This window comes from Littorina saxatilis, linkage group LG4, assembly GCF_037325665.1.
Source record: "Littorina saxatilis isolate snail1 linkage group LG4, US_GU_Lsax_2.0, whole genome shotgun sequence".
Taxonomy (NCBI): Eukaryota; Metazoa; Mollusca; class Gastropoda; order Littorinimorpha; family Littorinidae; genus Littorina; species Littorina saxatilis.
In genome coordinates, this window is record NC_090248.1 from 62,201,528 (window position 1) to 62,325,611 (window position 124,084).

The 124,084-nt window shown below is 41.7% G+C and overlaps 2 protein-coding genes and 3 long non-coding RNA genes across 5 annotated transcripts; 4 read left to right on the forward strand and 1 right to left on the reverse strand.

The window, feature by feature from the left end:
- The first annotated feature begins 11,555 nt into the window (after positions 1-11,555).
- Positions 11,556-30,618, forward strand: LOC138965299 (uncharacterized). The gene is made up of 3 exons (XR_011455400.1): positions 11,556-11,629; positions 16,983-18,154; positions 20,268-30,618. It is a non-coding gene; the product is annotated as an uncharacterized lncRNA (long non-coding RNA).
- A 19,608-nt stretch (positions 30,619-50,226) lies between these two features.
- On the forward strand, positions 50,227-58,939 carry LOC138965302 (zinc finger protein 665-like). Its single transcript, XM_070337429.1, has 2 exons — positions 50,227-51,182; positions 55,748-58,939. The coding sequence occupies exons 1-2, from the start codon at positions 50,528-50,530 to the stop codon at positions 57,643-57,645; spliced, it is 2,553 nt and encodes an 850-aa protein (XP_070193530.1). The 5' UTR covers positions 50,227-50,527; the 3' UTR covers positions 57,646-58,939.
- A 1,511-nt stretch (positions 58,940-60,450) lies between these two features.
- LOC138965311 (uncharacterized) lies at positions 60,451-81,187 on the forward strand. Its single transcript, XR_011455405.1, has 2 exons — positions 60,451-60,855; positions 80,798-81,187. It is a non-coding gene; the product is annotated as an uncharacterized lncRNA (long non-coding RNA).
- On the reverse strand, positions 72,394-76,412 carry LOC138965300 (uncharacterized). Its single transcript, XR_011455401.1, has 3 exons — positions 75,623-76,412; positions 74,743-74,833; positions 72,394-73,740 (listed from the first exon to the last, which is right to left on the reverse strand). It is a non-coding gene; the product is annotated as an uncharacterized lncRNA (long non-coding RNA).
- Positions 81,188-90,440: 9,253 nt separating the features above from the next.
- On the forward strand, positions 90,441-121,515 carry LOC138965312 (salivary peroxidase/catechol oxidase-like). The gene is made up of 13 exons (XM_070337442.1): positions 90,441-90,571; positions 98,024-98,148; positions 98,943-99,054; positions 99,270-99,510; positions 100,264-100,424; positions 101,020-101,172; positions 104,957-105,132; positions 107,206-107,439; positions 108,891-109,076; positions 110,061-110,179; positions 111,470-111,639; positions 112,130-112,235; positions 117,098-121,515. The coding sequence occupies exons 1-13, from the start codon at positions 90,451-90,453 to the stop codon at positions 117,390-117,392; spliced, it is 2,199 nt and encodes a 732-aa protein (XP_070193543.1). The 5' UTR covers positions 90,441-90,450; the 3' UTR covers positions 117,393-121,515.
- Positions 121,516-124,084: the final 2,569 nt, after the last annotated feature.

A 124,084-nucleotide genomic window follows, 5' to 3' on the forward strand; every position in this document is an offset into this window, starting at 1 on the left:
TGTTAGGTAGATTTTTGGTTCCTCTTTCCTGTCATGCTCTCTTTTTCTTCATGAATTCTTTTCTTTTTTCTGCCTTCTTGCTCATTCACCTGTATTTTTTCCAAAAATCTCTTCTCTTGCCGCTTGTCTCGCGATTCATGTATAGTTTAATCTGTTAGTGTTCTGATGTAAGTCCAGCAGTAGATAGGTTAAGCCTATTTTAACATACTGGAAACTGGTAATCTTCCAGTAGGTTAGTTTTACTAAAGCCTGCTGGGACACAAGTAATGGGTTAGTGCATTTGTAAACAGGAATCGCTTGACAAGTGGCCCCCTTCATCCCCCCTTCCTTGTCCTGATATGGCTCTGCGTAGTCAGCTGGACGTTAAGCAACAAATAAACAAACAAACAAACAAACAAACTTTGTACTGGAAACTAGCATTCTCCCAGAAAGGTAATATATTGTACTACGTTGCAAGCCCCTGGAGGAAATTTTTGATTATTATGGGGGCCAGGAGGCCCCCATTTCGTCGCGATATAACCTTCGTGGTTGAAAACGAGGTTAAACACCAAATAAAGAAAGAAAAGAAAGGCCCCCATTTATACGGATAGTTTTGAGGTTGACCATGGGCAGCGCCATTTTGTTGTGAAATACGTCATCAGTTTGTGTACACAGGAAGTTGTGACATCCGTCACCCTATGGAAGGGGTGAAGGCAACATTGTTCATCAGTAGAAAGTTGTGAAATCCGTCACCCTATGGGAGGGGTGAAGACAAAATTGGTCATCACTGAGTTTGTGTAACACAGGAAGTTGTGAAATACGTCACCCTAGGAGGGGTGACGGCAAAATTGTTCAACAAAAATATCATAGGCCGAACTGTGCAGGGTTAACCGCAACTCAAACCATTCATGCTGCTTTGCATTTGAGTGACTTGTATACCAACATTTTTATGTCTTATTTTCAGCACAGGTGTAGGAAAAATCATGAACCAAAATGTTATTTATTTTCTAATTTAACATTTGTTTTACAAATGTGACCATGGTCTTTCAAACATACAGTGATATTAAACATTGTTATGTTAAAAAAAAAAGAAAAAAAAAAGCTTTTGTGCACAAAACAGAAAATACATTGTACATTTTACCTACAGGCCAAACAAGAGATCCAAGCAAGTTGCACTGATCCAAAAATATATTTTTAGATCAGGCGCAAGGCTCCCATGGGGTCGCCTTCACGCGGCGGGAGTGTTATCACCAAGCGACCCCACCCCTTTATTTCTCTTCTTTTGTCTTATTTCTGCCTTACCAGTCCTTTCAACTATATTTCCTTCCAAGAAAACTCTCCCTACTATTCCCTGCAGTTTTCCAATTCTTTTCTTGTTGTCTTATTTCTACCTGACTGGATCCATCACCATTATTTCACTTACCAAAAGTCTTCTTTTTCACATCCTTATTTCTCTGCACCCCGCATGTCGTATGAGGCGATTAACGGATTCTGTTTCTCCTTTAACCCTTGTTAAGTGGTTCTTGTATAGAATATAGTCGATGTTTGTAAAGATTTTATTCAAGCAGTATGTAAGAAATGTTTAGTCCTTTGTACTGGAAACTTGCATTCTCCCAGTAGGGTCATGTATTCTACTACGTTGCAGGCCCCTGGAGCAATTTTTTGATTAGTGCTTTTGTGAACAAGAAACACTTAACAAGTGGCTCTATCCCATCTCCCCCCTTTCCCCTATCCCATCTCCCCCCTTTCCCTCGTCGCGATATAACCTTCGTGGTTGAAAACGACGTTAAACACCAAATAAATAAAGAAAGAAAGAATCGGGCGCAAGTTGTCAAAAACAGGCGCTTGCATTTGGATGTGTCCAATGATAGTAGGTTTGGTTGTGATCTATCAGAATAATGTAGGAATACAAATGTATGACAGTTTGGTATGATGACATGTAATTCACATAATGCTGAAATATAAAATTATACATCATATAATATTAATATGGCTGTTGCCATGACTTTCTTTTGTGCATTGTTGATGGTGAATGCATGTTAATTTATTTTTAATATACTTTCTTATGTGATAACCAATGTGCTATATTTTCTCAGGACAAAGAACAAATGTTTATTTTGAATGTTTTATGTATGTTATTATTACGGACACAAACACTCAGCAATGTAATTTCTCTTTTAGAGATTAATAAAGTTATTGTATTGTATTGTATTGTATTGTATTGTATTGTATTGTACCATGAACTCCAAGAAAGGTTTAATGTTATGTAAATCAAAATACCAAAATCAAGCACCTATTAATCTGGTCTACGGCGCGGGAAGATTGAGGCCTTCGTAAACGTTCAACGTTGGCCAATAATGATTTTAACAATGTTGTGTCGTTTTGTATTATGTTGTATTTTGTTGATCAATTGATAAATATGTCTTCCCAACATATTACAAATCAAACAAATAAAGTGTTAGAGAACTACAATAATTATTGTTGCCGTCAAAACCTTGCAAGGCCTCAACCGTTCTCACGAGATCAGTTACATTTCTCTCTCTCTCTCTCTCTCTCTCTCTCTCTCTCTCTCTCTCTCTCTCTCTCTCTCTCTCTGTATGTTGTCTTTGTCTGTGTCTCCCTCTGAGTCTCTCCGCTTCTGTCTTTCTATGTCTGTCTCTGTCTATGTGTGTGTCAGTGTGACAGTGTGTGTGTGTCTCTCTCTCGATCTCTCTCTCTCTCGCTTTCTCTCTCTCTCATCTGACTCTTGGCACACAGGTCAAAGCAGAGGTTAACTTGAGTGCACGTGTACCTGTTGGGCGCAAAGTAAGAATCCGGGGCAGAGTTGGAATAATCGGGATTTCCCGAAACCTCATTTGATTTCCAACAAAGCGCCGCATTTCCGGAAACGAGCTGCCTCGTTCTAGAAATGGCAACCCTTCGACTGGCACAAAAAAGTATACCCTTTTCACAGGTCATGAATAAGGTATATGAAAAAGCAAGGTCTTATACAGGGGAAGTCTTGAATTGGGGGTGTGGGGGTACACTGTGTAACAATTATATCAGTGACACTCAGCGCATGCAGCTAGCTTGTTGCTGCTGTCTCGATCTATATATATAGTTTTGAACACAATGATTTTTTTTTCTCAGAGTAGAGTATAAGTTTGTTACAACAGGCTGAAATCATCTTTAATTTGAATCAACATTTTGCAACAATCAATCACGTCAATATAGCGCACAGACTTGCACATTACGTTTCAAGAGCCTAGATTACCATGCATGCAGTGACAAGAGCCTACTCAATAAAGGGACGTAATGCTGTCTCTGCAGCCCAGAGAGACTGTGAGTTTAATATATAATCAGTTAAAACTGAGTAAAAAAAATATTACAATCGATAGTTACCAGTGAAACTGAAGTTATATCGGAACACTCTTGTTGTGTTTTTGTTGTTGTAAAATGTAAGATCTGAAACGTTAAAAATTACGTAAAATTGGTGCGTTTTGGTCGAGTGGGATGGGTCGTTGAACTGTGTTGTTACAACCCGCCGAAGTTATCAAAAGTTTTTGCTTTTTGTAATTCGGTTGGTTTGGTGCGTTATACAATGCATCTGCTTTTTCAAGACTAAGCATTGGTCACATAGGCCATCATGACTTGTATCATTTTACATCGCATTCTAAGAAAGAGCAGAATTCTCACTATGCGCGCGATACATTTCTAGAATCGCGTAGCGCAAAGTTGGAATTCCTACAATGGCGGCCATTGTTAGAATTCCAACAAAGCGCAGGTCATTTCCGGAAAAGCGCCGATGACGAGATGGGTCGCAACATACCTAGGAGGGGGGTGATTTCTTTTATTAGCTGAGGGCGGAAGCAAATCGCTCACCTTCCACGTCCAAAACGTAGTGATATTGACACGCCAGATTAGTGCGGTAGCGTATTGTGCTAAGCAGGAAAGCGCCCTTTTCTGCCGGTATTCTTGTTAACTTCGCAATTTCCGGGAAACATCCACTTTCACCTTGAAACTGTTCTGTTTACATTCGACACTATCAAAACCACTTTGCAATACTGAAATATTTTTTTCTGTGTTCGAAAGCTACAGCCAATCGTTATTATATCCCCTTAGGTACAGTTTTATAACACTATTGGCACATGTACTGAAACAATAGGAATTAATTAATGAACGCTACGAAAAGGGCAGCCTTTAACCTCCCTGTTGTCACTCAGCATTTTTTTTTTATTCTCATCCACACTTTCAGCACTTCCCCCACCCGCCCTCCCTATGTCAGATGTAATTTGTAATGACGTTTTCAGCCTTCAATCCACTATTTAACATAGTAAGTCAAGCTTTTCAAACCAAATTTATAATTGCTTTGATGTTTTGCTGATGTTCAGTTTATTATTTAATAAAGATCTCATGGTTTCAAATTTCATATGTTTTTCTCGTTCAAAAACGTGCGTGTGTTCCATTTCAAACTAACCTCACTGATGTGAACTCCATTATTACTGTCACATATCTGTTTTACAAATTACACCCATAATCCAAACCAACGCGCAAACACACACACACACACACACCACAACTACCTACATATGTCAGCGTGAGTTCGATCCCAGGTTCGGCGGAAACTTATTTCACAGAGTCAACTTTGTGTGCAGACTCTCTTCGGTGTCCGAACCTCCCCCCGTGTACACTACATTGGGTGTGCACGTTAAAAATCCCACGATTGAAAAAAGGGTCTTTCCTGGCAAAATTGCTTAGGCACAGTTGATAATTGTCTACCTATACCCGTGTGACTTGGAATAATAGGCCGTGAAAGGTAAATATGCGCCGAAATGGCTGCAATCTACTGGCCGTATACAATTTTATTTCATCTCACACGGCATCACTGCAGAGCGCCTAGAACTGTACCCACGGAATATGCGCGATATAAGACTCATTGATTGATTGATTGATTGATATGTACTCGTTACCCGGCATTGGCCAACGCTCGTCACAACACTGTCAGTCTCAAGTCTAAATAATAATAGTATAAATCATAACTAATTTTCTTCACACCATCATAGACATAATGTTGCTTCACATGTTCTTTGTACAATCGTTGGTTTTCACAATAGATATTGCATTACTGTAATTGTCTTCTTTTTCTTTTACAATATCTTTCCAAAAACAAAACTCAAAGACCACACAAGCTATTGCAACCTACTCCTATCTCTGGTCTCTCTTCCTGGGTACAATGGTACCTAAGACCTAAGACTTACATTCAAATGCTTACACTTTCCATGCTACCCACATTGTCAAAATACCAATAATTATTCAAAACAAAAGTTAAATACTACCTAACTTCATTTCAGACCCACACCCATTATTATACACACATTTCACATTTAAACCATTAGTCGCCCCCCTGTCGATATTTATCGACTAAGTTCCTTGGTGCTTTTGTGAACAAGAAACAATTGACAAGTGGTTCTATCCCCTCTCCCCCCTTTCCCCGTCGCGATATAACCTTCGTGGTTGAAAATGACGTTAAACACCAAATAAAGAAAAGCGCAGTGGTTATAGCGCATCGGGCTGCGGGCCGGGAGGTCGTGGGTTCGAATCCCATCAGGGTCATGTGGGTTTTTCGGGCTACAGTCAGCTCCTACCCAGAGTGGAAGTGCTATGGTTCCTATGGGAAGGCTGGGATCACACAGCCGAGTGTCATTCACTTAACGAATGCGACTTTGAGGGTGCTCAGGTTCTGTATACCTGACCAACACCGCAGGTGCGGCAGTTCTCGGGCCTGGTTGACGCCAGGATATATTATGACAGTAAGCGTAGAGTGCTGCCCTGTCACGTAGTCTCAAACCAAATTGGAAATCCAAAGCATCATTATAATCATCTTCATATCTCAATCATCATCCAAAATATAAATTGTCCTTGCTCTTGTGGTCCTTCATGCCCGGAGCTCTCATGGTGACCTTGGTCTCAGTGTTCCTGTTCCTTCCTTCCCTGAATAGTAGTTCTGCTGTCAGTCTTCAACGTGTGACGTTCTGGGGGGTCGACGGAGGGACGTGGTGGCGGTCTGCTCTCTGGAGGGGACGCTCACTCAGTCTGGCTCCGCGACTTAAAGTCAATGTCGTTTGTAGGGGGCATAGTAGGTAGTGGGTTGCGTCCGTTAGCTCGGGACAAACCCACTATATACTGAACATCTTCCGAGAGTAGCCTTTCGCAGCGACACGACATCCCCCCGCGGGTTAGGGGAAAGAATTTACCTGATGCCGCTCCCCAGCATGTCGTAAGAGGCGACTAACGGATTCTGTTTCTCCTTTTACCCTTGTTAAGTGTTTCTTGCATAGAATATAGTCAATGTTTGTAAAATTTTAGTCAAGCAGTATGTAAGAAATGTTATGTCCTTTGTACTGGAAACTTGCATTCTCCCAGTGAGGTAATATATTGTACTACGTTGCAAGCCCCTGGAGCAAATTTTTGATTAGTGCTTTTGTGAACAAGAAACAATTGACAAGTGGCTCTATTCCATCTCCCCCCTTTCCCCGTCGTGATATAACCTTCGTGGTTGAAAACGACGTTAAACACGAAATAAAGAAAAGAAAGCGACCCGACATCCCCCCCCCCCCCCCTGGAGCGTCTGTAAAAATCGACAACGAAATTCAGAGGTGGTTGGAGCAGCGAGTGCAGGGACGGGGCGGTGTGAGAGCACAACGGGACAAGGGAACAAGTGGAAAGACGAAAAACAAAACAAACAAAAAAAGCAATAACAATCAACAATTTTGTACAATCATGAGAACAGATGTTGTTGCCAATATCCATACTTGTCTTTAAATCTTTCATAGTTTAGGTTAGAAAAAAGACAATTTGTCATGTTTTGGGCGATTTTTGGTCAGAAATCTAAAAATAGCCTATCAATTTCAAGGTCATCAATATTCTTATATAAATGTGAGAACAAATATTGTACACATGGTTGTTGTGCATCTTTCTTGTTCAATACTTGTCTTTCTATCTTTAACGGTTAAGGCTCTGGGCGGAATGGGGTACACTCTCTGTTGCGACCCAAGATTGCCACCCGGGGTGGTTCAGGAGCGTTAAAAGGGTACCAGGGACATTATTTCGAGGTGGCCAGATAGCTGACTGTTTTCAGCGCATATTTTACTATCTAGAAACGACACTTAAAAAGATATCTCACGAGGGTGCTGGTAAGAGCTTCTCCACACCGGACAAAAGAGGGTGTGATAAAAGCTTCACTCTTTCTGGTAATTTAACCCCCACCTGATTAAGCTCACTACTGACTGCAGTCCTGAAAGTCCAATCAATTGTGCACTAGCTAAAGGCTAGTGATTCTGAAAATTTACTAGCCAGAGCGCAAACTTTACTAGCCAAACCAACAATTTGTTTTTGCAACTTATACTCGCATTTGGCGAGTAGATGAACATTTCTACTCACCATGGCGAGTAAAATATTCGCCACTTTCAGGGCTGCTGGCGTGATCATTTCAAAAACAAAAATGTTAAAGTTAACTTGGAAATTCCCTGTTAGTTTGCAAACACATTTCACACTGTGCGAAACACGTGTTCCCGCTGCCATTATAATTGCTACTCAACATTGTCGTCATATAATGGCTGCCGTATTCATACTTAAAACAACCAGGTACATGATGTACAGTAAAATTACTGTAATTGAATCACTCATAACTCTGTGTAGTAAGAAACAGATATCAAAGAAATAGCTACATATATATTCCTGAGCATTATGCCAATAAGGGTATATAGTGGCTGGTTCAAGAATAGCAAGCATAAAATCAAATCATTAAATTGTTCATCTATTTCACAACTAGTGAAATAGACTGTTAGGGTGTCAGACCTGAAATCTTGAGGTGCTTGGTTCAAATCGGGCCAAGTCAAGGTGTTTGTTTTCTCCCCAAGATCCTTCCTTTGTTCAGCTCAGAGAAACAGAGAGTTACCAGCGCAAAAGCTGAGCGAGGAATCGCAGTCTAGGGCGACAGACCGCCTTCGCTGTACATAATTCGGTACCGGATTCCCTGCCCTTTCATTTTGTGCACTACCCAACCTAAATACATATACACTCAAATTCAAAAAACGCAACAATGAAGTTACAGCAACACATTAGCCACTTATGTACAACTAGATGATTACCCGCTTCGCGGCCGGGTACCGGCTTCGCCGGGAAGAAGTATAGAGCCGAATACCACTGCGCCTGGAACCCGGCTTTGCCACACGGAGGAAGGGAGATAATCGCGGCTGAAAACACTGGAGAAGATAAGGAAGAGTTACTGGCAGTGGATCCCGAAAAAAAAAAATCGTGTTGAAATATCTCATCGATGAGGTTGTGTCCGGGGTGTAGCTGAATACGGTGTCCAAATTTGAAAAAGATCCACCGAGAACTTTGGCCGTGCATCGCGAACAGACAGACAGACAGACAGACAGACACTAGTCGTATATATATATAGATACCCTGCTGATGGATACGGCAACGCACAATAAATCCTGTACAATGAACATTGGACAATTTTAACACACACACACACACACACACACAAACTCACACACACAGATCACTCACTGGCACACATACACACACACACACACACACACACACACACACAGTCACACACACACACACACACACACACACACACACACACACACACACACACACACACACACACACACACACACACACACACACACATATAATTGTATATATCAGAGACATACATGCATGGGCGCACACAGCGGGAATGTTAATTACTTTTTGGCGGGAGACTGATGCGAACTGATAGTTTCGTTTGGCTGGCATCTTTGAGACAGTTGTGTAAAGCTTTTGACTGTTTTTATATTTAGTCAAGTTTTGACTAAATATTTTAACATCGAGGGGGAATCGAAACGAGGGTCGTGGTGTATGTGCGTGTGTGTGGCTGTGTGTGTGTGTGTAGAGCGATTCAGACTAAACTACTGGACCGATCTTTATGAAATTTGACATGAGAGTTCCTGGGTATGAAATCCCCGAACGTTTTTTTCATTTTTTTGATAAATGTCTTTGATGACGTCATATCCGGCTTTTCGTGAAAGTTGAGGCGGCACTGTCACGCCCTCATTTTTCAACCAAATTGGTTGAAATTTTGGTCAAGTAATCTTCGACGAAGCCCGGACTTCGGTATTGCATTTCAGCTTGGTGGCTTAAAAATTAATTAATGACTTTGGTCATTAAAAATCTGAAAATTGTAAAAAAAAATAAAAATTTATAAAACGATCCAAATTTACGTTTATCTTATTCTCCATCATTTGCTGATTCCAAAAACATATAAATATGTTATATTCGGATTAAAAACAAGCTCTGAAAATTAAATATATAAAAATTATTATCAAAATTAAATTGTCCAAATCAATTTAAAAACACTTTCATCTTATTCCTTGTCGGTTCCTGATTCCAAAAACATATAGATATGATATGTTTGGATTAAAAACACGCTCAGAAAGTTAAAACAAAGAGAGGTACAGAAAAGCGTGCTATCCTTCTTAGCGCAACTACTACCCCGCTCTTCTTGTCAATTTCACTGCCTTTGCCATGAGCGGTGGACTGACGATGCTACGAGTATACGGTCTTGCTGAAAAATGTCATTGCGTTCAGTTTCATTCTGTGAGTTCGACAGCTACTTGACTAAATATTGTATTTTCGCCTTACGCGACTTGTTTTTTCGTAATCTGTCGTGACAAAAGTATAAATCGTTGCTTCCGCAATGCTGTGACTCCTTCGCTGTATCTTGGTTTAAGGTGTTTTTATATTTAGTCAAGTTTTGACTAAATATTTTAACATCGAGGGGGAATCGAAACGAGGGTCGTGGTGTATGTGCGTGTGTCTGTCTGTCTGTCTGTCTGTCTGTGTGTGTGTGTGTAGAGCGATTCAGACTAAACTACTGGACCGATCTTTATGAAATTTGACATGAGAGTTCCTGGGTATGAAATCCCCGAACGTTTTTTTCATTTTTTGGATAAATGTCTTTGATGACGTCATATCCGGCTTTTCGTGAAAGTTGAGGCGGCACTGTCACGCCCTCATTTTTCAACCAAATTGGTTGAAATTTTGGTCAAGTAATCTTCGACAAAGCCCGGACTTCGGTATTGCATTTCAGTGTGGTGGCTTAAAAATTAATTAATGACTTTGGTCATTAAAAATCTGAAAATTGTAAAAATAAATAAAAATTTATAAAACGCTCCAAATTTACGTTTATCTTATTCTCCATCATTTGCTGATTCCAAAAACATATAAATATGTTATATTTGGATTAAAATCAAGCTCTGAAAATTAAATATATAAAAATTATTATCAAAATTTTTTTTTCGAAATCAATTTAAAAACACTTTCATCTTATTCCTTGTCGGTTCCTGATTCCAAAAACATATAGATATGATATGTTTGGATTAAAAACACGCTCAGAAAGTTAAAACGAAGATAGGTACAGAAAAGCGTGCTATCCTTCTCAGCGCAACGTATACCCCGCTCTTCTTGTCAATTCCACGGGCACTGCCTTTGCCACGGGCGGTGGAGTGACGATGCTACGAGTATACGGTCTTGCTGCGTTGCGTTGCGTTCAGTTTCATTCTGTGAGTTCGACAGCTACTTGACTAAATATTGTATTTTCGCCTTACGCGACTTGTTGTTTATTTTGTTTGTTTTATACATTAATTTTAGTCAAGTTTTAGATAAATGTTTTAACATATATATATGGACTGTGAGTCAAGACGAATGTGGTGATGTGTGTGTGTGTGTGTGTACGCGTGTCACACAGTGTGTGTGCGTGTGTGTGTACGCGTGTCACACAGTGTGTGTGTGTGTGTGTGTACGCGTGTCACACAGTGTGTGTGTGTGTGTGTGTGTGTGTGTGTGTGTGTGTGTGTGTGTGTGTGTGTGTGCCAGTCAGTGTGTGCGTTGTGTACCTGCATGGTATTGTCCCAAATTTGATGTTTGTGTATCTGAATGGTATTGTCCATCAGTGGCTACGGTGTTCTTGTACATTTATTGTTGCATTATTTTGCTAGAATGTGTCTTTGTATTTGATGTACAAATAGTATGATATTTTACATAGTTATTCGGTTAAGCATGGAGACCTGTGGTGTGAACAAACCGATATCAGCATTTTTAAGCGAATAAACAAATATCACAATCAAGTGTAAAATGATGTCATGTTTGTCTCTGAAACTGAAAGATTATTTGTTGTGAGTTCGTCACCCACTGAGGGGGGAAAATCTGTAAACATTCAAAAAACAACAACAGCATGACTGACTGAATCTTTTTTAATTTTTGTTTTATTCTAATGACTGAAAATGGGGGGTGGGCGTTAGGTACTGTACCCGATGCGCAGAATATGACCAAAAGGAGGGGGTGGGCGTTTCCTCGATACTGGGAGTATACAAGGTAGTTTACTGTATCATAATCATGGACTAGCACCATTCACCGCCTACAAAGTTATTCAGCGGCAGATGCAGAGTATAGTTCAAGCATGGCATTACTTTCCTGGCATCTAGTCGTTTTTGGGGCAGTTTAGGGCAAAAAGACAAAAGGGAAGTTACTCTGTTCGGATTGCCAAATCGCTGCACCGGAAAAAGACTGCCTTTGTTGAACTTACATTTTTCACAGCGAGGAGGATCGAGTTCAGGTAAACCATGTTTTCAAGATGCGCGGTGCCTTTTGTTGCATGCCTGTGTGCAGATTCAGTTCAGTGAGATTCTCGATCAGCGCTTATAGCTTTCCATAGTATACCACAAGGAATGCGGATGCCGAATGGAGAGCTGATCGTATCCACAAAATCGGCTACCAGTAAGTTCGTCACACGGTAGATTCGTCACCGGTCCAGGTAACTTCGCCACAGTAGTCCGAGCGCGGCTGTTATGTAATGGTAATACAACCTTGCACCCCCCCCTCTCTCTCTCTCTCTCTCTCTCTCCCTCTCTCTCTCTATTGTTTATTCTCAGTCTCTCTCTCTCTCTCTCTCGCTCTCTCTCTCTCTCTTTCTTTCTCTCTTGCTCCCTCTCTCAGACTACAGGCTGTTGAGAACTGCTCAATGAGTAGATCTCGGGTTTTAAAATAACAACGCTCGGACTGTGCCGTGTCAGTGAAAACTGCTCAATTGAGAACTCTCTCTCCCTCTCTCTCTGTCAGTCTCTCTCCCTCTCTCTCTGTCTCTCTCTCTCTCTCTCTCTCTGTCTCTCACTCTCTCTCTCTCTCTCTCTCTCTCTCTCTAAAAGATGTGAATCTTGAATCTCTCCCACAAATCAAACATCTGAAAGCATCTCAAAGTTAGGAAAGTTAATAGTACTGGTCAAAAGATCAGATATAGGCCTCGCGGCCTTAGACATCTGCAAATTTATCTTATCTTATCTTATAAGCTCTAAGCATAAACAGCCGCCCACCCTGCCGGTAACTTCGTCACCCGTGACGAATCTACCGTGTGACGAACTTACTGGTAGCCACAAAATCAACCGTGTTGCTGTGACACGCTTTTCAACCCCAAAAATGCCAAGATCTATTCCCGACAGTTCGAAAAAACATGCTTCAAATACGGTACTTATAAAACTGTTTTGGTTGTTTTTGAACTTTAGCGTTGAGTGGCTCGGGAACCGACAGTCGATCCGCAGTTGCTCTCAAACTAGATCGTTCTTTTCTTTGTTTCATGTTTGCTCATGCTGGTATCATTAGACAGCACACTTACGACGTGACATGTATGTGACTATCCCCCAAATTCGATTTATCCGAAGACGCACCGAGCGGTGCTGCTGATTTAACTTTGGACCATGTATTCCCCCTTTTGGATTCTCGTTTGTGATGATATTATAAATGGTGTGTTGACTTTGAAATTAGCTTCAACGCAAAAATATGTCTTTTCTTATTCAAGGGACGTAACCGGTAAACGCTCGGTGTGTTTTCTAATAAGGCAAAAGCTTTACGCACTCTGAGTGTATTCAGGATCGATGAGTCTGTATACATTTCGACAATGAAAAGCTCTGTTACAAATCTGTAGCCAATAAAATGCCTCCTAACAAGTCGTTAGGAAGTAGCCAATGAAAAAACAGTCTGACGTATGGATTTCCGTTATCATTTTCGGAGTCAATCAATCAATCAATCAATATGAAGCTTATATAGCGCGTATTCCGTGGGTACAGTTCTAAGCGCTTGTCGAAGAGTTGTCAACACAGGACTAACAAAGAAACTAACATCTACAGACGGACACGAACCCTATCACACACTATCAAACCCTGATAAACATACAACAAACAACTGTTTAACAACAATGTACACATCAATAGCTAGGTCCAAACAAATCAAAATAATATCAAGCACAAAGAAAACACCTCTCACAGAGCACAGCACAAGAATGTCTTTTGGGGCACAACACATCACGTCGAGCATGAAAGTCGCAGCCAGCTACGGGAAGAACTGGAGTGTTGAGGGTTGGCAAATAACTTGCATTCACATAGTATACAACCGTTTCTAGGTCGATACACACTCCGAGTGTGTTCCAAACTCCGACAATAAACTGCCGTTAAGCATCAGGTTTGTGTGTGTGTTTGTTTTTGTCTGTGTTTGTTCCCAGTGTACTTTAATACCATATATGACTGAATCAAAAGTGAAAGGTTCGGGCTACTGTTACGCCTTTTTCAAGTCGTAATTCGACTCAGAAATTCTATAGTTACGGCATGACGTCATTTTACTGTCGTAACCCGCTCACTGCAGGCTTCGGTTACACCTTTTCCACGAGTCGTAGAGTCACTCGGCCAGACTTTGATTACGGCGCGGCGTGATCCTACCCGGACATTCTCTAGTTACGACATGACGCCATTTTACTGTCGTAACACGCTCACTATTATTCATGTCCCTTGTTAAGACATAATTGTATCTACTGGTGGTTGATTTTCCAGATATCCTCTCAGTGATTGAGGCTTATATGAGGCTCAGTGATTATAGATTTCACTGTTCCTTTAACGGGTTTATTTCCGTATTTTTATCTGTACTAATGGTACAGGTCAGTGAATGTGGGGAGTGAAGTCAAGTAGTTGTTTGTTCAACCCATCCCGTTATTTTGTTTCTCCAAACAAGGAATCATTTGTGTATGATTTGTGGTGGAATTTCCTCCATGGTGTGTACTAGGATGTACTGTACTGAATGTACTATGGGTTATATTTTTCCCATATATGTGTACTATGCGTACATGTTAATTGGAGGGAAAATGTGGTGGTTGTTTGTTTTGCATCAGATGGTTTCGTCCTCCATTGATGCAGGCATAGTCCAACTCGCCAAACTGCAATGCTTTGTTGAAAGTCTCTCTGGGGGCTCGTTTGCGCTGCACCTGAAGGGTTCGCGACGACCGAACGTAGAGCTGGACGAACGCGTTCGTTTCAAAGTCCGAGATAACTTTTTGCAACCTGTCGAAGGACTCGAACGTACTTCCTACTGTCAAAACTGCTTCGCTGTGAAGTCCGCTATCCATGACTAAAGTAAACCGGCCTGCATACGGGTCGAAACGCACAACCACTACTAATGAACTGTTGAACACGTCTGTCCTCACTCGACCCACGCTTTAAAATGGCCACCCAAACAGGATCAAACCGGAAGTAGAGCGCGGCCCTGGTGGAGAAATGCTTTGTGGCGTAATCAAAGCAAAGAAGGGAAAAGTTACGGGCGCGGCGTAAGTGTAGCCACTGCGAAAGTGAAACGTACCTTCTCAAAATGGTGTCGAATGACACTCTGAATGTTGATACGGTTCAGTGTCTGGTCTTTTAAGTGCACCCCGAAAATGTTACCTACGTTACAGCTATTGAGCTAAGGCCGTGCAGCATCAGATTGTTTTCGTTTTTTTGTACTCTAGCTTATAATCAACTGCTTTGCGTTCCTATTGCAGAGTGGTGTCGAATGGCAAATTCGCTTCATGACCAGAAGTTAACGTCAGAGTGTATACAAGATTCTAACCCCTGTATACACTCCGAGTGCGTATAGCCAGTGCGTTCTAATAAATCGAATTTAGGGTAAAATCAATCAAATTACATCACAATTCTGCTTCAGTTGCAAGATCTTGCCATGATTTTCCCTCTCAAGATAATTGTACCGCAGAGAAACATTCAGTCTGAAGCTAATTTTACATGTCACGTGAGTGTAGGGTGCTGTATTTACTGGCGTGCTAATCACTAGTGAGTATAGCACAGGGGTTAGTGCTCCAAACAATGCATACTGACGTCAATTGTACTACGTTGCAAGCCCCTGGAGCAAATGTTTGATTAGTGCTTTTGTGAACAAGAAACAATTGACAAGTGGCTCTATCCCATCTCCCCCCTTCCCCCGTCGCGATATAACCTTCGTGGTTGAAAACGACGTAAAACACCAAATAAAGAAAGATAGTGACGTCAAGGGTTGCATGGAGCCCTGCCATCGCTGATGTGTTGTTTATTGTGTTTTTTCTTTCTTAAATCGGTCATTTTCAACCTTTTTGTTTTTCTTCTTGAGTGACTTAACTCTCCTTTCTTTTAGTTTTAGTTTTCCCTGTTAGTATAATTTTTTTTATCTCCAAAGCGTTTCATTGATCGCAACAACAAAACTCACGAATCATTGATTCCATTCCGACTCAGCCATCACTGACTTTTAACCAAGCCGCGCCGTGAAACAATACTTTTGGGACTATAAGGCGCTTCGTTATATAGGGCGCAACTCCCACTTTTGAGGTAAAATTGAGAAAAAAACATCACATTAGGCGCTTCCGGTCTATAAGTCGCTCATCAAAGGAAGACTACAGGGTGGAAATATGTGTGCTCTGTGTGTGCCGCGAGATCTAAGGCAGGTCCATTGTGATAGCTGGGTGGCCTTGTTTACAGACATGGACCTGATGTCTTCAGAGGAAACTTGGCCAGGGTAGCACTTCCTGCACCGGGGTCAGTGACCCGGTTTAACCTATGGGGTGGTCTCTTTGATGTCTTGAGAAGAAACTTGGCCAGGGTATAGTTAGTACCTAGTAGCTGAAACATGGATTATCACAAGTTGTTTGACTGGTACTCAGGCGGTCTCTTTGATGTCTGAGATGAAACTTGGCCAGGGATTTTAATTCTAACAACACATTGGGCGCTTCCGTTCTGTAACCGCAGGGGTCAAGATTGAGAAAAAAGTTGCGCCTTATAGTCCATAAAATACTGTATATATAACCCTGTGGCTTGATGCAGCATTTATCAACAAAATGCAGTACATAAATCATAAAATGGGAGCAATCAATATAAAAAAAACTTAAACCAAAAATTATTTAGACCAAGGTATTCCCAATTAATAAGCAAATTGGTGTTCATTTCTAGATCAGTTGCCATTTTAGTAAAGTTCAAAGAGAAATAAAATAAATGTCATTTTAAAAGACATTTAATTGATAGCAGTGATGCATACTGTGCAAGAATGAAATAAAATTGCCTTATTTACTCAATGACTTGATCGGTGCCTTTCCTCTTGCTGCGTTTTGCAATGCATATATATATATATATTTATTTTTAGCAGGCTTTTCATTGTATCTGAACATGTTAGTGGGCATCACTGCATGCATGTGCAAGATAAACATTCCAAAATCACATTGATAGTCACGGGGCTTGGAGGACAGGAATACATATAGAATTGTTTTGTTTAAATGGATTGCACTGGCTTTTAAGTGCTCCCTAACGAGTGCAGCCCACTAAATTCCCTCATGGCTCTTTCTTGTGTATTATTACAAGATTCTTATGAGCATAGCCATTAACTGCTGATTTACCGCCCTGATATGGCCCTTCGTGGTCGGCTGGGCGTTAAGCAAACAAACAAACAAACAAACTGCTGATTTTAAAACTGCACATGATTCATCACTGAATGTCTGGTGTACCCATACTGGTTTAGTCATGGAGCTTTTGTTGTGGAGCCGTGTGTGACAGAGAGAGAGAGAGAGAGAGAGAGAGAGAGAGAGAGCACATTTGTTTTTGCTTATTTAAATTGCTGAATTTCATTTTTTTACACAGCAACGCTTTGAACCCTGATCAGCGATGGACCCGTCACACCTCGAAGAGAGAGCTGCTTTGATTGGCCAACACCCTAAACAGTGAACAATCAGGAACAGTTAGCGCCTTGAACAGTGGACAGTCCGGGACTGTCAGCACCTTGACAGTGAACAATCAGGAACAGTCAGCGCCTTGAACAGTGAACAATCAGGAACAGTCAGCGCCTTGAACAGTGAACAATCAGGAACAGTCGATCAGCGTCTTGAACAGTGAACAATTAGGAACAGTCAGGGCCTTGAACAGTGAACAGTCAGGTATTGTCAACACCTTGAATAGTGAACAATCAAGAACTGTCTGCACCTTGAACCGGGAACAGTCAGGTATTGTCAACACCTTGAATATTGAACAATCAAGAACTGTCTGCACCTTGAATAGTGAACAATCAGGAACTTTCAACACCTTGAATAGTGAACAATCAAGAACTGTCTGCACCTTGAACAGTCAACAGTCAGGTATTGTCAACACCTTGAATAGTGAACAATCAGGAACTGTCAACACCTTGAACAGTGAACAGTCAGGTATTTTCAACACCTTGAACAGTGAACAATCAGGAACTGTCAGCACCTTGAACAGGGAACAATCAGGAACTTTCAACACCTTGAACAGGGAACAATCAGGAACTGTCAGCACCCTGAACAGGGAACAATCAGGAACTGTCAGCACCTTGAACAGGGAACAATCAGGAACTGTCAACACCTTGAACAGGGAACAATCAGGAACTTTCAACACCTTGAACAGGGAACAATCAGGAACTGTCTGCACCTTGAACAGGGAACAATCAGGAACTGTCAACACCTTGAACAGTGAACAATCAGGAACTGTCAACACCTTGAACAGGGAACAATCAGGAACTGTCAACACCTTGAACAGGGAACAATCAGGAACAGTTAGCGCCTTGAACAGTGAACAATCCGGAACTGTCAGCACCTTGAACAGTGAGCAGTCAGGTATTGTCAGCGGCATGAACAGTGAACAGCCAGGAACTGTCATCCACTTGAACAGTGAGCAGTCAGGGACCATGGCTTCTCCCAACAGCCTGCAGGAAGGAGACACGTCAGCTCTTCTCTCAGATGTCAAGATAGAGATTGATGTCGCAGAAGAGTGTTGGCACATCACTGAAACACATCCATATGGTAAGGCCAGGTGGGAATCGGCCCTGTTGGCACTTCACACACCTTTTGAAGGAGGTGTAGGGTGGGATGGATAGACAACAAAACAAGTCGCATGAAGCGAGAGTACTACATTTAGTCAACCCTTCAAACTCACAGAGTGAAATTGACCACACCGCATTTTTTCACTAATATTTACTCAATAGCTGTGTCAGTTTCATGCCCGGCGGCCACTGTGACACGTTCATGCCACAGAGATAAAGACTCTTATCTCTGTGGTTCACGCTCGGAAAGTGGCAAGCCAGTACAGCGAGGTAGCGTGCGTTTAGAACTCTATTCTTTTTAACGTTCTGAGCTTGTTTTTATCCAAACATTACATATCTAACCCCCCGCGGGTTTGGGGGAGTCCCATATTGGTTGGGACGAGAAAGAATTTACCCGATGCTACCCAGCATGTCGTAAGAGGCGACTAACAGTTCTGTTTCTCCTTTTACCCTTGTTAAGTGTTTCTTGTATAGAATATAGTCAATGTTTGTAAAGATTTTAGTCAAGCACTTATGTAAGAAATTGTAAGTCCTTTGTACTGGAAACTTGCATTCTCCCAGTAAGGTCATATATTGTACTACGTTGCAAGCCCCTGGAGCAATTTTTGACTCACATGCGAAGCAAAAGTGAGTCTATGTACTCACCCGAGTCGTCCGTCCGTCCGTCCGTCCGGACGTCCGGAAAACTTTAACGTTGGATATTTCTTGGACACTATTCAGTCTATCAGTACCAAATTTGGCAAGATGGTGTATGATGACAAGGCCCCAAAAAACATACATAGCATCTTGACCTTGCTTCAAGGTCAAGGTCGCAGGGGCCATAAATGTTGCCTAAAAAACAGCTATTTTTCCCATTTTTCCCATTTTCTCTGAAGTTTTTGAGATTCAATACCTCACCTATATATGATATATAGGGCAAAGTAAGCCCCATCTTTTGATACCAGTTTGGTTTACCTTGCTTCAAGGTCAAGGTCACAGGAGCTCTTCAAAGTTGGATTGTATACATATTTTGAAGTGACCTTGACTCTGAACTATGGAAGATAACTGTTTCAAACTTAAAAATTATGTGGGGCACATGTTATGCTTTCATCATGAGACACATTTGGTCACATATGATCATGGTCAAGGTCACTTTGACCCTTATGAAATGTGACCAAAATAAGGTAGTGAACCACTAAAAGTGACCATATCTCATGGTAGAAAGAGCCAATAAGCACCATTGTACTTCCTATGTCTTGAATTAACAGCTTTGTGTTGCATGACCTTGGATGACCTTGACCTTGGGTCAAGGTCACATGTATTTTGGTAGGAAAAATGTGTAAAGCAGTTCTTAGTGTATGATGTCATTGCTGTCAAGGTCAAGCATGTGAGTCGTATGGGCTTTGCCCTTCTTGTTTGTGCTTTTGTGAACAAGAAACAATTAACAAGTGGCTCTATCCCATCCCCCCTTTCCCCTATCCCATATCCCCCCTTTCCCCGTCGCGATATAACCTTGAATGGTTGAAATCGACGTTAAACACCAAATAAAGAAAGAAAGAAACATTACATATCTAATATCTATATAGTTTTGGAACAGGAAAAGATAAAGAATAATCTATATCTGAACTTTTAAATTTAATTAGAATTTTCACATTTTTCATGACCAAAATCATTTATTAATTTTTAGCCTCCAAGCTGAAATGCAATATCAAAGTGCAGGCTTAACAAAAATTCCAGTCAATTTGGTCAAAGAGTGAGGGTGTGACAACTGTGCTGCCTCAAGTTTCACAAAAAGCCAGATATGACATCATCAAGGACATTTACTAAAAAAAAATTAAAAAAACCATCTTGGGATATCATGTACAGTTTCATGAAGATCAGTCCAGTAGTTTTCTCTGAATCACTCTACACATGCACACATCACCACCCTCATCTCGGTTCCCGTCTATGTTAAAACATTTAGTCAAGTTCTCTAAACTTGACTAAATGTAAAAAGGACTGGCTGACCAATATGTTGAGGTTGCTAGCTGGGACGGTCACAGAGTAAATGAGAACTTGACACAATTTGGACTTGACTGAGTGTTACTTTTGAAATTGCCTGCTTCTGCTTTCAGGTATGTTGAATGAGCCAGCAGAATACCATCGCCCAAAACAGGAACCAGGAGAAGCATTTGATACAGTGCAGGATAGACAAGGTGCAGTCAGCACTCACAGTGATACCTGGCTGAAACAAGAGGAACGTTCAAGTACTGAGTGTGATACCTGGCTGAAACAAGAGGAACATTCAAGAACTGAGTGTGATACCTGGCTGAAACAAGAGGAACGTTCAAGTACTGGGTGTGATACCTACCTGAAACAAGAGAGACATTTAAGTACTGAGTGTGATACCTACCTGAAACAAGAGAGACATTTAAGTACTGAGTGTGATACCTGGCTGAATCAAGAGGAACATTCAAGTACTGAGTTTGATGCTGTACTTAAACAAGGTGGTAGTCCGAAGCAATGTGTGTTAACACCTGCAAGAGAGAAAAAGAATGCACACACAGACTGTGGTGCTACGTATACACAGTCTGGGCCTTTGAAGGTCCCCATGGTAACACCTGCAAGAGAGAAAAAGTATGCATGTACACAGTGTGATGCTAAGTTCACATGTTCTAGTAATTTGAATCGACACATGTTAATACATACAGGTGTAAAAAAGTATGCATGTGCAGAATGTGATGCTAAGTTCACCCAGTCTGGTAGTTTGAAGCAACACATGTTAACACATACAGGAGTGAAAAATTATGCATGTTCGGAGTGTGATGCAAGGTTCACACTGTCCAGTACTTTGAAGCGACACATGATAACACATACAGGAGTGAAAAATTATGCATGCGAAGAATGTGGTGCTAGGTTTAAACGGTCTGCTACTTTGAGGGTACATATGTTAATGCATACAGGAGTGAAAAATTATGCATGTTTGGAGTGTGATGCAAGGTTCACAGAGTCCGGTAATTTAAAGCGACACATGCTAACACATACAGGAGTAAAAAAGTATGCATGTGCAGAGTGTGATGTTAGGTTCACACTGTCCGGTAATTTGAAGCAACACATGTTAAGAAGACATACAGAAGTGAAAAAGTATGCATGTAGAGTCTGATGCCAGTGTTCATTTGAAGCAACACAAGTTAGGGAACACATACCGAAGTGAAAACGTATGCATGTATAGGGTGTGTTCCTAGGTTCAGTTAGGCCAGTACTGACACATGTTAACACATACTGGAGTTAAAAGGTATGCCTGTACAGAGGTATACATGTTTAGAGTTTGATGCTAGGTTCAATGTGTCTGGACACTTGTTTACACATACAAGAAAGAACGTATATGCGTGTACTGTGTGGGGTGCTAGATATGCACAGTAAGTACCTAGGAGGCAACATACGCTTACACATACAGGACGGAAACAACATATGTGTTCGGAGTGTTGTGCTAGGTTCAGACTGTGTAGTAGTCCAAACCGACACATTTTTAACACATGCAGGAGTGGAAAAGAACAAGATCAAATATTTTGTATGTCTTTACTTAACAGAACAGAGTAGTGCGATATTAAGAGCTTAGCAAAAAGGGAGATGCGACGTTTTAATCTGTGGACAAAAGCGTGGCTCATGTAACTGTGTCGTCTAGGGCCGTTGTCTGCCAGTGAAGTGATGGTGCAGAGGAGATATTTTGGCAATGAAGATTGCATATTATACAAAATTCTGTTGCCTTGCATGTTATGTTGTTGTTTTTGTCGCCCAGTGCATGCTGTACCGTTATTTCTGTAGGAGAGAGATAGCAATACTCGTGTATAGGTATGACTTAATTCTAGGTGTGTGTGTGTTTTTTCTTTTCTTTTCTTGGACAGGTATTCAGTTTCGCTGGAAGGGAGAATGGTATGGTTTATTGTAACGACTGCTCACCAGTAAGAAACGTGTCCTTCACGGTATGTTTCTTTTTTCTTTGATTGCTCATTGAAAATTATTCAAGATTTGGTGGGAGATTGTTTTGTTCTCACAGGTCAGCTAATGTGCAGACCTGCTTACTCCTTATCCCCCTTTGTTTGTACACGCAAACACAAGACCAAGTGCGCAAGGAAAAGATCCTGTAATCCATGTCAGAGGTCAGTGTGTTATAGAAACACCAAAATACCCAGTATGCTTCCCCCGAAAGCGGTGTATGGCTGCCTAAATGGCAGGGTAAAAACGGTCATTTACGTCAAAGCCGTGGGAGTTTAGCCCATGAACGAAACAAACAATTCAAATATATGTATAATCTAGCTGGATATCAACCCACAAACAAGTTAAAGGCGCACTGCAGCTCACAGCCTTCGTTTTGCATTTTTGTTGCAGCTGAGTACATTTACAGTTCAAAAATCCTCCTATGGTAGTAAAACAAACCCAAAACTACCCAACGACGACATCTGTGAAGCTCGACAGTTTCTTGTTCACGCGAGTGCATAAATTAACCTAGTTATTACGTGGTGTTTGGTCGGAGTTCGATTCAACTGAGTGATTCCGGCCTCCATTTTGTTTTACACAAACTCATGATGATGTCTGACATAGTTTGCTTAGTCACGTGTCTTTTTGTGCATGATGTGGTGATCTACCTGATCTAAATTTAGATCCAAAAATAGGTCAAGACCAGCCGGGTCCGAGTACGAAATTAATTCGTAAAAAAATTGCAGTTCTTGACTCTTTGGGTGCAAGTCAATGAAACTTGGTAGTTCTTCTAACGGATAGCTGCCTGAGGTATGACTAAAAGCCCCAGGGGCTCCGTGCACCTGGATTTGACAAGTTCAGTACCTTTAAGAAAGTACAATGAAGAAATTAGAAAAACAAAATAAGATTGCAGTTATCAATTTTACTGACTTACTTATCTGAGCTTGAGGAATGCTCGATCTGACTCAATCATTGTTCTGACTCAATGGGCAGGTGCCAGAAGAGTGGACTCGCTGGTAGCTGCATTAGATGAAGGAACTTATTTTACCAACAACACCATGAACAGGAACCGCAACATGGTGGCCTAGTGGTAAGGCGTTCGCCCAGTGAGCGGGAGGTCGTGGGTTCAAACCCCGGCCGGGTCATACTAAGACTTTAAAATTGGCAATCTAGTTGCTGCTCCGCCTGGCGTCTGGCATTATGGGGTTAGTGCTAGAACTGGTTGGTCCGGTGTCAGAATAATGTGACTGGGTGAGACATGAAGCCTGTGCTGCGACTTCTGTCTTGTATGTGTGGCGCTTGTTAAATGTCAAAGCAGCACCGCCCTGATATCACCCTTTGTGGTGGACTGGGCGTTAAGCAAACAAACAAACAAACCATTAACAGGTTTTTCTTCAATTTGTCAGAAGTCTGTTAATTGTCTTCTAAAAACTAAAAACAAGGCAATTTTCACATCACAGCTATTCCTTGTTATACCCCCTGCGGGTTAGGGGGAGTCCCATATTGGTTGGGACGAGAAAGAATTTACCCGATGCTCCCCAGCATGTCGTAAGAGGCGACTAACGGTTCTGTTTCTCCTTTTACCCTTGTTAAGTGTTTCTTGTATAGAATATAGTCAATGTTTGTAAAGATTTTAGTCAAGCAGTATGTAAGAAATGTTAAGTCCTTTGTACTGGAAACTTGCATTCTCCCAGTAAGGTAATATATTGTACTACGTTGCAAGCCCCTGTAGCAAATTTTTGATTAGTGCTTTTGTGAACAAGAAACAATTGACAAGTGGCTCTATCCCATCTCCCCCCTTTCCCCTATCCCATCTCCCCCCTTTCTCCGTCGCGATATAACCTTGAATGGTTGAAAACGACGCTAAACACCAAATAAAGAAAAAAAGAAAGAATTCCTTGTTATTTATTTATGTGGCAGCGATTTAAAGATTAACCAAATCTACAGTATTTAATCACACTGCAGACAGGTTTCACAGTCTTCAGAGTCGGGTATGTCCCTGACTTTGATATTAAATAAAATGTTTTGTTTTGTTTAGTCGTGAATTTTCACTGGTCTGTGTCGAATGTCTTCGGAATTTACATATGAAAAATAAACTTTGATCGAATTTAAGTCAAATTTGTATTCCCCACCAGCGAAAAAGGTAGGTCGGTCGTGAGAAATGAGACAGACACGATTTCCCTTTTTAGCCACATTGCAATAGACAAAGGCACCAGTACAAAAACACACAAAGAAATCCAGTGAAAAGTACATTAGAAACCAAAGAACAGAGATAGATGAACACACTTAGTTAAAAAAAACAATGAATGTGTTTATGTTTTGTCGATACAATCGCATGTGAAGTAAACGGTCTTTTTTCTAAATGTGTCTGTCTCAAAAACGTTAATTACAAATCTGTTCAGTTGGAATGGCTGTTAAAAGGTTTGGACGTAACATGCTTTTAATAAGTAGCAATTTCCATCAAATCACGACATGAAAGGGTTTTGAAAGGCTAACTACGGCTTATTCTACTTGCGTTTGGTCATTTTGTCACTCGGGCAAGGTGTCTGTCTCATTTTTTCTCACGACCGCCCTGCAGACAAATCGTCTGCTATAACCGCCATACACAGCAAATTGTCATGATGCAACCAATTTTACACTTCCTATCCGTTGTCAGGCAGATAATCAACTGGCTGACTAAAGAATTTTTCGGCATGTGTTTATTTCAGAGCACGTTATTTACTTTCTAGTAACTCGGGCAAGGTGTCTGTCTCATTTTTTCTCACGACCGCCCTGCAGACAAATCGTCTGCTATAACCGCCATACACAGCAAATTGTCATGATGCAACCAATTTTACACTTCCTATCTGTTGTCAGGCAGATAATCAACTGGCTGACTAAAGAATTTTTCGGCATGTGTTTATTTCAGAGCACGTTATTTACTGTCTAGTAACTCGGGCAAGGTGTCTGTCTCATTTTTTCTCACGACCGCCCTGCAGACAAATCGTCTGCTATAACCGCCATACACAGCAAATTGTCATGATGCAACCAATTTTACACTTCCTATCCGTTGTCAGGCAGATAATCAACTGGCTGACTAAAGAATTTTTCGGCATGTGTTTATTTCAGAGCACGTTATTTACTGTCTAGTCACTCGGGCAAGGTGTCTGTCTCATTTTTTCTCACGACCGTCCTGAAGACAAATCGTCTGCTATGACCGCCATACACAGCAAATTGCCATGATGCGACCAATTTTATACTTCCTATCCGTTGTCAGGCAGATGATTAACTGGCTGACTAAAGAATTTTTCGGCATGTGTTTATTTCAGAGCACGTTATTTACTGTCTGTCTCTGAAAACCTTGAATTCTCACGACCGCCCGGCACTATTGACGGTCATTTCTTACCAAATGTTAAGCAGATTCATTTGTAAAATAACAACATTCAGTGACTGTGTCTGATCAACGCCAGTGGGGTTTTTTCAATCCTTGAATGCACTGCATTGTGAATGTTGTGGTCAAGTGAGAGTTTTATAGACATCGCCGTACGTTTTTCAACACTTTGATGACGTCAGACAGCAGATTGAAAACGTTCCAACTTGGAAAGAGAGCCAGTCACGATCATATAATCGTAGGGAATCAATAGTTGCTTTGTTTATTAACTTTCAAGTGCTTTTAAAAGTTTGATTTTTGTCATTGTTATTGTTGCATATGTGCGTGCGTACGTGCGCGCGCGCCTGTCAGTGTGGAAGAGTGTAGGGTAAGTGTATCCAATTCCGACCGACTTCGGGGATACCTAAATCCGACCGATTTTCCAAGTCACTAATGATGAGGTTCACACGTCATCCCAACAGAAAGAATGCCATTCATACAAGGGCCATTCATGAACGGTTGATGACGCGACGTCACGAACCAATCGTTTCGTCACGAGAGTTAATTGCGTCATCTGCACCGCGGCGCGAAATGTGCCTTCGCCATACGTTTCTTGCAAAGGGTGAGATAATTTGATGAACAGAGTTGTGTTTCTTTTACATGGATGTTTATAAGTGTTTTGGGAAGAATAATGTTATGGTTCTGACTAAATCTCATTGTACTTTTTAATCGAAAAGGGGAAAATCTTATCGGTCGTGATTAGATACCCAGTTTTTGAGAGAGTATTTAAATCCGACAACAACGCAGATAATACAAAACGCTGCACAAAATCCCAGTAAAACCATTCATTGTTTACGTTTATGACTTGAAAAAAGCATATGAACAAGGAAACATATCAGATGATGTATTATCTAGCTGTGTGTGTGTGTGTGTGTGTGCGTGCGGCCGAGCGTTGCGCGCACGTGTTCGTTTGTGTGTGTGTGTGTGTGTGTGTGTGTGTGTGTGTGTGTGTGTAAGCGTGCGCGCGAGCGTTTTGCGCACGTGTTCGTTTGTGTTAGCTTATGTGTGTGTGTGTGTGTGTGTGTGTGTGTGTGTGTGTGTGTTGATGTGTGCGCACTTGCATGTGTGCGTGCGAGAGGGGTTGGGTTTTCTTATGTGTGCAGAGTAGTTGTAGAAAATGCAAGACATTAAGGTTCAGTCTGTAGTGGATATACTGGGACAGCGTCCATGTACTATGCCACAGTTCAGTCTGTAGTGGATATATTGGGACTGCGTCCAGGTACTATGCCACAGTTCAGTCAGTAGTGGATATACAGGGTGACACAAAAAAAACAGATCTATCCCACCAAAAGTTTAATATTTTCTGAAATAATCAGCCGATTCTTTTATTTTTTCAGGTGAGCCAAGCTGAAATGATGTTCTAACAGCCCACCAAGTTTGAGCTTCAAGATGTCATGGACAACGGAGCATAAGACATTTATAGTCGAGGCCTATTTTCGGTCGAATTCTATCCAGACTGGTCAGCCGCAGATGTGACCCAGAGTGGTCCCCCTATTCACCGGACTTGAACCCCCCAGATTTTTATCTGTGGGGGTACCTCAAGGACAGGGTATATGGCAACAACCCCCAGACCATCCCTGATCTTAAGGCAGCAATAACAGCAGCTGTAAGAGCGATCCCACATCTGCGGCTGACCAGTCTGGATAGAATTCGACCGAAAATAGGCCTCGACTATAAATGTCTTATGCTCCGTTGTCCATGACATCTTGAAGCTCAAACTTGGTGGGCTGTTAGAACATCATTTCAGCTTGGCTCACCTGAAAAAATAAAAGAATCGGCTGATTATTTCAGAAAATATTAAACTTTTGGTGGGCTCTGTTTTTTTTGTGTCACCCTGTACTAGGACTGCGTTAAGGTACTCTGCGACAGTCTTTGATGACGTCATTTCCGTTTTTGTGATAGTTGAGGCGGACCTGTTAAGTAATCTTTGATTAAGTCGGGACTTTGATATTGCATTTGAGCCAGGTAGCTTGAAAATAAGTGAATTAGTTCGCTCATTAAAATTGTCATCAAAAACGAATATTTCATTACAGATTCAAACACTACTGCATTGTACTTCTTATCTTCTCCTGATTTAAAATATATATATATACATATGTTATGTTTACTTTAAAAACGCGTTCAGAATTAAAGAAAACAGGTTGAGTATGCTTCGCGGAGATGAGTGTGATCCGTGACGGTTTTCGGGTATGGTTAGCCGAGACTATCTGAATTTAGTCTCGCCGATCGGACTGTTTTTTTTTTTTAGTTTATCCTTCAATTTGATGCCTATAGATTGACTACATGTTTTTATATCGCTTTACGCGACTTGTTTTACATTTCGTCAAGTTATGAAATGTATTATAAAATTTGGTACATAACATTCTAAAAATTGCAAATAACAATAACACTTTTGATTACAGATTCAAAAGTTATTGCATTGTATCCTTTGGATTTCCTGGATCCCAATGTATAAACAGATATGTCATGCTTAGTGTGAAAATCTGCTCAAATGAGAAAAATCGCCCGTTTTGTTCATATGCTTCGCGGAGGCAACCCGTCTCGGTCTTCTGGTTTCGGCTAGCCAAATCTCACTAGCATTGTTAATGACTCGTCCCTGATTCCAATGTTGATCTTTTAGTTTCAAACCAACTTAATGTTTTATTATCGCTTCACATGACTTGTTCTGTATATTTTTTTTCGCTGTCATGATGTCACCATTTAGAGGGTAGGGTTACATTTTCAGGTATTTATTCCCCAAGAATATGCAAAAAAAATTCCAAACTCGTTTTTTTCTATTGGTCAATGATTCTACTTTTTTTTTAAAGTGAGAAATGGAGTGCAATTAACATTGTTACTTTTGAAGGTATGCTCATGATGTGCATCACAGCGAAATAGCAGTTCAGAAGAACGGAATTCCCATAATTAGTCCTTATTTACTGCTTTTTTCACTGAGCTCGGAAATGATATTTTGCTTGCATTGTTATTGCTTAATTTATTAAAGCCTCTGGACAATATTCTTTGAATAAATCGTTACCCAATTCTGTTTACGTCTATCCCTTTGTTTGATAGAGTACTGTAACAAGCTATCACATTATGTCGACAAGAATGCGTCTCCATACAAGTTTTTGTCTTGATTCCATCCAGGAGGATGTAAGGCTTTAATAAAAACACTATTTCAAAGATCTCTGTCAAGATTGATTTTGTTGAAAAAAAAGGAAGTCTGTGATTGAAGATTGTGAAACCTGCCTGCATATTTCTGCAATTGGACAAGATTTTAAAATATATTTTATTTTTATTTTACTTACTCTGCCAGCCGCAAGTAAGCCGCATTAAGAGTTGCATCGTTATGTCAGCAACAAAGTGATTTTGCTCACAGACTCTCTTTTTCCTTTTATTCTAATTCCATGAAAAGAGAAATCTTTTCCTTTAGACTGATTTTATTATTTGGCCAACTGTTTTCGAGTTTTTACTGAGAATTCTACGGCCATCTGGAAAAGGAAGAGTTCCTGCTATAGAGCTGTGTCTATTTTTGGAAACCGACATAGACCAGAAAGAGCATTGCTAGGTCAAGGCTGTAAGACTTCCGGTGTAAACAAACTAAGGTGCAGACCACGCAAGACACAGAAAATGTATATTTCTATTCCATTTTTGCACTGTTTCTCAGTCTGTTGTAATTTTTGCTTAGTTTTAGTAGAATGTTGATATGTTCTGTTCTATTCTTGTGAAATATGCAACTTCCTCATTGATGATATTCTTTTATTATGGGGGATCATTTTCTCATGTAGAATTCGTTCTGCTTGACAACTGTTAGAGTTGAGAACGTGAGAGAATCTTCATGGATTGTTTGGTGTTTTAGCATTGTAGTAGTATGCAAGGAATTTTCATGGTGTTACAATGTATATTTTTGAGCTCAATGTCAGTACATGTACTGCCACACTGCAGTACTGTCATGTAGCTGAGGGCGTGGCTGACTGAGGCTGGTGCTGTTGAGCGCAAAGTAAGAATCCGGGGCAGAGTTGGAATAATCGGGATTTCCCGAAACCTCATTTGATTTCCAACAAAGCGCCGCATTTCCGGAAACGAGCTGCCTCGTTCTAGAAATGGCAACCCTTCGACTGGCACAAAAAAGTATACCCTTTTCACAGGTCATGAATAAGGTATATGAAAAAGAACGGTCTTATACAGGGGAAGTCTTGAATTGGGTTGGGGGGGTGGGGTTACACTGTGTAACTCTCAGTGACACTCAGCGCATGAAGCTAGCTAGTTGCTGCTGTCTCGATCTATTTTGAACACAATGATTTTTTTCAGAGTAGAGTGTTAGTTTGTTACAACAGGCTGAAATCATCTTTATAATTTGAATCAACATTTTGCAACAATCAATCACATCAATATAGCGCACAGACTTGCACATCACGTTTCAAGAGCCTAGATTACCATGCAGTGACAAGAGCCTACTCAATAAAGGGACGTAATGCTGTCTCTGCAGCCCAGAGAGACTGTGAGTTTAACCCCTTCACTGCCACAGTATATTAGCATTTTGGTATTGCTGGTCAATGGGAAAGAACTGTGTTTAAACCCCATCAAGAAGTTGGACAGTGGTTACCTCCCATTTAGTTTTCACAAATGTAGCTCAGTTGGTTCCCGCAGTGGGGCACTGCGGTTATGAAATTAAAGGCCCCTCCTGTTTTTGGAACCGCAGGAGCTTTCTAGTTTGCTGTTAGGTAGATTTTTGGTTCCTCTTTCCTGTCATGCTCTCTTTTTCTTCATGAATTCTTTTCTTTTTTCTGCCTTCTTGCTCATTCACCTGTATTTTTTCCAAAAATCTCTTCTCTTGCCGCTTGTCTTGCGATTCATGTATAGTTTAATCTGTTAGTGTTCTGATGTAAGCCCAGCAGTAGATAGGTTAAGCCTATTTTAACATACTGGAAACTGGTAATCTTCCAGTAGGTATTAATTTAGTTTTACTAAAGCCTGCTGGGACACAAGTAATGGGTTAGTGCATTTGTAAACAGGAATCGCTTGACAAGTGGCCCCCTTCATCCCCCCCTTCCTCGTCCTGATATGGCTCTGCGTAGTCGGCTGGACGTTAAGCAACAAATAAACAAACAAACAAATTATGCTTTTGGAATCAGGAACCGACAAGGAATAAGATGAAAGTGTTTTTAAATTGATTTGGACAATTTAATTTTGATAATAATTTTTATATATTTAATTTTCAGAGCTTGTTTTTAATCCGAATATAACATATTTATATGTTTTTGGAATCAGCAAATGATGGAGAATAAGATAAATGTAAATTTGGATCGTTTTATAAATTTTTATTTTTTTTTACAATTTTCAGATTTTTAATGACCAAAGTCATTAATTAATTTTTAAGCCACCAAGCTGAAATGCAATACCGAAGTCCGGGCTTCGTCGAAGATTACTTGACCAAAATTTCAACCAATTTGGTTGAAAAATGAGGGCGTGACAGTGCCGCCTCAACTTTCACGAAAAGCCGGATATGACGTCATCAAAGACATTTATCAAAAAAATGAAAAAAAACGTTCGGGGATTTCATACCCAGGAACTCTCATGTCAAATTTCATAAAGATCGGTCCAGTAGTTTAGTCTGAATCGCTCTACACACACACACACACAGACACACAGACACACACACACACGCACATACACCACGACCCTCGTTTCGATTCCCCCTCGATGTTAAAATATTTAGTCAAAACTTGACTAAATATAAAAATGACCACGTAATACATGCGGGGTGGGCAGTGAAGGGGTTAATATATAATCAGTTAAGACTGAGTAAAAAATTATTACAATCGATAGTTACCAGTGAAAAGTAATATCGGAACACTCTACTTGTTGTTGTAAAATGTAAGATATGAAACGTTAAATATTATGTAAAATTGGTGCGTTTTGGTCGAGTGGGATGGGTCATTGAACTGTGTTGTTACAGCCCGCCGAAGTTATCAAAAGTGTTTTTGCTTTTTGTAATTCGGTTGGTTTGGTGCGTTATACAATGCATCTGCTTTTTCGAGACTAAGCATTGATCACTTTAAAATCATGACTTGTATCATTTTACATCGCATTCTAAGAAAGAGCAGAATTCTCACTATGCGCGCGGTACATTTCTAGAATCGCGTAGCTCAAAGTTGGAATTCCTACAATGGCGGCCATTGTTGGAATTCCAACAAAGCGCAGGTTATTTCCGGAAAAGCGCCGATGATGAGATGGGTCGCAACAGCGTCACACATTTTTCCCTGGAGTGTGTTTGAGAAATTCACCTGATGGTAATTTTGATTGCAACATGCTTTTTACATTTAGTCAAGTTTTGACTAAATGTTTTAACATCGAGAGGGAATCGAAACGAGGGTCGTGGTGTATGTGTGTGCATGCGTGTGTGCGTGCGTGTAGAGCGATTCAGACCAAACTACTGGACCGATCTTTATGAAATTTGACATGAGAGTTCCTGGGTATGATATCCCCGAACATTTTTTTCCTTTTTTTATATTTAGTCAAGTTTTGACTAAATATTTTAACATCGAGGGGGAATCGAAACGAGGGTCGTGGTGTATGTGCGTGTGTGTGTGCGTTTGTGTGTGCGTGTGTGTGTGTGTGTGTGTGTGTGTGTGTGTCTGTGTGTGTCTGTGTGTGTGTGTGTGTAGAGCGATTCAAACTAAACTACTGGACCGATCTTTATGAAATTTGACATGAGAGTTCCTGGGTATGAAATCCCCATACGTTTTTTTTCTTTTTTTTGATAAATGTCTTTGATGACGTCATATCCGGCTTTTCGTGAAAGTTGAGGCGGCACTGTCACGCCCTCATTTTTCAACCAAATTGGTTGAAATTTTGGTCAAGTAATCTTCGACGAAGCCCGGACTTCGGTATTGCATTTCAGCTTGGTGGCTTAAAAATTAATTAATGACTTTGGTCATTAAAAATCTGAAAATTGTAAAAAAAAATAAAAATTTATAAAACGATCCAAATTTAATTTACGTTTATCTTATTCTCCATCATTGGCTGATTCCAAAAACATATAAATATGTTATATTCGGATTAAAAACAAGCTCTGAAAATTAAATATATACAAATTATTATCAAAATTAAATTGTCCAAATCAATTTAAAAACACTTTCATCTTATTCCTTGTCGGTTCCTGATTCCAAAAACATATAGATATGATATGTTTGGATTAAAAACACGCTCAGAAAGTTAAAACAAAGAGAGGTACAGAAAAGCGTGCTATCCTTCTTAGCGCAACTACTTCCCCGCTCTTCTTGTCAATTTCACTGCCTTTGCCATGAGCGGTGGACTGACGATGCTACGAGTATACGGTCTTGCTGAAAAATGGCATTGCGTTCAGTTTCATTCTGTGAGTTCGACAGCTACTTGACTAAATATTGTATTTTCGCCTCACGCGACTTGTTGATAAATGTCTGATGACGTCATATCCGGCTTTTCGTGAAAGTTGAGGCGGCACTGTCACGCTCTCATTTTTCAACCAAATTGGTTGAAATTTTGGTCAAGTAGTCTTCGACGAAGCCCGGACTTCGGTATTGCATTTCAGCTTGGTGGCTTAAAAATTAATTAATGACTTTGGTCATTAAAAATCTGAAAATTGTAAAAAAAAATATTTTTTTTCTAAAACGATCCAAATTTACGTTCATCTTATTCTCCATCATTTGCTGATTCCAAAAACATATAAATATGTTATATTTGGATTAAAAACAAGCTCTGAAAATTAAATATATAAAAATTATTATCAAAATTAAATTTTTGAAATCAATTTAAAAACACTTTCATCTTATTCCTTGTCGGTTCCTGATTCCAAAAACATATAGATATGATATGTTTGGATTAAAAACACGCTCAGAAAGTTAAAACAAAGAGAGGTACAGAAAAGCGTGCTATCCTTCTCAGCGCAAGTACTACCCCGCTCTTCCAGTTCCTGTCAATTTCACTGCCTTTGCCGTGCGCGGTGGACTGACGATGCTACGAGTATACGGTCTTGCTGCGTTGCATTGCGTTCAGTTTCATTCTGTGAGTTCGACAGCTACTTGACTAAATGTTGTATTTTCGCCTTACGCGACTTGTTTTTTCATTGAGTTACATGCCTCTGTATAAAGATCTTTAAGAAATTTTGGGTTTGTAATGAAGTAAATTGTAATATTTTTTATGCAAATCTATTTTTCTTCCTGTTTTCTGAGCAGACTATATGTTAATGGTTTTGCTAAAACAAAAGTGTGTTCATTGATTATCACATTGTGTATATCCTTCAAATAGATCTACTTCTTTGTATAACTGTTATGACGGTGACAACTGGTTGGTCGGTGTCAGAATAATGTGACTGGGTGAGACATGAAGCCTGTGCTGCAACTTCTGTCTTGTTTGTGGCGCACGTTAAATGTCAAAGCAGCACCGCCCTGATATCACCCTTCGTGGTGGACTGGGCGTTAAGCAAACAAACAAACAAACAAACAAATGACGGTTACTTGCTGTTCTTTTATACGAGGTATTAATGTAACTGTCCTGAATAAACTGTATTGAACAAACTTCAATTCGTTGCATGTGCAGAGTGCAGTTCTAGGTTCACATGTATGATATTCGAATTATGTGAACAGATGCAGGAGAGAGAAGCATGTATGTACAAAATGTGATGCTAGGTTCGTTGTTTCTTGCCATTCAAAGAAACAAATGCATGCAAGTACAGTAGTAGTTTAGTGTGCAGGAGCTCTTACCAGCACCCTCGTGAGATATCTTTTTAATTGTCGTTTCTAGATAGTAAAATATGCGCTGAAAACGGTCAGCTATCTGGCCACCTTGAAATAATGTCCCTGGTACCCTTTTAACGCTCCTGAACCACCCCGGGTGGCAATCTTGGGTCGCAACAAAGAGTGTACCCCATACCCGCCCAGAGCCTTAACCGTTAAAGATAGGAAGACAAGTATTGCACAAGAAAGATGCACAACAACCATGTGTACAATATTTGTTCTCACATTTATATAAGAATATTGATGACCTTGGAATTGATAGGCTATGTTTAGATTTCTGACCAAAAATCGCCAAAAACATGACAAATTGCCTTTTTTGTAGCCTAAACTATGAAAGATTTAAAGACAAGTATTGAAGACAAAAGATACAATGGGATATTGGGAACAACATCTGTTATCTTTATTGTACAAAATTGTTGAGTGTTATTGCATTGTTTTAGTTTTTGTGGATTTCACAAAGCGTACCGATTAAACGGCAACGCGTGTCATTCGTCGGAATTTTGTTCAACCGTTGAAGATAGGAAGACAGTTATTGAACAAAAAAGATGCACAACAACAATGTAAACAATATTTCTTCTCACACTTATATTAAAATATTGATGCCCAAGGAATAAATGCGCTATTTTTAGATTTCTGACCAAAAATTGCCAAAAACATGACAAGTTGTCTTTTTTCTAGGCAAAACTATGAAAGACTGAAGGGCAAGTATTAAATACAAAAGATACAAAGGGATATCGGCAACAACATCTGCTCTCATTGTTGTACAAAATTGTTGAGTGTTTCTGTTTTTGTGGATTTCACAAGGCGTATCGATTAAATGGCAACCCGTGTTATTCGTCCGAATTTCTTTGATGCTGCATCTAAAAAAAAACGCGGGTTAGAGGGAAGAATTTACCCGATGCTCCCCAGCATGTCGTAAGAGGCGACTAACGGATTCTGTTTCTCCTTTTACCCTTGTTAAGTGTTTCTTGTATAGAATATAGTCAATGTTTGTAAAGATTTTAGTCAAGCAGTATGTAAGAAATGTTAAGTCCTTTGTACTGGAAACTTGCATTCTCCCAGTAAGGTAATAATTATATTGTACTACGTTGCAAGCCCCTGTAGCAAATTTTTAATTAGTGCTTTTGTGAACAAGAAACAATTGACAAGTGGCTCTATCCCATCACCCCCCTTCCCTCCATCGCGATATAACCTTGAACGGTTGAAAACGACGTTAAACACCAAATAAAGAAAGAAAGAAAGAAAGGTTTCGCCTAGAAAAAAGACAATTTGTCATGTTTTTGGCGATTTTTGGTCAGAAATCTAAAAATAGCCTTTCAATTCCAAGCTCATCAATATTTTAATATAAGTGTGAGAAGAAATATTGTTTACATTGTTGTTGTGCATCTTTTTTGTTCAATAACGGTCTTCCTATCTTCAACGGTTGAACGAAATTCCGACGAATGACACGCGTTGCCGTTTAATCGGTACGCTTTATGAAATCCACAAAAACTAAACAAAAAACCGGCCCCCATAGCGCAGTGGTTAGCGCATCGGGCTGCGGGTCGCCCGGGAGGTCGTGGGTTCAAATCCCATCAGGGTCATATGGGTTTTTCGGGCTACGGTCGGCTCCTACCCAGAGTGGAAGTGCTATGGTTCCTATGGGAAGGCTGGGATCACACAGCCGAGTGTCATTCACTTAACGAATGCGACTTTGAGGGTGCTCAGGTTCCGTATACCTGACCAACACCGCAGGTGCGGCAGTTCTCGGGCCTGGTTGACGCCAGGATATATTATGACAGTAAGCGTAGAGTGCTGCCCTGTCACGTAGTCTCAAACCAAATTGGAAATCCAAAGCATCATTATAATCATCCTCATCTCATTAATCATCCAAAATATAAATTGTCCTTGCTCATGTGGCCCTTCATGCCCGGAGGCTCTCATGGTGACCTTGTTCCTTCCTTCCCAGAATAGTAGTTCTGCTGTCAGTCTTCAACGTGTGACGTTCTGGGGGGTCGACGGAGGGACGTGGTGGCGGTCTGCTCTCTGGAGGGGAAGCTCACTTAGTCTGGCTCCGCGACTTAAAGTCAATGTCGTTTGTAGGGGGCATAGTAGGTAGTGGGCTGCGTCCGTTAGCTCGGGACAAACCCACTACTGAACACCGTCCAGGTGCAGTGTCATCTTCCGAGGGTAGCCTACCGCAGCGACCCGACATCCCCCCCTATAACGTCTGTAAAAATCGACAATGAAATTCAGAGGTGGTTGGAGCAGCGAGTGCTGGGACGGGGCGGTGTGAGAGCACAACGGGACATTCGGGAACAAGTGTAAAGACAACAAAAAAAAAATCGAGTGATTCCTTCATCAACGCCCTACGCATTGTTGTCTCCATGCGAGGAAACATCTCACGCATTTGGTGTGACAAAGGAACGAACTTTGTAGGTGCATGCAATGAGTTCAAACTGGCATGGAAGGAGATGCATTCACCTATTTATGCATTCACCTATGGCATGCATTCACCTATTTTTTATTGTGAATACGTTTGCTTCAGCCTTTTTACGGTGTAAAGCAAGTAAATCGTGTTTTTATCATGGCACCTTGTTGTGACCTGTTTTTGTGGAGCGTTATTTAACTATTTTTACGTGTGAGACTCAGGTGCTCCTTGTTGTGACCTGGTTTTTGTGGAGCGTTATTTAACTATTTTTACGTGTGAGACTCACGTGCTCCTTGTTGTGACCCGTTTTGTGGAGCGTTATTTAACTATTTTCTACGTGTGAGACTCAGTGCTCCTTGTTGTGACCTGGTTTTGTGGAGCGTTATTTAACTATTTTTACGTGTGAGACTCACGTGCTCCTTGTTGTGACCTGGTTTTTGTGGAGCGTTGTCAAACTGCTTTAGAATACGTGTGACTCACGTGTCTTTAGTTTTTCTATGTCAGCTAGTTCCTTGATCTTCTTTCTGTAAAATATACTGTTTTAAGTTTTGAGCATGCACGAAGTGCGTGATCAGTTACTGATTGGCTGTAAATAGTAGTCTCACCCAATCCTGTTTTTGGAATGTTGTTGGTTGGTCAATATGGTGACCTTTTACCTGTAAATAACTATTCCATGTTAGGTTTTGTTTTTTGACTCACATGCGAAGCAAAAGTGAGTCTATGTACTCACCCGAGTCGTCCGTCCGTCCGTCCGGACGTCCGTCCGGAAAACTTTAACGTTGGATATTTCTTGGACACTATTCAGTCTATCAGTACCAAATTTGGCAAGATGGTGTATGATGACAAGGCCCCAAAAAACATACATAGCATCTTGACCTTGCTTCAAGGTCAAGGTCGCAGGGGCCATAAATGTTGCCTAAAAAACAGCTATTTTTCCCATTTTTCCCATTTTCTCTGAAGTTTTTGAGATTGAATACCTCACCTATATATGATATATAGGGCAAAGTAAGCCCCATCTTTTGATACCAGTTTGGTTTACCTTGCTTCAAGGTCAAGGTCACAGGAGCTCTTCAAAGTTGGATTGTATACATATTTTGAAGTGACCTTGACCCTGAACTATGGAAGATAACTGTTTCAAACTTAAAAATTATGTGGGGCACATGTTATGCTTTCATCATGAGACACATTTGGTCACATATAATCAAGGTCAAGGTCACTTTGACCCTTATGAAATGTGACCAAAATAAGGTAGTGAACCACTAAAAGTGAACATATCTCATGGTAGAAAGAGCCAATAAGCACCATTGTACTTCCTATGTCTTGAATTAACAGCTTTGTGTTGCATGACCTTGGATGACCTTGACCTTGGGTCAAGGTCACATGTATTTTGGTAGGAAAAATGTGTAAAGCATGTGAGTCGTATGGGCTTTGCCCTTCTTGTTTATAAATATTACTGTCTGACTTCTTCTCTTCAGTCGATCCATGGTCGATCTGAGGGTTTTATGAAGTGTTTGGATTTTCGTTCTGTAAACGTATGAAGGTTAACAAGTAAACCAATGGAGTGTTTCTTGTTATGTTTTATCGTCAACGTAACGTTCTTGGACTGAGACAGTTATACATGTATCTCAAGTGTGAATTGTTTTGTGCCCTTCGTTTGAGAGGCTACACGGTTTTTGGTACTCTGGTCAACCCACACAGCGCATAAGTTTTTTTACCACAATACGCAATACTGTAACTTAATAATTATACAATACTGATGCCATTAGTAATCAGATGTAAAGTAACAAACCAGTATTTTTGCGCGTTATCGCTTGTAACCTGTGTTTGTCATTTCGTATGAACAATTTGTAGTACCAGCCTCGCACACGAAGGCGCGCACACTAAACAAAAAGCAATAACAATCAACAATTTCGTACAATCATGAGAACAGATGTTGTTCCCAATATCCCATTGTATCTTTTGTCTTCAATACTTGTCTTGAAATCTTTCATAGTTTAGGTTAGAAAAAAGACAATTTGTCATGTTTTTGGCGATTTTTGGTCAGAAATCTACAAATAGCCTATCAATTTCAAGGTCATCAATATTCTTATATAAATGTGAGAACAAATATTGTACACATGGTTGTTGTGCATCTTTCTTGTTCAAAACTTGTCTTTCTATCTTTAACGGTTAAGGCTCTGGGCGGAATGGGGTACATTCTCTGTTGCGCCGGACCCCAGATTGCCACCCGGGGTGGTTCAGGAGCGTTAAAAGGGTACCAGGGACATTATTTCAAGGTGGCCAGATAGCTGACCATTTTCAGTGCATATTTTACTCTCTAGAAACGACAATTAAAAAGATATCTCACGAGGGTGCAGGTAAGAGCTTCTCCACACCGGACTATAGAGAGTCAGTGTGATAAAAGATCACTCATAACTCTGTGTAGTAAGAAACAGATATCAAAGAAATAGCTACATATATATTCCTGAGCATATTTTTGTTTGTTTGTTTGCTTAACGCCCAGCCGACCACGAAGGGCCATATCAGGGCGGTGCTGCTTTGACAAATAACGTGCGCCACACACAAGACAGAAGTCGCAGCACAGGCTTCATGTCTCACCCAGCCACATTATTCTGACACCGGACCAACCAGTCCTAGCACTAACCCCATAATGCCAGACGCCAGGCGGAGCAGCCACTAGATTGCCAATTTTAAAGTCTTAGGTATGACCCGGCCGGGGTTCGAACCCACGACCTCCCGATCACGGGGCGGATGCCTTACCACTTGGCCAACCGTGCCGGTCCCTCCTGAGCATATGCCATTAAGGGTTTATAGTGGCTGGTTTAAGAATAGCAAGCATAAAATCAAATCATTAAATTGTTCATCTATTTCACAACTAGTGAAATAGACTGTTAGGGTGTCAGACCGGAAATCTTGAGGTGCTTGGTTCAAGTCCAAGTCAAGGTGTTTGTTTTCTCCCCTAGATCCTTCCTTTGTTCAGCTCAGAGAAACAAAGAGTTACCAGCGCAAAAGCTGAGCGAGGAATCGCAGTCTAGGGCGACAGACCACCTTCGCTGTACATAATTCAGTACCGGATTCCCTGCCCTTTCATTTTGTGCACTATCCAACCTAAATACATATACACTCAAATACAAAAAACGCAACAATGAAGTTACAGCAACACATTAGCCACTTATGTACAATACCCTGCTGATGGATACGCAACGCTCAATAAATCATGTACAATGAACATTGAACAATTTTAACACACACACACACACAGATTCCCGCAGTGGGGCACTGCGGTTATGTTAAAGGCCCCTCCTGTTTTTGGAACCGCAGGAGCTTTCTAGTTTGCTGTTAGGTAGATTTTTGGTTCCTCTTTCCTGTCATGCTCTCTTTTTCTTCATGAATTCTTTTCTTTTTTCTGCCTTCTTGCTCATTCACCTGTATTTTTTCCAAAAATCTCTTCTCTTGCCGCTTGTCTCGCGATTCATGTATAGTTTAATCTGTTTGTGTTTTGATGTAAGTCCAGCAGTAGATAGGTTAAGCCTATTTTAACATACTGGAAACTGGTAATCTTCCAGTAGGTATTAATTTAGTTTTACTAAAGCCTGCTGGGACACAAGTAATGGGTTAGTGCATTTGTAAACAGGAATCGCTTGACAAGTGGCCCCCTTCATCCCCCCCTTCCTCGTCCTGATATGGCTCTGCGTAGTCGGCTGGACGTTAAGCAACAAATAAACAAACAAACAAACACACACAGATCACTCACTGGCACACACACTGGCATACACACTGGCACACACACACACACACACACACACCCACATATATAATTGTATATAGTATATATATACACTGTCCATTTTGGCATGGGTGCACACAGCGGGAATGTTAATTACTTTTTGGCGGGAGACTGATGCGAACTGATAGTTTCGTTTGGCTGCCATCTTTGAGACAGTTGAGTAATCTATCATGACAAAAGTATAAATCGTTGCTTCCACAATTCTGTGACTCCTTCGCTGTATATCTTGGTTTAAGATGGTTTTGTTTATTTTGTTTTATACATTAATTTTAGTCAAGTTTTAGATAAATGTTTTAACATATTATATTTGGAATGGGAGTCAAGACGAATGTGGTGATGTGTGTGTGTGTGTACACGTGTCACACAGTGTGTGTGTGTGTGTGTGTGTGTGTGTGTGTGTGTGTGTGTGCGTTGTGTACCTGCATGGTATTGTCACAAATTTGATGTTTGTGTATCTGAATGGTATTGTCCATCAGTGGCTACGGTGTTCTTGTAAATTTATTGCTACATTATTTTGCTAGAATGTGTCTTTGTATTTGATGTACAAATAGTATGATATTTTACATAGTTATTCGGTTAAGCATGGAGACCTGTGGTGTGAACAAACTGATATCAGCATTTTTAAGCGAATAAACAAATATCACAATCAAGTGTAAAATGATGTCATGTTTGTCTCTGAAACTGAAAGATTATTTGTTGTGAGTTCGTCACCCAATGAGAGGGGAAAATCTGTAAACATTCAAAAAACAACAACAGCATGACTGACTGAATCTTTTTTAATGTTTGTTTTATTCTAATGACTGAAAATGGGGGTGGGCGTTTGAGGTACTGTACCCGATGCGCAGAATATGACCAAAAGGAGGGGGTGGGCGTTTCCTCGATACTGGGAGTATACAAGGTAGTTTACTGTATTATAATCATGGACTAGCACCATTCACCGCCTACAAAGTTCTTCGGCGGCAGAGGCGGAGTATAGTTCAAGCATGGCATTACTTTCCTGCCCATTGCGACGACAGCCATTATTGGCTACTGCAATGTACTACATCCAGATCCAGATCCAGATCTAGTCGGTTTTTTTTGCAGTTTAGGGCAAAAAGACAAAAAGGGAAGTTACTCTGTTCGGATTGCCACCGGAAGAAGGCTGCCTTTGCGGAACTTACATTTTTCACAGCGAGGAGGATCGAGTTCAGGTAAACCATGTTTTCAAGATGCGCGGTGCCTTTTGTTGCATGCCTGTGTGCAGATTGAGTTCAGTGAGATTCTCGATCAGCGCTCCTTGCTTTCCATAGTATACCACAAGGAATGCGGATGCCGAATGGAGAGCTGATCGTATCCACAAAATCAACCGTGTTGCTGTGACACGCTTTTCAACCCCAAAAATGCCAAGATCTATTCCCGACAGTTCGAAAAAACATGCTTCAAATACGGTACTTATAAAACTGTTTTAGTTGTTTTTGAACTTTAGCCTTGAGTGGCTCGGGAACCGACAGTCGATCCGCAGTAGCTCTCAAACTAGGGTGGCCGAGTGGTAACGCACTTGCGCTCGGAAGCGAGAGGTTGCGTGTTCAGGCCTGGGTCAGGCCGCAATTTTCTCCCCCCTTTCCTAACCTAGGTGGTGGGTTCAAGTGCTAGTCTTTCGGATGAGACGAAAAACCGAGGTCCCTTCGTGTACACTACATTGGGGTGTGCACGTTAAAGATCCCACAATTGACAAAAGGGTCTTTCCTGGCAAAATTGTATAGGCATAGATAAAAATGTCCATCAAATACCCGTGGGACTTGGAATAAAGTAAAAAAATTCCATCTCACATGGCATTTAAGTCTCAATGCGCCACTAATAGTCAGAATGTTGACCCTGGGCGTTAAATGGAAGAAGAAGAAGAAGATCGTTCTTTTCTTTGTTTCATGTTTGCTCATGCTCATGATACTGGTATCGCTAGACAGCACAGTTACGTGACATATATGTGACTATCCCCCAAATTCGATTTATCCGAAGAGCTCGGTGCTGCTGATTTAACTTTGAACGATGTATTCCCCCCTTTGGATTCTCGTTTGTGAAGATAAATGGTATTTTGACTTTGAAATTAGCTTCAACGCAAAAATATGTCTTTTCTTATTCAACGGACGTAACCGGTAAACGCTTGGTCGTTTTCTAATAAGGCAAAAGCTTTACGCACTCTGAGTGTATTCAGGATCGATGAGTCTGTATACACTCCGACAATGAAAAGCTCTGTTACAAATCTGTAGCCAATAAAATGCCTCATAACAAGTCGTTAATAAGTAGCCAATGAAAAAACAGTCTGACTCCGTTATCTCATTTTCGGAGTGTCGAGGGTTGGCAAATAACTTACATTCACATAGTATACAACCGTTTCTAGGTCGATGTGTTACGCGCATTCTTACGATTACGACCATCTTAAGATGGCGCTGCGCCGGTACACGCCGCGTGTATTGGCGCAGCCGGCTTAAGACGGTTGCGCTAATACACCGGTCTGCGGAAAAACAGATGGCTGCGCCGATACACGTTCACCTACAAAGCAAACTGCGTTCAGTAAAACCTATTATTTTCCTAATGTGTGAGCATTGCTCACTTTCACATTGAGTTGTTGTCACACGTGATAGCGTCATTCTTTGGAAACTCACTGTGACCGGGGCCCGAGGTCATGAGACGCACGTATTTTACGTGCGAAGATACGACTCACATTTTTACTTTGCGTTTTTTTTCATATTCCATTCTTACGTCATAATACTGGAAGTTTGGTATGTGTTAAAAAAGGTTTGACGTCAATATTTCAAGGTGAATATCATACCTTCAAACTTATATTGTTTTATTCCTTAATTTTGAATTAGATAATTAACTTGAGGTCGGTTTAGACAACTAAGTAGTACTTCTCTGTAATCCACACCCAAGGGCTCAGGACTGGTTGTGTGTGGTGATGTTGTGAGTAAATATGTTTAGTTGCTGTACAATACCTTGTGAAATGCATAACAGTAATTTCCAATGTTTAAATAAATACTTTCCTAAAACAAAGCACAAAGATTCCACACAACCTATTGCGATTTACTCTATCTGTCTCTCATCTCTCTTCCTGGGTACTGTAATTCCTAAAAGGCATATTCAAATGCTCACATTTCCATACTACCCATATTCACAACAAATGTTTACTACTACCTAACTTCATTTCAAACCCACACCGATAATTATACATACACACATTTGACATTTAAAGCATTGGTCGGCTACTATCAATATGTACCGACTTAAGTTTGATAGATTGTGATTATGAACGTGTATCGGCGCAGCCATCTGTTTTTCCGCAGACGTGTAATAGCGCAACCGTCTTAAGCCGGCTGCGCCAATACACGCGGCGTGTACCGGCGCAGCGCCATCTTAAGATGGTCGTAATCGTAAGAATGCGCGTAACAGATGCACACTCCGAGCCCCGTCGCGATATAACCTTGAATGGTTGAAAACGACGTTAAACACGAAAGAAAGAACACTCCGAGTGTGTTCCAAACTCCGACAATAAACTGCCGTTAAGCATCAGTTCTGTGTGTGTGTTTGTTTTTGTCTGTGTTTGTTCCCATTGTACTTTAATACCACATATGACTGAATCAAAAGTGAAACGTACCTTCTCAAAATAGTGTCGAATGACACTCTGAATGTTGATGCGGTTCAGTGTCTGGTCTTTTAAGTGCACCCCGAAAATGTTATCTACGTTACAGCTATTGAGCTAAGGCCGTGCAGCATCAGATTTTGGTTTTTTGTACTCTTATAATCAACTGCTTTGCGTTCCTATTGCAGAGTGGTGTCGAATGGCAAATTCGCTTCATGACCGGAAGTTAACGTCAGAGTGTATACAAGATTCTGACCCCTGTAAACACTCCGAGTGCGTATAGCCAGCGCGTTCTAATAAATCGAATTTAGGGTAAAATCAATCAAATTACATCACAATTCTGCTTCAGTTGCAAGATCTTGCCTGATTTTCCCTCTCAAGATAATTGTACCGCAGAGAAACATTCAGTCTGAAGCTAATTTTACATGTCACGTGAGTGTAGGGTGCTGTATTTACTGGCGTGCTAATCACTAGTGAGTATAGCACAGGGGTTAGTGCTCCAAACAATGCATAGTGACGTCAAGGGTTGCATGGAGCCCTGCCATCGCTGATGTGTTGTTTATTGTGTTTTTTCTTTCTTAAATCTGTCATTTTCAACCTTTTTATATTTAGTCAAGTTTTGACTAAATATTTTAACATCGAGGGGGAATCGAAACGAGGGTCGTGGTGTATGTGCGTGTGTGTGTGTGTGTGTGTGTGTGTGTGTGTGTGTGTCTGTGTGTGTGTGTGTGTGTGTGTAGAGCGATTCAGACTAAACTACTGGACCGATCTTTATGAAATTTGACATGAGAGTTCCTGGGTATGAAATCCCCGAACGTTTTTTTCATTTTTTTGATAAATGTCTTTGATGACGTCATTTCCGGCTTTTCGTGAAAGTTGAGGCGGCACTGTCACGCCCTCATTTTTCAACCAAATTGGTTAAAATTTTGGTCAAGTAATCTTCGACGAAGCCCGGACTTCGGTATTGCATTTCAGCTTGGTGGCTTAAAAATTAATTAATGACTTTGGTCATTAAAAATCTGAAAATTGTAAAAAAAAATAAAAATTTATAAAACGATCCAAATTTACGTTTATCTTATTCTCCATCATTTGCTGATTCCAAAAACATATAAATATGTTATATTTGGATTAAAAACAAGCTCTGAAAATTAAATATATAAAAATTATTATCAAAATTAAATTGTCCAAATCAATTTAAAAACACTTTCATTTTATTCCTTGTCGGTTCCTGATTCCAAAAACATATAGATATGATATGTTTGGATTAAAAACACACTCAGAAAGTTAAAACAAAGAGAGGTACAGAAAAGCGTGCTATCCTTCTTAGCGCAACTACTACCCCGCTCTTCTTGTCAATTTCACTGCCTTTGCCGTGAGCGGTGGACTGACGATGCTACGAGTATACGGTCTTGCTGAAAAATGGCAGCTACTTGACTAAATATTGTATTTTCGCCTTACGCGACTTGTTGTTTTTCTTCTGGAGTGACTTAACTCTCCTTTCTTTTAGTTTTAGTTTTGCCTGTTAGTATAATTTATCTCCAAAGCGTTAAAATTCATTGATCGCAACAACAAAGCTCACGAATCATTGATTACATTCCGAGTCAGCCATCACTGAATTTTAACCAAGCCGTGCCGTGAAACAATACTTCTGGGACTATAAGGCGCTTCGTTATAATTATAGGGCGCAACTCCCACTTTTGAGGTAAAATTGAGAAAAAACATCACATTAGGCGCTTCCGGTCTATAGTATAAGTCGCTCATCAAAGGAAGACTACAGGGTGGAAATATTTGTGCTCTGTGTGTGCCGCGAGATCTAAGGCAGGTCCATTGTGATAGCTGGGTGGCCTTGTTTACAGACATGGACCTGATGTCTTCAGAGGAAACTTGGCCAGGGTAGCACTTCCTGCACCGGGGTCAGTGACCCAGTTTAACCTATGGGGTGGTCTCTTTGATGTCTTGAGAAGAAACTTGGCCAGGGTAGTTAGTACCTAGTAGCTGAAACATGCATTATCACAAGTTGTTTGACTGGTACTCAGGCGGTCTCTTTGATGTCTGAGATGAAACTTGGCCAGGGATTTTAATTTTAACAACACATAGGGCGCTTCCGTTCAGTAACCGCAGGGGTCAAGATTGAGAAAAAAGTTGCGCCTTATAGTCCATAAAATACGGTATATAACCAACAAAATGCAGTACATAAATCATAAAATGAGAGCAATCAATACCCAAAAAACTTTAAAAAAAAAGTTATTTAGACCAAGGTATTCCCAATTGATAAGCAAATTGGTGTTCATTTCTAGATCAGTTGCCATTTTAGTAAAGTTCAAAGAGAAATAAAATAAATGCAGACCTGGGAACCCATACGATTTTGCCGTATTTTGTACGCATGATTGTCGAGAATACGCTCAGTACGGTCAGTGGGAAAAAAATACGATGAGAAAAATGCCTAGACTACTTTTCTTCACAAGCCCATCCTGAAGCCGATCCAGTATTTTGGCACATGATTACGTCACTGTATTAGCCGCTGTCAAAAAAAATATAATCGAATCGTGTCAATCAATCAAAACAACCAGGCAAACGAAAGTACGGTATTTGGTGAAATCGGCTCTGAGAATAAACAAGTGAAACAAAGAAGAAAAGTGAAAAAGTTTGAAGAAAAATATCACACACACACACACACACACACACACACACACACACACACACACACACACACAATTTCTAACCAACACACACATGTAGTCCCGCCCGGAATAAGCTTTTTTGGGATGATTTACGACTTTTGCGCACATTTCGAGCAGACGAAAACACAACATGGCGGCTCTCGCTCCTCCAACTATCGCGAGACACAAAAAACGAAATCTCGCGCGCGCGAGATCCTGATACATCCGGTGTTTCTCTGTACGCTTGTCACGACGACTTGTTGACAAACGAAGATTCGCGAATGAAAGAGAAAAGCGCCGAGTCTTGAGTAGAGAGCTAATAAAGTACCGGTAATCGCTAATCGAGCGAAATGAAAATCCGCGGCGACTTCCATTAGGTGAATGCTATTCAAGTTTAGGTAACGTTTTAGCCGCATCTTTTTATAAGCCGCAATGCGATGGCTTGTAGTCCGTCAAATACGGTACAGTTTTTGTCAGTAAACATTGAAAAAAAGCATTTGTTTTAAATGTATAGGTAAACTTAATTAACGGTGTGACGGACGCGCATGAGACATGTTTTAATCATGGATGTGCAAACGCTGTGTGGAGTACGCTCATTTTTTTGAAAATACACCAAGTTTGTTTGAGAATACTCAAAGTGCAAAACAGGGGTTCCCAGGTCTGTAAATGTCATTTTAAAAGACATTTAATTGATAGCAGTGATGCATACTGTACAAGAATGACATAAAATTGCCTTATTTACTCAATGACTTGATCGGTGCCTTTCCTCTTGCTGCGTTTTGCAATGCATATATTTATTTTTAGCAGGCTTTTCATTGTATCTGAACACGTTAGTGGGCATCACTGCATGCATGTGCAAGATAAACATTCCAAAATCACATTGATAGTCACGGGGCTTGGAGGACAGGAATACATGCACATAGAATTGTTTTTACACCCCCGGTATAGGGGTGTGTATAGGTTTCGGTCGATGTGTTTGTGTGTTTGTGTTCGCATATAGATCTCAAGAATGAACGGACCGATCGTCACCAAACTTGGTGAACAGGTTCTATGTATTCGTGAGACGGTCCTTACAAAAATTGGGACCAGTCAAACACACGGTTAGGGAGTTATTGGCGGATTAAGATTCTACAAGGACTTATAGAGGGAGATATTAATGGTGAAAGGGAAATAACCTTCTCAGTTGGTGGCAGTGAGAATGGTTATTTCCCTTTGACCAACGGGGGTGTTTCCCGCAGTGGGGCACTGCGGTTATGAAATTAAAGGCCCCTCCTGTTTTTCTAGTTTGCTGTTAGGTAGATTTTTGGTTCCTCTTTCCTGTCATGCTCTCTTTTTCTTCATGAATTCTTTTCTTTTTTCTGCCCTCTTGCTCATTCACCTGTATTTTTTCCAAAAATCTCTTCTCTTGCCGCTTGTCTCGCGATTCATGTATAGTTTAATCTGTTAGTGTTCTGATGTAAGTCCAGCAGTAGATAGGTTAAGCCTATTTTAACATACTGGAAACTGGTAATCTTCCAGTAGGTATTAATTTAGTTTTACTAAAGCCTGCTGGGACACAAGTAATGGGTTAGTGCATTTGTAAACAGGAATCGCTTGACAAGTGGCCCCCTTCATCCCCCCCTTCCTCGTCCTGATATGGCTCTGCGTAGTCGGCTGGACGTTAAGCAACAAATAAACAAAACAAACAAAGTGTTCTGATGTAAGTCCGGCAGTAGATAGGTTAAGCCTATTTTAACATACTGGAAACTGGTAATCTTCCAGTAGGTATTAATTTAGTTTTACTAAAGCCTGCTGGGACACAAGTAATGGGTTAGTGCATTTGTAAACAGGAATCGCTTGACAAGTGGCCCCCTTCATCCCCCCCTTCCTCGTCCTGATATGGCTCTGCGTAGTCGGCTGGACGTTAAGCAACAAATAAACAAACAAACAAACAAACAAATTTAGTTTTACTAAAGCCTGCTGGGACACAAGTAATGGGTTAGTGCATTTGTAAACAGGAATCGCTTGACAAGTGGCCCCCTTCATCCCCCCCTTCCTCGTCCTGATATGGCTCTGCGTAGTCGGCTAGACGTTAAGCAACAAACAAACAAACGGGGGTGTTTTTCCTACCTCGGAGGAATTTCTTGTGTTTAAATGGATTGCACTGGCTTTTAAGTGCTCCCTAACAAGTGCAGCCCAGTAAATTCCCTCATAGCTCTTTCTTGTGTATTATTACAAGATTCTTATGAGCATAGCTATTAACTGCTGATTTTAAAACTGCACATGATTCATCATTGAAATTGTCTGGTGTACCCATACTGGTGTAGTCATGGAGCTTTTTTTGTGAAGCCGTGTGTGGCAGAGAGAGAGAGAGAGAGAGAGAGAGAGAGAGAGAGAGAGAGAGAGAGAGAGAGAGAGAGAGAGAGAGAGAGAGAGAGAGAGAGAGAGAGAGAGAGAGAGAGAGAGAGAGAGAGAGAGAGAGAGAGAGAGAGAGAGAGAGAGAGAGAGAGAGAGAGAGAGAGAGAGAGAGAGAGAGAGAGAGAGAGAGAGAGAGAGAGAGAGAGAGAGAGAGAGAGAGAGAGAGAGAGAGAGAGAGAGAGAGAGAGAGAGAGAGCGAGCACATTTGTTTTTGCTTATTTAAATTGCTGAATCTCATTTTTCTACACAGCAACGCTTTGAACCCTGATCAGCGATGGACCCGTCACACCTTGAAGAGAGAGCTGCTTTGATTGGCCAACACCTTAAACAGTGAACAATCAGGAACAGTTAGCGCCTTGAACAGTGGACAATCAGGAACAGTCAGCGCCTTGAACAGTGAACAATCAGGAACAGTTGATCAGCGTCTTGAACAGTGAACAATCAGGAACAGTCAGGGCCTTGAATAGTGAACAATCAAGAACTGTCTGCACCTTGAACCGGGAATAATCAGGAACTGTCTGCACCTTGAACCGGGAACAATCAGGAACTGTCAGCACCTTGAACAGTGAACAGTCAGGTATTGTCAGCGGCATGAACAGTGAACAGCCAGGAACTGTCAGCGGCGTGAACACAGCAACGCTTTGAACCCTGATCAGCGATGGACCCGTCACACCTTGAAGAGAGAGCTGCTTTGATTGACCAACACCTTAAACAGTGAACAATCAGGAACAGTTAGCGCCTTGAACAGTGGACAATCAGGAACAGTCAGTGCCTTGAACAGTGAACAATCAGGAAGTCAGGGCCTTGAACAGTGAACAGTCAGGTATTGTCAACACCTTGAATAGTGAACAATGGAGAACTGTCTGCACCTTGAACAGGGAACAATCAGGAACTGTCAACACCTTGAACAGTGAACAATCAGGAACTGTCTGCACCTTGAACAGGGAACAGTCAGGTATTGTCAGCGGCATGAACAGTGAACAGCCAGGAACTGTCAGCCACTTGAACAGTGAACAGCCAGGAACTGTCAGCGGCATGAACAGTGAACAGCCAGGAACTGTCAGCGGCGTGAACACAGCAACACTTTGAACCCTGATCAGCGATGGACCCGTCACACCTTGAAGAGAGAGCTGCTTTGATTGGCCAACACCTTAAACAGTGAACAATCAGGAACAGTCAGCACCTTGAACAGTGGACAATCAGGAACAGTCAGCGCCTTGAACAGTGAACAATCAGGAACAGTCAGGGCCTTGAACAGTGAACAGTCAGGTATTGTCAACACCTTGAATAGTGAACAATTGAGAACTGTCTGCACCTTGAACAGGGAACAATCAGGAACTGTCAACACCTTGAACAGGGAACAGTCAGGTATTGTCAGCGGCATGAACAGTGAACAGCCAGGAACTGTCAGCGGCATGAACAGTGAACAGCCAGGAACTGTCAGCGGCATGAACAGTGAACAGCCAGGAACTGTCAGCCACTTGAACAGTGAACAGCCAGGAACTGTCAGCCACTTGAACAGTGAACAGCCAGGAACTGTCAGCCACTTGAACAGTGAGCAGTCAGGGATCATGGCTTCCCCCAACAGCATGGAGGAAGGAGACACGTCAGCTCTTCTCTCAGATGTCAAGATAGAAGGAGACACGTCAGCTCTTCTCTCAGATGTCAAGATAGAAGGAGACACGTCAGCTCTTCTCTCAGATGTCAAGATAGAAGGAGACACGTCAGCTCTTCTCTCAGATGTCAAGATAGAAGGAGACACGTCAGCTCTTCTCTCAGATGTCAAGATAGAAGGAGACACGTCAGCTCTTCTCTCAGATGTCAAGATAGAAGGAGACACGTCAGCTCTTCTCTCAGATGTCAAGATAGAAGGAGACACGTCAGCTCTTCTCTCAGATGTCAAGATAGAAGGAGACACGTCAGCTCTTCTCTCAGATGTCAAGATAGAAGGAGACACGTCAGCTCTTCTCTCAGATGTCAAGATAGAGATCGATGTCGCAGAAGAGTGTTGGCACATCACTGAAACACATCCATATGGTAAGGCCAATGAAACATCTCATGGTGGGGGCGGGGGGTTGGTGGTCAAGTGGGGAAGAGGAATGGTTGATGTTATAGGTGGGAATCGGCCCTGTTGGCACTTCACACACCTTTTGAAGGAGGTGTAGGGTGGGATGGATAGACAACAAAACAAGTCTCATAAAGCGAGAATACTACATTTAGTCAACCCTTGAAACTCGCAGAATGAAATTGACCACACCGCATTTTTTCACTAATATTTACTCAATAGCTACTGGTTGGTCCGGTGTCAGAATAATGTGACTGGGTGAGACACGAAGCCTGTGCTGCGACTTCTGTCTTGTGTGTGGCGCACGTTAAATGTCAAAGCAGCACCGCCCAGATATGGCCCTTCGTGGTCGGCTGGGCGTTAAGCAAACAAACAAACAAACAAACAAACTCAATAGCTGTGTCAGTTTCATGCCCGGCGGCCACTGTGACACGTTCATGCCACAGAGATAAAGACTCTCTTATCTCTGTGGTTCACGCTCGGAAAGTGACAAGCCAGTACAGCGAGGTAGCGTGCGTTTCTCTATTCTTTTTAACGTTCTGAGCTTGTTTTTATCCAAACATTACATATCTATATAGTTTTGGAATCAGGAAAAGATAAAGAATAATATCTGAACTTTTAAATTTAATTCGAATTTTCACATTTTTGAGTCACTTGAGAAAAAGTGACTCTATGTAATCGGTCAGTGTTAGTCTGTCCGGCCGGCCGGCCGTCCGGCCGGCCGTCCGTAGACACCACCTTAACGTTGGACTTTTCTCGGAAACTATCAAAGCGATCGGGCTCATATTTTGTTTAGTCGTGACCTCCAATGACCTCTACACTTTAACGATGGTTTCGTTGACCTTTGACCTTTTTCAAGGTCACAGGTCAGCGTCAAAGGAAAAATTAGACATTTTATATCTTTGACAAAGTTCATCGGATGTGATTGAAACTTTGTAGGATTATTCTTTACATCAAAGTATTTACATCTGTAGCCTTTTACGAACGTTATCAGAAAAACAAGGGAGATAACTAGCCTTTTCTGTTCGGCAACACACAACTTAACGTTGGGCTTTTCTCGGAAACTATAAAAGTGACCGGGCTCAAATTTTATGTGAACGTGACTCATTGTGTTGTGAATAGCAATTTCTTCCTGTCCATCTGATGCCTCATATAATATTCAGAACTGCGAAAGTGACTCGATCGAGCGTTTGCTCTTCTTGTTAATGACCAAAATCATTTATTAATTTTTAGCCTCCAAGCTGATATGCAATACCAAAGTGCAGGCTTAACAAAAATTCCAGTCAATTTGGTCAAAGAGTGAGGGTGTGACAACTGTGCTGCCTCAAGTTTCACAAAAAGCCAGATATGACATCATGAAGGACATTTACTAAAAAAAATGAAAAAAACCCATCTTGGGATATCATGTACAGTTTCATGAAGATCAGTCCAGTAGTTTTCTCTGAATCACGCTACACATGCATTCATCACCACCCTCATCTCGGTTCCCCGTCCATGTTAAAACATTTAGTCAAAACTTGACCAAATGTAACAAGTCGCGTAAGGCAAAATTACTACATTTAGTTAAGCTGTGGAACTCACAGAATGAAACTGAACGCACTGCATTTTTTCACAATGACCGTAGTCCGCCGCTTGTGCAAAACGGAGTGAAACTGTTCAGAGCCTGTTCAGCGCGGTAGTGGTTTCGCTGTGCTGCATAGCACGCTTTTCTGTACCTCTCTTCGTTTGAACTTTCTGAGCGTGTTTTTAATCCAAACATATCATATCTATATGTTTTTGGAATCAGGAACCGACAAGGAATAAGATGAAATTGTTTTTAAATCGATTTCGGAAATTTGATTTTGATCATAATTTTTATATTTTTAATTTTCAGACCTTGTTTTTAATCTGAATACAGTGGAGCCTCCCTATTAAGACCTTCCTTATTACGACTCCCTCTAAGTTAGGACTTTAAATTTCATGACCGATCCTTTTTACTCTGTTTACATCCTCTGTACTACGACTACCTCCTTAACCCGACATACGACTGACAAATCATGGTCAAATGCGACTTTGTTATTCCCGAGAAGAAGTTCAAAACTGTGCAAACCTTGATATTGTTTTGGAAATTGAGCAAACAGTTGACGAGCACATCGCAACTGCGATGTAGTCTGCTCAAATAGGCTCCATTCTCCGCAAGCGTTATTTCCCCTGTTGACATATTCGCGACTGTACTTTATTTTGAATAGATAAAGGTCATTGGCCAGATGTCTGTTTCATTTAGCAAAGAACTGTGCAGGAACTCCTACCTTTTAAACACGCAAAGTTACAGAAACGTTATGAAAGCAATCCGATCATCGAACCAAAACCGAAAGTTGTGGTGACGTCATGTCATTTTGCGATGTACGTATGCAAAGCGTGTGTAACATTTTCGGTCTAGCTAACAATGGCGGCCGACGAACATGGGTTTTGAAATCTGGAATTGTTCTTGGTTTTCCCTGATCCGTGACCGAATGACGCGATATACAACCACGCGGCGTTCGTTTGAATCAATAAATTCTCAGAATCCCGTCAGTGAAGTTTGAAGGTGAGTAGTGGAGTACGTGTCCTAAATTACTCAACTCTGTGGACAGTACGTTGTGCAGTTGTCCCCAAGTTGAATGAGTGAGTCAAGTTTCATCGTGAAAACTGACGCTTTTGGCTACAATTTTACATCAGTTTCAACACACTGCCGCGGTTCTTATTCGTTTTGTTCCTTGCGTTTGGGACACTTTTCTTTTTCAACCAAATCGTTGCTGGGTATCGTATGTCTATGATTAGTAGCTGGTATCGACATCGATGTGCATGTTTTGGGACCGCTGCTTTCGTTCGACCTCAGTTTGTTTATTTCAAACCTTAACCCACGAGTAGTTACGTGGCTTGATTAAACAAGCAAGAAAACTGTTCAAATGCAATAATGTGTTGAGCTGGCAATCGTGGCATTAAAAAAGAACTGAAACATCATTAAGGAGTTTTAAATTTACATTTTACACTAGCTGTCTGTCCTTCAGGTCTTGGTAAGTTGGTTCAGCCTCCCTATTAAGACCCCTCCCTATTAAGACCTGATTTTGTCAGATTTTGGGAGGTCTTAATAGGGAGGTTCCACTGTATAACATTTATATGTTTTTTGAATCAGACAATGATGAAGAATAAGATGAACATAAATTTGGATCGTTTTATAAAAAAATAATTTTGATTACAATTTTTGACTCACATGCGAAGCAAAAGTGAATCTATGTACTCACCCGAGTCGTCCGTCCGTCCGTCCCCCCCGTCCATCCGGCCGTCCGGAAAACTTTAACGTTGGCTATTTCTTGGACACTATTCAGTCTATCAGTACCAAATTTGGCAAGATGGTGTATGATGACAAGGCCCCAAAAAACATACATAGCATCTTGACCTTGCTTCAAGGTCAAGGTCGCAGGGGCCATAAATGTTGTCTAAAAACCAGCTATTTTTCACATTTTTCACATTTTCTCTGAAGTTTTTGAGATTGAATACCTCACCTATATATGATATATAGGGCAAAGTAAGCCCCATCTTTTGATACCAGTTTGGTTTACCTTGCTTCAAGGTCAAGGTCACAGGAGCTCTTCAAAGTTGGATTGTATACATATTTTGAAGTGACCTTGACCCTGAACTATGGAAGATAACTGTTTCAAACTTAAAAATTATGTGGGGCACATTTTATGCTTTCATCATGAGACACATTTGGTCACATATGATCAAGGTCAAGGTCACTTTGACCCTTATGAAATGTGACCAAAATAAGGTAGTGAACCACTAAAAGTGACCATATCTCATGGTAGTAAGAGCCAATAAGCACCATTGTACTTCCTATGTCTTGAATTAACAGCTTTGTGTTGCATGACCTTGGATGACCTTGACCTTGGGTCAAGGTCACATGTATTTTGGTAGGAAAAATGTGTAAAGCAGTTCTTAGTGTATGATGTCATTGCTAGGTTTAGCTAAAGGTCAAGGTCATGTCAAGGTCAAGCATGTGAGTCGTATGGGCTTTGCCCTTCTTGTTAGATTTGTAATGACCAAAGTCATTAATTAATTTTTAAGCCACCAAGCTGAAATGCAATACCGAAGTCCGGCCTTTGTCGAAGATTGCTTGGCCAAAATTTCAATCAGTGATTGAAAAATGAGGGCGTGACAGTGCCGCCTCAACTTTATAAAAAAAGCCGGATATGACATCAAAGACATTTATCGAAAAAATGAAAAAAAAACGTCGGGGGATATCATACCCAGGAACTCTCATGTCAAATTTCATAAAGATCGGTCCAGTAGTTTACTCAATTGCTCTACACACACACACACGCACACACACACACACACACACACACACACACACATACACCACGACCCTCGTCTCGATTCCCCCTCTATGTTAAAAAGGACTGGCTGACCAATATATTGAGGTTGCTAGCTGGGACGGTCACAGAGTAAATGAGAACTTGACACAATTTGGACTTGACTGAGTGTTACTTTTGAAATTGCCTGCTTCTGCTTTCAGGTATGTTGAATGAGCCAGCAGAATACCATCGCCCAAAACAGGAACCAGGAGAAGCATTTGATACAGTGCAGGATAGACACGGTGCAGTCAGCACTCACAGTGATACCTGGCTGAAACAAGAGGAACATTCAAGAACTGAGTGTGATACCTGGCTGAAACAAGAGGAACGTTCAAGTACTGGGTGTGATACCTACCTGAAACAAGAGAGACATTTAAGTACTGAGTGTGATACCTACCTGAAACAAGAGAGACATTTAAGTACTGAGTGTGATACCTACCTGAAACAAGAGAGACATTTAAGTACTGAGTGTGATACCTGGCTGAATCAAGAGGAACATTCAAGTACTGAGTTTGATGCTGTACTTAAACAAGGTGGTAGTCCGAAGCAATGTGTGTTTACACATGCAAGAGAGAAAAAGAATGCACACACAGACTGTGGTGCTACGTATACACAGTCTGGGCCTTTGAAGGTCCCCATGGTAACACCTGCAAGAGAGAAAAAGTATGCATGTACACAGTGTGATGCTAAGTTCACATGTTCCAGTAATTTGAATCGACACATGTTAATACATACAGGTGTAAAAAAGTATGCATGTGCAGAATGTGATGCTAAGTTCACACTGTCTAGTAATTTGAAGCAACACATGTTAACACATACAGGAGTGAAAAATTATGCATGTTCGGAGTGTGATGCAAGGTTCACACTGTCCTGTAATTTGAAGCGACACATGCTAACACATACAGGAGTGAAAAAATATGCATGTTCAGAGTGTAATGCAAAGTTCGCACAGTCTAGTACATTGAGGAACCACATGTTAACACATACAGGGGTGAGAAAGTATGCATGCGAAGAGTGTGATGCAAGGTTTAAACTGTCTGCTACTTTGAAGCGACACATGCTAACACATACAGGAGTGAAAAATTATGCATGTTCAGAGTGTGATGCAAGGTTCACACAGTCTAGTACATTGAGGAACCACATGTTAACACATACAGGGGAGAAAAAGCATGCATGTAGTCCGAAGCAATGTGTGTTGACACATGCAAGAGAGAAAAAGAATGCACACACAGACTGTGGTGCTACGTATACACAGTCTGGGCCTTTGAAGGTCCCCATGGTAACACCTGCAAGAGAGAAAAAGTATGCATGTACACAGTGTGATGCTAAGTTTACATGTTCTGGTAATTTTAATCGACACATGTTAAAACATACAGGTGTAAAAAAGTATGCATGTGCAGAATGTGATGCTAAGTTCACTCAGCCTAGTGGTTTGAAGCAACACATGTTAATACATAAAAATACAGGTGTAAAAAAGTATGCATGCTCAGTGTGTGATGCTAGGTTCTCAGTGTCTAGTTATTTGAAGCGGCACATGCCAACACATACAGGAGTGAAAAATTATGCATGTTCAGAGTGTGATGCAAGGTTCACACAGTCTGGTACATTGAGGAACCACATGTCAACACATACAGGGGTGAAAAAGCATGCATGCGAAGATTGTGGTGCTAGGTTTACACGGTCTGCTACTTTGAGGGAACATATGTTAATTCATACAGGAGTGAAAAATTATGCATGTTTGGAGTGTGATGCAAGGTCCACACGGTCTAGTACATTGAGGAACCACATGTTAACACATACAGGGGTGAAAAAGCATGCATGCGAAGATTGTGGTGCTAGGTTTACACGGTCTGCTACTTTGAGGGAACATATGTTAATTCATACAGGAGTGAAAAATTATGCATGTTCAGAGTGTGATGCAAGGTTCACAGGGTCCAGTAATTTGAAGCGACACATGCTTACACATACAGGGGTGAAAAAGCATGCATGCGAAGATTGTGGTGCTAGGTTTACACGGTCTGCTACTTTGAGGGAACATAAGCTACTCACAAAAAGTTAGGGATCACTTGCACACAAATTCATAACTTTCCAAATAAGAAAGCCAATGCGTTGGTATTTGGAAAACGTTTAATTCAATGCTTTAGTGATAACAATACAACATTTCCTTCAATTTCGAGCAATCGTTTGGTCTGTACATTTTATCAAAGTGTGTACGTATCGAAATTTAATTTCACAAAGTCTTTGAAATCACAAGACATGGCATTCAGATGCTCCCAAAAGTTCAGTAATGCGTGTAATTGCCCTGGCTGTTCTGGCACTCGACTCAGCGAGTCCTCATAGAGTTGACCAGGGTGGTGAAGATCCTCTGTGGAAGCGCCTGCCACTCAGCCTGCAGCATCTGGTAGAGGTGCTGGACATCCCTGGGAGGGGGGTGGTTGCTCCTCACTTTGCGATCCAACTCATCCCAGAGGTTCTCAATCGGGTTGAGATCGGGACTGCATGCTGGCCACTCCATTCTGTTGACTCCAGACTGCTGCAGGAAGTCGTTGACCACCCTTGCCCTGTGGGGCGAGCGTTGTCATCCTGGTAGACAGCCTGCGGTCCCATCTGCTGCAGTGTAGGCACAGCCAGCGGTCGACGGATCTCATCCCGGTATCGGAGGCCAGTCAGGTTACCCTGTACATGATACAAGGGTGTTCTGTGGTGAAGGCTGAAGGCCCCCCAGACCATTACAGAACCTCCACCAAAGGCCACCTTTTCTTGGAAAGTGGCGTCAATGTACCGTTCCCCTTGGCGCCTCCAGACCCTCAGTCGGTCGTCGTTGTGGTTCAAGGTGAAGCGTGATTCATCACTGAACAGGACCTGGGACCATTGCTGACGTGTCCACCTCACGTGACGTCTGCAGAAAGCGTGGCATGCTGCCCTATGGGCTGGAGTCATAAGCGTGGCCGTACAGCTGGGCGACGAGAACGGAGGTTAAACCCATGAAGGCGATTCCGTATGGTCTGCTGGCTGATGTTGGTGTTAGTAGCCACCCTCAGCTGCCTTCGAATAATGCTGGAAGAGGCTGTTCTTGTTTGCAAGGCTAGTCGTTCAATGAGACGATCTTCACGTGGATTTGTCTTCTTTGGTCGCCCAGGTCTGCGTCTTTCCTGGACCCTCCCAGTGGCTGTGAAACGTTGAATCAGTCTGACTATGACCGAGATGGACACGTGAAGTCGCCTGGCCACTTCTCGCTTGGGGACACCATCTTGGAACCATGCAACAGCTCGTCCCCTCTCAAACTCGTTCGATTTTCGTCGTGGAGGCATTGTCAGATAATGCCTAATACTGGTGGTATGTCTTCTCAAAAAGCCAAGCAAGTGACAGCATCTCACACATAAACAGCAGTGCTTGCACGTGCATAATGGTTTTTCCTTGTGGCTTGTGCAATGTGTTCGGGCTGAACGGTCCAAAACAAGGTCCTTTTTCGCAAGTTTCCGCTTTTTCTTTTGCTACCAAGCTCAGTAGTAGAGAATCCCGTGCAATTTTCCCACTAATACAACATCGCCCACTTACAGCTGAACAAGAATTCATAACAATTTGGTTTGACTGAGAAATAAATAAAAGTAGCGAACTGATTTTATTGAGCACCTGTTTTCTCATAGTGATCCTTAACTTTTTGTGAGTAGTGTATGTTAACACATACAGGGGTGAGAAAGTATGCATGTTCAGAGTGTGATGCAAGGTTCACACAGTCTGGTACATTGAGGAACCACATGTCAACACATACAGGGGTGAAAAAGCATGCATGCGAAGATTGTGGTGCTAGGTTTACACGGTCTGCTACTTTGAGGGAACATATGTTAATTCATACAGGAGTGAAAAATTATGCATGTTTGGAGTGTGATGCAAGGTCCACACGGTCTAGTACATTGAGGAACCACATGTTAACACATACAGGGGTGAAAAAGCATGCATGTACAGAGTGTGATGCAAGGTTCAAAAGGTCTTATAATTTGAAGCAACACATGTTAACACATACAGGGGTGAGAAAGTAATACCAGGTTCGCGCGTTCTAGAAATTTGAAGCAACACTTGTTTACACATACAGGGGAGAGAAAGTAAACATGTACAGAATGTGATGCTAGGTTCAAACTGTGGACTCATTTGAAGGAACACATGTTAACACATACAGGAGTGAAAAAGTGAAAAACTGTAATTTATTGCAATTGATCTATTTGAATAACATGTGCATCTCATGCGTGATTGTTTTTTTTTAGAATTGTAATGCATAATTATGTCACGATTTCTGTTGTTTTAATTGAGAGTAATTGATTTATGACCCCCCGCGGGTTAGGGGGAGTCTACCCGATGCTACCCAGCATGTCATAAGAGGCGAATAATGGTTCTGTTTCTCCTTTTACCCTTGTTAAGTGTTTCTTGTATAGAATATAGTCAATGTTTGGCGGGGATATAGCTCAGTTGGTAGCGCGCTGGATTTGTATTCAGTTGGCCGCTGTCAGCGTGAGTTCGATCCCAGGTTCGGCGGAAATTTATTTCACAGAGTCAACTTTGTGTGCAGACTCTCTTCGGTGTCCGTACCTCCCCCCGTGTACACTACATTGGGTGTGCACGTTAAAGATCCCACGATTGACAAAAGGGTCTTTCCTGGCAAAATTGCTCAGGCACAGTTAATAATTGTCTACCTATACCCGTGTGACTTGGAATAATAGGCCGTGAAAGGTAAATATGCGCCGAAATGGCTGCAATCTACTGGCCGTATAAAATTTCATCTCACACGGCATCACTGCAGAGCGCCTAGAACTGTACCCACGGAATATGCGCGATATAAGACTCATCAATTGTATTGATTGATTAAATATAGTCAATGTTTGTAAAGATTTTAGTCAAGCAGTATGTAAGAAATGTTAAGTCCTTTGTACTGGAAACTTGCATTCTCCCAGTAAGGTCATATATTGTACTACGTTGCAAGCCCCTGGAGCAATTTTTTGATTAGTGCTTTTGTGAACAAGAAACAATTAACAAGTGGCTCTATCCCATCTCCCCCCTTTCCCCTATCCCATCTCCCCCGTTTCCCCGATCCCATCTCCTCCTTTCCCCGATCCCATCTCCCCCTTTCCCCGTCGCGATATAACCTTGAATGGTTGAAAACGACGTTAAACACCAAATAAAGAAAGAAAGAAAGAAATTGATTTATGTTGTTGTTGTTGTTGTTGTTGTTCCTAAGCTATAGGTGTATGAGTGAAGCCTGCCAGATAGCTGAAAGGTTGTATATTATCCGCCTCCACCCAGACCCCCCCTCTCCCTCTCCAAGACGCTGGTCCTGAGCACCGGAGCACCCCAGGGGTGCGTCCTCTCACCGCTGCTCTACTGCCTCTTCACCAACGACTGCGTCGCCTCTCATGACTCAGTTCAGCTGGTGAAGTTCGCTGACGACACCACAGCCGAAGGTCTCATCACCGGCGGTGATGAGACCGTGTACCGCCAGGAGGTCGACTGTCTTGTGTCGTGGTGCGACAACAACAATCTCCTGCTGAACGCCACCAAGACCAAGGAGATGGTGGTGGACTTTCGCAGGAAAAAAGGCCCTGTGGCTCCACGGATCATCAACAGCGATCCTATCGAGATGGTGGACTTTTTCAAGTTCTTGGGCACCACCATCTCCAACGACCTGTGCTGGGATGATAACGTTGACGCCATCGTCAAGCGAGCGCGGCAACGCCTCTACTTCTTGCGCCAGCTCAAGAAGTTCCGCCTCAGCCAGGTCATCCTGGTCCAGTTCTACAGGGCCGTGGTGGAGAGCATCTTGACATTCTCCATCACAGTGTGGTACTGCAACACCTCCCAGCTGCTCAAGAACAAGCTGGAGCGTGTGGTGCTCACGGCTAGCAGGATCGTCGGCTGTGAGCTGCCCTCCCTAGCATCCCTCTATGCCAAGCGCATGCTGTCCAGAGCCCAGAAAATTGTGGCTGACGAGTCCCACCCTGGCCATCCCCTCTTCGAGCGCCTGCCCTCAGGTCGTCGATTCCGATCCCTGGGGGCACGCACTCGACGTCTCCAGACCTCTTTCTTCCCCCAAGCTGTTTCCTCCCTTAACGCATCCCATCCCTCAGTTGGGCAGCTCCGCAGTCGGTGATCCTGCTGGCGGTGAGCTCACCACATCCTGTGACTCAGTGTTAGGTGGTGGTGGTGAGGAGGGGGGGGGGGGGGGTTTGAGTGGGACTTTGATGTGTGATTTTTTTTGATTTTTTTTAGCTGCATTATTTTAGTTATTCATGAGTGGGTGGGTGGAGGGGATGGGCTAGTTCTAACTATGCATTAGATTATAAAATTGTATTCTGTGTAGACCCTTCCACCAGCATCTTAAGACCACTCTTTGTACATTTTCTTTTAATAGATGATTGTCATTTGTTTTACCTCATGTCTGCCCTGCGTGTGATGGTGTGATCGTGACTGCTGTAGTGTGGGCGTGTGTGTGTTGGTGTGTATGTCAGTGTGTCAGTGCAGTATGTGTGGGCGTGTGTGTGTGTGTGTCAGTGTGTGTGTGGGTGTGGGTGTGTGCGTGATTTTACCAACACTACGCTAAATTCCTTGTGCTTTAAATGTTTTTTAATGTCACTTGGCTCAATAAATACTGTATTCTGTATTCTGTATTCTGTATTCCCTATTGTCTTATTAACCAGTGAAATCTTGTTGCTTTAATTTGTTCTGGTTACTAGGATCTCGATTGGATGTGTTCAATGTTTTTTGCATTCCAAGTAAAATTTGGATTGTGCTTGTCCATATCGAGTTTAAAAGAGAACATTGTGAGACATGGGAGAGAGTGGACGTGTGTTGTTTAGATAGTGAATAGTGGGAGATATAGTGGTCTCCGCACAACAAACAAAATAAAGTTCAAACAACAAAATGTAGTTCAATGTGTAATGTTGTGGCCATGGCCACCTGTCGGGTATGAGGCGAAGTAGAGGAGGGAAGATAAAAACAGCAATAAAGATCACCATGCCAGTGGCTGCTGCTGTTGTGTAGTCTTTGCAGACTGGATGGAGAGAAATACTTTATGTTTTGTGTTTGTGTGTGTGTGTCCAAGGTCATAGTCTTAATCTCTCTCTCTCTCTCTCCCTCTCTCTCTCTCTTAGATTATTACTCATTCAGATATACCGTAAACTACCTTGTATACGCCTATGCACCACTTTTTCCCAAATGTTGGCGGTGGGCGTTTACTAGGTAGCCTACTATACCATTTGCAGGAGCGGTTCCTTTGCTAGAATAACGATATTTTCGTCACTTGGCATGGGGGTGTTCAAAGGATGCGTTATTGCACAAAACGTCAATCAATCAATCAATATGAGGCTTATATCGCGCGAATTCCGTGGGTACAGTTCTAAGCGAAGGGATTTTTTTAAATTTGTTATATTATTTTTTATGCAATTTATATCGCGCACATTATTCAAGGCGCAGGGATTTATTTATGACGTGTGAGATGAAATTTTTTACACAATACATCACGCATTCACATCGGCCAGCAGATCGCAGCCATTTCGGCGCATATCCTACTTTTCACGGCCTATTATTCCAAGTCACACGGGTATTTGGTGGATATTTTTAGCTATGCCTATACAATTTTGCCAGGAAAGACCCTTTTGTCAATCGTGGGATCTTTAACGTGCACACCCGAATGTAGTGTACACGAATGGACCTCGGGTTTTCGTCTCATCCGAAAGACTAGCACTTGAACCCACCACCTAGGTTAGGAAAGGGGGGGGGGGGGGGGGGGGGGGAGAAAATAGCGGCCTGACCGGCCAGGGTCGAACACGCAACCTCAGTCTCGATTCCGAGCGCAAGTGCGTTACCACTCGGCCACCCAGTCAAAGAAAGACTAGAAAGAAAGAAAGCAAGAAAGAAAGAAAGACCAGAAAGAAAGAAAGACCAGAAAGAAAGAATGAGAAAGAAAACAAGTCGCGTAAGGCGAAAATACAACATTTAGTCAAGTAGCTGTCGAACTCACAGAATGAAACTGAACGCAATGCAACGCAGCAAGACCTACTCGTAGCATCGTCAGTCCACCGCGCACGGCAAAGGCAGTGAAATTGACATGAAGAGCGGGGTAGTACTTGCGCTGAGAAGGATAGCACGCTTTTCTGTACCTCTCTTCGTTTTAACTTTCTGAGCGTGTTTTTGATCTATATGTTTTTGGAATCAGGAACCGACAAGGAATAAGATGAAAGTGTTTTTAAATTGATTTGGACAATTTAATTTTGATAATAATTTTTATATATTTAATTTTCAGAGCTTGTTTTTAATCCAAATATAACATATTTATATGTTTTTGGAATCAGCAAATGATGGAGAATAAGATGAACGTAAATTTGAATCGTTTTATATAAAAAAAATTTTTTTTTACAATTTTCCGATTTTTAATGACCAAAGTCATTAATTAATTTTTAAGCCACCAAGCTGAAATGCAATACCGAAGTCCGGGCTTCGTCGAAGATTACTTGACCAAAATTTCAACCAATTTGGTTGAAAAATGAGAGCGTGACAGTGCCGCCTCAACTTTCACGAAAAGCCGGATATGACGTCATCAAAGACATTTATAAAAAAATAAAAAATTAAAACGTTCGGGGATATCAATCCCAGGAACTCTCATGTCAAATTTCATAAAGATCGGTCCAGTAGTTTGGTCTGAATCGCTCGGCTACACACACAAACGTTCCCCTCTGTCTGTCTGTCTGTCTCTCTGTCTGTCTGTCTCTCTCTCTCTCTCTCTCTTTCTCTCTCTCTCTCACACACACATGCACACGCACACACACACACACACACACACAGGAACTTGCAAGCAAACCACAAAGGAAAACGTGTTGCTTCATTGTCTGTTAACAAATGTATAACTTCAAAAGATAATGCAAACTGGAAAAGATTAATCCAGATCTGCAGTTGCACTGATTCAAGCAATCAAATTCGAGGGACAATCTCTTGAAACAAATATCGTGATCAAAAACCGGTCTTTTCAACCTCAGGGCCCGTATGCATGAACTAGAAGTAAGAAACACTGGAAGTAGAGGCCTCTTTTCGAAGTGGGAACTCCCGAAGTCAACTTTCTAACTGTTCACAATGCATGAACTGACTTGAACGCCAAAGTAGTGACAGCGAGAGTATTAAGGTCAAGGTCGGGGAAATTGGGGGAATCCCTACTAATACGCATGCGCACGTTTCTATCAACATGGCAGTCAACGAAAATGGCAAGGCACGTGTGCCGCTCAAAAAGAAAGTAGACACGGAGGGGCGTTCTGCGCCTTTTTCAGATGGTGAAATTGCTGTACTCTTGACAGAAGTGTTTTACGAAAGAACGGTTATTCTGTCCAAATTTCAGAACAGTCTAACTGTTAAACATAAAGACGCTGTCTGGTCCAAAATTGCCAAAGAAGTGTCGCTCTCTCTCTCTCTTACGACACACGCACACACAGACAAACGTACACTCATGCACATACTGACACTATGACACAAGTGACGCTGACGGCACACATAAACACACACACACACCACACACTGCGGCACACACACACGCGCGCGCTCGCGCGCACACCGTACACACACGGCACACACACGCACCCATACACGCACGCACACAGTCACAAACAAATAACCACACACTCACTCTCTCTCACTTTCTCTCATTCTCTCTCAATCTACACTCATACACACACTGAAACTATGATGACACAAGTGACACGTCACACACACACACACACACACACACACCCACACACACACACACACACACACACACACACACACATACTCACCGTAGTGACACACATATACACACGCGCGTACAGTTGAAAGTCAAGACATGATATGATTTTTTCAAAGCATAGGAAGGTTTCTTTTGCAAATGAATAAAAATAACACAGAGGCAAAACCCGGTTTTTGCAGCCGGAATGCAATTGCGGAGGCTTAAAAAGGAAAAGATTAATAAAAAAAATATATAGCTCTCGGCGGAACTTGAACCCGGAGCGAATGAACGAGAGTCCGGAACCGTTACCACTGCACTATGTTACTCGTGTAGAATAGAGGCATGATGAAAAAAGGCATTCTGAGTTATTCAGTCGTGCTGGTTTGAAAGCTCGCCACCTTCGCCGAATGACTCGAGCACGTTTTTTTCGGTCAGTAACTGATCGAACTGTCGCTTTTGAGTCACTCTGTTTTAAGCATTTCACCTAAATTAAACAAGAATGTCACAGTCCGTGTCTATGGTGCAAGGTAGGAGACCGTCTCATTGTAGCCAAGTTACGACAGTTGCTCGATTGACGCATTTCACGTCTTCGATATTGTGTCTGAGATCATTTCCCAATGAGCTGCCTTTAAAAACGGAATGTCCTGCAATTGTAGTATGCGCTGGAGGTTTCTTTTGGATGGGTAAGGACCCTTGAGATGCGATATCGTCGTATAATTATGTCAAGCGAGAGGCACTTGACATTGGAAGTGGGAACTTCGAAAGCAAAGTTGCCAGCTACTCGGTATGCACGAGCTAAATTGAACGCCGAAGTAGTGGCTTCGAGAGTTCTGAGGTCAAGGTCGAGAAAATTGGGGGAATCCCAATTAGTGCGCATGCGTTTGTAAACGGTAGGCTTGGTGACCAGAAGAAACAAATCTCATCGCGAGTTCGTAAATGGGCAAACGTTGATCGCGCTGTAGCTTTTACTATAATTGTTGTTTTTAACTGGTTGAACGAAAGCTGTGATGATTGTCCTTAAATAGAATGACTGTCTATAATAATGATTTCGTTGACCAGAATGTTGGGGACAATAAAAAAAGGTTGTTTTTGTGGTAGCGAAGTCGGTTAACTTAAAACTCTTATTGTTGTGTTTTTTTAATGATTGTGTATCGGTAAAACTGCTGGACAAAAATAGTTTGGTCAAAGCGAATGTTTGTGTTACTGGTAAATTTAAAAAGGCAGAACTCCATTTTTTAGGAATCAAGATATAAGGTGTAGTGAAAAGAAGATAAGTTCAGCGAATTTCATATTATTTGAGAAAATGTGTGTCCGAATTTCTAAAACAGAAAAATTGTTGTACTTAGGTGTTTGTAAATTACGTTTGTCCTCGTTAATTGTGAAGAGGATGTATGTTTATATAAAGTTCAAAGTCAAGATTGGATTTTTGTAGCCTACGTGCGTGTGTGCATGTGTATTAGACATAATACATAGACATAGAACACTTTATTATCTCAATTACGATAAACTCGGGTGTGGTGAATCACAATAAACAGCATAAAACGTAAGAACATGAATAAAATATCAAGGCGCAAATATAGTCAGCTCATCATAGTGTGGGGAGTGGGTACACACACACACATACACACACACATACACACACACACACACACACACACACCGTCGAACACACACATAACGTCGAACACACACACACACACACACACACACACACACACACACACACACACACACACACACACCGTCGAACACACACACACCGTCGAACACACACATAACATCGAAAACACACACACACACACAAACACACACACAAACACACACACAAACACACAAACACACTCACACAAACACACACACAAACACACACACACACACACACACACACACACACACACACACGGCACGCGCGAACACGCAAACAAACGTATGAAGGAACAGACGCACAATTATACCCGCACGCACGCACACACAGGCAGACAGGCACTCGCACAAATACATACACACACACACACACACATACACACACACACACACACACACACACACACACACACACACAGATAAAGCAATGACAAAAAAAAAAGCAGAAACTTACACTTCAACACTCGAACACACACACACACACACACACACACACACACACACGCACACACACACACGCACGCACGCACACAAACACACACACACACACACTCACACAACGACGCCCATTTTCATAGAAACACAGTAACCCCCTCGTATAAGCGGGAATGAAAGAGTGGTGGCCAATGACCCAGAACAAACAAAAGTCAAAGCTGGCAACTCAGGTTTGTATTCAGGGAAATTTGCACGAAATGCATGCAGAAGATACGACTTTTCCCTCTATTTTCTCTCTTTGGGAGCGTCAGCTCGGTTTGACATGAAAAACTGAAGAAAAGCCCTGCCTTTTTGCACTGAGAAACTGTGGAAGTAGCGTGTTTACTACTGGGTCTGGCTGTAGTACATTTACCCTCATTTACTTCCTCGTTAGCTTCCAAAGTAAACTCTTTTTTCGTCCCATGCATGCGAAAGTGAGGATGTACTTCCGATGTCACTCAAAACTTTAGAAGTAGTCGCAAAATACCCTGAGTTACTTCCTCGCTTTGCTTCGAGGTAAACCCTTTTTCCGGCCCATGCATACGAAAGTGAGGCAAGTACTTCCGATGTCACTCAAAACTTCGGGAGTTGTCGCGAACTTCCCCCATAAGCATACGGGCCCAGAAGAACTTTGAGAACTTCAACTCTCTTTTATTACTAAGCTGCACTGCGGTGAGAGTATCAATAATGGGTATGCCTTTATAACAGCATCTTGGCATTATATACCACTCGGATGAATACTCTGTACCGCATGCGGAAGTTTACACACACTAAAAACAAATGTTTCAATTTGTTTTCGTGAAATTATTAATCAAGAAGTGTGTGTGTGTGTGTGTGTGTGTGTGTGTGGGGGGGGGGGGGGTGGGTTATTAGGCCGCTCTATACACCGCTTTCGGCCCAAAGTAGGGGGGTAGGAGTTTACATAACTCGATACTGGGCGTATACAAGGTAGTTTACGGTACTACACAACACAAGAACTAATATATATACTGAAGTTGAATTCGTTATATGAAAATGAGAAGTAGACTAGAAGAAGGAAGGAAGGGTCCAGTAAGGATATGGAATGCCAGGTGAGAAAAGAGTGGGAATCAACACTGCTGGCTATGGTCTTTGGAGTCGCTTTTTCTGAAGGTCATTTACTTTACTTTATTTGGTGTTTAACGTCGTTTTCAACCACGAAGGTTATATCGCGACGAGGGAAAGGGGGAAGATGGGATAGGGGAAAGGGGGGAGATGGGATAGAGCCACTTGTTAAGTGTTTCTTGTTCACAAAAGCACTAATCAAAAAATTGCTCCAGGGGCTTGCAACGTAGTACAATATATGACCTTACTGGGAGAATGCAAGTTTCCAGTACAAAGGACTAAACATTTCTTACATACTGCTTGACTAAAATCTTTACAAACATTGACTATATTCTATACAAGAACCACTTAACAAGGGTAAAAGGAGGAACAGAATCCGTTAGTCGCCTCTTACGACATGCGGGGTGCAGAGAAATAAGGATGTGAAAAAGAAGACTTTTTGTAAGTGAAATAAAAGTGATGGATCCAGTCAGGTAGAAACACAGGAGCTTGTATTAAATCGCCGGTCGATCATTATTTACAGTCCACTACTACGACATACTACTAGTACTATATACTAGTAGTATATAGTACTAGTAGTATGTCGTAGTAGTGGACTGTAAATAATGATCGACCGGCGATTTGATACAAGCTCCTGTGCGTAGAAATAAGACAAGAAAAGAATTGGAAAACTGCAGGGAATAGTAGGGAGAGTTTTCTTGGAAGGAAATATAGGTGAAAGGACTGGTAAGGCAGAAATAAGATTAAAGAAGAGAAGTAAAGGGGTGGGGTAGCTTGGTGAAAACACTCCTGCCGCGTGAAGGCGACCCCATGGGAGCCTGAAGGTCATTACTTTTCCGGTGCTGGACGAGGGATACCACAGGCACCTGGTATTAACATCTTAGGGACTGTTTGATTCTAATACAAAACAGTACGTCTGTGAGTGTATGAAGAGTGAGGCATGGCTAACGGGAAAATACTCTCTTCAAAGAAAGTTAAGGATCGGTTGAAAAAACGGATCTGATTATACAAAATTGCCAAAAAATTAAACATCGACATAATAATTAAAAGATTAATGTGTTTGAATTAACAAATGAACAATGAGTCTTGACCTATACTTTTTTTGGCAGGCAGAGTTATTTCCCTTTGTAGTGGGACTTCTCAAAAGCTTCTGCATTTTGGAAGAAAAAGGGTGTTTTTTATAGCCCCATGAAATTTGCGGAACGCATGCCAGGGCAAAAGGTTGTGATGCACGTGCTACAACAGGGTCCTGGCTATGACCATCGCTCACAAGCTTGTGTTTAAAGGTTGACACGCTGACACAATTATGCACAGTATCAACATGCCCCAACGAAGAAAACTAAGCGATTTGGATAGGGGAAGGGCAATAGGATGGCTACAAGACGGTGTTCCTGCCAGGCAAGTGGACCAGAGGCTTGGAGTGGCTCCCTATGTCATCATCAGACTAAAACAGAGATTCCACGCAACTAGAAGAGTGCAGGAGCGACAACGTTCTGGTCGGCCCAGAGTCACCATACAAAGAGATGATCGCTTCATTCAGAGGCAGGCCATGCAACAAAAAATAGCTACGGCAAACAACATTAAGCAACGCCTACAAGCTACCACCAACACTGTTGTTAGTGGTCAGACGATCCGAAACCGCTTACACAACTCAGTTTGGCTTGCATGCAAGGCGTCCAGTCCGACTGAGGAACAACCCTGACTGCTAATCACCGAGCAGCTCGCCGAGCCTGGTGCACTCAACATGTGTGGTGGCAACGTCAGCAGTGGGCTCAGGTGTTGTTTACAGATGAGTCCCGCTTTTGCTTGGAATCTGCTGATGGTCGCATCCGAGTGTGGAGGCGTCGCGGAGAGCGCCGGCTTCGCAGAAGGTGCTGTTCTGGACAGCGTTTTGGCGGATCCTCTGTGATGGTCAGGGGAGGGATCAGCACACGTCTAAGGACACCTCTGTACCATGTAGTGGGCAACTTGACCGGTGTCCGCTACCAGAATGAGATCCTGCAACCCCTGGTCGTTCGAATCCAGCCCTCCAAGCGATCGGCCCTCGTGCGATTCTTCAGGATGACAACGCACCTCCCCATCGCTCTGCAGCTGTAAACACCTTCATCCAGCAGGCCAGGGTCAACAGGATGCTGTGGCCAGCCAACAGCCCGGACCTGAACCCAATCGAGCACATGTTGGACGAGCTTTGTCGTCGGGTACAGCAACATCACCCTCCTCCTGCCAATCTGGGTCAACTGCTGCAATGGCTCCAGCAGGAGTGGAATGTAGTTCCCAGAGCATGCATATATGCAACCTGATCAAATCCATGCGTCAACGATGTGTTGAATGCCTGGCACACAACGGAGGGCACACGCGTTATTGACACTGATTCACATTGTTGTGAATTCCATTTTCGAGGGTTGTCACGTTTGACACACTCTAGCTAAATTGTCGCTGCCGCGTTCGATCTTTGCTTAGTTTGTCATTACTCTTTGGTTGTTCAATAATATAATGTTAAAAAAATGAAAGAATTCGGTCTTGTCTGTTTTGTGTGGTGTGCTTGTAAAAAAGTGATCCTTAACTTTTTTTGAAGAGTGTATGCACGACAACACCACTGGGATCTGTGTCTTCTAGGAGCTGAGTTACTGCCCTTGTTTTCTGGTCTGGCACTGTCTTTTTTGGGGGGGGGGGGGGGGGGGGGGGGTGAGGAGGACTGACTCACGATCTGTGTGTCAGTGCCAGCGTCCGGTCGCCTACTGATTTGTTGCATAGGCCTAAAAAGGCGACTTGACTGAGAAAAAGCGAATTGATTCCTATGCAGCACACGGCTGATCTGCTGAGTAATATCAGTGAGTCATAACGTTTCTGCATATGTCACGCCCTGGATCGTGGAACGCCTAGTTGTGTCCACCTCAGGTGCTACACACGATTATGTCCCCCGCAAGACCAACCACATGGTATGTAGGTGTCTCCAAATTAATGCCTTAAAATAGAAGATAACCAGACTTTCTTGTATTGAAGTTTATATTGTAACCGGAGCCCTAGAGAGGGTCCGTATCCTCATTAATTGTTCTCAGGGGGAGGCTGAAGATGGCCGAGGAGAGCAACTATTTTTCTTACCTTTACTCTAGCCCTATGTAATGTAGCTGCACAATCAGTCTAGTCTATGCCTCGCGTTGTGTTCAATACATGTGCCTACAATACTAGCCGACCTCGGTATGAGTAATATCGGCGAGTCATAACGTTTCTACATAATATGTCACGCCCTGGATCGTGGAACGCCTAGTTGTGTCCACCTCAGGCGCTACACACGATTATGTCCCCAGCAAGACCAACCACATGGTATGTAGATGTCTCCAAATTAATGCCTTAAAATAGAAGATAACCAGACTTTCTTGTATTGAAGTTTATATCATACTGACCGATACTTTTTTTGGCATTGGATCAGCCAGTTTTCTTACCATTTATACTATCGTGTACTATATACGAGAAGACATTTCACCAAGACAGGTCAGAAATACTGTTCCCCACGTTAAAAATGATAACATAACACAAAGCACGGTCAACAGAAGGATCTTCTTGCTTGTCAAAGTCTAACTACTTGTAGATACTGCGCGCTTTCCATTTTTAAGTTTCAGCTTAGCTTAGTCAAAGAAACTACAATGGGAAGAAGGATAACTTCCTCATTGGGCATGCTTAGAAATGAGAATGGCTAAATACGAGTTATTCCCCTTTTCTACATGCTGACCAGGCTGTCTCCTGCTTTGTCATGACTAGTACAGTCGATCTTTCTCATGCTGTGACTTGCTTTATTTTCACATTTTCGGTATTTAAAACAGCAAACACACACACACACACACACACACACATGCACTGAAGAAGTTTCCATTCTGATTCGGTTATTTTATTTGGTGCTATATGTTTGCTTCACATTGTTTCTTTTACATTGCTTTAGGTATCCCAATTCGCTAAACACATCCATAATGCATGCATGGCTCATTCGAAAGAGGGCAACTGAATAACTGATGCCCAATAGCAATAAATACTGAACAACTGAACAATAAATAGCAATAAATGATGACAGCGCCAAGTTTTTAAGTACAAAGTGAAATCATGTGACTGGACAAAGGCACAATTACAAAATACAAATAAAAAAATCGAGGCTCATTTTAAATTAAGTTCTCAGCTCATGGGGAAGCATAAGGTGACCCTAGAAACCGAAATTAGGAGACCTCCCGCCCCCAGGGCAGACTACAAAAAAAAAAGGGGGGGGGGGGGGGGGGCTAATTTGTGAAAAAGTATAAAAGGAATCGAAAACTGTATACATGTATTTAGTTAATACCCCAAAAATTGTATAGTATATACAATGTCAGACCCTAAAGAAAGTTTGTTAGTCTTTGCTTAGGCAAAACAAAGCAAAATAGCCTGTTTACGGTATCCCGACCAACCCTATTTTTCTAGACCAACCCTAGACTTTTTTTTTGGCATTTGGAAAAAAAGAAAAAGAAAAAAAATCAATTTTGTTCCTGTTTTTTTGCAAAATAATTTAAAAAGATGGTTATAATTTTTTTTAAGAAAAGCCGACCTACCGACCCTCTTTTTGTGTGCCTATGTTACTGTAAACAGACTAAAAGGTACATCAGAAACAACACACCAGGGAGGGTCCAAAATTGTATCAAAATATAGATGGTAGGGAATTCAAAATAAAAAAGACAATAGACAAAACATGTACTTCGGGTCATAGAGCCTTCTTTAATTTTTGACTCATTAAGTCCATGCTCCGAGAGTCCTTTTTTTAATTTTTAATTGCCTACCATCTATTTTTTTTTATACAATTTTGGACCCTCTTTGTACGGAGAGAGTTGGCAATTGTTAATCACATTCTCTCATCTCATTGACTCTCCTTCAGCTCCTTGGTAACATGCGTTCCCGTCTCTGCCAGGATTGGACACAGCAGCAGATAACCGGTAAATATGTAACAGGCATAAATGGCAAAATAGCTCGCCTCGCCTGATAATATATGAGACAACTGTTCTACTACAAAGTCTTTCTTGGGAGGCTTGGCTAATTTACTCGCTCGTTTTACACGGGGTTCCATCGTTTTCTTTTCTAATCGGAAAACCTTGCTCCTCAGTTTGTTGACCTTCTGCCAAAGTTCCGCTTCACGAGGGGATGGGGAAGATGACGACTTTGATGCTTTACATCCTATGTCCTCCAGGATCGCCTGAATGTCATCTAAAAAAGAAAACACACATAAAATAACATAACCATAACAAGTTACAACCTGGAAGAAATTAAAACACGTGCAATTAAATCACAAAATGAAAATAAACAATAGCGTAGGAAGGCAGGCCAGAAATGAAGTGTATTAGCAACTATGGATACGATGTGGAACAATGATGGAATTGACCTTGTTTGGTACTGAATGGGTGAGGCCATTAGAACTGTACCCACGGAATATGCGCTATATAAGCTTCATATTGATTGATTGATTGATTGATTGATTAGGACAACAGTACCAGGTAAACTCCTCACACACCATGCCTCTTTCTTTCTTTCTTTATTTGGTGTTTAACGTCGTTTTCAACCACGAAGCTTATATCGCGACGGGGAAAGGGGGGGGAGATGGGAATAGAGCCACTTAATTGTTTCTTGTTACACCATGCCTCTAACAGGATATGTTTCCCATCTTTACGTGTTGGAACTACAGGTACAATTTCATCCATCCATGCATCCGCCCTATACAGCTTCTCCTTCTTCTTCTTCTTCTGCGCTCGTGGGCTGAAACTCCCACGTGCACTCATTTTTTTTGCACAAGTGGAATTTTACGTGTATGATCGTTTTTACCCCGCCATTTAGGCAGCCATACGCCGCTTTCGGAGGAAGCGTGCGGGGTATTTTTGTGTTTCTAAAACCCACCGAACTCTGACATGGATTACACTTACAGGATCTTTTTCGTGCGTACTTGGTCTTGTGCTTGCGTGTACACATGAAGGGGGATAAGTCACTAGCAGGTCTGCACATAAGTTGACCTGGGAGATCGGAAACATCTCCACACTTAACCCACCAGGCGGCCGCGACCGGGATTCGAACCCTCGACCTTCCGAGTTAATAGACCGACGTCTTACCACCCCGCCACAGCGCCCGTCACCCTATACAGCAATTATCAACTATGTAATGGATGGGTTTAAACATTTTTTGATGTCAGGGTGTTCTTCATGGTTAAAAATCTCTTACCTGGTTGAACAATTTGTGCATCAGGCGACAGGTCGGTGCTGGCTTCATTTGTAGCTACCCTTTGCGATGGTGGCTTCCTCCCACTAGCAACCTGCAAATGCACAGCTCTTTAACTGACAAACTCACAACCAACACCCAGTCACAATGAAACAATTCTCCCAATTTCATGGCATTGGTCTTAGGCCACACAAAAAAAGTGTATGTTTCTCGTAAGGCAAAACAAAAAATAATCTGTTTACAGTATCCGGACCGACCCTATTTTTTTCCCACCGGCCCTAGACTTTTTTGGGGCATTAAAAAATGAAATTAAAATATTCAGATGGCTAAAATACAAAAATAAAAAGCCGACCTACCGACGCTATTTTTGGGGGGCCTATGTTACCTTAAACAGACTTTTTTTGTGGCCTAACATGACTAAAGGTGGAGATTTTTTTTCTAAACTTTTTTTTTTTAAACCATCTTTTTAACTTATTTTGTTGAAAAACAGGAAAACAATTGATTTTCGAATACCCCTTTTATTTTTGAAAATGCAAAATAAAAGTCTAGGGTCGTCGGGAAAACATAGGTAGGGTCAGGTGACCAGAAACATACAACTTTTTTGTTGTTGACGCCGACCCTATACTTTTTTTGCCATTTGGGGCTGTTTTTTTGCAAAATAAGTTCATCATATCATCATAATCAAGACGTCGATCCAAAATAAGTAACTTTTTTTTGTTGGCCTTATCATTTTTTTGCGCTAAATGCAAACAGGCATTATTTGATGGGAACAATGCTGTTTTTTTCCAATTCTTACATCAGCCTCAAACTTGTCATTACTCAACCTGCATTTAATAGTGTGCTTCATTGGTTTGCAAAAACCTAAAACCAATAAATAAATAACCTTCGGTGGTGGATTGGGCACTGCAAACAATGTCGGGACAGCATTCCACACAAGTGATCCTCTCTGCAGGATTGTTTTACTGGTTGGCCTCAAAGTGATCAGTACAAAGCTTGAGACCTTGAACATCAGCTGGCTGCAGCTTTTCAAAGTCCTCTCGCCTTGTGAATTGCATCCATATTCTGCACCTAGTTTGAAAATAAAAACAACAATAGGAAAGACAAAAAATAAATCAGATCTTCAGTCTAAATCTAACGCTCTGCCTGAACGCAAAACGGATGAGTGATGTACCTTTGTACTGTAGTTTTCCCGTAAGCAAGGTTTGATAAAGATTTCGGCAAATATGCCCACGGGTAGTTTGTCATCAAGTGTAAACTGTTGTTTTGTACTGACTGCTGACTCACACTCACAGTCATGCACACACAGGTACACACGCAGACACACGCGTACATAGTACAGCTAGTACAGAAATCTCAGGATGAACCGATCCATGCTATGTTTGTAATATTTCATTTGCATATTAGTTCTATAAATACTGTAGTATCATAGCAGACAAAAATGCCCAGAGACAGTTGGCTTATCTGAGTGAGTTGACTCGAGCCATTGCATTCTCATTCTGAAGAAGGTAAACCTGATGAAATAATCACTGCACAACCCACCTTTTTTCTTCTTTAGGGAACTTGTGGAAAGTTTTCCCGAAGCAGCTCTGTTTGTAACGGGCGTTCTTGCAACAAAAAGCCGAGCACAATTTACCACCACCTCGCACGCGATCGGTACCTACGCGATCCGCCATTTTGTTTTCGCCGTCAGCATGTGACTAGGGACGATAACCCACAAACACTTTTTCGCATTTTCTTCGCAAGTTCCACGTCTTCCTTATGTACAGTGTTTGGCTCAGTTTAGACTCACGATGGGTACAAAGATCAACAGTGAAATTTGACGGGGTAAGATCCCCCGCAGCTTGGCCGAAAATGCGGGGGACCTTATCTGGTGTCTGCGGGGGAGCTTACCCACTGAGAATCGAGTACCACAAAATAACGCTAGATTAGAGCAGCTTATCCGCGATGCTAGTGCCCCAAAACGCGCATACAAGTCTGCAAGAACACCCCCCGCGGGTTAGGGGGAAGAATTTACCCGATGCTCCCCAGCATGTCGTAAGAGGCGACTGACGGATTCTGTTTCTCCTTTTACCCTTGTTAAGTGTTTCTTGTATAGAATATAGTCAATTTTTGTAAAGATTTTAGTCAAGCAGTATGTAAGAAATGTTAAGTCCTTTGTACTGGAAACTTGCATTCTCCCAGTAAGGTAATATATTGTACTACGTTGCAAGCCCCTGGAGCAAATTTTTGATTAGTGCTTTTGTGAACAAGAAACAATTGACAAGTGGCTCTATCCCATTTCCCCCCTTTCCCCGTCGCGATATAACCTTGAATGGTTGAAAACGACGTTAAACACCAAATAAAGAAAGAAAGAAAGAAGATTGAACTGTGAGTATTAGAATAGTGATCCAAAAGGTAGTTCTGGGTTAATTTGTAAGACATTGAGACCTCTCTGCGTAATTTTCACGGACTTCGGCAGAAAATCGAACGCCACTGTTAACGAGTACACAACAAGACCTAAGTACAATATAATTATGTACTTATAGCCTAGGTAATTTTGCTTCGAACTATCTATAATAAATACCGGCACGGCTGGCCTTGTGGTAAGGCGTCCGCCCCGTGATCGGGACGTCGTGGGTTCGAAGCCCGGCCGGGTCATAACTAAGACTTTAAAATTGGCAATCTAGTGGCTGCTCCGCCTGGCGTCTGGCATTATGGGGTTAGTGCTAGGACTGGTTAGTCCAGTGTCAGAATAATGTGACTGGGTGAGACACTGATGAAGCCTGTGTTGCGACTTGAGTCTGTCTTGTGTGTGGCGCACGTTAAATGTCAAAGCAGCACCGCCCTGATATGGCCCTTCGTGGTCGGCTGGGCGTTAAGCAAACAAACAAACAAATGAAACAAAATCCTTTGTTCAGCTCAGAGAGACAGAGAGTTACCAGCGCAAAAGCCGAGCGAGGAATCGCAGTCGAGGGCGACAGACCGCGGCCTTCGCTGTACTGACATAATTCGGTACCGGATTCCCTGCCCTTTCATTTTGTGCACTGCCCAACCTAAATACATACACTAGTACTCAAATACAAAAACGCAACAATGAAGTTACAGCAACACATTAGCCACTTATGTACAATACCCTGCGGATGGATACGGCAACGCACAATAAATCATGTACAATGAATATTGGACAATCTTAACACACACACACACACACACACATACACACACTCACACTCCCACACACCAGAGATATGTACAGAGATATGTCAATACACATCTATGCACACACACACACACACAGATCACTCACTGGCACACACACACACACACACACACACACACACACACACACACACACACACACACACACACACAATTGTATATATATACACTGTCCATTTTGGCATGGGCGCACACATCGGGAATGTTAATTACTTTTTGGCGGGAGACTGATGCGAACTGATAGTTTCGTTTGGCTGGCATCTTTGAGACAGTTGTGTAAAGCTTTTGACTGGTTTTTTTCGTAATCTGTCGTGACTCAAAAGTATAAATCGTTGCTTCCGCAATACTGTGACTCCTTCGCTGTATCTTGGTTTAAGGTGTTTTTGTTTATTTTGTTTGTTTTATACATTAATTTTAGTCAAGTTTTAGATAAATGTTTTAACTTCATATATATGGACTGTGAGTCAAGACGAATGTGGTGATGTGTGTGTGTGTGTGTACGCGTGTCACACAGTGTGTGTGTGTGTGTGTGTGTGTGTGTGTGTGTATATATACGGTGTGTGTGTGTGTGTGTGTGTGTGTGTGTGCGTGTGTGTGTGTGTGTGTGTGTGTGTGTGTGTGTGTGTGTGTGTGTGTGTGTGTGTGTGTGTGCGTTGTGTACCTGCATGGTATTGTCCCAAATTTGATGTTTGTGTATCTGAATGGTATTGTCCATCAGTGGCTACGGTGTTCTTGTAAATTTATTGTTACATTATTTTGCTAGAATGTGTCTTTGTATTTGATGTACAAATAGTATGATATTTTACATAGTTATTCGGTTAAGCATGGAGACCTGTGGTGTGAACAAACCGATATCAGCATTTTTAAGCGAATAAACAAATATCACAATCAAGTGTAAAATGATGTCATGTTTGTCTCTGAAACTGAAAGATTATTTGTTGTGAGTTCGTCACCCACTGAGGGGGGAAAATCTGTAAACATTCAAAAAACAACAACAGCATGACTGACTGAATCTTTTTTAATTTTTGTTTTATTCTAATGACTGAAAATGGAGGGTGGGCGTTAACTAGGTACTGTACCTGATGCGCAGAATGTGACCAAAAGGAGGGGGTGGGCGTTTCCTCGATACTGGGAGTATACAAGGTAGTTTACTGTATTATAATCATGGACTAGCATCATTCACCGCCTACAAAGTTCTTCAGCGGCAGAGGCGGAGTATAGTTCAAGCATGGCATTACTTTCCTGGCATCTAGTCGGGTTTTTTGGCAGTTTAGGGCAAAAAGACAAAAGGGAAGTTACTCTGTTCGGATTGCCACCGGAAGAAGGCTGCCTTTGCGGAACTTACATTTTTCACAGCGAGGAGGATCGAGTTCAGGTAAACCATGTTTTCAAGATGCGCGGTGCCTTTTGTTGCATGCCTGTGTGCAGATTGAGTTCAGTGAGATTCTCGATCAGCGCTCATACAGAGACTATTGAGTATACAGAGACGCTCCATACGGTGCTGAAAAGTGAGACCGGAAGCCCAGTGGCGCCACCACGCGGAAACATGGAACAATCTACTTTCTCTTTTCACAGCAGAAGTGATAATTATCGTGCTGCACAAGCATGGCCGCGCTAACGCGAAAACGCAGTGGGGCATGGTGTTCGGCCATCAATTGCTCAAACGCACCCCCCGCTCCGCTGCATCAATGCAAGACATCTGGATGACTTGTCCTACAAGTGCAGCGTAACTTACAGAAACAGAAAGGATGTTCAAATTTCCCAAAGAAGAGAGCAGGTGAGGATTGTTTCTTCAATTTTTCTCTCGTTAAATGTTGGAAAATCAGTAAAAATTGTAGCGTCGAACTGCGTGTAGATCTATTCTATGGAACAGTGAAAACACACACTGTAAGCCTACACACTACAGCCTCAAACCAGTCCAAGCTGTGCATGTTGGTACTAGTTTCACATACATGTATAAGATTTATTTCTCCGTAGCCGAAATGCTTTGTACACATAAGCTGACAACTTTCGAACAATACCTTCATTCACAGATGCCAAAAGCATAGAAAACTTGTGTAAACTTGGGTTTCTTCTTTCTATAAAACTTGGAAGGAATAAACTGGCATCGCAAATCACGAAGTGCGGGGCAACAAAGCACAAAATAAAACTCATCTTCCTTACTTTCCCTGCACAATGGGCATAACAGCATATCCGCATCGTATCTCTTTTACCGATTAACGTGCACAACTAGTTCTGTTATTCCACCTCGGAATCTTGCCATAATAAGGGAGAGAGAGACTCAGAGAGAGAGAGAGAGAGAGAGAGAGAGCTTTCTGAACAAGAAAGAAGCAACTGAAGGGAAATAAGAAATTCATCGATCGATCAAGATTCTTTAAAGTCAGTTTGGTCACAAGAATCTGGTTTAAGTTGCTGTACTTTACAGTTTTCCTTACAAGTTATATGATAACTTCTTAGCTCCGTGTAATTTACAACCCATTTCAGTTTCGATGTGCTGGGACGACACCAAATTGACTAAATGCCTTAGTTACCGATTTAACCGGGAACTATTTCGTTAAACGATTTATTCCTGACATATTTTCTCAGGCTTAACTGACCATGTTTTCAGTATGCGTTTGTATTTGATTAAAACACACAAAAATAACGACGGTTAGTTCGTGAAAAGAGACTGACTTGAATTATGTTTTCATAACTACAGCGATGCAGCGAATATTGCCTAGAAAATTTGATTTAATTTTAATCTACAACATTTTCTGCGGTGTTTTTATGGTCATTTAAAAAGGATGTTCACAAACAAACATATTTTTTCATCCAGTAGAAGTAGTAGTAGTAGTAGTAAAGCCTGCCAGATAGCTGAAAGGTTGTATATTATCCTCCTCCACCCACACCCCTCCCTCTCCCTATTGTCTTATTAACCAGTGAAATCTTGTTGCTTTAATTTGTTCTGGTTACTAGGATCTCGATTGGATGTGTTCAATGTTTTTTGCATTCCAAGTAAAATTTGTATTGTGCTTGTCCATATCGAGTTTAAAAGAGAACATTGTGAGATATGGGAGAGAGTGGACGTGTGTTGTTTAGATAGTGGATAGTGGTAGATATAGTGGTCTCCGCACAACAAACAAAATAAGTTCAAACAACAAAATGTAGTTCAATGTGTAATATTGTGGCTGTCGCCACATGTCTTTAGTCGGGTATGAGGCGAAGTAGAGGAGGGAAGATAAAAACAGCAATAAAGATCACCATGCCAGTGGCTGCTGCTGTTGTGTAGTCTTTGCAGACTGGATGGAGAGAAATACTTTATGTTTTGTGTTTGTGTGTGTGTCTTAATCTTTCTTTCTCTCTCTCTCTCTCTCTCTCTCTCTCTCTCTCTCTCTCTCTCTCTCTCTCTCTCTCTCTCTCTCTCTCTCTCTCTCTCTCTCTGTTGTCGGTGTCAGTGTGTCAACGTCGCCACTGTTATGTTCATGCTTAGATTATTACTCATTCAGATATACCGTAAACTACCTTGTATACGCCTATGCACCACTTTTTCCCAAATGTTGGGGGTGGGCGTTTACTAGGTACTATACCCTTTGCAGGAGCGGTTCCTTTGTTAGAATAACGATATTTTGGTCACTTGGCATGGAAGTGTTCAAAGGATGCGTTATTGCACAAAACGTTCCCCTCTGTCTGTCTGTCTGTCTCTCTCTCTCACTCTCTCACACACACGCGCACACACACACAGGAACTTGCAAGCAAACCACAAAGGAAAACGTGTTGCTTGATTGTCTGTTACCAAGTTTATAACTTCAAAAGATAATGCTAACTGGAAAAAGATTAATCTAGATCTGCAGTTGCACTGATTCAAGCCATCAAACTCGAGGGACAATCTCTTGAAACAAATATCGTGATCAAAAACCGGTCTTTTCAACCTCAGAAGAGCTTTGAGAACTTCAACTATCTTTTATTACTAAGCTGCACTGCGGTGATAGTATCAATAAACGGTATGCCTTTATAACAGCATCTTGGCATTATATACCCTCGGATGAATTCTCTGCACAGCTTGCGGAAGTTTACAAACACTAAAAACAAATGTTCCAATTTGTTTTCGTGGCATTATTAATCAAGAAGTGGGGTGGGTGGGCGTTTATTAGGTTAGGTAGTATGCTCTATGCACCGCTTTCGGCTCAAAGTAGGGGAGTAGGAGTTTACATAACTCGATACTGGGCGTATACAAGGTAGTTTACGGTACTACACAACACAAGAACTAATATATACTTAAGTTCAATCCGTTATATGAAAATGAGACGTAGACTAGAAAAAGGAAGGAAGGGTCCAGTAAGGATATGGAATGCCAGGTGAGAAAAGAGTGGGAATCAACACTGCTGGCTATGGTCTTTAGAGTCTTTTTTCTGAAGGTCATTACTTTTCCGGTGCTGGACGAGGGATACTGCACAGTTAACCACAGGCACCTGGTATTAACATCTTAGGGACTGTTTGATTCTAATACAAAACAGTACGTCTGTGAGTGTGTGAAGAGTGAGGCATGGCTAACGGGCAAATACACTCTTCAAAAAAAGTTAAGGATCGGTTGAAAAAACGGATCTAATTATAAAAAATTGTCAAAAAATTAAACATCGACATGATAGTTAAAAGATTAATGTGTTTGAATTAACAAATGAACAATGAGTCTTGACCTAGAATTTTGTTTGAGAGGCAGAGTTATTTCCCTTTGTGGGACTTCTCAAAAGCTTCTGCATTTTGGAAGAAAAAGGGTGTTTTTTATAGCCCCATGAAATTTGCGGAACGCATGCCAGGGCAAAAGGTTGTGATGCACGTGCTACAACAGGGTCCTGGCTATGAACATCGCTCACCAGCTTGTGTTTAAAGGTTGACACGCTGACACAATTATGCACAGTAGCAACATGCCCCAACGAAGAAAACTGAGCGATTTGGATAGAGGAAGGGCAATAGTGGAAGTGGAAGGTGTTTCTATAACCTGCCCTGTTATATAGTGCTATATGTTTTATGTAAAATCAATGTCTTGTTTGTACTATTGTTATGTACCACGCCTGAATTTCTCTATGAGATAATAAAGTATTCTTATTCTTATTCTTATTCTTATAGGATGGCTACAAGACGGTGTTGCTGCCAGGCAAGTGGCCCAGAGGCTTGTAGTGGCTTCCTCTGTCATCATCAGACTAAAACAGAGATTCCACGCAACTGGAAGAGTGCAGGAGCGACAACGTTCTGGTCGGCCCAGAGTCACCACACAAAGAGAGGATCGCTTCATTCAGAGGCAGGCCATGCAACAAAGAATGGCTACGGCAAACAACATTAGGCAACGCCTACAAGCTACCACCAACACTGTTGTTAGTGGTCAGACGATCCGAAGCCGCTTACACAACTTTGGCTTGCGTGCAAGGCGTCCAGTCCGAGGAACAACCCTGACTGCTAATCACCGAGCAGCTCGCGGAGCTTGGTGCACTCAACATGTGAGGTGGCAACGTCAGCAGTGGGCTCAGGTGTTGTTTACAGATGAGTGCCGCTTTTGCTTGGAACCTGCTGATGGTCGCATCCGAGTGTGGAGGCGTCGCGGAGAGCGCTTCGCAGAAGGCGCTGTTCTGGAACGACAGCGTTTTGGCGGAGGCTCTGTGATGGTCAGGGGAGGGATCAGCACACGTCTAAGGACACCTCTGTACCATGTAGTGGGCAACTTGACCGGTGTCCGCTACCAGAATGAGATCCTGCAACCCCTGGTCGTTCCAGCCGTCCAAGCGATCGACCCTCGTGCGATTCTTCAGGATGACAACGCACCTCCCCATCGCTCTGCAGCTGTAAACACCTTCATCCAGCAGGCCAGGGTCAACAGGATGCTGTGGCCAGCCAACAGCCCGGACCTGAACCCAATCGAGCACATGTTGGACGAGCTTTGTCGTCGGGTACAGCAACATCACCCTCCTCCTGCCAATCTGGGTCAACTGCTGCAATGGCTCCAGCAGGAGTGGAATGGAGTTCCCAGAGCATTCATATGCAACCTGATCCACTCCGTGCGCCAACGATGTGTTGAATGCCTGGCACACAACGGAGGGCACACGCGTTATTGACACTGATTCACATTGTTGTGAATTCCATTTTCGATGTATGTACTTATAGCCTAGGTAATTTTACTTCGAACTATCTATAATAAATAATGTGATCTGCCATAAAATACCTTCACAGGGTAATTCTTTTACGATATATCAAATCTGCTTCCGCTTTTGTAAATCACGTAATATTAATTGGGAAAATGTGTGTTAGTATTTTTAGTGTCTCGTGAGTGTAATATACCTCTATGTTGGAGTTAAAAAGAAGAAAAAAGACCAATGAAGAAGGATGCTCACCGCCTATTTACAAAAAACAAAAAAAACACATAAAAAAGGAAAGAAAAAAGAGAGAAGAAAACAAGGAAGGGTTGAAGCACTGAGGTAAAAAGGAAAAAAAAAAATCTGCTTCCGCGTGCGGGGGACATAATCGTGTGTAGCGCCTGCGGTGGACACAACTAGGCGTTCCACGATCCAAGAGACCTTGGTGGTTGACCATTTTAACCCAGTCACGCTTTTGTTCCAGTTTGTCAGTGACAATAATGTAGAATGGAACCAATGTCTCGTATTCAGTGATAACATTCGCCACAAGTCAGGGTGCATTAATTTGGTTCAAAACAGTTGAGCTGATGGTGTTTTCTCTTTCTCTTTCCTCCCTCTCAGGCTCCTTCTTTTTGTCTTTGACTCAGTCAGTCTCTCTATTCAGTTCTGCGATTTACCATTGTGTAAATGTGTCAGTACAGGATGTGCACGGCCCGGTGTGTGTGTGAGTGTGTGTGTATGTGTGTGTGTGAGAGAGAGAGAGAGAGAGAAGTGTGTGTGTGTGTGGGTGTGTGTGTGTGTGTGTGTGTGTGTGTGTGTGTGTGTGTGTGTGGGGGGGGTTATATCTAAGTGCTTTACAAGAAGCTACTATCGGTTGAAAGCTTATACAGAATACCTGTCCTTTGTGGAATAGTGATTTGAAGTCGGACGTTACCGTCACTGAGAAGTATTTTGTGCAGTCGCCGAGTAGTAAATAGTATCCTTATCTGTAAAGTGTATTAATAATTGTTGTGTGTGTAGAATGTTAACGTTATTTCTTTGTGCAGTCGCCGAGTAGGCATTTATTGAGCAATAAATAGTTTCATTATATGTATAGTGTATTAATTAAGTTGTACAGTAGTAGAATGTTAAACTTTATTTCTTTGAGTCACTCGAGTCACTTTGAGGACTAGTCAAATTATCATATCATACATGGCCTGATAAGCCTCTTGCCTGCTATATGACTTTTTTCCCCTTCATTTCAGGCATGCTTTCTTTTAAAATGAAAGGTTCAAATCGCCCTCAAACATAGACTGTTTCCAAAACTTGTCCAGAGAATTTTTTCACATCAAACGTAAAAGCACAACGCTAATGTTCAAAGGATCAAGCGCTGAGTTGGTTTTTTTTTGTTTTTTCTTGGCGCCTATCCTTTATTTTTGGCAGTTCATGCATTAAGACGTATGGGAAATCACTCTATTTGGCTACTGCTGCCATTTGTCACCCGAAGAAGTGAACTAAAAGAAAAGTAAAACGCCACTCACGGACTACTGCCAAGAAGAGGAAGAGCAAGCAAGTTATCGGTGTCATCACAGTGTAATCAAAGTGAACGTTTCAACAGAAGACCCGGCTTGACTGCCGCTGAGCCACGGCCGTCTTGCTGCCCTACTCCCCAACCGGCAAAACGGGCAGTTGGAGCAAGTACAGAGCCACAATCAAACGTAACCTCACAGCTCTCAGTTTTAAAGCATCACCGGCTGGTTTTATAGTACTTTTCTGGCGCCTATCCTTTCTTCTTTGGCAGTTCAAGCAAAAAGACGTAAGGGAAATCACTTTGTTTGGCTACTGCTGCCATTTGCAAACCTGAACTAATGCTGCTCGCTGACTACTAGCAAGAGGAAGAAGAGCAAATGAATTATCTGTGTCATCACAGTGTAATCAAGGTAAACGGTTCAACAGAAAACTTCAGTTGGTTCGTGTTATAAGTAGAGGTCAATCGCCGAGTCTCAGTGGTGCTCGCTCCGGCCGCGGGTTAGGGGGAAGAATTTACCCGATGCTCCCCAGCATGTCGTAAGAGGCGACTAACAGATTCTGTTTCTCCTTTTACCCTTGTTAAGTGTTTCTTGTATAGAATATAGTCAATTTTTGTAAAGATTTTAGTCAAGCAGTATGTAAGAAATGTTGAGTCCTTTGTACTGGAAACTTGCATTCTCCCAGTAAGGTAATATATTGTACTACGTTGCAAGCCCCTGGAGCAAATTTTTGATTAGTGCTTTTGTGAACAAGAAACAATTGACAAGTGGCTCTATCCCATCTCCCCCCTTTCCCCGTCGCGATATAACCTTCGTGGTTGAAAACGACGTTAAACACCAAATAAAGAAAGAACAGTAAGCCTCCCGTAAACCATCACAGATACTGTCAGGCTTTTACACACAGTACAAACACGCTTCCATTTGAACGCTCACCGAACGGGAACATCCCAGGTGCCCTACGTAAAGAGCGAGCAATTTTCAAAGAATTAATTTTGCCGAACCGTGGTGCGTTTTGGCGCTAGACCTAACTTTTAAAATCTAAGTAATAAATTGACAGCTTGTTACACAAACATTCTTAAATCATAAATAATTATTTTTTCATCAAAGATACAATTCGAAGTTTTGAAAGTTTGAAAAAAGAAAAGCCCGGAAACAGGGTCACACAAGGTCGTGGTTCTCGTAGCAGACGACGGTTTATGCCTATCGCCAGTTCCTCTGAACAGTCAAAAGCCATCGCTAGAGTTCTTGTGAACCACAGCCGTTTGTTTCGTGCATAGTAAGAGGTACATAATAACATGCCATTGCAGATAAACTCACAGCGAATTACAAACTGACAACATTGTGAAAAAGGGAAACTGGGGGGGGGGGGGGGGGGGGAGGATGTTTGCGTGCGTGCTTGAGTGAGTGCGTGCGAACGTGTGTGTGTGTGTGTGTGTGTGTGTGTGTGTGTGTGTGTGTTTGAGTCGTGCTACTAGTAATTAAGTTACAGTGAATGAATACGGTGAAATAGGAAGTGGAGAAACGAGATATGGAGAAACGGTCAACCGGTCAACCGTTTCAGTGATGGCGTGTACACACAAGTCAAACCTTTGACGTCAGCTGATGCTACACCCCGTCTCAGCGCCCCGTCCTTCGCTCCCCCCCCCCCTCCTCCTCCCTCGATCCACTCTCCACCCTTCTTGCTCCCACCTGCGGTGTCTTGAAAGGAAGATTCTTCACAGGACAATGTTTTCTGCACATAATGAGATGGCGGATCTTCGACTGAGAACGTTAAAGGAAATAAACACTTCCAATAAAGAGTTACCAAGAACTTCCCTTTTGTTACTGGTGTCAGCTTTATTTTTGGAAAACCAAAGCTCAGTATCACGATTTTATTGTGGTGTTTTTGTAAGGGATATAATATAGAATTGCCTTATTAGCCCTGATAGTTATTCTTTAAAAGCACAGAATGTGGCTTCCACGAGTAAGACAGTACAAGCGGATTTTGACACAATGGTGTGTGTGTGTGTGTGTGTGTCAGTGTGTGTGTGTGTTAACATTGCTTTGCGAGACTTATTAACAATAAGTCAACATTTAACAAAATGTATCGCGGTAGACCGGGAATTAAGGCGAGGCGACCGAGTGTGTGTGTGTGTGTGTGTGTGTGTGTGTTTGTATGTGTGTGTGTGTGTGTGGCAATTCCGGGAAATCTGCCGTTTAGATTTTTCTAAAACTTTAGATTGAAGTACTTCTGGACAACTTTTTTCCATTTTTTTGTGGGGGGGGGGATGTCTGATGACGTCATATCCGGCTTTTTGTAAAACTGAGTCGCGGCTGTTCTGTTGTGACCTCATTTTAAAGCAAATTGATTGAAACTTTTTTATCCTCCCGCGGGTTAGGGGGAAGAATTTACCCGATGCTCCCCAGCATGTCGTAAGAGGCGACTAACGGATTCTGTTTCTCCTTTTACCCTTGTTAAGTGTTTCTTGTATAGAATATAGTCAATTTTTGTAAAGATTTTAGCCTCAAGCAGTATGTAAGAAATGTTAAGTCCTTTGTACTGGAAACTTGCATTCTCCCAGTAAGGTAATAATATTGTACTACGTTGCAAGCCCCAGGAGCAAATTTTTGATTAGTGCTTTTGTGAACAAGAAACAATTGACAAGTGGCTCTATCCCATCTCCCCCCTTTCCCCGTCGCGATATAACCTTCGTGGTTGAAAACGGACGTTAAACACCAAATAAAGAAAGAAAGAAAGATTGAAACTTTGGTCAACCTTTTTTGTTTACTCAGTCTGTACTACTGGATTGCATTTCAGCTCATTAAGTTCATTAAAGTTGCAAATCAAAATTCACAAACTATTAAAAATGATGGTTTTGCTTTCCTTATTAAATCCTGAATCCAGAAATATATCAATATGATATGCTTACTTTGAAAATGTGTTCAGAATTAAAGAAAATCGGTTCATGCACATTGGGTCTTATGTTGGCATGCTTCGCCGAAATCAGCTGTTTACGGGTTTCGGCTAGCAAGGTTTTAGTAGTCATAACGATGACTGATTAAATTTTCAATGCCGATCTTTTAGTTTAAGGATTGACCAAATGTATTGATATATCGCTTGACGCAACATGTTGTTATTTTCTTTCTTGTTTCTTTCTTTCTTCAAAGCTTTGTCTACATTTGGGGTCCTGATTTGGCCTAAATGGCCCGCTGGACCCCAAAAAGCAACAGCTAACTAACTAACATTGTCTACATCTGATAAACACATATTTCCGTTTTAGCCTAGTTAAAATTTTATACATTTGCTTGAACTGGTTTTGTTTGAAAAGTTGTACAGTTACGCAAAGACCTACTATTATTCTGTTGTAACATTGTGAGCTTACAGAATAATATCGTTTTGCACCACCCCCTTCCCCCAGCCCCATTGATGCACCGATTAGCCGCTTTTTTTATTTATTTTTTTTATTAAAACACAGCTGCGGCCATTGTTGATTTTTAAACAACCAATTTTCTTGGGGGCTATGAAAAGTCTGGTCGCGCCTGGGTTGTCTTCACATCATGCATCTGCCTACTCAAGTCATCGTTTTAACATCAGCTGGTGCTTTCTTCTCGAAACCCCGTCCCTCGCTTTGCCCCTCCCCCCGAACCCACTCACACACCTTCATTCTCCTCGCTCCCACCTGCGGTGTCTTGAAAGGAAGATTCTTTACATGACAATGTAGTCTGCACATGGGGCCGTGAGATGGCGGAACTCTAGATGGGAACGTTTAATGAAATAAACACTTTCAATAAAGATTTACCAAGAACTTCCCTGTTGTTACTGGTGTCAACTTCAGTATCGCGATTTCATTGTGGTGTGTTTTGTTAGGAGCTTACGATCGAGCTTTTTGATGAATCCTTTACACTTTTTTTTATTTACCCAAGGTTACATTATTTTGCTTTAATAAGCCATGACATTTTGATACAACCAGGATGTGTGTGTGTGTGTGTGTGTGTGTGTGTGTGTGTGTGTGTGTGTGTTCGCGCGCGTGCCCGTGTTTGTGTGTGTGTGTGTGTTTGCATTTGTGTGCTCGCGCGCGCGCCCGTGTGTGTGTGTGTGTGTGTGTGTGTAAAACAGAGAGAGATAAAGAGAAGAAGAGAAAGGAAGACGGGAGGGAGGGAGATGCACAACGAATTACGCACGCAGGCACACACGCGCGCGAGCGCGCTAGCACACACACATCAAACACACAGACCCCCGCATTACGCAAACACACACACACACACACACACGCGCGCGCGCGTGCTTTAGCACATACACAGTCACACGCGTGCTTTAGCACACACACAAGTTATCACACATACATACCCCTCCCCCCCCACACACACATGGATGTGCGGATAAATGTATGCACACAGTACATAGAGCAGGCTCACATATGTATGCTCACAACCACTACAACGCTTCGACCTGTAGAAAAGTGCTTTAAAAATGTTCTATTATTATTTTGATAAAAAATCGTTATTAACCAACCCACCACCAATCAAGACAAGAAGTAACGACGTACAGTGGTACCTGCGATGAAAGGACACCCTTAGGACCAGCGAAAGGTTTGTTTCTACAATAGACAAAGGGACTCCAGAAAGTGTCCTTTTAAGGGAGGTTTCCTCTCATCGGAGGGGCCACACATCGCAGGTACCACTGTGCATATCATAATATTAACTCGATTCCGTTCTGATGAAATCTTGACGAATTTCTGGCTAAATGTAAACAGGACAAATCCCTCCCTCCCTATCTGGCCCCCTACCACATCAACCATCTCATAATTATATCACATTGGCACGTCCTGGTTCCTTGTTGATTCTAGGAATGAACACAATGAATGTTACACACACACACCACCTTAAAAACGCGCGCGCGGCCCGCTCAGTATCACACATTGGCAATGGTCATTGGGTGCCTAGCAAAGCAGACAGCAGACATGGTCCTCTCAGCATCTCAACCTTCTTCTGGCATGATCGTCGTCAGCTTCCTTCTTGCGTCTTTTTTGGCACTGGAAGTAAAAGGTTTGTGTTCTGCTTTCGATCAGAATTCAACACACACACACACAAAAACACACACACACACACACACACATACACACACACAGATAGACTTAACGTTACAAAATCCAGAAACTTAAAAAACAAAACAAGAATGTTAAGTTTTTGAAACGTGTATGACATTGTAAGGTTTTCTTCTGTCGATCAGTTTGGTCTCCATAGACATGTTTACGTTATCCGTTGAGTTTAACCCTTACACTGGTGCAATTCTGTAACATATGTTACATAGCCACTGGTGAAATAACAGAAAGAAAAATAAAGAAAAACGGTCATAGGTTTTCGCATCCATGGGAGGTAATCGGAACGACCAAACAGACTGAGCCAGTAGCACGACATAATTATGTCGTGACAACCAGGTGACGGTATACGTAAAGTAACGCGACATATGTCGCGACAACCAGCCTAAGGGTTAAGAAGCTTCCCTTGCTTTATGGACACGTTCCTTCCCATGTTAACAACCGGGTACATCGCTACAGAGTAGCTCATGCTTTTTACGTGGGATAACAGCATCTTTTCACTTGGACACATACCAAAATTCTACAGTCTCACTGTGCAGGTTTACATTTCCAAGGGAGGAAAAATTCTCTCACTGAGACGGACGACATGACTTGAGCGCTTACTGTTAGTCTATACCACCTCGTTTTTTCCCTTAAACAGCGCTATATGATGTATGCTTTTATTTGCAGTCTTTTTTTTCTTCTCTCTTTCTAATACTTTAAAATGATAAGAGTATGATGTAATCAGCCGATACAAAAAATGTGAAGCGTGCTTCGGCGGACAGAAAAGACACGGCATCATTACATATCACCCGCCGTGCCAGATGTAAGGTGTTGTCATGTCGAAGATATAGAGAATGTCTCGCTTAAGGCTGGAGTCTCCCCCTGAGAGTATGATAAGGAAGAAGTAAGATTAGAGTAGGTAACTTGCCCAACTGACGTGTCACCAAGCATTAGTGTAGACAGCATTTGATAAAAAAAAAGTGAAATCGTATTTTTTCTTTTAACTTAACCCATTTATTCAGTAATAATTCAGGTGCAACAATCTGCTACCCTATATTCAAGTTTTAGACAACATCTTTTTAATTGTGTCCAAATTTTCCGGTATATATGTATTTTAACTGCGTTTCGTGTTCTGCTTTGCTGATCTATCAGTCTTCTTCAGGTATGGTTATTCATTTGTTGGTTAGTTTACAAATTCACATTAGAATTTTAATAATTTATTCAATATTGATTTGTGGGGGAAAATATTGAAGTGTGAGTAGTAATGTTAGAGAGTACGTAGTAGTTTGCAATGCCCTATTTTTTCCCTCTATTTCTTGCATTAGCTTTCCTTTAAATTATATCAACCATTCCCTTTTATAAATTCTTGTTAATATGTTTCTTATTTGTTCTCACGAGCAGACTCAAATGCTTGTGTTCGTGAAAAAGAAATTAAGGAGGAAAGAAGGAAAGATAGAAAGAAAAAGAAAAAGAAAGAAAGAAAAAGGAAGAAAGAAAAAAAGCACCAACGCCTTTCCCCTTCACTCCATAAAACATCCTATTCATTGCACTGTCATTAACAAGTGTTTTCAGTTTTACGCAAGCCTGATCTTGCCAGCACAAAACCCGGTTACTTAACAGGATGTCGGCTCAAGTTACAGTACACTTTATTGTGCACTCACACTGCACTCCTCAGGGTACCTTTGTGTCATTTTCTATTTAGAGTATTCAAACTGGTTTCAAAACATGCTGAGGGCTGAACAATAAAATGGATCCTCAGAATGATATCTTTAAAGGCAGGCCTTCCCGTGAACAAAGCTCTGCCCTCTATCTCAGCGCCGCCTAGGATTTTATATGGGATAAGATCATCCCGTCACTTAAGGTGGCAGTTCTACCTAGCAACGGGTACCAACATCATTACGGAGATATATGGACAAAATGTTGGTGGATTTTGACACAATGTTGAGGAGAAATAGCTAAAACCCCATTTATTCAGCATGTATTAATAGAAATCGATTGGTTTAATACTGAACTGGGTTACATGAATAAACATAAAAATTCATGTTGGCAGATACTGTGAAAGTATTGTGTACTCTGTCACCCTTTAAGTTGATATATTAAGCAAAGAGCTTTGAGACTTCACAGACTTTTAGATAATGAGTTTGTGAGGATCCTGAACCTAATTACGCAAGCTCTCAGTGAAAATATCATCATGTTATGTACATGCCCATTTCAGTAAAAGAAAAGTATTTATTTTAACCACTTCAACTTGCCCAACGCTGAATTTAATCAACATTACAGTCTGTTTGGGAGGTTCAGCATCCTGCAAATTCTGTAAACAAACAGAGTGCTAAATTGAACAGTCTATCTTGAACAGTTTAGAAGATATCCATGTAAAACCACTGAAAATGTGCGATTTTCGCTAACTTTTCTACCCCTAATTTGACATCAAATTCGTCAAACGACACCAGTGATGCAAAAAAAAAGTTGAAAAACACATCGAAAGACTCAAATGTTGCTCTGCGGGAAGTGACAACTCAGACAAGATGGCGGAGAGCAGTCCTTATTTCAAACTGGAGAGGGAGCGGTTATTATTTTACAGGCAAAGGCGGTTGATAGTGGTGTCGTGTTTTTGTGTTCATTCACCGGAAATGGGAGATTTTACGCATTGATAACAGCTATTGTGTTTTCAGCGTAGCAATAGGGTCCGATATTTAGACGACACAAGTATAATGCCGACGAGTCGAAGACGAGTCGCATTATACTTGTTCGAGTCTAAATATCGGACCCTATTGCTACGCTGAAAATACAATAGCGATTATATAGCTGTTCTGACCTTGATATGTTGTTCCAAACTTACAAAATGACAGTTTTTGCGTCGATGCGTTGATCTCAGGTTTTGATAGCAGACGCCGTTTCTTATGCGCATTAGTTTTGCGCAGGCGCCACACTGACTTTGGAAAAAAACTCGACTGATTTGACAACACAGCTGTTAAACAGCTTTTTATTAGTTCATTCCTATACAACAAAAAGAAGTTTGAGTTTTTATTTTATTTTGAACAAGACTACCTATGTAGAAGACCAAAACACAACAACCGGCACGGTTGGCCTTGTGGTAAGGCGTCCGCCCCGTGATACCTCAGACTTTAAAATTGGCAATCTAGTGGCTGCTCCGCCTGGCGTCTGGCATTATGGGGTTAGTACTAGGACTGGTTGGTCCGGTGTCAGAATAATGTGACTGGGTGAGACATGAAGCCTGTGCTGCGGCTTATGTCTTGTGTGTGGCGCACGTTAAATGTCAAAGCAGCACCGCACACAACATCAACGGAAAACTAGAAACAACTGAAGAACTAGGATGAAACAAGGGGAGGAGAAGAGAACAGCTAATCCGTACAACGCGGGCAGACGGCAGCGAAGTTTTCAGTTTGGGTGAATGGCATTTATACTTGTCTCGTCATAAAGCGAATTGTTCAACCTCAGTTTTTAACGACTACATGAATGTTAGTGCCATGGGTTGTACATCAATACTTCAGAGGGGAAGTGGGGTATTTAGTGTGGAGTTACAAGATCGAAAGTCGACCATTTTTGCCAATATGCTTTTGGATATTGGCAAAAATGGCCGACTTCCGTAGCATTATGCTTTGATGATCGGAAGAGACCATCCAATCACAGCCCCCGAATTCCCCCACGTGTCCATCAGAATAGCTATATTACCCTTTCATTGAAGCTAAATATTTCGAAAACGGTTGTGTTTAGGCAAAAACAAATTGCTGCAGGTGAAAATTTGGTTTTTTTTGCATCTAAACACCCTATCATAATTTGAACAGGTAACAAAACGATGTTTGGTCATTACATTTAGTCAAGTTTTGACTAAATGTTTTAACGTAGAGGGGGGAATCGAGACGAGGGTCGTGGTGTATGTGCGTGCGTGTGTGTGTGTGTGTGTGTGTGTGTGTGTCTCTCTCTGTGTGTAGAGCGATTCAGACTAAACTACTGGACCGATCTTTATGAAATTTGACATGAGAGTTCCTGGGTATGAAATCCCCATACGTTTTTTCCATTTTTGATGACGTCATATCCGGCTTTTTGTGAAAGTTGAGGCGGCACTGTCACGCCCTCATTTTTCAACCAAATTGGTTGAAATTTTGGTCAAGTAATCTTCGACGAAGCCCGGACTTTGGTATTGCATTTCAGCTTGGTGGCTTAAAAATTAATTAATGACTTTGGTCATTAAAAATCTGAAAATTGTAAAAAAAATATTTTTTTTATAAAACGATCCAAATTTACGTTCATCTTATTCTCCATCATTTTATGATTCCAAAAACATATAAATATGTTATATTTGGATTAGAAACAAGCTCTGACAATTAAATATATAAAAAAAATTATGAAAATTAAATTTTCGAAATCAATTTAAAAACACTTTCATCTTATTCCTTGTCTGTTCCTGATTCCAAAAACATATAGATATGATATGTTTGGATTAAAAACACGCTCAGAAAGTTAAAACAAAGAGAGGTACAGAAAAGCGTGCTATCCTTCTTAGCGCAACTACTACCCCGCTCTTCTTGTCAATTTCACTGCCTTTGCCATGAGCGGTGGACTGACGATGCTACGAGTATACGGTCTTGCTGAAAAATGGCATTGCGTTCAGTTTCATTCTGTGAGTTCGACAGCTACTTGACTAAATATTGTATTTTCGCCTTACGCGACTTTTTTTTTTTTTTAGGTAGAACTGCCATGCCAAAGATCATCACCCTGAATGCTTCTTGCGCAGTGTTCTTTTTATAATGAAATCGATTCATAAGAGATTCGCACACTGCACAGAAATTAGCCAGGCTGTTGGACTTTGTAAAATGTCACGCTCCAAATGGAGGAATGATCGATAAGCAAGTCATTGCACGATATATTAAAAACAGGTCGCGTAAAGCGAAAATACAATATTTAGTCAAGTAGCTGTCGAACTCACAGAATGAAACTGAACGCAATGCCATTTTTCAGCAAGACCGTATACTCGTAGCATCGTCAGTCCACCGCTCATGGCAAAGGCAGTGAAATTGACAAGAAGAGCGGGGTAGTAGTTGCGCTAAGAAGGATAGCACGCTTTTCTGTACCTCTCTTCGTTTTAACTTTCTGAGCGTGTTTTTAATCCAAACATATCATATCTATATGTTTTTGGAATTAGGAACCGACAAGGAATAAGATGAAAGTGTTTTTAAATTGATTTGGACAATTTAATTTTGATAATAATTTTTATATATTTAATTTGTAGAGCTTGTTTTTAATCCGAATATAACATATTTATATGTTTTTGGAATCAGCAAATGATGGAGAATAAGATAAACGTAAATTTGGATCGTTTTATAAATTTTTATTTTTTTTTTACAATTTTCAGATTTTTAATGACCAAAGTCATTAATTAATTTTTAAGCCACCAAGCTGAAATGCAATACCGAAGTCCGGGCTTTGTCGAAGATTACTTGACCAAAATTTCAACCAATTTGGTTGAAAAATGAGAGCGTGACAGTGCCGCCTCAACTTTCACGAAAAGCCGGATATGACGTCATCAAAGACATTTATCAAAAAAATGAAAAAAACGTTCGGGGATTTCATACCCAGGAACTCTCATGTCAAATTTCATAAAGATCGGTCCAGTAGTTTAGTCTGAATCGCTCTACACACACACACAGACAGACAGACAGACAGACAGACAGACAGACAGACAGACAGACAGACAGACACACGCACATACACCACGACCCTCGTTTCGATTCCCCCTCGATGTTAAAATATTTAGTCAAAACTTGACTAAATATAACAAAGGAGAGGTGTCATAAGGTGGACACTGGATTGTAAAGGCAGATAGAGGAAGGTTTGCGTGCATAACTTCTGCTGATATGAGCATTAACAATGTTAACGTTATTTGCGTGGTTGCTGAGAACAGAAATACAACAACTTCAGGACGCCACAACGCGACAAATCTGCAAGTATAGGAAGAAGCTTTACTTGCACATAAAAGTCCATCTTCCATTGGAGCTTGATGAAGGCAACATTAATACAGGGGCAGATCTAGTGGAGTTGGAGGGAGAGGGGGGGGGGGGGGTTCCAGTGGTTCCTCATAAAGTTACATTATCTTCAGCGTCTGGGGGGCTTTGCCACAATTTGGACCCCCCCCCCCCCCTCCATTATCCCTTGATCCGCCCCTGGGAAGGAATGAAGTTTTATGTGACAACATCATGCCTTTCTGAGAAAGTTAAAGGGAATATATCTAACAAGAAAACTGTCTCAAATGCCCCAAAAGATAATACTGTTCAGGCTGGGGGTTGTAAATTTATGTGACCACACACCAGGAATACCCCCAAAGAAACGTTTGAGCGCCGAGTTACTCAAATTGAAAACGGCTGTGTTTTAAGTAGGAATCCCAGACTGTAATTCTCATTGTGACGCACTTTGCGCGCCTCCTAGTTTTCGTCCTTCCTTTCGACCCTGAGTATTTCATACGCTATTCATAGAAATAAAGATTTGAAATTAAGCCGAGATCGAGCTACAGAGTTCGTTTGGGGAGTTAACAAGATTACAACACACACGAGGAAGGTCTTAGAATGAGTGTTTCGGCGTTCTATTTTTCAATCTAAATGCTGTGTTTGGTAGTCATAGCAGACCATAATATTCTCCACGTACATTGTGTTTGATTCTGTTATCGGAAGCGTTTTAGCCCTGTATGGCACAGCATTTGCATGCGTTAGCTAGACTGTAACTGTAGGTTTGACTGATTTCTTCATCCAACGGTCTTAATCTTCTTTGACGAATGGGTATCTAGGAAAACTAAATAAATAATGATGACGACCGGAAGTCCTAACTCCTGACAGGAGAGTTGGGCGATGCAAACCGCTCTCTGATTGAAATTAATTTGATTATTTGGCATAGTTTCGGAGCAGTTTTGAGAAAATAATTGCAGGTGTTTCTAAATTACAGTACAGCGAATGTCCCTTGAAATTATAAGGTCCAAATCGTCAGAAAACTTTCCAAAATGGCGCCTTCGGTATACTATCTTTAAACTGTTAACGATTTCACGTTTGTTGTCGCTGGCGTTGAAAATTATCATATAAGAATCATTTTGGTTTAGAAGTAAATCAACAGCATCATCATGGATGATTGAGCAGGTTTATATCTGAATCTGGACGCTGAAAACCACACCTTGGGTATGCCTCGTTCGAATGAACCAGTCACACCGACTCCCCATGACTGACCAAAAAGAATGGAACGTGGGCCAATACCTGAGTACTTTTAACACATACATGTATAAAGTCATTCTATCAATTCAAATAATTTTGATCCATTTCTCTGTCTGTCTGTCTGTCTATCTGTCTGTCTGTCTGTCTGTCTCTCTGTCTGTGTGTCCCTATTTTATTTCATAAATTCTGTTTATATTTTTTAGCTGTCGTGCGTTACTCAAACGGGGCCTATTCTGTGTGTGGGACTTCTCCTGAACTCTCAGCCCAACACAGCACCAGTTGCATCAAGGGTGGCTATAATACCATCCACCCGATCACACCTAAGCAGGTATACTTTAAAATACTTATTTTCATCGTACACCCTCGGCTAAAAGGCAAATACACACCTATATACCAGTGTAAATCCACCACAGCACAGTTGTATAGTAATGGCTTGTGTTAACTAGTTTTTACACCCCCGGTATAGGGGTGTGTATAGGTTTCACTCGATGTGTTTGTGTGTTTGTGGCGGTGTTTGTGTTCGCAAGTAGATCTCAAGAATGAACGGACCGATCGTCACCAAACTTGGTGAACAGGTTCTATACATTCCTGAGACGGTCCTTATAAAAATTGGGACCAGTCAAACACACGGTTAGGGAGTTATTGGTGGATTAAAATTATACAACGACTTATAGACGGACACCCCCGTTGGTCAAAGGGAAATAACCATTCTCACTGCCACCAACTGAGAAGGTTATTTCCCTTCCCTTTGACGGGGGTGTTTTTCCTATCAGAGGAATTTCTTGTTCGGGATTGAATTGTTCATCAGCATTCAGCTGTAGATTACATACATGTTTGGTGCAAAAATACAAAGACACAATCCAAAATCACATACATGACACACTTGGAGTACACCGTCACTCTAAAACACTATTTATCTGTTTGTTTCTAAGCTAATTGCCTCCCTCCCCCCTCCCCGAACACCTGCCCCTCGGACAATGGACCCCCGACAACTACCCTCCTCCCCTTATTCTTCTGTGTTTATAAAGTATTTTGCTATTGAAACAAAGTATACACAGGTAGGTTAGGTCAGTTTACAAAACAACTGTGATGACAACTCTTTGCACGTGCTGTCTTACCTAGGCCTGTTCGACCACGGCACGCTACAGAACCCATGACGGCAGGTGCAACGCAAAAGATGACCGTGGAGCCACAATGTCTGAGGTCAAAAGACTCATGCCTCCTCATTATCAAGGTTGGTTTGTAGCGCAGTTCGTACAGTGAGGGCGTTTAACACAGATATTTACAAATGCAGTGCTGTCATAATTAGCATTTTCAACAATCATTAAGACAGTTCAAGATTCACATTTTTATGCAGAAGCCATTATTCGTACTTGCAAGAAACGGGGTTTTCGAGAATGGCTAGTGGAGTCAATTCGTGTTCCATCATTCTGCTCCGTATCGCTACAGGTCCAGACAGCGGGCCAAGAACGATGTCCAGCGTCAAACCCGGTGTACCCCTACCCAGTGCACGTGCGGTCAGTAGGGCGGTGCACAGGCCAAAGGCCAGCAAGTCAGAATTCACCTTGCTGCTGATGCAGGTCGGTCAGTTTCTTGACCATGACATGACGGCTATCCCCGTGCCCACCGAGACAGATGACACCATCCGATGTTGCAATACGTCTGATAACTCCAACACATCACGACACCGGTAGTTTGTATTTCTATGCTTTCATAATTGCTTATCAACACAGATCTCTCATTACCGTTATGACGGATAAGAGCATCCTTCCACGGGGATAGAATACCTAACAACCTAAAAGCTGGCTGCTTTTTGCGTGAGGAGTGAGAGTTAATGTGGAAAATGACACCTGTGTCCATTTGAGTTCACAAGACCAGGAGAAAAAATGGACACGTCACAAGCAGCAGTCAGGGTGTATATTTGCTTTTGACTGCAGGGTGGAGACAGTTTTCTGAATTAATTTCGCTTCTAAAAGCAATGTCAATCTGCGAAATCACCTCAGCTTGACACAACAAAAACAAAAACAAATCCTCAGCAAAAAACAAAAAAACTAAAAAAGTCCGCTCTGCACAGAGACAACCAGGTTCGAGCAGAAGAATATGATATTTATCCCGTGTAAAAACCTGGACTTCGTAAGTCCACACTAGTAATTTGTACTCGCAGTGCTGGTATGCTCTGGGGGTTCTCTTTGCTTATGTTGATGCCGATGATTATAATTACTATTTGTTTTAGTCAGGCAGCAGTGTTGAATAAAAAAACCAGCAACACGTTCTGTTATTGTGTTCGTTGTTGCTACGTTCGTTTTGTTGCAAGCTTTTTCTTCTTTCAGTTGCTATTCATACTTACATCTCCATACACTACTTTCGTGGTTTGCTTTCACTTTATGTTTTTTTGTTCAAATACTACAAACATTGAATGAAAATCATTCTCTGCTGTCGCCAGTGAATGCTTTCCTATCGAGATTCCACCAGGCGACCATCAGTTCCAGGAATGCATGGAGTTTGTTCGTTCCGATCCACTGAAATTTCCGAACGAAACTGAGTATCAACCCAGAACACATGTCAACTCTCTTACTGCTTTCATCGACGCCAGCATGGTCTATGGTCAGTAAACGAATAATGTATGTCTGTATATGTTTGTGTTTTTCTTTCTCTGTCTCTTTATTCCACTCACACAGACAGGCAAACAGACAGACAGACAGACAGACAGACAGACAGATATACACGCACGTACGCATGCAGACCGACAGACAGACAGACAAACGGTTCACACACACATCACAGTTTTCCATGATTGGGAAATTTTTGAAGGTTTTGATCGAATGAAGTCTTTTTGTCCAAATGACATGCATTATTTGTCATTCAGTAGTTTTTTCTACATGCAAGTTGCCATTAAGCTTGTGTACTGATGCGGCTTTGAGCTTCATCTTTTCATAACAGCAAGCAGCAAACCCGCGAGTGCAAAACATCAAGTAGTGCCCGTTTACAAAAACTACTGGTCTGACAAAACTTGAAAAGGGCGTCTTTAGTTTATGACGTGGCTTTTTCTTCTCAAAACTGCGTTTCATCATTATTTCCAATGCTTGAAATGCTTAGAATTCTTCTTGAGGGGGATACTATTTTGAAATTCTTTCTTTCTTTCTTGCTTTCTTAAAGTTTGATATATCCTTTAAAAAAAAGTTCCTTGTTTGCTTTGCAGGGAGCAGCGAAGAGAGGGCAAAGGCATTGAGAATAAAGGACGGCAAGGGAGCCTTGCTCAAAACCAAAGTATTCCGGGATCAGGAGAGGCTGCCGGAAGGACACAATGATACGTGCATCAACCGCTCTCCCTCCCACTTCTGTGCCATGGCTGGTAAGATAGACATTTCTTTTGCACGTGTGTGTCCGTTCGTCCTTCGGTTGTCTGCCAGTCTGTCAATTGAGTCTATGTTGGCTATATATTATACAGGTCCAGACAGCTTTATATTATTTTTGTGACATGACCAGATTAATTTTTCCCCGATGTTGTCCGTGGGCTGAAAATCATTAGACGCTCGTATTATCCTAGGACTCACCATGCATTTAATCGCACAACTGTCTCGAAGAATCACCCCTGGCCCTGACCTGCTACACACTTCCGTATTCGGTAAAAATACCTATTGAGAACGCCAGCGCGAAAGATGTTGTCGATACCCTCAATGACCCTCGCTTACTCTCGAACACCACCTTGTAATGGGTTCCTCGTTTCTTGACACGTGGAAGCAGAAAGACGAGGCAGGAGGTCCTTGATATAGGGACATCAGGTGGACACTCTCAGCTGCAAGAAAGTCGTTTTATATGAAAGCTGTGTGAGACGAGGCATTGTCACGGAGTAGATGAACCCACGTACAGGTACCCATGTTAGGACCGCGCTGGCACAATAAAATATTATTCTATAGAGCTGTTCACCGCCACTGTTCGGAGATCTGCAATTCTTGGGGAAGGGCCGGTGTAACGATATCTGGTTTCACCTGAAACCCAGCTTTCGCATTCAATATATACCCGAGACTGAAGTGTTGTCTTCCGGTCGAATGAAAGGGGTACTTTAATTTTATGTCAATTTCTTGCAAGTGAAGGAAATTGGTGGTGAAATTCAATAGATTTCAGCCCAAAATTCGATTCGTTCGAAAACGTGCACCGAGTAGTCCTTGAATGAGAAGGGAAGGATTTTGCGAAAAAGCAAATTTCAAAGTTAAAATGCCGTTTTTTGGGGTGAGCGAATTTGACCCCATGCATATAAAGTACCTATGGTCGATTATCAGCACTTTGAAAGGAATGGAGGGGTTTCAGTGTGGAGTACATACGAGATCAACAAGGTCGAAGGAAAAAGCTAGTTTCAGGGGAAACCTGGTTTCATTACACCGGGGCGGTTGTCATCTTTCAGGATCTTTCTATCCCATTTGTGACCCTCCACGACGGAATGAGTGTTACGGCTGGTACTTGTGTGTAAATGTGTGTATGTGTGTCGTTAATACCCTATCAGAAAAATGCGTGTGTTATTTCTGTTCACAAACTCCCGTCTCACACACACACACAACACTCGAACAAAGCACAAAGACTAGACACAATTCCTGCCCTTTGCCCTCATACTTGTATTCAAGTGATCACAACATTAACCAACAATCACAACAAAATATCAATACAATATCTCATCCACTCAAAGACTCTTTCATCCAATATAACATTATTATCTCGAGTAAGATGAAAAGAAAGTCTCTCCCTCGATGATGTCGTCCTTGCTGACTCTCCGTTCAAGAATCACACATACTAAAATAATTCACATGTCGGCTCACATTTCAGTGGCCGTACATCTATTCTGGATTCATCCAATCCGTTACTACACCACTTAGCTGGTTATCTTTCCTTGCCAACTCACAATACAGTGGTTACAAGTTTATGTCGGATTCTCACAATCCTATTTCACATACAAAGTTATGTGGGTGCGCACTCTCTTCTAGGTCGCACACTTGCCAACTCACAATACAGTGGTTACAAGTTTATGTCGGATTCTCACAATCCTATTTCACATACAAAGTTATGTGGGTGCGCACTCTCTTCTAGGTCGCACACTTGCCAACTCACAATACAGTGGTTACAAGTTTATGCCGGATTCTCACAATCCTATTTCACATACAAAGTTATGTGGGTGCGCACTCTCTTCTAGGTCGCACACTTGCCAACTCACAATACAGTGGTTACAAGTTTATGTCGGATTCTCACAATCTTATTTCACATGTATACAAAGTTCTGTAGGTGCGCACACTATTCCAGGTCGCACATGTATGTTTACTCACGAATCAGCGGGTCCGACACTTGCACCATATCTCACATAATATGGGGTTCACACCAGCTGCAAGTTCTCCAGCGCTGCGTTACACTCCTGCGCCGACACTTCTGGTCCTGGCCGCAAGGAGGGGACGCTCCTCTTCTCACCCCTCTACCCTTCCAGTCGAGCGCGTCCGTGCCCCCACTGGGAAGCTGTATAGAAAGTTTATGCTACCGTAAGTTTCAATTCTAGATAAACTTCTCTACACAATAATACTTCCATTCTTTCTCAGTATTATTCAATTATCCGCCAACTACTATTTACACCAGCTCATTTACAAGTAACTTCATTACCACAGAACATACCACACTCTATTCAAAATGGCTGACACAGCTTACGGCACGCTTTCCACCCATTTCACAACATGACTCTCACAGTCATTTCACACGTTAAAGTTACTGAACAAAAATACAATTCAATAAATACCTGTATTCTCACAGCATTTGAATCATAACAGATTCATTCACAGTAGCCACTAAACAGTCGGCTCACTGCTCAAGGAGCAACATCTGACAACAGCGTCGTGTCACCGCACCCTCTCCCGAGAGCGCTTTCAGATGTTCTGCCGGCTATCTAACATGGCGGCTTCAAGGTTATCATATTTTAGTCATCTCACAGCCAATGACAATACAGGTCACACGAGTCAGCCAACTATCTCAACACGCGACATTCCTACCACGCGGTCAAGTCGTGAAACAACAAAGTATGGCCAGCCAATCTGTACACATTTGTTTAAGCCATCTAACACTAAATTATGTACAAATCCATTTGTCACAATGAGTCGCATGTCACCTTTGCATGATTTTCTTATTTTTACATTTTCCTAAAGAGTTTTTTGTGCTCTATCCAGTGATGAAAACCGTTTTAGAAAAGAGCGAATTGAGTTATAAGCCTGTGACGAAGGTGACCCTCACACTGTTACAAGACACTCCCCGGACTTATATTAAGCCCAGCGCAGAACCGCGCGAGGTGACATGCGACTCATTTCGTGGTGGAGGGTCACATTTGAGCTTTTTGTACCAGTTGTAAACTTGCTTTGGAAGGTACGTTCTTTCCAAAAGATACCTACAGTGTACGGTAGGTGTGAGGTGCATACAAATCTCATAAATTGAGGTTCTAAACTTCCGCTTTTTGAGCTGCGTGACAGGAACCTAATCATTGACAGGCAGAGTTATTTAGGAGCTGTTTCGTTTGAAGGGGAAACTTCGAGAAATATTATAATATGCAAACGTATTCGTAAATAGTATGAGGCTTTGCCAGGAGGTTGGAGTCTTAATTTTAGCCCCCCTCCCCCCCCCCTCCCTCGTGATGGATTGTGTTATGTTGTCATGTTATGGGTTTTTTAAGTTATGTTATGTTATGTTATGTTATGTTATGTTATGTTATGTTATGTTATGTTATGTTATGTTATGTTATGTTATGTTATGTTATGTTATGTTATGTTATGTTATGTTATGTTATGTTATGTTATGTTATGTTATGTTATGCAATGTTGTGTTGTGTTTGATTGATCGATTCATTTTTCTTTTGCACATGCCTATGGCTTTCTATTTATGTCAACCTTTTCTTTTGTATTTTGTTTTGATTTTGTTGTTTGATAAACCAACTTTCGCTAGGATGCAAAGTAAACCAAAAAGAAATTTATTCATTATGACTTGACATATGAAACCATTGGCCTGCTATCACCTCGTCTCATAACAGTAAAGAAGTTTACTTTCTTTCCTGACCTGATATTATTTCAAAATACTGGACTTTACATAACTTTTAAGTGTTACGCATTCTGTGTGCAAAGGGGATGAACGAGTGAACGAACAACCAGGGCTAACCGCACTTCACACCGTCTTTCACCTGGAACACAATCGCTTGGTACGCAAGCTTGCCATGGCCTATCTGAAAACTACAAACAAAGAGGAAGTCGAAATACATCTGCAGAACTCATCCGATGCCGTTTTGGAAAAGTTTTATCAGGTACCGTTTCTCATAAACTTGTGGTAGGCAGTTAAATGCGGAGGTATCTAAGTACAGTAGTAACAACATGATAAGCCGAGCGGTAGTATTGGAATCAAACTTTATTTATGTGAATGGAGGCGACGTGACTGTGATACCCCCCTCCCCCCACGCACGCACGCACAACCACACAACCACACACACACACACACACACATACACACACACACACACACACACACATACACACACACACACACACACACACACACACACATACACACACACACACGGGGGCACGCGCGAACGCGCGCGCATCTCACTGAGGACTTAAGAATAAGGACATCAAGTGCACTTGTGCAAGATCAAGATAGATATGTGAACTCAGAGGTTTTCTATACAGTGCACACTTTCTTTTGTATTTATTATACTTTTTGTTTTCACGTGCACTTAAACCTATAAAGACAAAAAGATCAAACCGCTTTTATGATTGTCTCAGGTCATTTATCATAAAACGTAATATCTCGTATAAAAAAGGCCAAACCCTGAACTGGTAGCGCTTGCAGAGAACTACGTTATTAGATTGTTAGGAGGTTTCAAAATACATTACTTTTGGGTATGCTTGAAGTTTTTGAAAGACTGTAGCCGGATAATGTTACAGTGAAAATTGCTACAGATTTGAGGACCGTTACATGTGTCAACGCTGCTCCATATTTTGCAATCTGACAAAAGGAACACAAGTTTAAACCTAGAGAAAAGTTGAACAACTTTGATAAGCCAAAAATATTTCCAAATAGCGTTTCAAACGAGAGTAAAGTAGTTGTTGTGTCAACGTTTAAAAACAAAACTCTAACATGTACATACGACTCAAGATTTAATCTTTCAAATGGGATAGTTAAGATAATTCTACACAATGATCTTTAGTTTTAAAAACTGGCCGCAAAAAATGGGTACGTCATAAGCTGACAGGGGGAACAAAAGAAACAAGAGGTCCATGTTGCACGAGATCTGCTCAAACCTCAATATCCCAAACGTGTGACGAATGTAGTCACTGACGTCACATTGGTTACCTTGTACGTTTTTGCCAGAAAATATGTGAAAAAGCTTGCATGGACCAAACTGATCAGACGCACCATATTTTTAAGCAAGGGGTTCAAAGCAGAAAAAAGGCTATTCGCTGTATTATTTGACCAACAAGGTACCGTTGCTGTCGTCATTGTGTCTTTTAACAGCACTGTTACGAGTACTCTTACATACTATGCAGAAACTTTGTAACCCAACCTTACTCAAGAGTTCAGCAGTCAGCGCCCTTACAACGGAACCCAGAGCGTCCTTCTCCTCCACGACAATGCCAGTCTCAACAAACTAAGAAGTGTAACTCACCTCCAAATGATCCCACATTTTCCTCACATACTATTCAGTCCCGCTTTTACCGCCGGCAAGTTCTGAGTATTCCCTCTTTAAAAATCAGACTTTAACCCAAGAAGTTTCACTGCATCCAAGACCTCGAAAAAACTGTGAAATCAGAGCTCACAAGTAACCCAAAAGAAGGCTGTCTTAAGGCTTTTTCTTACTGGCTTTGGCAATTGCGTCTTCGCATGGATGTAGGAGAAGAGTAATTTTAATGGCTGTTTTGACCCCGTTTTGACTTTGAAAATTGACGAAAGACCCAGGTGAGTCAAAAAGGGGCAAAACACTTTCCGGGCAAGTTGTTTTATGGAAATCAGGAAGTTAAACCAATTAATTCAGAACCGGCGAATAAGAACTACATGTATTTGCAAATGATTAAAAGTATGTGTCACAAATAGTTATGATTGAAAGCATGCATTTTACACTGTCATCATGGGAATGATGTCGGAGAATCATGTCTAGAACCTCAAGCCATCCTTTTACTGAATAACTCAAGATGGGTAATTAAAATCTTTTTCGCCATGTTATCAATGTATTTCTAATTTATTGAACAGATATGGTATCTTGGTATTGTGGTGTATGTCAATGACTTCCTGCATCCTCATTACCCTATGTTGGTCTCAAATGATGACAGAACCCTTCAACTAACTGGTCAAAACTCTGTCCGTGTGTTGCCCATTCCAGGAGGTGCGCAAGGTCCTTGGTGCAGTGTGGCAGAACATCGTCTACACGGAGTACATCCCGCTCATCATCGGACCAGACATCATGGCCGAGTTCAATCTTACCACCGGGCGGAAGGTGGCCTTTGACCCGGACGTGGATCCGAGCGTGTCGGCCGAGTTCGTGACGGCCGCCTTCCGGTACGGACACACGCTGGTCAGCGACCTGATGATGACCGACCAGGCGAACGAGCTGAGGGTAAGGACACACTGTACTGTTGAAGATTATGATGGACTCTCTCAGATGCCCTTCTCTCCGTGAAATTCTTCCATTAACTATCGATGATGTGATGATAAGTAATGTTTAACGCCCTCACGGTAAAACCATTAGGGGCATGTTCCCGGGTTTGACCCCGACTAAAGATGGAGAGAGGGGAGAAAAAAATACAACCCCACCCACCAACAACAACAGCATCCGAGCTGGAGGTGGTTTCAAGGAGAGTCATGGGGTTAGTTTTGAGATCCAGCTGGATCATTATGTGTCAGTGCTGGCAGTCAGCGATCGATAGTTAGTCCAGGCTTTTATATGGGATGAGGGTGAGGACACAATGTACTGTTGAAGAATATGATGGATTTTTTGAAATACCTTTCTCCCCGAGAAAAATTCTTACACAAACTATCCATAGTTAGTCCAGGCTTTTATATGGGATAAGGATGAGGACACAATTGTACTGTTAAAAAATATGATGGATTCTTTGAAATACCCTTCTCCCCGTGAAAAAAATCTTACACAAACTATCCATTGAACAGGCTTTTATGATGAGAGCATCCTTCTATTTGCACATATCATATTATTACCATTTTAATGCACCAAAGGGACTGGTTTTTACCAACCAGGGCTGATTTTGGGTGACTTGCTGAATGTTACTGTGGTCAGACAGGGACCCTTGTTTATCATAATTACCATATAACTAGGACAGACTTTAATGTTGCATTAAAAATATCAGGGTGAGAAATTGCACTTTTATTTAGATTTTGTGTATGTGTGTGTATTAATCCACGTTACAATATATCAAAAGGAGAAACGTCTCACACAAACAAAATGTCTGCTGCTTTAGCTCCGTAAAAGCCAAAGAAGAATGCATTTTGTACTGATTGACCAACACGCGAGCCAACTATGACCTCGATATTTGATCAGGATCATTCATGCCTTGATGTCATGAGTCCGTGTATGAAGTAACAAAACTCTTGCTTCAAACATTTTGAGGAAAACGATTTTTGTTGTGTTCAATTGTTGTTTTCAAAATAGACCACACTGTGGCCTTTAAATTTTCCATGGGCCAACCAGACTTCTATCATGGCATATCATGCAATCAACTAATTTTTGTAGCGTGTGTGGATACAAAGAGCTAATTCAAACAGATGTAAGATTAGAAATTGATACGGATCCATTTGTTGACCTTGTCATGACCCCGCTGTGACCTTGAAGTTTGAGCACACAGCGTATGCGTAATACACGATTTTGTAAATAGCCGCCACCGGACAAACATTATTTGCCCAGAATACTCGGATGTTGCTAAGATACAACGGTGTCATTGACTGAACAAATAGATCGGAATTGATGAAACCATAGTTAATCACTTTGAATAATTCACAATACCCGTGCATTAAATGTGACAAATTACCCAATTCACGGGTTTTCTCTCACAGGAGCTGTTCAGCGTATCCGCACACAACTTGGAGAGTTTTCCCAAGATTGTCAGAGGCCTGGTGTCAGCCGGAAAATTTGCAGCAGAGACATTTGATCCGAACATGGCCGACTCTCTAGTGGACCATCTGTTTGAAAATAAGGAAACTGGTCACCCAGGGCTTGACCTCGCCGCACTCAACATACAGGTAAAAACAAAACGGTGATTCGTTTATTTGTTTGTTTGTTGAATATGAACACTAACGTGGTCGATTCTCTTGTGGAATAACTGTTTGATAAAAATTGGTTCGGTCCGCATTAGGTGAATTTTTTTTTTACCCCAGACTTTGGTCAATATCTGTTTTATTGCATTAATTTGCTGACAAACTGTATGATTTGTAGGACAAAGGTGAGAGTCTGAGACACTAAATATAGAACACGGCGCCGTTATGCGTAAAAAGATTGATTTTATTGAATAATATCGACCAGGTGTATGGGAACCTGATACGGCTTTGTGTTCCATAGCCCAGCTCAAAGTTATGACGTCCATTGTGATTTATGTTAGGGACTTTCATCGTAAGCTTAGATTATGCACGCCACCGGGTACCTGATATCAATCATGCATTATCAATATTTATCCCTATTTTCACAAGTCTGAGGAAATAAAGCAAGGGAGACAAGGCAACATCGGACAAGAGTTATTCCAAATTAATCATTCTTGACCAATGCTTATTTACAGCCACAGAAGAAAGTAATATGGATCAGGGAAAAGTTTTTATTTCATTCCTTGTAAAGAATTGTTTTGCAGATAGCTTGTGTCTTTTGACGAAATATAATCGTCGTCAAGTTGAGCCATATACCGATTTCAACGTTACCTTAAACGTAGCAGCATTAGGATATCCTCAAGGGCAGAATATACCTGCGTGGTTTCAGCGGCACAGACGACGCACTGCATATTAATGATGCTGCGATGGGGATTATGACGAGTACTTGGCCTGTTTTCCTTTCACGCAACGTGTAGTGGGCTGGAATAATCTGCAGTGCGTCGTCTGTCCTGCTGAAGTTATATAGGTGAGCGCCAGGCCTTATGATTGCTTACACAAAAAGGAAGGTATCTTGAAGCCAATGCAATTTTTGCCTCAATTTCACACTGCAATCGTTTTACGAGTACTGCATAAAACTGTGTTTGACAGCGAGGACGGGACCACGGCCTTCCTTCGTTCAACGAGCTGAGAGAGTTCTTAGGCCTGTGCAAGTTTACCAAATGGAGGCAATTTGGTGCCAGCGGAGAAGCCCTTGAAACTCTCTATGAGTAAGTCATGTTATTCTTCTTCTTCTTCTCCTATTTCTGCGTTCCCGTTGCCATGCTAGACTGTCAAGGTTGATGATGTGATGAAGTCTGCAGTTCGCCGCAGGGACTCCGCTGGGCCCGTGTTATGATTCCACCTGAAGTCAAAAGTCGAGTGTTGAGGTTAAATGTTACTGAAGGGGTTACCAGTGAACTGGAGTGATTACCCGTGCAATTTTCCCCGTTTGATAAAGGGTTACTTCCCTTACTTGTATTCTGCAAATAGGAGAACAATTCCTGATTATTTGCAGTAGATGTGTCATGAATAAAATAATGTTTCGAAACAATATATAGCTCGTGTACATATATTTGATCGTCCCCCCCCCCAAAAAAAAAACCCACCCCAAACCCCCTCGGCCTCCCTCCCAAAAAAGGAAAAACAACCGATAACTAGGTGAACCCCTCCCCCTTTTCATTCTATAAATTTGTTATATTGCTCAGATCAACGTTAGCATAATACTTTAAATAAATCTGATCTAGGTGTTAAGGCGATGTGAGGCACTAAAATCACCAAAATTACACTTGGAGACTACATGGAAAAACTTAGTTTTTTGGGTAGTTAGTTATTGAAGTGACTTATGAAAAGAAATGAAAAATATGTGAATACGGCGATCTGTGTACATAAATATTTGCAAATGTTTCATTCATTGTTATAAATTACTTCAATAACTACCAAGAAAACAAGGATATTCCATGTATTCTCCAAATTTAATGTTAGTGCCACACATCGCCTTAATGTATTAGTGACCAATGAAGACCCACAAAAACTAAATTAGTTTTTGTCACCCTTCAAAACAACCCTGATCAGTACTTAAATGGTTTCGATATATTTCTGAAAGCTACTTTTTGACGCCATCCACTTTTAGATAACGCTGGCTTTGACAATTGATTGATATGAGGAATACTCGCACCAAAAGAAATAATCCTAGAGGTTAAGCTGGACAAAGATAGGAGTACGCTTGCAGGCATGACATAACCAAGGTGTACCTCTGCCCTTTGTTTTTCTTGCTGCGTTGTGTGCGCTGCTGGAAGCGAATCTAGCAGTTCCCGTATTTACGATCCGGGTCGCTGCAAACTATGCAAATTATGCTTGTTGTCGGATCAGCTTTTTGCTCTTCGAAGGGGAGCTCATCGTCTTCTGTTTCATATTTATCGAATGAGCCCCCCCCCCCCCCCCCCCCGCCTCTCTGTTCCTGCGTCTTCTTTCCCAAGAACAGCGAACAAAAGAATGATGTTGACTTTACTGTGACGCAGGCATCCCGATGACGTAGACTGCTTCACGGGAGGGACCAGTGAAAGTTCTGTGGTGAACGGGGTGGTGGGGGAAGTCTTCGCTCTCGTCTTAGGACGGCAGTTTCATGACCTCAAGTATGGTGATCGCTACTACTTTGAGACGAACAACAATGCCTACGGTTTTAAGAATGGTAAACTATCCACATCTTTATCATGTGTCTATCACTGTCGCCTCCAAAGCGTTGCTTAATGCTTTCTCTTTTCGATGTGTTTTTAAACTTTGTCATGGCTGATGTCGCATAATCCGCTTTTATATAAAGAGATTACTTTGATGTTCGGAGAAGGCTGAAAACCAATAGTTCGTTAGGAATAAGAGCGAAAGAGATTTGTTTAAATGATACCAAAAAGTAACATGACAAAATATGAAAAACAAGTGAAAAGGATGAAAAAAAAAGATTCAAGCAAATGACATAAATGAAACAAACTTATAAGCCATAACATACACACACACAGACACATACACACACACACACAAACAAACACACATACACACACACACCCGCCCTCACACATACACACACACACACACACAAACGCACACACACAAACACACACACAAACACACACACACACACACACAAATAAAAACTGCCATTAACCGAAAACATAATCTTATTTCAGATCAGCTCGAGACGATAAGGACACTTCGTCTGAGCAAGATCCTGTGTGAGAATGCCAAAGTGAAATACATTCAAGCCAACCCTTTTAAACCGCCAAACAACGAGAGGTAAATTAATTTTATACGTCCGTCCCTTTCACCAGTATTTCGCATGTACCTTACATTGCAATAGTGTGGTTAGTTTGCTTAAAGATACCGAGCCAAAAGATGGAGCTCATGTTTACAGGGGTGGGACTTTTCCGCGAATCCGCGGATTTCCGTGGACACAACTTACGAATTCCGCTGGAGTAATCTATTTTTCCGCGTCCCATTTCATCACAGTATCTCTAACTTGTTGACTGAATGATATGGAGAGAAGTGAAGATGGAACAGAACACTGGAGGCTTGAGAGTTAAATTAGGCTGACTGAAAACTCCTGATAACTGATAGTCATTTTGAGCTTCAATGCATTAAATCATATTATCCTACATACGTGATAGAGACACCCGTGAGATAATAATCGTTCAAATCACACGTGTGTATATCATGTAAATGAGGTCATGTCAAGCAAGTCTGGCAGGGACCTGTTTTTCCACTGCTTATGATGCCAAAGTCACCGAGACAAACGTCATTATAGAAACAAAAATTGCGCTCGCTAATTACCCTCGATGAATCTTTAGAACTAACACGTCACACCACACTTTCAGAGTGACGTTTCTTTGCTTTGACGTAATAGATTGCACGAGGCTTTAGAAGAGATCGAGGTTCCAAAACAAGCGTCTTCAACTTATCTGCCTCGACTGCAGGACATTTTCAGTAAAATACACGTAAGTACAGTACTAGGATAAACAGAATACTACATGGCTTGCTGTGTTGTACCAGATTTACACTCGTTGCTTTTTCAAATAGTGAACAGCTCGCTTTTGCTCGCAGTTCAATATTTAAAAAAACAACTCGTGTAAATCTGGTACGACACAGCAAGCCATGTAGTATTCTCTATCTATTGGATTATGGATACATGGTTCATTGCGTAAGTATGCACCATTACAATGTTACCATTGGTGTGTGAAAGTGTGTTTTGTGTGTGTGTGTGTGTTTTTTTTACATTTAGTCAAGTTTTGACTAAATGTTTTAACATAGAGGGGGAATCGAATCGAGGGTCGTGGTGTATGTATGTATGTGTGTGTGTGTGTGTGTGTGTGTGTGTGTGTGTGTGTGTGCGTGTGTGTGTGTGTGTATGTGTGTGTGTGTGTGTGTGTGTGTGTGTGTGTGCGTGTGCGTGCGTGAGTGTGTGTGTGCGTGTAGAGCGATTCAGACCAAACTAGTGGACCGATCTTTATGAAATTTTACATGAGAGTTCCTGGGATTGATATCCCCGAACGTATTTTTCGTTTTTTCGATAAATGTCTTTGATGACGTCATATCCGGCTTTTCGTAAAAGTTGAGGCGGCACTGTCACGCTCTCATTTTGCAACTAAATTGGTTGAAATTTTGGTCAAGTAGTCTTCGACGAAGCCCGGACTTTGGTATTGCATTTCAGCGTGGTGGCTTAAAAATTAATTTATGACTTTGGTAATTAAAAATCTGTACCTCTCTTCCTTTTAACTTTCTGAGCGTGTTTTTAATCCAAACATATCATATCTATATGGTTTTGGAATCAGGAACCAACAAGGAATAAGATGAAAGTGCTTGTAAATTGATTTCGACAATTTAATTTTAATAATATTTTTTATATTTTTAATTTTCAGAGCTTGTTTTAATCCAAATATAACATATTTATATGTTTTTGGAATCAGCAAATGATGGAGAATAAGATGAACGTAAATTTGGATCGTTTTATAAAAATTTTTTTTTTACAATTTTCAGATTTTTAATGACCAAAGTCATTAATTAATTTTTAAGCCACCAAGCTGAAATGCAATACCGAAGTCCGGGTTTTGTCGAAGATTACTTGACCAAATTTTCAACCAATTGGGTTGAAAAATGAGGGCGTGACAGTGCCGTCTCAACTTTCACGAAAAGCCGGATATGACGTCATCAAAGACATGTATAACAAAAAAACAAAAAAAACCCGTCCGGGGATATCATACCCAGGAACGCTCATGGAAAATTTCATAAAGATCGGTCCAGTAGTTTGGTCTGAATCGCTCTACACACACACACGCACAGACAGACAGACACACACACACACACACACACACACACACACACACACACACACACACACACACACACACATACACCACGACCCTCGTCTCGATTCCCCCTCTACGTTAAAACATTTAGTCAAAACTTGACTAAATGTAAAAAAAGGCATCCAATATTTGAAATGCCAAAGCTTTTTGTCGAATAACATTGGTGCACAACCACAACACTATCCAGGAATCAAGATAATAATTGCAGTCAAGATTGAAAATCTTCATCAGGCCTGTAACTCTCAAGTCTGACTATCCTGCTGAAAGCCTGAATAGCTGAGAAAAACAAAACAAAATCAAACATACCATCAGTGAAAGCCGCAGTCAATCCTTTTGCAGAACAGAAACAGCAAAGATCTCTCCACAGGGAAACATCATCAGGCTGGTTGGCCATGACGTGTGTACTGCAATCATAAGCAGACACACTGTTACTCATTTAAAATCATAACTACTCACTTAGATAAATCCATAACCCACAGACATCACCATTAAACCCACTCACATGCGCGCGAAAGTCAATGGATTACCCTGTGGTTTAAGCATGACATAGAGAATTCTGAGCTCTACACGTTCAGTCCAAAACACAGGTACTGAAGTAGTGACAACTGCATAAATGGATGAAACCAAAGAGAGAAAAAAACAAGCAAAAGCATTACTTACCTGAATGTTCACAACAACGCATATTGGTATGACCAGGTTTTTTGTATGGGGAGATTTATATAGCGCTTGACGTGACGTTTTCTCTAAGCGCTTTACATATTAATTTCTGCCGTGTGAGATGGAATTTTTTTTACACAATATATCACGCATTCACATCGGCCAGCAAACCTCAAGCCTATTAGGGCGAGCATTCACCTTTCACGGCCTTTATTCCAAGTCACACGGGTATTTGGTGGACATTTTTAGCTATGCCTATACAATTTTGCCAGGAAAGACCTTTTTGTCAATCGTGGGATCTTTAACGTGCACACCCCAATGTAGTGTACACGAAGGGACCTCGGTTTTTCGTCTCATCCGAAAGACTAGCACTTGAACCCACCACCTAGGTTATGAAAGGGGGGAGAAAATAGCGGCCTGACCCAGGGTCGAAAACGCAACCTCTCGATTCCGAGCGCAAGTGCGTTACCACTCGGATAAACACAGCACTGGACCATTGTAAATGCAGGACTTGAAGTTCAATGGGTCCACTGAAAAAGAGATTGTGCACTTTGAAAAATCATAAACCTGGTATACTGATAACCTTGTGAAAACAATCTTCCCCTTGTATGAATTCAGTTCAATTGAGGTGAAATAATACATGTTTTAACTAACATTTCTGATTTGGAGTTTATTAATCACAGTCATTTTGAGTCAGAACTACAACCCTGAAAATTACTGACTACAAAGACATTCATTGATTCAACAAAATATATCATATTTTGGCTTGTATGTCATGTAACTCTGAAATATGACTACCCCACTGAAAGCATAAATTACTGAATTTCATTCACACACACGCACACACACACAGTGACACATGCACAGAAACACACACAAAAAAGCATTCATTGTCAAAGGAAGCCTCAATCATACCTTTTGCTAAACAGAAACAGCCAAGATCAATTCCCACAAGGAAACATGGTCCGGATGGTCAGCCGTTGTGTACTGCAAACATATGTGGCCACACTGTTACTCATTTTAATTTAACTCAGAATTACTCAGATAACTCCATAACTTACTAACACCACTATGATTAAAACACACACACACACACACAAGCCACAGATGATTATGCAACTGGGAGGAAGAATCCGTGTGAGAGCGCGAGTGCGGACGCGCTTCAATGCGTGTGCGTTTGTGTGTGTGTGGCAGAGAGAGAGACAGGGAGAGAGAAAGAGAGAGAGAGAGAGAGAGAGAGAGAGAGTGTGTGTGTGTGTTTGTGTGTGTGGATGTGTTTGCAGAGATGGTTATGTTTACTTCTTCTGTAAATTATATACCCTTGTCTAAAAGGCTTTTAAAGCTGAGGACAATAAACTCCTAAAGCGTCAAAGCGTCTCTCTTTCTCTCTCACTCTCTCTCTTTCTCTCTCACTCTCTCTCACTCTCTCTCTCACTTTCTCTTTCTCCCTGTCTCCCTCTCTCTCTTTCTCTCTCTCTCTGTCTCTCTCTCTCTCTCTCCCTCTCTCTCTCTCCCTGTCTGTCTCTCTCTCTCTCTCCCTCTATCTCTCTGTCTATGTCTCTGTCTCTCTCTCTTCCTGTCTCTCTCTCTTTCTCTCCCTCTCTGTCTTTCTCTCTCCCTCTCTCTCTCTCTGTCTTTGTCTGTCTGTCTCTCTGTCTGTCTCTCTCTCTCTCTGTCTCTCGCTTGTATGTATATTTTTGTTTGTTTTTAGTCTGTTAATCGTTTGCTTGTTCATTGTTTGTTTTTATTACTTCTTTAATTGATATTCGAACATTTTTGAAACGTATTATCATTAGATTAAACCCTCCCATGGGCGAGGGCTGGATGTAAAAAAGCACCTGTTTGCTTATGCCACTACCCTCGTAAATAAAGAATTTGTCATTTGTCATTGTCATTGTCTCTCTCTGTCTTTCTATCTCTCTCTCTCCCTCTCTCTCTCTCCCCCTGTCTCTCTATCTCTCTCTCCCTGTCTATCTCTCTCGCGCCCTGTCTCTCTCTCCCTCTCTCTCCCTCTCTCTCTCTCTCTCTCTTTGTCTGTCTGCCTGTCTGTCTGTCTGTCTGTCTCTCTTTCTCTCTTTTTCGCAAGGTATGGCCGGTGTATGCAAAACGAGTTAGTGCAGACTCTGTTTACATTTTCAGCAACCCGCTTCATCGGTGTTCTGAACTTCCTGATATCAACATGAGTGCCTTCCTTGACGTCTTCCCGGACACCCCCCGTGACGTTGTCACGGACAGCCCAATCACCCTGTTCAACTCCCATGTTTTAGGACCCCCTGTTAACTACGTGTCGAACGTAAGAATACTCGTGCCTGAAGGGCCTTCTAGTTTTAGCTTCTCGGACGCGTTTGAATCTCGTTTACGTCAGAGAGACCCCAATGAAGAGCTACTCCGTGCGTATCTCTCAATATTTAAAGGCAGAGTAAGCCTCCCGTAAACCATCACAGATACGGTCAGGCTTTTACACACAGTACAAACACCATTTCATTTAAACACTCACCAATTGAGAACATCCTAGGTGCCCTCCGTAAAGAGCGAACAATTTTCAAAGAATTTATTTTTGCGTGGTTTATCTTACCCCTGAGCCATCGTGAACCCGTGTGATCCAGTTTTCCCTTTTCACAATGCAGTCGTCATAGTTGGTTATTTGAATGCGACTCGACGTGAGCTTATCTACAATAGCACGTTTTTTTATGCACGAAACAACGGCTGTGGTTCACAAGAACTCCAGCGATGGCTTTTGACTGTTGAGAGGAACGGCGATTTGCACTGATAAACCGGCCGTCGTCTGCTACGACCCTTGCGTGACCCTGCTTCCGGGCTTTTCTTTTTTTAAACTTTCACAACTTCGAATTGTTCTGATCTTGTCTTGATGAAAAACGAATTCTTTTATGATTAAAGAATGTTTGTGTAACAAGCTGTCAATTTATTATTTAGATTTTAAAAGTTAGGTCTAGCGCAAAAACGAGGCGCCGTTGTTGTTAACGGAACAAGTCTACGAAAATAAATTCTTTGAAAATGTCTCACGCTCGACAGAAAGCAGCCAGGATGTTCCCGTTCGGTGAGCGTTCAAATGGAAGTATGCTTGTACTGTATTTAGACGCTCGGGGAGCTCTGTGATGGTTTACGGGAGGCTTACTGTGCCTTTAACCCTCCACACATCATACCCCGTCCTTAAAACATCCAGAGTTTCATGTAAGACATGTGGAGTTTCTGCAAGAATTACAGTATTGTCAGCTTATAACAGCAAAAGTAAATACATATATTCAGTAACATTATTCATACATACTTCCTGGGGGCAACCGTAAACCAGTCTGGTAACATCAATTGTTTTGGTAAATCATTGAAAAACAGCGAAAAAGAAATCAGAAATGATAATTTGCCACGACGAAGTACAACATTTGACACGAAAAACTGAACATCTATCTACCAGCATGTTTTACGCATGACTTTGCTTTACGTGAATATCACGTAACACATCCAATAATTGTCTGTTCAAGTTCATTTGCAATACTGTTTCCCTTCGTAATCAATCATGTATGCTATCAAACGCTTTACGGTAAATTATAAGCAAATGGAACAAACCTAACAAACAGACATTTTGTCCAGCTTTATTCAAACGCTTGGGGCTGCCCTAAAAACAGAACGTTATGCAACGCACTGGCATGGCGAACTTTTAAAGCACAGTCAACGGGCAAGACGCTATCACTGCAACTATACTTACCTTGTTGTTTATTCAGTAAAACCGCCCACTAACGACCTTTAAAATGTCCCGAAAAATCGGTCGTTAAGAGGGGGTCTTTATTGGGAATTCAAGGGTAAGGTTCCATCACAGGGGAGGCTACTTTAAAAAAAAAGTTTTCTGTCACCGTCTTTCCACCTGTATAAAAAAAGACTCCGTGTCTTTGATTATTGGTTAAATGTGGGATTTCCCTCCTCCTGGCTTTTTGCGATTAAGTTCCCGTTTTCACCTTCAATGCTTTTCTCTCTATATCTTCTAGCGTGAACAGTTACCATTCATATTTTTGGAGTCGCTATGTGTACAACACCTCTCAGTCTCAACGATTAAAAATGAAGGTGAACTAAAGCTAAGACAGGGCGCTGTAACAGACAACACCTGACAAAGCCAAGTCAAGAGAAGTGTTTATTCGAGATGATTCATTCACTCAGTTGGTGAGCACATGATCACAGAATGCGTACACAAACAAACACGCCAAACAAAGACAAGCGCCGCGTCTCAGTGCGAGCAAAGCAGCAGCCACTCTTTCTTATTGAGTTGTCACCCCCTGTCTCCCATCCCCCCATCCTACTCCAAGGAGGGTCCTTCAATTGGCGACTTGCCCTATCGGCCTGCACCGCCAAGTCGCGCGATAAAAAACGCTGGCGCTGGACCCGAGTACTCTTCAGACTGGCTCGCTCCCCCAGTATGAAAGTTTTTGTCTTGTGCACGTGGATTAAAAAAAAAAAATTTTTAAATTTATTTTACACAATTAAAAAAATTATTAGAGTAAAATAAAACATTAAAACGTTCATAATCAATCAATCAATGAGGCTTATATCGCGCATATTCCGTGGGTACAGTTCTAGGCGCTCTGCAGTGATGCCGTGTGAGATGAAATTTTATACGGCCAGTAGATTGCAGCCATTTCGGCGCATATTTACCTTTCACGGCCTATTATTCCAAGTCACACGGGTATAGGTAGACAATTATTAACTGTGCCTATGCAATTTTGCCAGGAAAGACCCTTTTGTCAATCGTGGGATCTTTAACGTGCACACCCAATGTAGTGTACACGGGGGTTGGGTTCGGACACCGAAGAGAGTCTGCACACAAAGTTGACTCTGAAATAAATTTCCGCCGAACCTGGGATCGAACTCACGCTGACAGCGGCCAACTGAATACAAATCCAGCGCGCTACCAACTGAGCTATATCCCCGCCCATAATAAACAATAGTAAACAAGAATTTATTAAAAAAAAAAAAATAGACCGCCCATGCCGGGAATCGAACTCGGATCACTTTGGCCATAGTCGGACGCGCTTTCCACCAAGCCACCAACTCTGACAATTTTGTTAGTGAACTCAAATGCCTATAATGCTAACATTAGGTTGTTCAGCACGCGAGGCACACGCACGCAACGCCTGGTGTCGCTGGCTGGGCGGTTCTATCAGTCGAACGGCTGTTCTATCCCACCGCGAATCGCGCCCACCGTTAAGAGTCGTTTTTGTAGATTATTTCGCATTTAGGTCCCAGGTAACATTTATATGAAGTTTTAATACGATCAATCGGACCTATTATCAAGTTAGTGTATCAACTTTTGAACGAACTGCGCCCAGTAGTTTCCCAGCAATAGGCTGTTAAGTCGAGACAGACACACACACACACACAGACAGACACACAATTAAAGTCTGCAGGACCCTCCTACTGCGTACTCGGGGATAAATCTGCGTTAACTTGCGTGGCCTTGCGAGATCTGCCGCAAAATGCGGGCATGTCTCTGTGAAAGGTTGCATGTCTTCTTCTTCTTCTTCTTCGTTCATGGGCCTAAGCCCACGCACACTCGTGTTTTTGCACGAGTGGAATTTTACGTGTATGACCGTTTTTACCCCGCCATTTAGGCAGCCATACGCCGCTTTCGGAGGAAGCATGCTGGGTATTTTCGTGTTTCTATAACCCACCGAACTCTGACATGGATTACAGGATCTTTTCGGGGCGGGGATGTAGCTCAGTCGGTAGCGCGCTGGATTTGTATCCAGTTGGCCGCTGTCAGCGTGAGTTCGTCCCCACGTTCGGCGAGAGATTTATTTCTCAGAGTCAACTTTGTGTGCAGACTCTCCTCGGTGTCCGAACACCCCCGTGTGTACACGCAAGCACAAGACCAAGTGCGCACGAAAAAGATCCTGTAATCCATGTCAGAGTTCGGTGGGTTATAGAAACACGAAAATACCCAGCATGCTTCCTCCGAAAGCGGCGTAAGGCTGCCTAAATGGCGGGGTAAAAACGGTCATACACGTAAAATTCCACTCGTGCAAACCACGAGTGCACGTGGGAGTTTCAGCCCCCGAACGCAGAAGAAGAAGAAGACAGGATCTTTTCCGTGCGCACTTGGTCTTGTGCTTGCGTGTACACACGAAGGCAGGTCTAAGTTGACCTGGGAGATCGGAAAAATCTCCACACTTAACCCACCAGGCGGCCGCGGCCGGGATTCGAACCTTCGACCTTCCGATTAAGAGGCCGACGTCTTACCACCCGGCCACAGCGCCCGTCAGAGGTTGCGTGTCAGTGCGGACACTTTGCCTTGAAAAGTGTGAATTTTCACTGTGAACAGTGTGCTGCAGCAATGTTAGCCGCAAGAATAATCCTAAAGTTCGTTCAAAATACCCAAGCATGGCCCGTGCACAAAGGAAAGGCGATCGAGTTTAATTTTTTTGTATTTTAACACAAGCCAGAGAACACCAGCGCTTGTGAGAGCAAAACGTTTGCCCGCAGGGAAGTGAACCTTCCTTATCTTTCGCACCGGAGAGGTATTCAAGCGGGGTATTGTGCAAGTTGGCTATTGTGAGAGCAAAAGGTAAGATGGGAACAGCCGAGGGCCACTAGATTTGCACGCACTACTGACTGCTGACTACCGCACCTGGCTCATGACGGTCTGCGAGACTAATGACAGGCGCGTGCATCGTGTGCAGGACAGACTTTGACACTCACTGGTACAAAACCCAATCAAAGTCGTTATTTAGCCTTTTGTTGGAAGGTCGGTCGTCTGAAAAAGGAGGGCGTCGCCATTTAGAGGTTAGTTACAGTGTAAAAGGCATACGTGCCAAGAAAATCAGTTGTAAAAAGGAGTGGGGTCGTTTTATGAGGGGTCGTTACGGGAGGTTCCACTTCACTTTTTGGTTAAAATCAATTACAGATTTTGGCTAAACGTTCTTTGACCGAGTCCGGACAACAAGATTTCATTTTCACTTCAAAGCTTACATATATTTCACTCATTTGACAATCAATGATATGATATGATAGTTGTTGCTTTTTGGGTCCAGCGGACCATATAGGCCAAATCAGGACCCATTTGACAACTTGATAAAATTTTGTTTGAAATGAAATGTAATTACATACGTAACCATGATTTCATTTTATTCTGTATTGTTCGTTGAATCCCAAAACATATTGATATGTTTGAAATAATATTGTGTTCAAAACTGACGAAAATTCTGTTTACGCAAGTGAAGTTTCTTGTTTACATGATACAGAGATGTCTGGTTTCCATCAATGAAAACTGGTTTTGTTGCGTGTTGACAGTTTAAATAAACATTTTGCTATTGTTTTACACAACTTGTAATCTTCGTTGATTGTTGCGCAGGGGTGTGTTCAAGTTGTGTGTGTGTTTGTGTGTGTGTGTGCGCGCGTGTTTGCGGCGTGTGTGTGTGCGTGCGATTGTGTGTGGGTGTGTGTGTGTTTAAAACACTCAGAACAAAATAATATATCACGAGAAACATGCTCCAAAGTGCATAAACATCTTAGTTTGGGCACACACACACACACACACACATATACACACATACACACACACACACACACACACATACACACATACACACACACAAACACACACACACACACACACACACACACTCTCTCTCTCCCCCTCTCTCTCTATCTCGCTCTCACATTCTTCCTAAAAGAAATCAAAGGGAGTGAGTTCTAATCACACCAAGACTACATTGTTTGACGTGCTGAACCATGACAGGCTGTGACCATTTGCAAAAGCACAATAGCACGTGCAATCTATGACTCTTGCGCGTAATAAAATCACAACCTTTCTCAGACAAGGACGTGTGTGGCTGTTGATGTTGGATCCTCTTTGAAAGGTAGGTATTATTCGCTACATTTCAGCGACGAACTCTCTCTCTCTCTCTCTCTCTCTCTCTCTCTCTCTCTCTCTCTCTCTCTCTCTCTCTCTCTCTCTCTCTCTCTCTCTCTCTCTCTCTCTCCAAGTGGAAAGTCTGTTACAGTAATAGAGTCCTCCCTTCAAACAGCTTTAAACGATGTAAATAACTGGTGTAGTGCTAATGCTATGCTTGTCCATCCAATAAAAACTAAAAGTATGGTAATTGCAACCAGACAAAAACATCAGATTTCTCCACTCAAACTAAATCTTACTATTGGTACGCAATCAATTGAACAAGTTCAACAGCATCGCGTTTTAGGGGTAATTCTTGATTGTGAATTCAAGTGGCAGGCACAAATACAGCATATTTGCAAGAAAGTAGCCAAGAACGTTTTCCTCCTATCCAAGTTAAAGCAATATACCGACAGAAGGACTCTGGAAATGTTCCACCATGCTCATGTAATGCCTCACATTAATTATGTTTCGACGCTCTGGGATGGCAGCAGTGATGTCCACTTGAAAAAGTTAGACTCTCTCTATCGTCGCTCGGCCAAACTTATCGTAAAGGATAATGCCTCAACAGATATGAAATTAAAAATGCTTAACTTTCTTCCACTGGAAAAGCATCTCAAGTTAAACAAAGCCATTTTCATGCATAAATTGTATCACGGTAAAGTGCCGATTTACATTACATCATTATTTAATAAAGCTACCCACAGATATGGGTCGGTCAACTTGATCCCACCAATTCCACGAATTGACCTGTATAAGACCAGTCTTGCTTTTTCGGGTACTTCAGTTTGGAATTCACTTCCATCATCCTTTAAGCACCTAAAGTCATTAAAAAGTTTTAAAAAATGTGTAAAAAACCACTTAATGTCTGAGTAGTTTAACGCCTTTTGACTTACCAAACTTAGTATTACGTCAAAAATATGCTGTGCATTGTATATTCTGAACATATTTTTGTTACTCTATTGCTACATGTTCGATTGCCACCAGCTTGTATTTATAATTACCTGCATAGTATGCATTTGATTTTATGAATAACCACATATGTATGCTCTTCATGCCTCATCTTTATCATCATCATCATCATTATCATCATCATTATCGTCATCATCATCATCATCGTCATCTTTCTTATCACGTTTTCCGACCTCCTTTTGTTGGTTAACTTTTTAACTTTTTAATTTTTAATTTAAAAAAAAAAAATATATAATTGTGTGTCTATGCGTCCCAAGGAC

Bases quoted from the DNA above. Each gene is read 5' to 3' on its own strand.
- LOC138965302 (XM_070337429.1), top strand. From the start codon at position 50,528: ATGAACAGTGAACAGCCAGGAACTGTCAGCGGCATGAACAGTGAACAG. The intron at 51,183-55,747 runs GTAAGGCCAATG...TTCTGCTTTCAG, and splicing joins CACTGAAACACATCCATATG to GTATGTTGAATGAGCCAGCA.
- LOC138965312 (XM_070337442.1), top strand. From the start codon at position 90,451: ATGGTCATTGGGTGCCTAGCAAAGCAGACAGCAGACATGGTCCTCTCA. The intron at 109,077-110,060 runs GTAAAAACAAAA...TGTGTTTGACAG, and splicing joins TCGCCGCACTCAACATACAG to CGAGGACGGGACCACGGCCT. The intron at 110,180-111,469 runs GTAAGTCATGTT...ACTGTGACGCAG, and splicing joins GCCCTTGAAACTCTCTATGA to GCATCCCGATGACGTAGACT.